This window comes from Pogona vitticeps, chromosome 3, assembly GCF_051106095.1.
Source record: "Pogona vitticeps strain Pit_001003342236 chromosome 3, PviZW2.1, whole genome shotgun sequence".
Taxonomy (NCBI): domain Eukaryota; kingdom Metazoa; phylum Chordata; class Lepidosauria; order Squamata; family Agamidae; genus Pogona; species Pogona vitticeps.
In genome coordinates this window covers 175952735-176074589 of record NC_135785.1, presented here as the reverse complement: position 1 = coordinate 176074589, position 121855 = coordinate 175952735, and the positions used below count along the sequence as shown (strand labels likewise).

Genomic DNA, 121855 nt, shown 5'->3' with positions numbered 1-121855 from the left:
AAGGTTGGACTGGTCAAGATTAAGTATTTTTTCTACATGTTGCTCAGTGATGTTTTTTATGGTCTGAGTCCTACCTTGAAAATAGAAATACTATGATTAGAGATGAGATCTTCTTATTTGTCTCCTGGTGGGGAGATGAATATGAATATATCCACCACAGGTGGCTGGGCCCTTTCAACTCTCCCTCCAGAACCAGCCCAGTCCACTTACCGGGCTTTGCAAGGTGCACATAGCTGTTGTCGGAAACTTCACACCAATCACAGAAGTAGTCCAACCAGCATTTCCCCATCTCCTTGTGCTGCTGACCACTCAGCAGCTGAGTGGGGAGACTCATCATCCCACCTCCTCACCAGAGTGGACAGCAGCGCAGGGAGATGGGGAAACGCTGGTTGAGCTACTTCTGCAATTGGCTTAATGTTTCCAATGATGGCCGCACACACCACACAAAGCCCAGTAAGTGGACTGGGCTGGTTCTAGGGGTAGAGTTGAAAGGCCCAGCCACCTGTGGTGGCAATATTCATATTCATCTCCCCCAGGAGACAAATACGAATATTTCTATTTATGATTCATAATTACCAGCCTTCACTCAAGAGGTGACATGAAAAATCTCCCCACTGCTTATATGTGAACTGGATACTTCTACGTACATTCCACCTTCAGTTTATAGTGCACAGTAAGAAAATAATGGCTTATTTTACAAACATAATAAGACTGTGTTGATCACTTATTTTATTTTACAAACATCTGAATATAAAAGTATGAAACAAAACAGCTGTTTGACAAGCTGTGCCGTGAGTAACAGTGATTCATTAATCCAATTATCAACATTAGACTATCATGATAGACAAGGAAATGTACAAAATACAAGCATTGTGTGTTCTGATTTATACTTCCCCCTATACATAAATACACAAATATTCCTTCCCTTCAAACTACTGTCCTGTTTACCCAAAAGAAGACTGACACAAGTCTTTGATACCCGCCCCCATTTTGACTGGGCCAATTTCTGCAAAAGAGCGGTCCAATATTATTTGGTAATTTAATTCTCTACAAATGAGTTTGGTATAATGTTTCAGATATTTTTTTAACAAAACAATCATGAAAACCAAAAGTGTTCAGAAAAAACAGTTGTAGGCAACACCAGAAAGTACAGGAGCCCTGTAATAACACTGGCTAAGAAAATTGCAATAACAGTCACTTTAACCAGCTATAACTGGTGATTTCACCTTTTGCTCACGTCATGCTCCCTAAGGGACCTATGTACTGTACAGTCCATTCCACCTTTCTGTTCCTTCTCTTTCCCCTTCTCTGAAAAGATACTGTCCAGCTTTCTTTGATCTTCAGGTTTCCTAAACAAGAAAAAGATAGAACAGACCCTGGTCAAAATCACTATCTAATTTATATAGTCATCCAGTGGGAATAATTTATCCATATAGAAAGAATACTTAGCTTCTTGGAAATTAAGACTATTTAATGATTCATAGCCACATTCATTGCAAGATTATGCTCAGTAGCCTGTTAGGTGTGAACTGCATGGAGAATACAGTGGTGCCTCACTTAACGAGCGCACCGTTTAACGACGAATCCGCATAGCGACGTGTTTTTGTTATAAAAAAACGATCTCATTGCGATGTTCTGAATAGGGCAAACATCGCATTGCGATGATCGGTAAGCGTTTCGCTTACTGATCTTCGCATTGCGATGTTTTGGAACAGCTGATTGGCGGTTCCAAAATGGCCGCCGGAAGAAGAAAATGGCCACCTGCAGCATTTTCGCGCCGATTCCTCGCTTACCGAGGTGGCGAAAATGGTGGCTGGATTGAGGATTCCTGCTTAGCGGTGAGTTTTGTCCCTACAGGAACGCATTAAATGGAGTTTAATGCGTTCCTATGGGGTTTTCCTCCCTGCATAGCGACGTTTCCGGATAGCGACGTTTTTCATGGAACGGATTAACGTCGCTATGCGCAGCACCACTGTAATCTGTTTGGCACGCACCTCCTCTTCTACTGCCACTTGTGCAAAGGGGAAATCCACTACTGTAATCCCTTAAAGCCAGCAGAAGATCCTAATTTCAGTCGGGCAGTCTCACTATAAAGCAAACACTAAGTGCCCCAAGCATAGGTCTCTTAACACTCCACCCTTGTGAACAGGAGCCTGCCCTCTGAACTATTAATAAGAAACTTACATAAATTATTTAAAACCCTGTGTGTGTGTGCGTGTGTGTGTGTGAGAGAGAGATTTTAAGTCCAAAATCTTAATTGCATAGTCATGCCACCAGAAGGGAAATAAGTCATGGAGTGACAAACTGCAGCTAATTAACAAGTCCCAAGATATAAACTCCACATGGTTTATATCTTGCATATACTGGTACCCATGGTGAGTGACGGTAAGAGCAAGTTAGCTGTGTGTTACAAGCGTCTGTTGTAAGCAGTTGTGGGGGATGGAATGTTAGTAGATAAATTGTGTTCTGATTTGCTCACAGATAACAAGAACCTGAATAGGTCCAGATTATTCTGGATCCCTAAAGCTTTGGAGTTCTCATCACAGCTCCTAATTACCTCTCAACTCTCACTCTTAAATTCAGATGTAGACTTTGCTCTAATTCTCATCACATGCAGGCTCCTAAAGCTGTGGAAATAAAGTACATTTTCGGTGGAACTGGTCTAAATGAAAGTTTATAAAGAATTTTTTAAACGATAAAAGAGGAATGAAGTAATAGAGATTTCTGTTGTCTGATAAGAGTGTAGCAATTTGTAATACTGAACATTCTTATTCTTTGTCTTTTTATTTCTCTTTGTTTTACAAATCTTGGTTTTTAAAAAAAACAAATTCAACATATTCTGTGCATATCGCTGGCTAATGATCGGACACATAGGCTGTGTGCATTTCACCAGAAGCATTCTTACTATTTTAGAAAAGGGCAGTATAAATTCAGCCCTTAGCTGTGGCAGGGCTTAAGCAGCTGTGGAACGGGAACATCAGCTATCTGCCTGGTTTTGGAAAAAAAAACATATTCCAGGGAAAGTAGTCAATATTACAAGTTAAACCTTTTTGTCACCTTTGCCCAGCCTCTTCCATTTTTATTCCAGTGCAAGGAAATAATTACACCAGCTGATGTAATTCCTCCGCCTGGTGGCCTGCCATGCATCCAATGGGTCGAAAACTGTCCCACCACTATCAAAGCCTTAACAGCCAAATTGAAGTAGGGCATCTTTTTTTTAAAATCTAAAATCCCATTCCACTCACGAAAGGAGGATTTGTATTCTTATATGGCCCCTATTACTGTACGAGTGTAGCTTAGAAGCATGCCATCTTTACTACGTCTGTATCATTCACTCTGCATCCCTTTTTTTTAAAAGAGAGAGACACACACGTTTTATTGAAAGCATATATACCGATATTTAACTTTTCTATCTACCAGGGAGATTCCAAAGCAACATATGGTAAAATAGGTAAAACATTTAATTGCAAGTATAACTGATAATTGAAAATGATCTTTTTATTGGAAAACAAAGGTTTTCTTATCAAAAAGGGATAAAACAGCATTTTGAATTTTTAAAAAACTAATTTCTTACCTACTGGTGTTGGGGGTGGGTTTCCTAATTCTTCACCACCGAACACTGTAGTCTCAAACTAATCAACCACCTAAAGCCAAAGCCATCCTTACCTGATCTGCACCAACAACATCAACATCAGTATCTTCAGCTGGAACTTCTGCAGTCTTCTCTACCTTAACCACAGGTTGGTTACTAAAAAAAAAAGGCAAAGGCTGAGATGCTAACCCCAGTGATATAAAGAAGCCAAATCCCTTTCTAAAACCCATAGTTTTGAAAAAAGATGTCTGTAGCATTAAGACATTTTGGCTGACAACGCAGTTGGGGAAGGGCCATTCCTCAAAAGTAGGGCCACAAAGGTCCCAGGTTCCACCCCTGGCATTTCCAGTTAAGATTCTTTTTGTGGTTGTTGTTAGATAAAAATTGTTAAACTATTTTATATTTATATTTAAATTTAAAATATTTTAAAATACTATCTTCATGCAACTTTTGGAATAAGACCTTTGAAACAACATTTAACATGCAACTTTTGAAATAAGAACAGCATCTTTAAATGCATCACTACAAAAAGGACATCAAACTTTAAAAGCACCACCAGTTGAAAATTTCTGTGCGCATCCATGAAAAATGTGCGCATTTTCAGCAGAAACATTTGTCTGCTATGGAATGCCTTTTTATCAAACTGTTTTTGAAACGTGTAAATTCCAACAAGGAAGGTGGAACGCGCTGCAGTGGTAGGCACAGGTCCAAAACCCATTTGGCACACATCAGACTTGTTTGGGCGATTCACTAAATTGCAGCTAATGGATATTGGAGATTTTTACATCCTTTATTTCTAAACTTCAAATTCCTGTTAAATAGTTCCCGCAAATTACTGTGGCTTCTATCAAAATGTCCAAGACCACAGCTGTTCGTCTCTCAAAACTGGAAGTGAGGAAAAGTCAATTCTTTTCTTTTTTTAAAGGCTTTACTATGCAAAGAATAAGGGGATGGAGAGAGATGGCCTCAAATGTTAAATTGTGCTATTTTGACAAGGTTCCACTTTGGCTACTGCTGCTGTTAGCTAAAGGCCAGAGACTCAAGGGACATTAGATCTTCTATCTGAGAGATGGGGAGAGGCAGTAATTAATTGACCCACTGTTGTAAGTCTTTATAATATTGTTACCTTCATGACTTGTAAGGTACTTTGCATCTGCAGTTTCAGGGTACCCCAGAAACTACAGAGAAGGACATAGAGATGATTCAAAGCTTCTCACCAGCTTTTTCTCTTCAGACTTTCAGGACCAAGGAATAGGGAACAGTCTTGGTGATGAGGGTTATGAGATTTTACCCTCTTCCTGCTTCTCTGTGCCAAGGAACGGAGATAAGATGGTCCACAGCTATCTGAACTTTTATTTGTTGTCTCGGCATGATTGGTTTTGGACCAGGCTCCTGAAAGAAATAATGGGCACACTATTTCTTGTGCAACTGTTTGTACAACTGGAAAATTGCATTGGATTTTCTCATCCCCCTCCCCCAATGCAGAAGTAAATGTCCACAAGCACAGTATCATCTGTGTTAGTGGAACAATACAGATGGATACTAGTCATGGACACACCAGGGACCAGTACAAGCACAGGTTAATGAAAGGAGCAATAAAATAATTCTGCAAGCCTTTCCTTAAAACCAAAACATCAGTGTATTGGAGCCCAACATCCCTTTTGGGAGTATAAGAAAGATGGGCTGTGAAAATAATAAATGGGCATTTTTGCATTTTTGTCTGCTTGTTCTGAATCAATAACCCTATGCCTCAGTCAGACTGTGTCCTTGTGCAGACAGAAGCTCATATAAATGAATTCCCTATATAAAAGATAATACCAGGGGAAAGGCTACAGTATTTCTATAGAAGGGCTCGGCGGGGGAAGGGGTTAATGGAACAGCAATCGTGTGATTAACTGAAGAGCACCCGAAGTGGCTTAGTCCTAACGCAGGCTTATCGCCTTAATGATAACTAGGCTAAAATCCATATTTCTTGAGGTCAATCATTCTACATTGATATCAATGCCAATGACGCAACATTCATACAGTGTTATACACCATCATGTATTAAATGGCAGGAAATGCTATACCTTCATATAATTTTCTTTTAAAAGAAGGCATCCCAGCAGTACTTATGGGTGGCCATTCATTTAAGCTGCTGGCAGAAGAAGTCTCTTCGTCTTCACTGGCCAAGAGAGAAGTTCTATACCATCCCAATGCGTACCAGGCGTCCCCTTTACAAAGGGCTGGTTCCGGTATATATCTCAGCAAATAACTATAGCTGGATACAGAAATGAGGAGACAGACAGACAATTTATAGATCAAATTTTCTATATCTCCACCCATCAACAAGCACAACCAGTGCAATCACAGTTGGAGCAGGAAGGACTTTGTTAAGAAATTTTCAAGTAGCCCTGTCACAACACTTACACTGGAATTCAAAGAAGACTAGCATTTATTTCTAAACCATTTCATATCTCAGAGCTCAAGCTAAGGATGACCGACCTCTTTCTTACAATGTTTTTATTACTAGCACATATACATACATGCATATGTTATGTACATGAAAACACAGTGTGTCAGAAGTGGATTCGTCCTTGCAAGCTCACATTAAAATATAGCAGTTAGCATCTAAGGTGACACCACTGTTGTCTTCTTTTTTTATTTTGTTTTGTTTTTGCATGACATGCTCGCACAGACTAACATGGCTATCTCTTCCGAAAATGCAAACACAACAGCATGCTTTTGTTTTGTTTTACAAATGTTTTGGCCACCAAAAAGGTCAGCCTCTCCCAACTCAGCAGGTTGGGAATAATATGAAAGTTGAAGTACAGCACATTGGGAGGGCACCAAGTTAGGAAAGGTTAGCCTAGAAGTACGCATTTCAAAGTTGTTATGTGATATAATCTACTAGGTGACTGCTAAGAGTAACAAAAGTAAACCAGGGCAGAAACAAGCCTCTGCTTCTCTTCAAAGCTTCTCCCCTCTGCAGAAGCAAGACAAGTCTCTGGCAGAACCTTGTGCTTTGTCATCTGTTCATTCCAAGCATAAACACAAAAGGGCTTGAAGTGCTCAAATGATGGAGGTGCCACACTAGTACTGACATATTCCTTCAGTACGCATTATGTATTTAACTTCCCTGCCTCAGAGACTTCCAGCATTTGTTTTGTAGAAGAAAAGGGCATTCAGGTAAAAACTTACACAAGTCTTTTGTCAGGCTTTAGAAGCTTATTGGAGAATTCACTGAGGATGACTAGGAAATTGAGATTGGGAGGCAGGCCCTTCGCTTCCACGCCAGATGTTCCTTTAAAGGCAAATTCAATCCCTTCCCTTTTAGCAGGAGACAGGAAGAAACAGAGAGAGAAGAAGAAAGGTTTACTATGTGGGCATCTGACAGCAGAAGGCTAAAGGACAGCACAGATTCTGGAACCTACTTGTGGATCATAGCTACCGACTCTCGACTTTTCACTTGGTCCCAGCCGAATGTCAAAGAAAAGCGCCGTGCAAGCTCTTTAATGTTGCTGAAGGCAGCGGAACAGGCATCCATGCTGCTGCTGCTGCTGTCATCCTGGCTTTCAATATGCTTCTGAAATAACTGCAGACCACAGACACTGGCATGAAAATATCCAGGTGGGGAAAAAAAGCAAAAGTACCTGCCATACAACTGACACATTCCTCACTCAGGATGCAGCTAAGCATCAGTTGACTATGTATTTTAAGAATGCCATGGGAGAAGACGAGAAAATATACACAATACATGCGACATGTGCATATATAAATTCTGCTTTGTCAGGTTTGTGAAATGCAACTTCAAAAGTCCCACATCTGCTCAAGTCCTGAAGACCAATTGGCAAGCAAGGCTAGCTAACTGGCAGATTTTGGAGAAAGGTGGGTGGTCCTCTTCCTATGATTGTCAGATGCTTGCCTTAGTTAGGGATTTTCCTTTCCCTGGCGATCTCTAAAGTTTGTTTCTAACTATTGGATAGCTCAGTGGTTTAGGTCTCTAGCTAAGAAGCCAGAGACTAGGAGTTCAATTCCCCATTGTGCCTCCCTGACAGGGACTGGACTCAATGATCCACAGGGTTCCTTCTAGCTATTTAATTTAGATTATTATAATCTAAATTATATCTGCCTGTAGATGTATTAAAAATGGTTGGCATACTGAAAGGTCAAGCTACCCTTTCTCTACTTGAATTTGGCAGTTGGCGAAGACATTTTTTGCCTCACTAAGTACTTGATGTTGTAGGGTAGAGCTGAATTTCATCTGTAGCCTCTGATAAGCAAATGGAGTCTCTTGTTTTATATGATACTGAGATTTGAAAATGGAGCGAGCAGATGTGCTCTCCTCAAGGCTGAATATATTGTGGCCAAAGGGCCAAATTCAGTTACAGAGAGGCTATGGGAGGGGGACTGCATTTCAGTGGCAGATGGGGCCAAAAATGCAGGACTATTTTAGCTTAAAAGGTCTTACTGCCAGATGCAGGGGAGGGGTATCAGGAGACAAGTATCTACTGTAGCTGTCTCGTGTGCTTCCAGAAGCATCTGGTGGGGCCCCAGTGAGATACAGGAAGCTGGACTAGATGGGCCCTTGGCCTGATCCAGCAGGGCTCTTCTTATGTTCTAACTAAGCTTTAAGCAAGGCATTTCAAGCTTTCAGGTAAGTAAAAAGCCATTTTAAAAGCTAGAAAAACTACCCAAGGGATAGTATTATGCTTCAGGTAACCTGATTATCTGAGGAAATCCGAACGAACCAGATTTAATTCCAAGGTTTGACATTCCCAACCTTTCTTTTAAGCAAAACAGCTTTGGTAGGGGATAATTTATAGTGGTGGTGGGGAGCTGGAGGTTGGACACAGGTTTCCCTCACAGTTCAACTGTCCTGGAGCTTATCAGGGGACAAGATAAGGAGCTGCTGCTGAAGAACAGCGGGAAGGGAAATATTTCAGCATTCGTCTCACCCACTTCAGAACTATAAATCATCTGTTTCCCCAAACTGCCTGACCTAGAAACAGCAGCTCATTAGAATTACACCCCATCTTTCTTCAAAAATTGGGACTCAAAGCAGCTGACAGATTAACTAAAATTTAGCTGCCACTTAACTGCAATTTGCACATAGCACATAATTCCCCTGAGAGAATATTTCCTGCTCTAGACTTCATGTGATTTTTAAAATATGCCCAAATATCTCTTTAAGTTCTCTTTCTATAGCTCTTAGTTTGACCAATCAATGACTATCGTGACTGTTTTATCAGAAATGCCAAACTCGGGCCAATTGATAGCTTTTCATGTATAAAATCCTAGTTATCTTCTAATAAGCAGCAAAAAAACATGAAGGGGAAAACTCTTGTTTTCATACTAATGAATATAATTAGCCACAGGCCCCCAAAACTGACTGTACCAAAAAAAGACCCAGGAAGTAAAGAATGAATCCATCGGTGAGTGAGTGACATTCCTCTGCACAAGTCTATGTACAGAGAGAGGCTTTCAGTGGCTGTCCCCATAATGATGATGGCATTGTCTTCTACTGTAGATCAGAGAGGCCAACACTTAAATATTTTCTCAAAAGCACTCCAGGACTCAGCAATCCCAGGAAGATTACCCAGATTGATAAACATATAAGTGAGTAAGGGATTAACATTTTGTGCACTGGATTTGAATGTCTTCCATGCTTTTTTACACTGTAGTCTGCTCTGCAGCATCCAAACAGGATGATTCTAGATGAGTATTATTCATAAATTTAAATGGCATTTACTAGTACATGAGCTAATCAGTGTCTCAATTAGTGACACCACTTGCTAAGGACAGGAAAGACAAACAAGGCAAGTTAGGTGGGTTATTAGCCTGCTTTGATCTGCAACCTTTCAAGGTCAATAGTCAAAGTGGGCTAATTATCTATATGATACATAAAGACGGTCCTGGCTATGCAAGCAGACTGCAGCTCATGAAATGCTACTGAGCCTCCCCTTATATTATATTTCAAGGTCATGGATCTTCCCTAAGCTCTTGACAACATGTGTGAAATCCACTTGGCTCATATATCAGCTATCCCAAGGGGCATGTTCTCAAGCTTAGAAGATGATATGAAAGCAGGCTAGACTAGACTAGCTATAGAAAGGACAGGCTGCTTACCTGTAACTGTAGTTCTTTGTCATGGTCATCTAGTATGGGTTCTATGTTTGCACAAAAATCAGCTTCAGGACTTTCTAGAGCCTAAGGTAAAGTGTTTTTCCCCTCCCCTAGCACCACTGTGCATGACCAGGCACACCCTGATAACTCTCACCCAGACAGAAGCTGAGCATGACAAACAGAAGGGAGGAGGGCAGGATGGGTGAATTTATGGATGACCACTTGAAGAACTACAATTACAACTAAGCAACCGGTCCTTCTTCATCGTGGATCTGTGAAAAACACATAGGAGTGCCGAGCAAACTCATTTACCGGAGGGGAGATGTCATAACTTTCGAGAGCACTGCTCATCCAAAAGCAGCATCCCGTCTAATGTTTGACATCTGTAAGGATGAGACCCGGTCACAACCTTGCAGATGTCAGGCCAAGTTAGTCTTCTTTGGGCAGCACTGAGTGGCTGAGTACTTCATTGGGTGCCCTGAACTATTGGCCAATGGGCTACCTTTTAAGTTAACTTGATGGTTTCTACAATTCATTTTGCCAGTCTTTGGGATTGAACCAGATCTCCCGTTTTGGGGCTTTGATAGCAGAGGAAAAGTTGAGCAGGGGAGAGAGAAGGCCAGAACACATCACACATCCAAGGCATGAAGTGATTTGTCAAGAGGTGTTTGAGGGTCAGCAAAAAAAGGTAGGCAACATAATTAGTTGCAATGTGTGGAAGTAGGGTAAGAAAGTGACATCTGGGTATAAGGCAACTTTACTTTTGTGAAACTGCAGGAATGACGAGACAGATCAGAGTGCAGAGTTCACTGTCATGCCTCACTGACATACGAACAAGAAAAAACAGTTCTGAAGGCCAGCAGCCTCGTGTCAGCAGTTGCCATAGGCTCAAAGGGGTCTCCCTCTAGTTTAACTACTGTATGTGAAAGTTATAGAGGGACCAAAGCTCCAGCAGACACTTTCAGCTGGATCTTTCAAGAATTTCTTAAGGAGTGGCATCTCCAAAGAAACAAAAGACAACAGGTGGCCATGAGGTTGGTGTGGCATAATAGATGATAGGCAGACCCAAATGGAGGATTGGGCAAGGCCTCTCAGTTTTAAAAAGATCACTGCTTCTCGAAAAGTAGCAACACTAGGTGCTTGGACAGATCTGATAAATGTAAAAAAAAAACTAGTCCACTTGTAGGCATAAGATCTTTTCATGGAAGTCTTAGTAGAAGCAGCAAAATCTGAGTTATCTGGGGCAAATCCGCTAGGCTTTTATGTTCAATCTGGGAATATCTAGATGTCTCACCTTCCCCCAGTTGTGTATCAGCAAGACCAGGGTCTATGGCAGTCTGATGAAAGCCACAGGCATTGCTGACAGAAGTGCAAACCAAACCTGTTTCAGCCACAAGAGTGCTATGAGGATTATGTCACAACTCTCTTATTTGACTTTGATTATATCATCCTGTGAGTCAAGGGAAAGGGAGTGAACATGGAAAGGGAGACTGTACAGTGGAAAGATTCTTCCTGCTTGTCAGTGGTCAACTTCCTCCATTTTGCTGCGGTCGATACCAAAGAGGCCTTCAGTACCAGCATCAAAGGTGGTGCTGAAATCAAAGTGGACTCCCACAACTGACGTCCAAGGTCAGAAGATTTATGTCTTTCAGGCTCTCTGCTGCTCTAAAGGAAGACATTTTCTGTGGCACTTATGGGCTCGCTGGCAGTCTGAGTTGGTGGATTTCAAGGACTTTTCCCAGAGATAAGATCACAGCCCTGTGAGGCGATTTTTCAGAGTGATGCAGGTAGAAATGTTAAACTTTTGTGTAATGTGTCTCTCACCCACACAAAACAGACATTGATTGTGTCCGTCAGAATGAGCCATTTTGCCCCCAAAAGCAACACACTTCTTGAAAAGAGATCCAGAGGCCATCAGATGGAGGCAGGAAACGGAAGAAATTTGGTAATGCAAAGAAGATGATAGCAGTATTTTTTAAAGGGTGGGGGAAATGAGGAGGTAGAAGAGATAAAGAACTATTTACAGTTCAAAGGATCATAGAATTCTAAATAAGCAAGGCTCCAGCATTCGCTCAGGATGCTGCTTCTGCAGCAGACAAACAAGAAGTGGGTGAGAGCCATTAGGGTGTGAGTGGCCATGAGGGAGGGGGAAAGCGCTTCTCCTTAGGCTCTAGAAAGTTCCAAGGCTGCTTTCTACAAAGGCACAGAACCCATATGTGTGATTCACAAACACCATGACGAAGAAATAAACACTACATTCAGTGCAGCTTGTCTGAGTTTTATAAGGTAAAAAATATTATGGCAATATTTCCAAGATCTGGTCCTCAGTGAAAATGCAAACCTGTATCTAGGCTGCACTTAGATATAAAACTGCAGGTGGAAGCTCACATTAATGAATGTACCTTCATACATTAAATAGCATATTAAGAAGACAAAGATAAGACTTATCCCCTGGAAATACGGTCATGTGAAAAAGAAGTACACCCTCTTTGAATTCTATGGTTTTACATATCAGGACATACTAACAATAATCTGGCCCTTAGCAAGTCTGAAAATTAGGTAAATACCACTTCAGATGAACATCAATATATGACATATCACACACACCATGCCGTAATTTATTTTACAAAAATAAAGTCAAGATGGAGAAGCCATGTGAGAAAAACTAAGTACACCCTTATTTGCTTCTATAAGAATTAAGAGGCTAAGTAGCAGCCAGGTGCTGCTAACCAAATGCTCTTGAGTAACTGATCATCAGCAAGTGTGACCATCTCTATAGAAGCCAAAGTTTTAGCAGTTTGCTGCTCTGGAGCATTCAGGTGTGTGTTAACACAATGTCAAGGAGAAAACGTATCAGCAATGATCCTAGAGAAGCAGTTGTTGATGCCTATCAATCTGAGAAGGGTCATAAGGCCATTTCCAAACCATGTAAAGTCCATCACACTATTATTCACAAATGAAAAACGTTTAAGACAGCTGTCAATCTTTCCAGGAGCAGATGTCCAAGGAAATTCACTCCGAAGTCAGATTGTGCAGTGCTCAGAGAAACTGAAAAAAAACCCAAGAGTTACATCCCAGCCTCTACAGGTCTCAGTTAGCATGTTAAATGTTTAAGTTTATGACAGCACAATTAGAAAAAGACTGAACAAGTATGGTCTGTTTGGAAGGGATGCCAGGAGAAAGCCACTTCTCTGAAAAGAGCATAGCCACACGTCTTAGGTTCACAAAGTTACATCTGGACAAACCACAAGACTTCTGGAACAACATTCTTTGGACAGATAAGACCAAAGTGGAGATGTTTAGCCATAATGCACAGCACCACTGTGACAGAACCTTAGCCAATCCACGTGGTAACAGAGGAAACAAGGCTGGGTGGGGGTGCAGGTGGTCAGACTATCTGGGAGAACCTGAAAGAGGAGAGCTAGAATGCAAGGAGAAGTTAGAATGTTACTGAAGACGGAGGTTATGTTTGGGAGTTGGGCTGTAACTGAAGAAAAGTTGATGCTGAAATCTGTTTCCCTACAAGTTGTTACTTTGTAATAAAGAGAATATCAATTTTTTTCCATTCTTTAACCACTTGGTCCAGTATGGTTAATGGCTAGAGTCCATCATTTTAAAGGAAGGTTATTTTAAAAAAGTGGCAGGCCTGGGTAGGGACTGATCAAAGCCACGTTTGGCAAAAACCAAACACAGTGTATCAGCAAAAACACCTCATCCCAACTGTCAAGCACAGTGGTGGAGGAGTGATGACTTGGGCATGTTATGCAGCCACCGGACCTGGGCACCTTGCCATCATGGAGTCTACCAAACTCCTCTGTATAGCACTGTATTCTAGAGTCAAATGTGAGGCCATCTGTCCAACAGTTAAAGCTTGGCCACAACTGGGTCATGCAGCAGGACAATGATCCCAAACACACCACCAATTCTACAACAGAATGGCTGAAATAGAAAAGAATCTAGGTGTTGCAATGGCCCAGTCAAAGTCCATACCTCAAACTGATTGAAATGCTGTGGCAGGACCTTCAGAGAGCTGTGCATAAGCAAATCTCCACAAAGCTCAATGAACTGAATCAAAGTTGTAAAGAAGAGTAAGCCAACAATGTGGAAGACTAATAATGTCATACAGAAAACGATTACTTATTGCTGCTAAAGGTGGTTAAGCAAGCTATTGAATCATAAGGTGTACTTAGTTTTTTACACATGGCTTCTCCATTTTGGCTTTATTTTTCTTAAATAAATAATGATATGGTGTAATATGCCATATGTTGTTGCTCATCTGAGGTTGTATTTACCTAATTTTCATACCTACTAAGGACCAGATGATTTTTATTATGTCCTGATACGTAAAACCATAGAATTCAAAGAGGGTGTATTTTCTTTTTCACAAGATTGTACCTTTACCGATCAGGAGAGAGTGCTTGTGTGGATGACGTGTTCATTTTATACACAGTCCCCCCCCCGCACTTCTTTGCAATTTGAAATGGTACAGCCCAGATGCAGACTCTACACACACATACAAATCCATGAGTATAAGGCCCAGGACAAGCAGGGACGGAACAAGCGTTGACTACATACACCAATGGCTGGACACATATCATATCATTATTTATTTTGTATAGCCATCCCCAGTCAATTACGATTATGAATTCCAGATGAAGAAAAGCCAAACTACGCATATATCCATATATACCTCTATGTCAATCTTGACCCAGCGCTTACCATGGTGTCCCAGGTAGCATCTGTGGTCCGCACCGCCCATCTACATCTTCAGAGTATTGCACAGCTGCACTCCTATCATGATGTTGGGGCGCTCACCAATCTGGTCCATGCACTTGTAGTCTCAAGATTAGACTACTGTAATGTACTCTACGTGGGGCTGCCCTTGAGATTGATGCGGAAACTACAAATGGTCCAGAACACGGCTGCCAGACTATTAACCAGGGTGAAAAAATATCATCCCATTTCCCCCACTCTGGCAGCCTTACACTGGTTGCCCATTCGTTTCCACATTGACTTCAAGGTATTAATGCTTACATATAAAGCCCTAAACAGTTTAGGACCTTGATACCTGACAGAGCGCCTACTCCCATCTAGCTCTACTTGTGTTACTCGATCTAGCCAGGCTGGGCAGCTGAGGGGCTTTACCCCGAGAGAGGCCCAGAAGGACAGAGCTAGAAACCGGGCCTTTTCGGCGGTGGCCTATCGCCTCTGAAACATCTTGCCCCCTGAGATTCGCCTGGCACCCTTGCTGGGAGTTTTCAAGAACAAGCTAAAGACTTGGTTCTTCAAATAGGCTTTCCCCTCTTGTATCACTTAGTTTCCTGTGTTTTACCATCTTGACTTTGCTCATCTCTCTTTTCATTTTGATATTGTTTGTTTTAATTCTTGGTCTTATATTGCTCGGACTGTAAGCCGCCCAGAGTAGATTCGTTTAGAATCTAGATGGGCGGGATAAAAGCCAAATAAATAGATTGGCATTTTGGAAAAGTTACTATTTTGGACTGTAACCTTAATAGCCATGCTGGCTAAGGGATTTTAGGAATTATAGTCCAAAAAAGTAACTTTTCCATGACCTGATTCTGCAGAATTCATTCAATTTCCTACTAAGAATAAAGTAATTATGCTGCCCTCTCTACATCCCAAACATGGCAGTCTCATTCAGACTGCCTCTAAAATTCCAGTCCCACAGATTACTTCCGCAGTCATTAACAGGTGAAAAAGTGGGACTCAGTCCAACTGCCCCCCAATAGTCACAGCTGCATATCAAGGAGCAGATTAGCACAGGGCTCAGCAATGTCCTCTGAAGTACAAATGCAGTAGCTAGAGTCGAGAGGGACAGCTGGGTGGGTGTAAAGATGCCATGTGGAGGCCCCACACAAGAGCATCAACTGGTGTGCTGGGAAATACACACAAGCAAAAGCCAGCTGGACAGTGGCAGGACTAATGGGGGGGCCCTATGGTTATTCTCTCCTATTAGGAAAGGTAGAGCACTGTAAGTCATGTCCCAAATTTTCGGTGTGTATTTTTTAACACTATAGCTGAGATTCTAAAAACACTGAATTTCTGAACCAGATTCTATATTGCATATATACATGGCACAATTCACTCCGCCCTTTTTGTTTTTGCACCTTGGAAATAAGTTCTTTATAGTTTTATATGATGCCAAGATCTGTTCAAAACTGGAACAGATTGCCTCGGAACATGGTGAATGGGTTACTTCAGAGACATGCAAATTATCCTTCACTGTAGGTTTGCCAACAGAGATCAGATGGGCATTTGTCCGCTATGCTTCAGCTGTGGATTTCCTCAGTGGGCAGGGGAGGGGGAATCAAATGACCCTTCGGATTTCTTCTAACTCTACAGGTCTTCGACTGGTATGATACAACATAAAGGGCTGGATCCTGCATTCCAAAAAGGAGACCTCCACAAACTGGATCCGCAAAGAAGGAAGGACAGGTAATGTTCACATTTTCCTGTACTCTCTGTAGCACCCTCCCTAAAAGCTGCTCTAGAACGTCACATGTTGAATGTTCCTTAGGAAAAACATGGGACATGACAGTAAAGGCTGCAAGGGAGAATGGCAACCACCCAACCACCTGCACCAATACCATTTGCAGGTTTGGATTCAACCATAATCGTTTTTCTCACTGTTTCTTTTTTGTTTTCGTTTCATATTCTTAATGGTCAATTAAAGGCCTCACCTGTTCCTGCATTTGTACTCCTAACAAGGGCAATGAAACATTCAGCAAAATCCTGTTGGCATAAATCTGTGTGATATAACCAGGCTGGGGCGCCAGAAACATTTTATATAAAGCAATTTAAAGCATCCTATCCCCCACCACACATACACATCCGAGGTTCCCTAAAGCGGTGGTCCCCAACCTTTTCCAAGCTGTGGACCGGTTGTCGGGACGGGGTCCGTGCCCGGGTGGACAGGGTGTGTGGGGCACATGGGGGGCACACAGCGTGGGGCACGGGTGGCCAGGGCGCACATGAGGTGGGAGGGGCATCTCTGCATGCGTGGGTGTGGGCAAGCGTGGGTGGCATACGTGCAGGAGGGGGCAGGAGATCTGTCTCCATGGCCCAGTCCTGCCAAGGCCATGGCGCGGGGGTTGGGGACCCCTGCCCTAAAGCACCCTTTAGCCCTGGGGTAGCCTTTAAGAGATTTGGGAGGGGGAGATTTTTATAGTAAAAAAGATTACCCCCAGATAGTGCCAGCAATTGCAATCCTGGCAGCAGTAATCCAGGGATGGGTTGGTTTTTTTTTTGGGGGGGGGGTGTTATTAAATATTTATTTGTTTATTTGTTCATTTAATTGAGCTTATAGACTGCCTGACTTAGCAGAAACACTACTCAGGGCGGTTTACATAATTAGTCAAAACATACAACGAATTAAACTACTAAAAAAGCAAAAAGAATACCACAAATTAAACAGAAATCAAACCAAATTACATGAAAAACAAAAAATATAGTATTATAAAAATGATCAATGGCTGTGGTAAAAAATATGGTGCACAGGTCTCATAAACTACACCTTAGATGTTGCCAAGGGCCTCCTTAAAGGCTTCCCACGGCCCCTTCTCTGAGAAGCCTCAGAATATAAAAAGAGGGAGAGACAAAATTTTTGATGACTTTAAATTAAATGCCTAATCCAGGTTATGCTCAGACAAAGTTAGGCAACAAGATTCTGAATATTATCACACAAAGCTGGAGCTGCTCACAGTAATAATCTCACCTGCTGTAAGCAGAGGATTAGTGTCTTTGCACTTTGAATTTTGTCGTTGTGCCTTGATCGGCTCAGGGTTTCTTTAATTATGTCTCCATAGTCACTGTAAGCCTGTTAAATGGCAAGGAGAGAAAAAAACTCTATCATGGAATAACTGAAGAAAGTTGAAATTTTAAAAGAAAGTTAGAAAGAAATATTAGGCAATTAAAAGAGGCAATTAAGCACTATTTTTAAAAGCTGTTTCTGAGAATTTACTGTTCCAACACTATGTCATGCATAAACTAAGCAGTGTGGCATTTTGTGTGTATGTGCTACATGCTGTCATCTCACCTCCACCTTACGGCAGGCAATCGTATGCGTTAACAACTTCCTTGCTATGGATAGTGGGGGGGGGGGGTTATTCCCTAGAACTGTCTACAGGATTTCAATGTTAGGTTCCTTTTTACAGGGCAAGCAGTTTCTCATTGTCTCATTTGGGCAGGGCACTCACGACCTAACACGTTTACCTGGACACCAGTGCCGCAGGCTTTCATCTGAACATACTCCTCAACAAGAGAGCTTAGCATCATACCTTATTTGACAGATCAAGGGTGGGCAACTTTTAAAGGTCCAGCGGCCATCTTTGCCCCCAAGACTATCATCCCAGGATTTTGAACCTATAAATGGAATCTCTAAATTTGCCATTTTGGGTGCTCAAAACTGGGGATCAGGGAACAAAGAGGGTTAAATAAACAAATGAATGAATAAAGAGATGGCACACACACCCCTTCAGCATTGATAGCTGGATTTGCAGCTGAATCATACGTAGGCTGGCCGATGAATGTTCTCCACCAGCTGGGGCAGAACAGGGGGAACAGGTGTCCAGGACTCTGCTGTCCTCTGGCAAAGAGGATACTGCTAGCGAATGTAGGAGGAATAGCCAGGAGGCTGCGACCAATGTCCCACAACATCAGCCACCTGAAGCAGTCACAATTACAATCAAATGGGTGAAATGGCTCATAACCTATAGGTGTTTTGCCAAGGCCCTTCCCTTGCAAACGTGTTAAAGGGACAAACCGTTTAATAATGCAAATAAATACTTCTCCTGTCTGCATCAAATTAGTTCCTTTCCATTGTCACAATGTAAACAGGGACAATGTAAGAAGGCCTTTTCAGAAAGAACCATCAACTCCATTCATCTGGAGCCCCCATGACACACACACATCAGGTGGACAGAATCCTAATAAACTTAATGTTCTTGAGAGGGATGGAATATAAACACACCTGGGCAGGTGGGAAAAGCCATGTAGTTTCCTTTTCCAGAATCTAGAAGACATTGTTAATATAAATCTTCTATTATCCTACATTACCTTCATATAATGCTTATAGATTTCAGCAGCTGCTGTCATCTCAACAACATTGCAGATGATTAACTTGCAGTAAGCTGCAAGGAGGCATCGCTTCAAATGCAAAACATCCAATTTCTGACTTTCATTCTTCTTCTCTTCCTCTTCTGTCAAGTCTATAGGAAGAAGTCTGGTTATTCTGACATTGCATTCAAAACTATTTTAAGTGCTAATCTTACTTGTAAGAACTGGGATTCAGTCAGCTGTCTAAATCACAGCAGCCACATGAATTTTATTCATGTTTATTCATTTTTATATGTTAACAAGATTATTCTTCAAGCATCATAAGAGTGCTAATTACTCAATTATTTTACACGGAGTTCCTCCCTGAAAAGCAACAACAGGTACAAAGTAACCAAAGAAGAGCAAATGAATACAATAGCTTTTTAAAGGGCCCTAGGTAACAAATACTAGAAGCCAATCAGCTGATATATGTATGTTACCAGATTTAAAAAACAACATCACTGCTAGTCTGACCTGTAGGAACAAACATGCATTGTTAGACAATCTCAGCAAGACATTTCTGGATCACATCTCCTACTGTATTACCTTTTCTGCGACATCTGAACTATGAACTGCACTCATTCATAAACTGAAGTTCTTCAAAGCATCTCTACGAACAGCAAAGAGGATTCCAGCAAATGGTAATTTGAAAACACAGCAGATCAATTGGTGAAGCTGGTTGGCTGCCTCGTCTGCACTTTTTTGGGTTGTGTGCAGAGGCTGTCAAACCTCTGTCATCCATTTGCTTTTGCACACTGAAGAGCTTTGCAAAGGGATATACAAGAGCACTTATACACCACAAAGCTGTGCTGCCCAATGTGCAGCTCAGGCCTAAGCATACTGGGCTTCATTGGGGGGGGTGCTGCTATACAAACTGCAACACAATTCACAAACAACAGGGAGAAATATAGATGTACATCTTGGGCACTACTCTGGGGCAGTATCATTGCAGTATTCCATTTCGACAAAATGACCTGAACATCTGTGCAGGGATGAAGCATTTATCTATTATAATTGATGCAGGGACTGATTCTAAGGGCACACAGGAGACAGCAGATCATACAGAGATGATAAACAAAGAAATTATAAAAAGCTTGCAAAGGAATTCTACTTCTGGAAACTAAAAAGATTAGGCCGTCAAGTTAGGAATGGGGATGTCATGACACATACGTATACTAGGTCCCTTAGAACTAATTATTGTATATGCATGTCTTGCTGGTTCACGGTGATTCACAACCAAGAACATAGCTCAAAACTTGTGAAAAACACAAGAGGAAGACTAAGCAGCCTATTAGAGAATCAGACTTTCTTGAACAACTCATTACCTTCTGTTACTTGCCTCTCACATGTCCCCATTGAACACAGTACCAACTAAAGCCAATAAGGTGCCATCATTTTCAAGAAAGCCATTAAGATCCATTTATTTTCCATGACCTTCTGCTATGGTTATGACTGTGATCAATTGTTTTGGCTTTGGTACTTGTGCAACCAGATCTTTCTTTTCTTCTCTCTGGACTTTAATAATTAAGGCATTTACACCTATTTTGTATTTATATTGAAAGTCTTTTTTGTGCACTCAAAGAAGATGGCTTGTAAGTATTTAAAAACAGCAACCACCCACACATTCAAAAGCAAGTTAATATAAATAATTATCAGCACTGCACTTCTGCCATGCTGAACTTGACTTGAAGCAGTAGGGAAGGATGGTATGAAGCAGACTCAGTAAGACTTTTTATGAGATTAGTGTTACTGGCAAAGCTGCACAGGTGTCCAGGTTTCATGTACCTGTGTTTCTTGAAGCAAAGACCTTCTTTAAAAAGAGCCCAATGCAGCTCAATCAAGTGGTTACTTCAAACTTTAAGTTACACAAATGTTCATCAGTATCACAGTTCCTAGGATGGATGTCTGAATACTAAGTGGAAGAAACAACATCAACGAAGAATATTGCTTGCTGAAAATTTTTGCTGACCTTTGGATTCTTCCTCCTCCTCTGTGAAAACATGATCCTGAATAAATATGAGCATTTTGGATTGAAGAGATGTACTGGGAAGGGACTTCAGCAACCCGATAGCATTGTTGTCCACTGAATCTTGATGACTTATAATTATCAGTAAATCACAAAGTATCATAAAAGCCTAGAGTAAGAGACAAAAGGAACCATGTAGGCATTTTAGAAAGTGCTGTCGTATGGATAATGATCTGCCTCAGCCTCCTCTGTACTCCATTCACTTACAAAGTGAAGTCCTTTCCATTCTGCTTTCGATTTCCGCAGCTGGTTGACAGAAACTTTCTTGAGAAAAAGAAAGCACTACTTTGGTGCAGTCTATTCTGACAACAGAACAGGGAAGTCACTGCCAGTCCATGATCAGTTCACTGAAAGGCAGAGCCCCGTACCTACACCTTCTTCAAGCTAATCCAGGATTTTTTTTTATCTACCATGCTATGAATGAAAATGGGAGCTGAAAGTAGATTGCCAAAGCTACCTAACAGCCCAAATCCTGTTGCTTAGTGTAGTAAATCACACTAGAGTAGGCCCATTCAATCAATGTGGATTTGGTTAGTCAGCTCTCCTGCAAATTCCATGGATTCAATGGGCATATTCTAGTATATAATTCATTTGGGGCCAATGAATTAGCGGCAGAAACCATTTGAAATGAGGACCTTCTGATTCATCTTTTGACCTTTTTAGATACTGCACTATACCAGGAATTGTACACTGTGTTGCTAAGGAGATTCTATTAATGCCTTATTTTCCCCAAAGATTTCAAAGTCTTTGTTTAGTGAAGATAAATCCTCATCCATAAGGACTCCATCTCTCTTGCAAGGAAACCTACCCACTGTACTACAGTGGCTCTATTCCTATCTTCAGAACTGGTTCCAAAGAGTGGCATTAGGGGGCTTTTACTCAGCCCACGACAATTAAGCTATGGGGTACCACTGGGTTCCATCCCATCTCCTATATACAGTATACGAAGCTGTTAGGAAAGGTCATTAGGAGTTCTGGGGTTGGGTCCCATCAATATGCTGATGACACTCAGCTCTACTTCTCCTCATCACTGGGTTTAGCTAAGGCTGTGTAGGTGTTAGATCAATGGGATACCCTGGCCACATTAATCTATGGCCCGGCCTTCCTGGCTATACTACTGAAGTGCACTCGACGTGGGGCTACCCTTGAACATGAAATGGATTCTGTAGCAATTGGCATATACAGCAGCTGGACTCCAAAGAAAAACACCTGAAGGATTTGCACTGGCTGCCAATACACTTCCAGTCCGAATTCAAGGTGTTGCCGAAAATTTATAAAGCCCTAAACAGATTGGGACCTGGATATCCAAAGGCCTTTTCTCCCTTCCTGATCACTAAGATCTGCTAGGGTGGCTCTCCGCTGTGTCCTGCCATTGAGGACTTTTTTTATTAGAGTCTTTTGAGGGTTAAGGATTATGGCCTCCGCAAGTTTTCTCGTCTCTCAGCCTGCATGACCAATGGTTGGGCTGAACCAATCAAAAGAATGAGTCACCCTACCAACAGAAGTACTTTATATACAAATCCCAGAACAAATGTTTTTTGAACCCTGGACTCAATTAGCTCAGCCTCTTGGCACATATATGCAAATCTTAACTGCATTTTCTATTTTATCTAACAACCTGTTACGCTTTTATTTTTTTTAATGTTTGAGTGTTTCATTTTTTTTCTATTTTTACGTTGTTTTAAATATCCTATGTTTTAAAATTGCTTTATACACTTTTGTAAACTGCCCTGAGTTCCTATGATGTAGAGCTGACTATAAATGTTTGAACAGACAAACAAACTTACCCATTCTTGTCATTAAGATAGATCAGAATAAACATCTAACGAAAAAACTCAAATTAAACTCATTGAGGGATTCTCACCTTTTCACGTAACTCCCTGTTGTCATGGCTCAGGCAGCATGTGCAAATGTGGCAGAAGTGCCTCAAATCTGTTCTCAGAACATAAATGTCTTTCTAAATTAAAAATAATAATAATAATAATTTGTGTAAGAATCTCTTTTTGAGGTATTATTCTGCTTGGTAAGATTATTCAAACAATTGGTTCTCAAAAGCAAGAGGCTGGACTCTGTAGATAGAGATAGTTTAGGAAGAGCACAATATTCTTCCCAAGACTCCTTGGCATGTGTTGACTAGATCACAAAGCTGAGCTTCAGCCCTTCTGTCAGGGACAGGAAACAACAGTCCACGCCTTATAATTTGTTGGCACCTCAGTTACAAGCAAAAATGACTGCCAGGTAGGTCTGTCTTGTAGCACAATGGTTAAATTGTAGTACCGCAGCCAAAACTCTGCTCATCACCAGAGCATGACTGAGTGAACCTCAAGCTGGCTATCAATCCCCAATGGCCAGCTTGAGGTTCACTCAGCTTTCCATTCTTCTAAGGTCAGTAAATTGAGTACCCAGCTTCACCCAAGGTTACAAACCCCACTCAAAGCTTTATGCTTGGAACAGTCAATGAATGCCTGACTTGCACGTTACATCAGAACACAAGTCATTCTTGGTCATCTTAGTCAAAATTTGCTCATAACTCAAAATATAACTCAGAATGTTTTTAAAAAAATCAAAAAGCAGCTTACAATCAATGCTCTGGGCCTAACCTTGGATGATGGGCATTCTACCACAGAGGTGAGCTGCCAGAGCAATGCAAAATAAGCACACTGTAAAGCAGGCAAAATGATCTGCAAAATAAAAGCAGGAGTCAGTGTCTTGATGCCAAAAACTTAATACAATCACCTCTCCATAGAACATTTTCCTCAATAAAGAAAAATTATTCAACTTCTGAATAAAGTATCGTATTTTTCTGTGTATACAACCCCCTAATTTCGTCCCTTGCCAGAGGCGGAGGAGCAGTCAATGGGCAGCCGTGAGGGGCAGCTCTGCCTCCGTCTCCTGCTGCCTCTGCTGCCCGACCACATCGCCGCGTAGTCCCCCACTCAAAGGGAGCCTGGGAGTGGCGCTGGTGGACGCCAGCAGCAGCAGGAGGAGGAGGAGACGGAGGCAAAGGAGCAGCTGCGCTCGGCCGCCTCCCACTGCTGCCCATTGACTGCTGCCTCCGCCACCAGATTGCTTCCTCTAGCGCTACCCGCAGGCTCCCTTTGGGCAGGGGAGAAGGTGGCAACATGAGCTGGAGGTGAGCCCTGGCAGGAGGAGGTGGCGATTTGGTGCCGGCGGCAGCAGTCAATGGGCAGCCGCGAGAGGCGGCCAAGCGTGGCTGCTCCTTTGCCTCTGCCTCCTTCCCTGTACAAAACGACCCTCCATTTTTCCTCTAATTATTTTAGGAAAAAGTGTTGTTTTATACACGGAAAAATACGGTAGCTTTATTCAATGATACATTCAATACATACACACTGCCGCCTTCAGTATCGGCATACTTCTCCATACAAATTGCTGAGGACTGTGAGTGGGAGGCTGCTACTGGATTCCTAGCAGCTGCTTCTGGACTTCCTATAAGCATTTAGCTGGCCACTACTGGAATAGAGCACCTGTCCAGATCGGTCTTTGGTGGGAAAAAGTGTAGGCATGGAGATGAAAAGTGAAGTAATAAGGCAGTAAACTTTGTTTAAGGCTCTTAGGAAATGGCAAACAAACTACTAAAACTACATAACAAAACACAACAAAACAGTAAAAGCAAGTAGGGTGATGGCAGCTCAGGCAATGCCCACACAAAGCACACACAGTCTCTGCCTCTCTGTCAGTCTGCCTTGGTGTGCATATCTGTGTGTCAGGCAAGGGCAATTTACCCTTATCGGGAAGAGACACAGAACTCATTGGCTCTAAAACAGGTCATATTTCCAGGTGAGGTCTACTTCAGTTAAGATGAACACATTCACCCCACAATGACTGGCATGTAGCTCTTGCCATATCCCAAGAGGGTCTCACTCAAAAAAATTCTTATTATGCTCTTAAAATGTGGCCTTTATCACTGAATTATGAATTTCTTTCAGTCAAAGCATCAGATGAAATTAGCAAGAGGGAAAATGGAAAGGATTCTGTTGTGTCATTATCATCTAACAGGCTGCTGAAATGAAGACCTAATTTACATAGTATTGTCATGAATTTGATTATGAAAATAGAATAGAGTTGTATTTCACAGGATTTATTTCAGAGCTGCAACGAAAAAGCTAGAAATCTGCTTGTGTCCAGGTGCTAATTACAGAGAAAAATGTACAAGGTCAGTTCTTCTCCAGCTAAAGAAAAAAAAGTTAAGAAGAGCAAGCTGACCCTTATCTTATCTCAACTCCGATGGACAAGGACATAACTTCTTAATTTAAGAAAGATGGGCGAAGAGAGACGAGGAGAGGACGGAGAAGAGAGATGGAAGGGAAGAGTTCGCTTTCACGACAGCCAGAGACGACACACGGAGCGAGATGCGTCTGGCAGAACTTTAAACAGAAGACTGTGTAAGAATGTTTATTTAAGATATAGCTAGACTGTTTATTATTTTCACTTTATAGAGGAAATGACTGGTGGCTAAGGCTGGGGGTTATTTTGGAAATAATTTGGAAATACTGAATGACGTTAAAATGAGCTTGTTGAAATGATATCTTTTGTAATAAAATATAAAAAGACAAATTGTCTGTAAGCTGTCTCCTTGTTTAGACTAAGCTACTGTAGTAAATTGGATATTTTGGAACTAGGATTGTTTTGATCTGGCCACATTACGCTACCAAATTAGGGTCCTAGATTAATGAAAGGAAGATTAGATCTTCCAGAACTCCTAGACATTGTTTATTTAAAATCGGGACAGACTTGGGCGAAAGGGTGAGAAGTCGCCTAGAGCAAAGTTACAGGACCCGGTTTTGCTGGAGATAGGGACGGATCATTCCTGGATCCCTCTCTGTCCCGTGTAAGGGCTGTTCTAAGGAACGCTTTTACCACAAGTATGATGTTTAGGAAAGCTGAAATAATCTATGGTATATAGTGAAATATATACTCTATATATATACTCTATATATATACTATATATATATACTCTATATATATATATTTCACTATATACCATAGATTATTTCAGCTTTCCTAAACGTCATACTATGTAAATTAGGTCTTCATTTCAGCAGCCTGTTATATATATGGTATATATATATAGCCTGTTATATATATGGTATATTATAATAGTTACCTGAAGTGGCAAAGAGCTGTGTTCCATTTCAAAAGCAAGCACGTTGGACATTTTGTCATAGAGATTCCACTTAGTGAGGTCATGGGCACTACAAAGCCAAAAGGAAATGAAGAGTCAGTCTGAGTATTTTGAAGTAGGCTTGACAAAAGAGATTCCACAAAAATAATTAAGACAACCATGCCCTTTTCTTTGTCGTTTAATTTTATCCACCATCACCCAAAAATAGCTCACAGTGAATATTTACCATGGAACACAGTTTAACTAAATGCTATTTTTATTATAATACAGTTCTTCAACAACAGGTGCAAAGTGGTCTCTCTTAAGCCAGCTTCAACTTTCTTAAAGCTGGCACCCCTCATATGTGCTTGCTGAGGATGACGAGAGTTGTGAATGCCACCAGGCTGGGAAGACTGCACTAGCGAAGAACAGCACTAATTTAAACACCTTTGATAGAGTATCTGTTAAACCCTCACCCAACCCTTTTTTTTCTTTTCTTTTTTTTTAGTTCTCATAAATCTGCACAAGATTTCTGAGATTAAATTGTATTTCAAGCCTAGTTTTGTGTACCACAGTTGGCAATTCAGGAGGCAAATCCCAACCATAGCCATGTAATCATAAAATGCCAGAAGGGAGTGCAACAGGTGCATGTCACTTATCATCTGGCCCCTAAACTGTGTGTAGGTGCAAAGTTGCTGAGACTCTGCATTTTAAGCCAGTCCTATAATACATTAACCAGTTACACACACACACACTTTGGTTTTGTCATAAGAGCAATAGCAATCTTATCAGTCCTGGCTGTTAAAATGTCACAAAGGGAAGTTGATAACCAAGAAGATAAACAAGCATCTCACTTGTGAAGAGCAGCAATTCTTTCCAGAGCAGAGGATAAGTGCTGAATCACTTTGTCATCTACACAAAGCTCTTCTCTCTAAGTCATGTCAAGAAGAGACAAGAGAACATCAGATATCTGTGAATATTATACAAGACACTGCAACTTTTCTGAGCTATACAGAAATAAAGTACTGTCTAAAACAGGGTCACAGGCTCTTCCTCCCCACCCTGCGCCCGTGTCCGTCCCATTTTCTCCCCAGGACAGTGGTTTCTAACCTTGGGTCCCCAGATGCTCTTGGACTACAACTCCCAGAAATCCTGGCTATTACAGCTAATGGCGAAGGCTTCTGGGAGTTTCAGTTCAAGAACAATTGGGGGCCCAAGACTGGGAACCACTGCTCTAGAGTTTAGAGTGTTTATGTTTTGGGACCACGAGTCCCAGAATCCCAATTCCAGGAGTTGTTGACCACAAAGTAATCGCTCCAAGTTGTGATTTTTTTTCCTGATTTCTAACATTATTTCAATTTTTAATAAATTCCCTGCAAAGTAAATCATATTCTAAAAACCTTAATACTGCAAATTAAGAAGATACACACATGCACACCATTTTCTATATTATATAATCAAGGTGTAGAAAACAAGATAGATAATGGTAAACTCTCTCTGACCTAATTTAAGAAACTGACCAATTAAGAGTTTCTTACTCTCCAGCACCAAAATAAGTATAGAATGGGACAATTTTGCTGGACACGTTTACTGTTCTTCATCTCAAGCATTCACCTATCAGTATGAACTCTTGCGTGGTGGAATGACATCTGTTAGCAATGGCACAGTTGATTAACTGTTGTTGAACTGAGTCTGCAGGCTATTCATATTTCCAACAGCTGCTCCTGTATTCTTAGTACCAATGAAAACCTTTTCAAATATTTCTACATCCCTCCTCCCTGCACACGGACAAGTGGAATGGGAAAAGCCACTTTTTGAGATTTAAAAACTTTGCAAGGTGTTCAGCAGTCTTCAGGTACAGGCAAAACTCTAAAGCTATGGGGGAAGAGTATAAAGTCCCGCAGTGGCTGATAACGAAAAAGTTTGGTTTGATCTCCAAATTACTCAGTATTTAAAATTAACTTTCCGATTATATCTCAGATAAAATGCTGTCAAATAGAACAGGCATCCATTTAGAATGCAGAGTTTAAAATAGTCTAGCAGCGGAGTATCAGTCCTTGGAGAGTACAAGAGCATTCAGTGTCCAAAAATGATATCCTGCATCTCATCAAGAGCCACTTCTTTTTTATTGACAACTATTTTTCTGCCTCAAACGGAGCATAGTCCCATGCTCCGAAATACTCAGGAAGACGACTGTTTAACAGCAGGGCTTTTTAAACAAACAAACAAAAAAGTGTAAATATAAACCAAGACATTGTAAATTCTGGAATATTTAGCACATGATAAGCACATACCAACATTCCTCAAAGCTAGAGTTCCCAAAGGGCTACACAGAGGTGCTGTCTATAACTTTAAAAGTTCAGTGTTAGCAGCCAAAGATAAAAAGGCTTGTTCCTTCACAGCCACTTCTGTCCGTCCATCAGCCATGACCAGGACTCCAGATTTTCTCCAAAGCTGGCAAGGAGGGACTAAAAGCACTTACTCTTCCACTAGTCATATCAACTAAAAGGAGAGGAAAACTCCCTGGGTTGTGTTCTGGCAAGCCATGACTATTTCAATACTAGAAATAAGAACATGATCTACTATTACAGTGGTGCCTCGCATAGCAATCGCTCCACTGAGCGACGAAATCACTTAGCGACGGAGTTTTTGCGATCGCAAAAGTGATTGCTTTGCGATGGTCCTTACGAGGTTTTTTCGCTTAGCAAAGTGCCCCTTTTTTAACAGCTGATTGGCGGTTTCAAAATGGCTGCCGGGAAAACAAAATGGCCACCCGCTGTTTTTCCTCGCTTAAGAGGCAGCGAAAATGGCGGCACTATGGAGGATTTTCACTTAAAGTTGAGTTTTAAGCCCATAGGAACGCATTAATCGCGTTTTAATGCGTTTCTATAGGCTTTTAAATTTTGCTTAGCAATGTTTTCGCTTAGCAAAGTTTTTTCCGGAACGGATTAACGTCGCTAAGCAAGGCGCCACTGTATATACCTTAATATAATAATAACTGTGTGGCATCAAGTCAATTTTGACTTATGTGACCCCTATCAGGATTTTCCAGGTAGAGAGTACTCAGAAGTGGTTTCTTATTCCCTTGTTCTGGAGACACCATGGGAATGCAGAGCCTTTCAGGCTGGCTCTTCTGGGATGTATTATGGAGAACCAACTGCCCAACCTCTGACTCCGCAGCCAGATACCTAACTCACTGAGTTATTCAGCCATATATGTTAATAGAAGTGGCTTTTCAGATTAGAAATTTATTGCATGTGAAGCAGCCAGCTGTTTACATTTCCGCCCTGTAGAACCACTAAGAAGGACAGCACATATTTAAAATCTGACACCCCCCATAAACACTTTTATTAACATTTTGCTTCAGAAACTTGGAAAAGTTACTCTGGTGGAATGTAACTCCCAGAATCACTCAGCCAGCATGGCTGCAGAATATGGTAGCTCAGAGATCCAGGCAGCTGTAGCCCAAAAAAGTGTAATTTTTGGAAAATGCGATACAAATCCATCTTGTGTTTCCCACTGTGTCCAGATCCCACACTTACCTTATTCCAAAAGGTATCCAAGAGTTGGTTTAGCTGGTCCACCAGGTCATCCACAAGTTCAGCTCTAGCAAAAGTCACTTTGTTGTGGAAAACAAGCACTTCATTGCCAAGGACGTAGTATATCCTGGAGCAAGCTTCCAGAACATCTGTGTCAGAATGTCTGATTACAATGGCTTTGACCTCTCTCAGTAGCACATCCAAGTGCTGCAATGAAGGCAAAGGTACCATGAATGACAGGAGGCCTGTTATGGCCCCAATTCTGGGTTCTAGTAAGCAGGAAGAATTACATCCCAGAGAAAGAGCAGTACAGTTTGATCACTGGGGAGATGTCATCCATGCAGAACTCATAATTTCCCACGTCCACCCAAGCTAAGTTATCTGTCTTTAGGATGGCTATAAGGTAAACAAGTTTCTGTGGTTTACAGCCTCTCCAACTCCCACCAGCATCAATGTGTCCTAGATGTCAGCTCAACATTTGGGCCTCTGTTTCAAAATAACAAGGATTCTACCTGGAGCCACTGGTTCCAGCACACAGAGGTGCAAGCACACAACCCAGGATCTACCCCTTTTTTGCATGACTTAAGGATCAAAAGAGCTATAAATTCCACTCATTAAAATGAATGAATGGAAGATGAAAGAGAAGCTTTGCACTGCAGGAGATGGGACTGAATTTCCATCAAAGCTTCTGTTTCATCCTCATCTATCTCTCTCAGTCCCATGCAAACATAAATGCACATGTGCATGCCCACGAACACATACACATTCACCTTTTCCAGGATCCCAGTACTGTACATCTCCAGATCAAAATAGTGTGGAATCTGCAGGAGGCTTGTAACTTTTTCTGCATCCGCTGAATACTGGAAGGGAAAAACAGAACATAAAGTTGTGGTTGCAATCCCAATAAATTATTTAATACACATTCACAACAGCAGCTGCCACTTACTTTTGCCAAGAGCCGAGGAAGCACCACAACAAAGTGCTCAGTAATTTTAGCACAATCTTCCATTTGTATCTTCTTCTCTTTGGAAGACAGGACCTAGAGACAAAGCAGTTTCTAGCAACTGTAGCACAATCATGGTGTTCAATATTTCAACTGGATGCAGGCTTAAAACTTAGAACAACAAAAAGCCTCAAAGCATATTGATGAATGTCTCAAACTGCTTAAATGCCATGGTCAAAAGGCTTTTTATAGGGCTACTTAAGCATGGCTGTTAATTGGAAAGAAAATATGTCATTTTGTGACATTTTCCTCCCCTCCCCACCCCAGCAGTAGCCCCACTGTGCCTCCTGCGAAGTAGAGTCAGCCTGTGAGGATTTGGGCAGGCTGCACAGTCCCAGGGCACCCCCCAGAAAAAGGAAAATGTAAGCCACTTCTGAGTATTCTCTACCCGCAAAATCCTGAAAAAGCTCACCAGAAGTCAGAATTGACTTGACAGCACATGACTGATTATTAGCCTTTTTTGAGCAAAGGGGTATACAGTAGAGATAAAGAAACATCTGAGCTTAATAGCCGTATCAGTATCATCTGCAAGAATTCAGTACATCTAGGCTCTGTGAAGAAGCTACACAGGTTTCTTCACTCTTCTGATATTCACAAACTGGTACACTTTAAAATCAGGGACAAATAACTAGCATCTGACTACAGCCGGTGTAGCTTAGTGGATGGAGTGTCAGACTGGAACTCGGGGTCCAAATCCCCACTCAGCCCTAAAATCTCACTTGAGAGTTGCCCTGATAGAATCCCACTTTTAAATGTCTCATACATCTCAGAAACCCTAATAGGATCATCATAAGTCAGAATCGACTTGAAGGCACAAAACACACAACTAGTGAAATAAAACTGTGACACTGAATCACTAGTTAACTTTAAAACCTAGGAAGACTAGAGAGCGCAGTACAATCATGATTTGCAATCCTGTTTGGGATGTTAGTTCAAACTAGTCTGGCACTCTCAGATATAATGAGAAACTTTGGTTGATTAGGAGTTATTCCATTACAACACATACGCAGTGGAGAAAAAAGAAGAAAACATGCAACACAGAACTCATTTCAGATTACCCAAAAAGTAGTTTAGAGAACTGAAAACACGAGAGCTGGACACAATCAATATTATCTGCTTCACAAATGTGATCTCAGTAACAGCTGGGTTTTTTCTCTCTAAACAATGAAAATTGATCTTAGCTTCTTCTTTCAAAACTTGAGAGCTCACACTTCATTGTCCACAGTTCTTAAAAACGAATTGATGTAATATGCAAGTGTATGTAAATGTGAGTACCGAAGTAGAGGACTCTAATTAACAGATTTATTTTGCAAATAAAAGGTAGCAATTGAGCTCTTGTTCTGCAGCCTGGTTTTAATTATAATTGGTCAGAAGATTTTATGAGGATCTGCAGCAATTTTGCACATTATGATCTGTATGCAGAAGCCAACTCTTGAGCACTCTTTTTATGCACACCTTCCCAATGAAAAGATGTATGCACTAGAAACTGAAATATAGCCAATCCTCTACACTGGAGATGGCACAAGTTGTCTTACTTGATGAAACAGCCCTCAGGTGAAGCATATTCAAGCATGAGGGTTTTCTCCATATTTTATGAGGATTGGTTGGAGGGAAGGAGGAAATGGAGCGGATCTAAAACTGCACAGACTGGACACTTAGATGCTGTGGCAGCCCCATTCAAAAGTGTCCTTCATTGCATTGGTTGTTGGGATGCTATGGTTGTCTTGCAATCACAGTTCTATTTTTTTTTCACTGCAGCAGAAGTGGCCTATGCCAGCAATGTGCACAGAAAATCAGGACTACCAATACATCATAATAAAACTCCACTGACTTTTCTGGTCCCTCCTCTGCCCACAGGAGGATGACCATCAACAGCTTCTCGAATGGTTGCCAAGATTATCTCAATGAGGGCACTCTCTTCAGCTTTGGTCAGTGCTGCAAACAAAACAGGACAGCTCTGTTCACACCCTCATAGAAAGTGGAGATGTTACGGTTGTTAGCACAGCAACTTTACATTCATTTCTCCAAAGAGTCATTAAGACATCTAGAAAAGGAAGGAACCCTGGTATTCTTAATAGAATAACCTGAGCTGAATACCATTCTTGGGAGAAAGGTAGAATATAAATAAAATAAATGAATGCATTTTCTCCACAAAAAGCTGTCACTTATTTTGTGGAAGTAACTACTACAGAATATGAAGAGCAAAGACCTAAAGTCACAGACAGACACACTCAGTGGCTGGCCGATTCAGGGAGTCACAGTCCTAAGAAATACCTTTTCTAGGATCTGGTTCAACAACACACAAGGATGTATCAGCAGACATGCTCCTACACACACACACACACACACACACACACAGAGAGAGAGAGAGAGAGAGAGAGAGAGAGAATTCATCAACAGCCTGGAGGGGAGCCTGAGTTTCTACTTCAGTGTTCAAATAATAAACAACATTTTAAACTATCATTCAATGAAGAACCCGTTCTCATGAAAGTGACCCACACTTCCAACCAGGAAGGGGTTGGCTTGGTATAACCATAAGGGAAAAACCTGAGCTGAAAACAGCAAGCTTCTTGGCCCACCTACCTCCTTTTTGATCATCAGCGTTTTCCAATAAGAGAGCTGTCATGCATTCCCAGCCTTTCAGTAAACTCACTGCCCAATCCCACAGGCTGTCCACAAGGTATGTGACATGGCTGTGTAGCTAAACAAAACAAAACACAACAAAACTCAAATGTTCACAGGGAGAATCTACTTAGCATGAGCAATCACCATGATCCAAGGAAGCAGTAAGGACACAAGGAGAGGAGTAGTAGAATACATAAGCAACATCCAGCACCCTTGCTTAAAGTTGCCACTGCAGCAATTTCCCGCAAACAAGACAAGCTGTTTTTTAAACCAAGTGGCAGCTGATCTCTTTAGTAGCAGAACCAAATCCAGCACCAATACGTATCAAGCAAACATCCACCTCTAGACGCAGTTCTGCCCCATATGCCAGTATTGTTTCTCTTGACTGCACCCTAGGAGACTAGATTTTTTGCCAGTGATGACAGGCTATACCAGTAAAAGGGACCCTATGGTCAAACTGGACATCATTTCCAATTAAGGCTATATACTGTATGTACTGCACACAATATCACTTTTTAACTCAGTGAACATCCTCCCATTAACCCATCATTTCTTATGAGAAAGAGTGGCCAGAGTCCTATTGGAAACACAGAACATAAATGGAGAAAAGATCAAGGGAGACCATTTTGCTTTCTGTTCATTGTGCTCCCCCATGTCCTCTGTTCAGGACAATATCTGCATGCCTACTGGCACGATGGACAGAAAGCCAAAACAGAAGAACTACTGCACAACTGTCTTTATGCAAGAGGCCAACAAGTTTAAAAGGCAAATGCCTATGAATAACTTCTTAATTCTGCTGCAAAACTGGTCAGAAACTTAAAACTCCAGGCTTTCTCACAATGAGACTGGCCAGGATTTCACTTCATACTGATTAAACTGTATTCCTCAATTCTGCCAAGAATCACCCTGGACAACATTTTGCAAGACCTTATTTTTTAACTAATGATTGGGGAGGAGGTAGATCTAGAGTTACTGGTGATTTGGAGAAGGTGAGCAAAACCCGAATTATTAACAGTAACAGTAAAAGAAATATCACCTTCACAGTCATAAACGATATTGCTAAAACAAAACAAAAAATGGAACAACCAGGAATAAGAGTGTGTGCATTTGTGTATGCATATATGTGTAAGGATTCTGTTCAAAATAGATTTCTGCATGTGCATACCAGTCAGTGAATACTAGAACTATAGTAAAAAGAGAGATTGTGAGAGAAACCTCCAAGTTAGAAGCCATGCTGTGCTTCAGATAGGTTTCACAAAATACATGTACTCTTGTGCATTTTATTCACCATTTTGTTTAGTATTTCTTGGCATACTTGAAATAACTCATTATACTTTGAAATTTTACCTTCTGGTATACCTTGCTTAGCTGGCTGGAAAGATCAGTGAATTTGAAGACACTGGAAGTTCAATTCCCTACAGTGCCTGTCAGGAGTAGAACCAGCCTGCACAGTTCCAGATTTCCCCAGAAGGCAATCTGGAACTGCGCAGGCTTATTTTACTCCTGGGAGGCACAGTGAGGAACGGAACTTCCAGGTCTCCTAATTCACTGATCTTTCCAGCCAGCTAAGCAAGGTATACCAGAAGCCTATCTGAAGGGGATGGTAAACCATATTTGAGTACTGTACTTACTACCTAAAAAAAACCTGGAAAGGGTTACCATGTCAGAATTGATGTCACATCATCATCGTCATTCCTTGCTTCTCACAACTTCTTTTTCTTAGGACTATCGTGCTTCTCTCTTCCCACCATACACCCTGCCACAGAAAACCTCACATTCGCTCTTTAATTTTATTCCTTAGTTCAAAAAATAATCAACAGATCTTTGAAACTTGTTATGAATATGACAAACCCATCTTCAGCAGTCTGTTTATCTATCACAACTTGGATTCTTTTTACCTCACTTTCCATATAGAAAATGATCAGTGTTCTCAGCTGGCTAGCAATCGGTTCCTGTTTTCCATCTCTTCTAGTGCAAACATCCATCCCAGTTTCCTGGACAATTAACCTAACAACAGAAAAAGCAATCAAGCCAGGTTCTGCTCCCTAAATTTTGATTTGTAGCAAGAAACTGCCATGTCTCGGTAGGGTATTACAGATTATCACAGAACATTCCTATACATATGAGATGCAAGTTCTGCTGGACTCAATGGAACCAACTCCCAGGTAGGTGAATACAAGATTGCAGCTAAAAACATCTATTATAAAATCAGCACTGAGCTAAGACTCAGAAAACCTGGGTTCAACTTCCCCATCAGCCACAGACACTCACTGTGGGGTAGAACTGGTAACAATCCTTCTTAAATAGCTCCCTTATCTTGGAAGTCCCCTTAGAGCTGCTATTACATTAATTCCAATTTGACAGCACATTACAGTTCCAGAGTGTCCCAGAAGAACGGGATGGTAAACCATTTCTGAGTGTTCTCCGCCTGGAAAATCCTAAAAAGGGTTGTCATAAGTGAGAATTGACTTGACGACACACAAGTCATACGTGCGTAGAAGTTTGGAATCCATGGTAAGAGGCAGCTTCTATAGCAGTTCCCTCACTTCTGTGAGAGCTTTCACAAGAGATTCCACAAGGAGAAGAAAATCATTTGGTATTATGTTTTTTATATAATGCTATGGCATGATATATATGACCAAGCCACTCCATCAGTAAAAAGCATCTTTCACATGCAGAAGGGCACTGCTGGATTCAACCCAACTTAAGTATAGTGTGTGTACAGTGGTGCCTTGCATTACGACGTTAATTTGTTCCAGCGAAATCGCTGTAGAACGAAAACGTCGTAATGCAAAATTAAAAAGCCCATAGAAACACATTAAAACCCGCTTAATGCGTTCCTATGGGCTTGAAACTCACCGTCCAGCGAGGATCCTCCATAGAAGATCCTCCATCGCTTTTGCGATCGCAAATACTTCGTCGTAATGATATTTCGACGTTAAACGGGGCGCCTGTCTTGTGAGGCACCACTGTATATTATTCCCTCCGTTTCCAACTTCATAGGGTGAATACCAGCGCTTATGCAGCAAAATACTTATGACGTCAAAATGGCACTAACTGTACACAAGAAGTAATTACCAGCAGAACCTCAATATTTACAGAAACAACACACACACAATCTCAGTGCAATCTGGTAAAACAAAGAGGAAGCCTTTGCAATCAAAGATAAAGCCACCGTACATGGGTATAGCACATTTTGATACATCCAGATCCACTGCCATTTATAGTGGATGTGAAGACAAGTCCTAATGTTGTGTAGCCAACAAAGCACCATATAAAAATATCCAAATGATGGTACCTTTTATAAAGTAGTTCCCCAGCTGCAACAGCCAATGGTCGGTGGGTGGTGTAAACAAATTGGTATAAGGTTTCACAGTCTTCAGATGATAGGGCATCTTCACAGTTCCTGTACGGAGATATTGCATTAATTATGATTTGTTCAACAGAAGATTGCTACATATTATCAGCAGTATAATCCCATGCATATTTATACTCAGAAATAAATTCCACAGTGCTGAATGGCGCTTACTCCCAGCTGTCATTTGGTTGGCTATTCAGAACATCAACTAAGTAAAAATATATCCTTGCCACACACCATAATGAATATTGTTTGCCACCATCAGACCAACAGATGTTCTATTCAAGCATTCACCTGAAACCCGGAAGGCTAGAACTATGTAAGAGACAAGAGGGTACATGAAAGACCTTCCACTATTAACTCTGGGCACATAGCATTCGCACAAAATTCTTGAAAGGGAGTTTTCTGTGAATTCAGCACTTAAGAGATTCTCTCAACTACTCAAAGGCAAAAGCAATTTTTGGCAAATTCATAGCACTTGTCTCTAAACAAAAACATATCCTCCTGTCCGCAGAAATACAGATGTGGAGGAGGGGAGATGAAAAATGTGATTCCAGTCAGAGGCTCCACCACATAATTTTTTTTATTTTTGTCATCCTCTTCTGAAATACTTTATATTTAAATTTAGAAATGAGTATTCAGAACGAAGACTTAAGCATTTGGTAAGGAAAACATGATGACACCTGTTATGCTCTTTGCATGTTAGAAGGCAGCTCCTTTGCCATAAACATTGCATCAATGTTCGCAAATGTCCATCTATCAAAGCCAGTACTTAGCACTTCATCCCTTGGCAGCTAATTAGCTTACATAATTAGCATTTTCCTAACAACTAGGTAATTGGCCGTAGTCTTCCTGATGACAGAAAATGTTCTTGAAAACTATATTATAAATATAGACTGATATCTCCCCTCATTGGAAACAATGCAGGAATGAAGGAATGGAAGCCCAGTGGAATCAAAGAACACACAACTGCTGATTGTTTATTCCGAGAGACAAGGAAGCCTCAGAAAATCTAGGAGCTGATCATTACCACACTCCTCATCATTTGCACAAACCTCTTTGGCTTTTGTTTTGTTTTGTTCTGAAGTAAGTTTCATCTCCACTTAGCTGCTCTTAGTAAAACATTTTAGTAAAATGTTTTAAACAATTTCAAATAAAAAAACACAAAATTAAAATATGCAGACATTAAAAACATTAATTACATTCGGTATACTCATGCATATTTCTCTTCAGATACATTTTAGTATGGAGTTGTGTCAAACCTGTAAGTTTTCATATTTTCTCTCCTAAAACACTCAATGTTTTTCCAGATCATTTTTATTAATAAATACACTGTTTTCTGCACTTTTCTCCAACAGAATGAATTGGGGGGGGGAGGTTAACTGCATTACAACATTTGGAAAATGGTCTCTTAAGGACAACCCGGTCGCAAAAGAGCAAATCAGATAATTTTGCATTAAAATATGAACTGAATGAATCTGTCCCCAAGTTGTAGAGTGTATCTCTGAAATTCAATATTCTTACATAAATGCAATTTACTGTTGTCAAAGCAATATACATACAAAAGTAATATGTGGCTCCAAAAAAAGTGATATCAAAAAATAGGAACAATTCATCATAGCTGTCTATTAACTAAGGCTGGTATCCAATCTTGATAATTAAATGACATTTTTATTATTCATACATTTTATATACTGGTTAAACCAATATGATATACAGTTGAACTAATTTACATTTTAGAACATCTTATTGTCTGAAGACATGCTGCTGTATTGTGCTGTCAAGTTGCCTCCAACTTATGGTGATCCTATGGATGATTGATTTTCAGAATGTCTTGTCTTCAACAACCCTACTCAGCTCTTGCAAACTCAAGGCTGTGATTTCCTTGATGGAGTCAATCCATATCACATTGGTTCTTCCTCTTTTCCTGCTGTCTTCAACTTTTCCAAGCATTATTGTCTTTTCTAGTGAATTTTGCCTTCTCATGATGTGTCCAAAATATGAATACCTCCGTTTCATCATTTCTGCCTCCAGAGCACGTTTAGGCTTGATTTGATCCAGGAAACACTTGTTTGTCCTTCTGGCAAGGTTATGACTTACATCCACACAAACATGTCTACCTACTTAGCTGTAAAATTAATAAAAATACTTCAGTTCCATACAAAATTGTGCAAACAGTCAAATTATAGTAAGCTTATCATAACACATGCAAATATAATTTAATATATTTAAATTAGTCTGTCATATAAAATGCATGGAATTTTCTGCAGCATGTGTTATGCAATAATGAAGTATTTCACAAGAAAAAAAAACATGCTATTTGCCAAAAGATGTTATCTAATAGTTTGCCTTACATTTTCAAAAATAATCATCTCCATCAGAATCACCATTTGGGGGCAGGGGAGAGAAGTAAATGGTAAGGTTGAGCAGTAGCTCATTGATGGACACATAGGTGTCTAAATAGCTCAATGCGCACCAAAAAGTTACAGAAACAATGGGGGCAGGTTAGCTGATCCTCGGCTTCTTGGGCTGTCAAGTTACAGCCTGTCTTTTCACTGCTCCCTTCCTTTGTGCATCCTTTGTCTTTCAAATTCTTTAGCCCCTTGTTTGACAGTGTTTTGCCAGGCATTTTAGTTCTGAGCGAGAGCTTCCCAATTGACATGATCAATATTAAAATATTTTCAGTGTTTACTTCAGTGTATCCTTGATTCATTTTCTTTTGCCCCCCTTTGCAAATTGAGCAGCTGCAACAAGCTTTCCGTAGATGATAAGTTTTGGGAGAATCTAGCTGACAGCATAACAACATGACCAGTTCACTGAAGGCGTCATTGTTCCAAGATTGTAAAAATGCTGGTCGTTTGTATTTGACTTCAAGACTTCAATGTCAGAGACTCTGTCCTGCAATTTGATGTTGAGAATTCTCTGAAGGCAGGTCAGATTAAAATGACTGAACGCTCTTGCATGGCACTGACAGATAGGTCAACTTCTCCACTCCACAGAGTAGATGGGATACAACAACAACTTTGTACTTCTTCGGTTTAACAAGAAGATCGGTTCCTTCTCAATTCCACACAGAGGGAAATGCCTTCCAAAGGCAGTGCTGGCTTTAGAGAGTAATGATGTCACTTCGTCATCAACACAAATGCAGCAGGAGATAGTACTGCCAAGATACTTGAGCTTATCCAAGGCAGTAAAGGAGTGTTTGTATGCTTTCAGAACAGGTTCCTCATAAGGTACACCTGGAGTAGGTTGGTACATCACCACTGTCTTATCAGTACTGATCTTAGGCATTATACAAGGTATGATGTGAGTAAAAGGTTCTGAAATACTAAAACATTTAGGTTCATTTAACATCATGTTTTCTTTACCTTCGGACAGACAGCCCACATGCTTGCCTTCCCTGCTTTTGGAAAACCCAGCAGTGGAAATAATGTAATTTTTTTTCTTGAACCCAGACCTAAGCATGCATGCCTTATTTTTACAATGATTTGTACTTCTGGATATGAGGCATTGTTCTCCCTCAAAACAAAGTGCAACCACCACACCTTATTGTAAGCAAAAGTGACTTTTTTTGTTTCTGTTCTTTTATGTGGAAATGGACTTCTAGTGACTTCCATAGATGAGATGAGGTCCATGGCAGGTTCCAGGAGGTGAAACTGGCCCACTGTTTTGCATAACAGAGACAAGCATACAACTTTATTTGTTCTTATGCAACCATCCCTTTATCTTTGCTATAAAGCAGAGGATTTATTTATTTAAAATATTTTTATCTCGCCTTTCTCCTTAAAAGGTCCCAAGGCTACTTACAACATTAAAATGATTTTAAAAGCAAGTATAAAGGGGAAGGATTTAGCATTAATCTTTTCCTCTACTACTCTAAGTCTGTTGTAAAAAACAGGATTAGAAACACTTTCTAAAAATGTAAAAGAGATTTAATGAATCTTGTATACAAAGCAACATTAAGTCAATCTCTATAGAGAAAGCAAAATGCACCCATGTTTGGCTCTTAATCATACCCCCAATTTCCAAGGTCAAAGAAGCTATTCATAGTTAAAAGAAATCAATGTGATATATGAAACTCTATAGTCTAGAAGAGCGCAGATTTCTGCTTTTGGACTGCAACTCCCAGAATTCAGTTACAACAAAGTATGCAGTGCTCAATGTTGTGTTACAGCTTGTCAACAAAATTCAGACACAGGGAAAGCTAGCAAGTATTTACCCTGTCATTAAAGCTCATCATGTCCTTTTCATCTGTCATGCAATAACTGCCCTTAAAAGAATCATAGAAAGAATCTCAAGATCCTAACCAAAAATATTGTCCACAGGGCACAAAGACACAGAAGGCACAACAATACACACCCTACTGACATAATCTACCTGTCAGACTAACTTTTTTAATTAAATGTTTTGTTTTACAGAGTGGGACGGAACATCTCTGTACATCTGTTTGAACTCTTTTTTCCTTCACACACAATTGCCAGTCGTTGCCTAGATATTACAATACAAAGACCAAGTAAACAGTACCATAAATAAAGAAATAAACATTAGCCAACGAAGTTTGCTCCTTGTAAATGTTAATGCTTTATGTTACTATAGTTCTCAAATGTGGTCTTATTTTAACTCAAAAATAGTTGCTTCCTTTATACACCATGAGCCAGCAATTACACATTCAGGGAATACTTAATGGGGGAAATACTTCTGCTGAAAATACACAGGATGCCAAGTGCCAGATAAAGATTAAGGCCAGTATTCAAGCATCTAAAAATAACCCTGGCCTTTGCACATCCAATCCATGTTATAACAATTCCCCCCCCCCCATTTCACTGTGACCAAGCTTGTACAAAACATGTGGCAGAAAAAAAGGAGGATAAAGCTCCCCAGGAGAGCTTAGTTTGTTTTTTTTTTGTTATATACACTGGGCAGCAGTATTTTGAAGAGATATCATTTGTTTCCTGGAGATGATCTGGCAAGGCAGCAACAAGAATGCATTCTGAAATCCTAGAATGATACTTCAGCTTGTCCTTGATTTTTTTAAGCAAATACACACTATGTATATATCTATGCAATACTTTTTGAAACCATCTATTCTAACTTCACTATTTCTTAACAATTTCCTGTGCAAATTAATTCTGTAAGTTAATTGTATGCTATAGCAAGGAGTGCTTCCTACAGGCCAAATTTAAGTGTGGGGGGGATTAATATAGATAAGGCTAGCTGTACCTAGTCTATTCGGAGAATCTGGGGGATGGAATGGGGAGGGTACCTAGATCTACTTCCTTCTAACACAAAAATACATGTCAGTTTCCAAAACAGCTGAATCCTGAACTGTTGTCTGAAACAACTCCTTATGCCCACGAGTCTTTCAACATCACAAGAGAGAACTGAATTGTCTTAATTCATGTTTTATTAAGTTTTTTAAAAATACAGTATGGGTTGGTTTGTTCTAGTTTCAAGGGGAAAGTACAAATGTAGGCTCAGTATCAGGAGATCAAGGCATTCATTCACCTTTTTAAAAGCTGTACTATACAGAGCGTTACAGTAATTAAGCTGAATAGTATAAACATTTTCCAACTTCAGAGAACATGTGCTAGAATATCACTATTGCAGGTTTTACAGTAATGTTGTACAGAAGTGTATTCCTAGGCAACACTGACATGGCAGGTTTTCCACAGTCCTATATTCACTCCTGGCTAGATTTTCTCATTTTTATGATCTACAACTCACTCCTCCTTTGGTTATTCGTAGAAATAAGGCCACACACTTCGAGTATTTCCCCTTCGTGTCATCTCTTGCAGTCTTCGGATTATTAAAGAGTGGCTTGTTTTTCTGAACTCATTAAAATTGAGTTCTGTATTTCCAGTGCTCATGACTTAACAAAATACAACAAAATCATGATTGTTGACTCCTAGGCTAACAGGAGAATATCATCTCTCTTCATAACAAAAAGCTATTGTGTCACTATTTCGTGCCACCTGCCTTCTCCGAAAAACTGAGCTACATGCAGTGAAATAAAATTCATGAATGATCAATGGTTAACACAGAGAGAGAGAGAGAGAGAGAGGGAACAAGCTGCACAGAGGTAGAATGGAGAAAGATTTGACAGAAATTAGCCATGACGACTGGGGCTGGATCATAACCAGGTTATAGATATAAGATCTGTGATGAAAAGGGTAAGCTAGTTGAATTAACCAAACATTTTAGAGCTTTTCTATGGCTAAAAACATCCTGTACGTAACTAGTGCAGAATGTGAGACAGCTGAGCATTTGTATTCAAATATCTGATTCATAGTGAGAGAGTGTCATGGACTCACTGGGCTATAATAAACAATGTCACCTGGATTCAGATCACTCTCCTGCTTTGTGAAAGCATGCAGAATGTTGGTTCTATGCAATCACGGAAATAAAAGCTTGGCAGTTTGATAGAGATTTGCTAGACATTTGGTTTGGGACGGAAAAATCTCATTCTTTGTATGGACCGTTAGGCTAGTTAATGATTAGCTTGGGAAAAAGCCATGGTTTAAACACTATCTTTCCCCCACTCCCCCAATTATCAGACAGCATGTACAAGGCTCTGAGTTTGAAAAGCCAGCAATGCAAAAGATAGGAGGACTAACAAAGACAACAAGAAGACACTTCCTCGATCATACTATGATTTTGAACAAAAAAAAAAAAAAGGATTTTAAACAGGAATATTGATAAAATGCTTCAGGCTTGAAGTTTTGCAGAAAAAAATGTTTTGGACAGTGTGCATAGCTTTAGGCTGCAATCCTGTATAGGGTTACATGGGAGTAAGTTGCCTTTACGAGAATAGGCTTTTCTCCTAAATAGGACAAAGCTGGTGGTTGTAGGTTTTTCGGGCTGTTTGGCTGTGTTCTTGAGGTTTTTATTCCTAACGCTTCTCCAGTCTCTTCAGAGGACAGGAGTCAGAACCATGTGCTCTGGTGCAGTCTGTGGGATAGTTGAGTATTTACAGCTGTGGGATCAGCTTTTGGGCCTTATCAGGAAACCGGGTGATCATGGTGATCAGCTTGTTTTTTGTCGTGGGTGTATTGTTGTGATAAGGGGGGACAGGTGATCTGTCATTGTGATTGATGGGTGTCATTAGCTCAGACCTGGGCAAAATATGGCCCTCCAGATGTTGCTGAACTGCAACTCCCAGCAATCCTAGCCCACACAGCCAATGATGAGGAGTGTTGGTATTTGCAGTTCAGCAACATCTGGAGGGCCGCACTGCCCAGGTCTGCATTATCCGGTCTTTTGTGTGCAATGATCACTGTTCCTTTTGGCCGGGTAGAGTTGGTTGACCTTTTGCAGGCTGTGTTTTTCAGGGCTGGGAGCTAGGTTTTGAGTTTTAGACATTCCAGACAGCCCGAAAAACCTACAACAACTATCAGATCCCCGCCGTGAAAACCTTCAAGAATACATAGGACTAGGCTGTTCTTTTTATGTACGTTTTTGATGTAAATTCCACCTTCTCAATAATCACTCCACACTATCATTCACATTGTGCACTAACAACAGCAAAGTCAGAGGCAATGGTCAACAGCTGCAGTGCCAATGCAATATTTGTCAGTTCAGATGTAGAACAAGAGTAACATTTCATGGTTTAAGACACCATTGTATCCTCACAAAGGCACACTGCCCCTCCTAGCACAGGATCAGCACGAGCAAAGAACACTGCACTTTGTTCTACTGCCTAAGCACCAGGAAGAAGCAAACACCATGCAGAGATGACACTGTGTTTGCCTCCCAGGGGAATCACATGAACAATTAACCCTCTTTCCTCCTTTTCACATGGCTAAGGAAAAGAAAATCATGGTATAGAACCACTGTGAACATTCAGCAGATAATGCTGTCGGCATTTGTTCATTGTTGGGATCCACTCACGCGTGGAAAGTTCAAGTTTACTCCAGCCTAAAATGGAAGCAGGGCCAAACACAACAAGAAACAGACTGTGCAAGCTTCTGTTTTAAAAAGGCAGAACCAGTGGGCAGAACCACTCGAAACATTATCGTTCTGGACCACTACTCCTAAAACCTGATAGTCATTATAGTCAGAGGCTGGGGGCATTCAGAGAATTAAAGCCCAGCAAAGTAAACAATACAAGCCAGCCTCTGGTTAAGAGAATGCAACCAACTCAGCTGACCATATCCTTGAGAGAATTTATCTACCAAAAGAAGAAGCTCAAGTATTTCCTCATTCCACCCTTCAGTAGTGCAATTACAAGATCTGAAACATAATTTAACAAATGCTCAGGATGCCTGGGTGGATACAACCACGGACAGAAATGGCAAGCTGCCATATCATCAGTTGCAGATGACATTTTTTACTCTATAAATTAGAGCAGGGCTAGGCAAAGGGCCATTATTTATTTGTTTGTTTGTTTGTTTGTTTGTTTGTTTGTTTGTTTGTTTGATTGATTGATTGATTGATTGATTGATTGATTGATTGATTGATTGATTGATTGATTGATTGATTGATTGATTGATTTTTACCCCGCCCCTCTAGACCATGTCTACTCGGGGCAGCTTACAAAATAAAACAGAACAGTAAATTTTTTGGCACCAGAAGCCTCAAGAAGGCTGCATAGGACCCCTAGATATTTAACTACCACAACACAAATCTGAAATACAACCAGTTGTTTACATTTGGGGGAGACTATAGGTAAGGGTACCTGTTTCTAGAGGAGAAAAAGATCCCTTTTTAACTGTAAAGAAATGGTAGTAGGCTGGTGGGGGAGGAGCTAAGAGAGAGGCCTCAGGGCTACAAAAACAGGTCACGTGATTCTCATGTTATTAAGAACATTCCCACCAATAGAGGGGAAAAAGATGGGGATGGAATCAACAGTTTGGTTCAGTCTAACATCTGGCTGAAATTAGCAAGCATTTGAATGCAAAGGTGGAAACTAACAAGTGACAAAAGCACAATACTTGCATGTTTTTAAGGTCAAACCTTTAACTAACAACATATAATACCTTAAACAGTGTTGTCAAAATTAATGCTTTGTAATATGACACAGCACTGCATCAAGCATCACATTCACAAACAATTGCAGATATGAAGTAAAAACCACGCACTAATCTGTATATGGTCATGATACAGCATGCTGCTAGTTATTTCTTAATCAGATAAAAAGGTGTGTCTTGCACTCACTGGACGTTTAATTATATGTCAAATAAAAATATATATTTACTGTGACATGAGCATCAAGAGTTTCATAGCTTGAACTGCTACTTCATGTTCTTTGTCCAGAGCCATGGATACAATTCGATCCTAATAGATACAAAGATAATAAGTGAGATTTTAACGTTCGGTCCTGAAAGTTTTTGCTGCACACATTTCTACTTTTGGCTGCGTGTTATAATGCCGTTAATTGCTCTTCTGCCTTGTTAAACTAGATTGAAACATCTAAGCTGAAATGTTCACTGTGAGTGAAAAGAGGTACAAAGAATCTACTGGCAGTTCAAGCCTGGGAAGCAAATGAGCATTGTGCTTGTGACACTGAACATATGGCCCAGAGCTATTTCACTTTTTTAAAAAGTCTGAAGGATGATGATGCCTAGGGTTTGCAATAGATTGCTTGCAGTGCCCCCTGCAGTCTTTAACACCAAAATTCTTCAATTTAAAGATGCAACTGAGCTCTCAAATTAGGTACTGTATTCCTAAACACACAGAGGAGTCCTTCTATTTATTTTATTTATTTATTTATTTAAATTATTTTATAGCCTGCCTTTCCCTTTAAAAAAGTTGTGGAAGTAGCAAAAGGACAAAAATTCCATTAATTAATTGGAACTACTTACAAGAAAAATAAGAGTCCATTGGAACTACTTACAAGAAAAATAAGAGTCTATTGTACACAGGCACACAAATAAGCTCATCCTATATTTTTTATTTTCAAATTCAAAAACGATTTTCAATTTGAGTAGGAGCCGATTTGAACTGTGGATTTTTCTTTTCTTTTTTTACTAGGTGATACAGATCTCAAAAAACAAGAGGGGCATAAGAAGCGTTCATATTGAGTGTACTTTCAAGCCCCAACAAGTCAAAATTAACATTCGTCGAAATACACTGCTCTAGAACAAGAGTTTTGTGACATTATGTGCAGCCCATTGTCATTGTCACTGTGAGCGATCCTCAAAATGTGATGTCCTCAACAGCCCTGCTCAGCTCCTGCCTATGTCAACCCATCTCACAGTTTCCTGGTCTTCCTCTTTTCCTGCTGCCTTCTACCTTTCACAGCAATATTACCTTTTCCAGAGAATCCTACCTTCTCATGATATGGCCAAATGTGTATAATCTTAAATAGGAATCTGCTGCCTACGAAATAATCAGTCATTATATATTCTCAGTACCTACTGCACCAAAAAAGATTGTCTAGCTTTTTCATAAAAATAACACTAGGAGTCAAAGCGACCAAAGTCTTATTTGGGTTTGAATCCTGCTCTCCTCATTGTGATGGACAAACACACCTTGGAACATTGTTGAATGCTGACAGTGTTCACAAAGTTACAGGTGCAACCGTTTGGGACTGCTCCCGGATTTATCCCCGAGTCTGGATGCCCACGTTTCAGCAGTAGCACGATTAAAACTAGTGCATCAGCCACGTCTGTTTCTTTAGAGATCTGATCTAGCCACTGTGACACATCCCCTAGTTACTTCTCAGCTGGATTACTGTAACATGCTCTATGTGGGGCTGCTGATGGAAAGAGTCCAGAAACATTAGTGAGTCCAAAATGCAGCAGCTAGATTGATGATTGGGGCTGGTTACAGGGATCACATAACCCAATGTTACAGCAGCGTCACTGGCTGCCAGTTCATTTCTGGGCACAATTAAAAGTGTTGGTTTTAACCTATAAAGCCCTAAATGCCCTGGGTGCAAGCTACAGTGGTATCTCAACGTAGGAACTTAATCCGTATTGGAACGGCGTTCATACATCAAAAAGTTTGTAAGCACCATTTCCCACTGAAATGCATTGGAATGGAATTAATCCGTTCCAGCATTTCAAAAAATACGAAAATTAAAAATAAAAACACAACAAAGCAAGTCCCATGCTGGGACTGCAGAAAAAAAAAATTCAAAAACAAAACAACACAACACAGCACAGAAACATAACTCCCCCGTCCAAGCCCACCCCCCCAAAACCCACCCAGAACAGTTTTTTTAAAAAAGGACTTACCAGTCCGAAGCCTCCTCAGTCTCCCGGCACTCCGCTGCCTCTGCCGTGGCCAAGGGTGAGCGGCCAAGCGCCCGGCCAGCTCAAGCCTCCCAGCGCTGGGTGACCACTGCCTCCGCTCATGGCGGTGGGGGACCCCCGGGAAGTCTCCCAGGGCTTTTCCGCCGCCATCAACCTCCTTGGGGTCCCCTGCCACTGCAATCAGACCCCCAGGAGGCCTTCTGGGGGTCCAATCACAGTGACAGGAGACCCCCAGGTGGTCTCCAATAGGGGCAGGGAAGCCCTAGAAGACCTCCCAGGGTCCCCTGCCGCCATTGGAGACCTCCAGGAGGTCCCTTTTCCTAACCGGTGGGGCAAAAGAGCAGCCTCTTCACCACCAACGGTTTGAATGGAATGAAAAAAAGGCAGGGGAAATTTGAATTTCCCACCCTTTTCCCCTGCCTTTTTTTCATTTGTAGGTCGAGGCTCTGTTTGCAAGTCGATGCAAACTTTTGCAAACGGAAATGTTCGTAGGTCGAAATGTTCATAAGTAGGGACGCTCGTAAGTCGAGGTACCACTGTATCTCAAAGACCATATCTCCCATTTTGACAAGGCTTGGGAGTTATGATAATCAGGAGAGGACTTTCTCTTGGTCCCACAATCTTCACAGGTACATCTAATGGGGACAAAGGAGAGTCTTCTCTGTTGCTGCTCCCAGACTCTAGAACTCCCTCCCTCAGGAGGCCAGACTGGCCCCATCTTTGCTTTATTTCCACAAGCAGGCAAAGAGCTTACGTATAAGAATGTACAAAAGATACTTTTTTACTCATTGTTTTCAACTTTATATATTGTCTTTCACTGCTGTAAGCCACCTTGGGTACTTTTCAAGCTGAAAGGCAGGGTACAAAGAACTGAAAAGAGGTCAAGTCTTTTTATGTGACAACAAGATCACAATCAGAATAGCCTCTCATAAAGACCACTGCAACTGTTCTGATACTTAACCACTCACCTATTTATTTATTCTCTAGTACTAAACATACGGGGATTAGAGGACAGACATTTTCCATACATTTCGGTGGCATGCTGGACTAAAACAGTCAAACGTTTCAAGCACAGATTGCAAAGGCAATCATGGCATGCCTACCCAATGTATCATCACCTTTTCAGCATAAAAAATAAGGAAGGGCATATGTCTTTGAACCTCTCAGCATGTTCAGCTTCGCAGAGGTCAATTAAACCTAAAGTACATACTATGGTTCCCTTTACTCAGAAAGCTGATGGAATTGTAGCTTTATGCAGAATCACAGCAACCCCTAACTCTTAGCTCCCTTACCAAACAACCAACAACAAACTAGAGTCCACAGGACTTGGAATCCAGAGTAGCAGTACAGGATACAACCAAAACTATGGCATATCATTCCAATGATCCAAACATAAAATATTTCCCATTGGAATAGATCAACTGACATCCTGCTCTGTAAATTATATCATGTAAGGCAAACGATGTCATCAGCTAAGGCAATTTTTCAGGAATAAAACATTTTTTTATCCCTCCTCCCCTGCCCCAAAGTTCCAAGGCTCTTAAGTATCCCTTTCATTGGCAGGAAGCTGTTTATTTATTTATTTATTATTTATTTAATTTATATGCCGCCCACACTACCCAAAGGTCTCTGGGCAGCTTACAGCATTTAAAATACAATAAAGATATGTAACAATTAAAATACAATTAAAATATATGGGATTGTTGTTGTTGTTTAGTCATTAAGTTGTGTCCGACTCTTCGTGACTCCATGGACCAGAGCTGCCTCTCGGAGATTGGTCTAATTCATGTGGGTAGCTTCGATGACACTGTCCATCCATCTCATCCTCTGTCATCCCCTTCTCCTCTTGCTTCTCTGAATTACTCAAGCCCCTTTGCCACAACAAGGCAGCAATCCATGAAGGGGGTTTATGGCATGGGGGGCTTTAATTACTGAATATCAGTACCAGAAGAATGACTTAACCAGAAATGGCAGTTTTCAGTAATTAAGAATCCCCACCTGTCCCGTCTCCCCAACAGCTTCCCAACCACAAAAGAAATTCCATGGGAGCCTCCAGATCTTCAGAGGGAGGGATATTGGAAACATTTTCTTTCCAAAAAAAATTGCCCACGGGTGATGACTTCAGCTTTACGTGGCATACCATAAGGAACAGGATTTCAGCTTTTCAACTGCAAATACAAGTGCCCTGAGAAACAGAATTATGTTCATGAATGGACAAGCCATGGGATATGCACTCATGCACCACAGAAAGGCTAAATTTCTAACTGTTTCCAACTTACCACAGACCTCAAATAGTATTTGAACCGTGTTTGATTTTGAAAATGATCAGCCCCACCCTCGGCCAACCAACATAAATATTCAAACAGGAAATGCTAAGTTTTAGTTTACCTTGAATCTGCTAGTGAAGAGATCCATTTTACAAACAAACTCTTTTCGGCCATAAATTCCCTGTAGGCCCTGAAGGCACTTTAGTCGGACTTCAGGTTGCTGAAAGATAATAAGACACAGAGTAAGAATGACATTCATAGTTGTGGTTATGAGAATACCATTATGCAACTGCCAGAGAAAATACTAATATACTACTATTAACCCCCAGAATACACTAACCCATTCTTCAAGAGCTGTTTTTTTATACAGCCAACGGTGACATGGTATTCATGTTTTTTGCACTCCAATTCCCAGAATTCTCCAGGCAGAATTCTGGGAGTTTCAGGCCACAGTTCCACACCTATAGACACCTACAAGTCATCTTGACCAGGTCAAGTTTACAGGTACATCAGCCAGAAGACATGATTCAGTGGGCATGGAAACGCAGTCACCGTGACCTATGGTGGTATCCTGTTGGCCAGTCTTCAAAATCTGGATGTTTATACCTAGCAAACTCATAAGACTTGGAATCCAACGGACTACTATCCAAATCACTGCCTACTCTCTGGTGGAGATGTTCTTAAAGGCGGTGTTGATCTCCCTCAGAAACTAATTGTGCTGGAGGATGTCAATATTTATGCTGACTCCCCTCCAAAGGGGAAGGGAGATATAATGAGATAGGTCCATAGTTACTGTGCAGATCATGGTTTCATGACCTGCATAGTAACTATGGACCTATCTCATTATCTGGGCCTATATGTGTGATGATCACTCATGGAATTGGTCATATTCTGGACCTGTTTTTTTTATTGGCCACAATGAAGAAGATCCTGGGGAGGGGGGGGGTCAAAAGAGCCCTATTATCACAGGCAGATCATAACCTAAGAGTGTTTAAATTTGCTGCAAGTCTCAAAAACTTGGTCCCTTCACAGACACTGACAGGTTCAGAAGGATTTCTGAAGGCTCTAGAGAAATGTTCAGCTACTAGAACTGGTGATCCTGTGGCCACGCTAGCCAATTTTTTTAAAAAAAGATTCAATAAGTATTTGCTTGTTTTTATTAAACATTTTAAAAATAAAAGCCACAATGATACTTGACATCGATTATATCTCAGTCATAAGAAAACAAATCATAAACCAGTGACCCAAGCTCAGTGAAAGAATATTTATACAACAGAATAGATTACAATAATGAGGTCACTAACTGGGATTCTGTAAACAGAGATTAGTGAGGAGAAGGGAGACAAATCTATTATTTCTCTATCTACTGTCAGGAATCTTAACACAGTCTTAAGGTTTCTAGGATCTAATTTGATTTTGTTTTGTTTTTCACTAGAATCCCAAGATGCACCCTTCACATTGGTGATGGGTGGATGCAGGTATAGAATGGTGGCTTAGAAGGCAGTCAGTTACCTAGCCATGAGCCATAACACTGAGATGACCAGTTCACATTTACACCTAAATTACAGCTAAAAGACTCTAACAGCCAAATTTAAAAGGGAAAAACTACCTTTTTGTCATTACTGTTTGACCCAGTGACCTACTGCAATCATTCTGTGAAGTAGCAACACATCCTAATCAACCTTCTGCCCAGATGTTATCTAGAATCTTCCACTCCATATACTAAACAATTTTGTTTGTGTCAGTAGACAATTTCATTTCTGTCAATAGACATCTGTAAAACTGCAATCCTAGACAAACCCAAGTAGGAATATGTCCCACTGGTTTCAACACTTCTTTATAAAAAAATAATGTACTGTTAAGTCAACAAAAGATATAGACAATATATTCTATAAGCATAACATGGGATTCTGAGACAGTCTATTAAAAGGGGAATGAGAGTTAAGATCATGAGCTTGGAAACATGAGAGCATGTTTGACTCTCATCAGGTTCACGCAAGGCAATTACAGTATTCTGTTTAACTGTTAAGTTGCAATTCTGCACATTTAAGGTTAAAAAACCCCCCAAAAAAGAGAAGTGGGGGAAAACCGCCCAGAGTAGACCTTTGGTCTAAATGGACGGGATAGAGATCCAATAAATAAATAAATAAATAAATAAATAAATAAATAAATAAATAAATAAATAAATAAATAAATAAATAAATAAACACATTTCCTCAAACTAGATTTGGTCTTTAAAACAAGTAAGAATTTCCAGGAAAGAATCTATCAACTTAAAAAAACTTAACTTTTAAGTATTTTGTTTGTGAAAGACATACTGCATTTTCCAACTATTAAGTAAGGGGGGGAAAACTCACTTTATCATATAGCATCCATCCAACGTATTTCAAGTAACTATCATTTAAGAATGTGTCTGGATACATTTTCATCCAGGTGCCCATTTCTTCAATACAGTTAGCTCGGATTTCTGGAATAACATCACTATAAAAAAGGGAAAGAAACAGAGGTTATAGTCTACTCATAATCAATTCAAAACACAGATGTGTTTGATTTATTTATAGTATTTTAATACCATACGTACTCCACTGATATCACTTGATTAATCAACTTGCAAGGGCTGTTAGCTAATGTATAAAATGACTGTTCAAAATGTGAAGCTATTTAGAAATTCTGCTTGTGATTACCAGTCACATATGGAATACCACCTTTCTCCACTTCATTGTCTTTCAAATTCATTGGACTAAACGTAACACCACCCCCAGTACAACATTCTCTGGGGTTATGGGAATGGTAGTCCAATATATGTAGAGGGCATCAGGTTTGGGGAGATGCTGCAAGAATTACTGGATGATGTAGCTTCCAAACAGTTTACCTGCATATTGGAACATATGCATACCCTGTTTCCCTGAAAATAAGACCTAACCTGAAAATAAATCCTAGTATGATTTTTCAGGATGCTCATAATATAAGCCCCACCCCAAAAATAAGCCCTAGTTAAGTGAAACCCTGCCCTCCACCACTGTGCAGCAACCAGAAGATGACATGACTGTATTTGAATAAACGTAGATTGTTGTACATGAAAAAAATAAAACATCCTCTGAAAATAAGCCCTACTCCTTTTTAGAGCAAAAATTAATATAAGACCCTTTCTTATTTTCAGGGAAACACGGTATGTGCCTCTTCTCCCACCTGTATTCAAGATGTTCAAATCCTGATTATAGGATCCTTCCAAGAACCATAAAGATTCTTACCGATAGCGTTGCAGAAAGGTCCCTTTGAAAATAGCATTCATCATGTTTTCTATCTTGGGCAGTTTCTGTTCATACTGAAATTAGAAGAATAAAATCTTCTCTTTACATGAGCAAGGTTTTATTCCAATAGTAAAGCTTACTTCACTGAAAACTTACAAAATAGGTATCAATCTATATTTTAAATCATGGAAGAAGCAAACATTTAATAGGACAAGGAAAGAAAAGAAGCTGAACCAGAAAACCTGGTTTGTCTCTCATAATATTTAAAATAGAGCACAGCAAGATGGGGGAATTAGGAGTGATCCAGGTCACATTTAAGATGTGCTTATCTTCAGTGTGATCTCTTTTATCTTGCACTTAAGTAATCCTTCCACTCATATGGGAGACATTTCTCCCCCCGCCCCGGCCAAGAGGATTCGGACATTACTTCAGATCATTCAAAAATTTTCCCCCTTTCAATTGCTAATGCCCATGCCCCTTCCCCTGCATTTTGCCATAGTTATCATTTGCAGGCCATGAGAACTTTTTTATTGTTGTTTAATTTAGTAAGTGGAATAGAACTACAGCAATATATCAGCCTAGCATGGATACTCCCTTATATCTGAAATAGCGCTGCATCACTTAGATTTTTTTTTTTAATTGTGAGAAAAGGAAAATAGAGGAGAGGGTTTCTCCACCATCCCCTCCACTGTCATAACCCACTGCAAACATCACAGGGTTGTCACTGAAGAGAATGCCATTCACAGCTCTATTTAAGAGAGAGTTAATCAACCACACAGATTGCGGAATGGAATAAGGAAGGCTCTAGTCACTCTAAATAAACTACAGTCCCATCACTATACCAGAAAGAAACAGAACAGCTCACAAAAGGGATGGAATGGGTCTCTCTTACTTAAAACACATGTGGTTGCCAGAAAATAGGGTGAACCAATGTATACCAAAAGGGAACCAAATAGCGAGCTATATACTCATTTTCTGTTGTAAATAAACAACAGCACTCAAATCACCTTCACTGCCCAGGTAAAGGGGGTGTGTAGCCCTCCAGATAGTGCTAGGCATCAATTCACATTAACCCCCAGCAAGCATGGCCAAGAATCAAGTTATGGGACTTGCAATCCAAAATCATCTAGAGGGGTCATAGGTTTCTCAGGCTGGCCACTGCCAATGGTACCTTTGTCTGTTACATTATCAATTTTGTGGCATTTATATCTAGAAAAACTGTACATGGCACATGCGTGTGACAACTGGCTCCACCCAAACCATCTTTCTGGACCACAGTCATCATCTTGACTCATAACTGTGATAATTACAAATGATTAACACAAAAAAAATTCTTAAATGGCATAATGTTGCAACTTTCTAGATATGTCCAAAATCTTCACTTTTTACTGCTATAATATGATGTAGCAAGAAAACAATCAACCAGTTGTTCAAAATTAATTCATACACCTTGAAGTGAGAACATAAAATTATTTGCTGATGAGCCATTGGTGACACCTTTCCATCCCATTATAAAGGAGCCTACTTAAGTATTACTTATTATAATGATCAACAACAGAACATTTAGTTTTATTTGGGCACAGAATTTCCTACATCAAAAATAAGCACAAGGCTTGACTAGGAGTTCTCTTCACATCAAAAAAAGAAGCAGAGTTTTAACCCCATCTTCATTGCATTTTATTTACTTGATTCCATCAAAAGGGAACATGCACAAATACCAAAGTCAGATCCCACATTTCACTTCTGGTTTAGAGCACAAAGTCTGATCACATAACCCAAAGCAGTTCCCAGAAAGAAAAAAAGAAAAAAAGACAATTGAAAATTTTTATGAGCCAGCCAATCTTTGTGTTTATCACTAGACATGGGGGTACTCATACATGAATACAACCGCACAGGTAGCGATAACGAGGGTGCAGCCCGCTGGGGCCGGACTGTCCACTCACCCTTCCACTGCTGCCGTGGGCTCCACACTCCCTTCCTATCGCTCCGGAGTTCGTGGTCAGCTACCCACTCCTGGCAGGAGGTGGGACAATGAGCCTCCCTGCCAGGTTGAAGAGCAGCTCACAGACTGGGTGCTCCGGAGTGATTGGAAGGGAGCACGGAGCCTAACACAATGTCAAAAAGTATTTTTGGTGTCTGGTGGTGCCCAATATACCACTCTCACAGCAGGGCAATATCCATAAGCCAACTAAAAAACAGAGGTGCCCCGAACAAAAAATAACTATGAAGCACCATTCACATTTCTTGAAAAATAGCCCAGACAATTGCTTTGTGTTTGGGTGAGAAGTAGTTATGTGATGAAAAAAGGAGTCAACTTCAGGGATTTTCCTTTGCCTAGTATTACTCTGTGAATGGCAGTGAGCAGAACAGGGTATCCAGTAGACCATCTTGACTGCTGCCATTGGTGTTGTCAGCATTCAGGCTGCCCTTTGCTATGTGAAGCTTGGCATCCTTTTTCCTGTTGGCAACACAGGAATAATATTGTGCAGCAAAACATGGCCATTTCCTGGCTTTTGGAATCATGGGTATAGAAGCACAATATCCCACATTCATAAACCAGTGATTTTTTTAAAAAAGAACTAACCCATTTCCCAGTATGGTGCTTGGAGGAATTAAGTCAGGCCCAGAAGACTCAAGTTCAAATCCACACACAACCACAAAGGTCACTGGGTCAGCATGGGCCATACACTTAATATTTGCTTCATCAACATCACTGGGTGGTTGTGAGAAAGAACCATGTATACTGCCTTGAGCTGCCTGGAGGAAAGGCAGGTTGCAAGGAGGTAAAAAGTGGGCAGGAGGTTCACTTTTCTGCATCATACTGTACATAGCAATTTGCAAGCTTGGGTGCTTGGTAAACTGAATGCCACTACCTTCGACTTCTCTGAAATCCAGTAACTAACAGCAACAGAACAGATAATTTCATGAATGATTATTCATTTCTCTACCTCTCTCTTTTTCTTCTCTAGCTGGTCCAGTCTAGAATTGGTCCTCTTGCCTGCAGCCCTGCTCTTTTCCACTTCGTATAATCTTTCCAGGTTACGCTTACTTACATCTAGATTGAGTCTGAGGTTTACAAGTGCAGTCAGAAGCTTCATAGCTGGAAACAAGCAAACAAAAGAAACAAAACTCCAAAATTCAAATCTAGAACTTCAGTTTTCACAGCTCAGTGTAAAAAAAATGCAAAAAAAAGTTAAACAGTATTTTTTTTTCTTCATTGTCTGATCATAACTACAATTGTGTGGGTTATATACTTCACATCTATCACAGAAATCTGATTTCTTGGAACAAAATTCTGTTGTTGTTTTGTAGCAGTGAATATTTAGCGAAAAACAATCAGCAACCTTCCTCGATTCAGGACATTTGTACAATTTTAGGTCATGTACTGTACAATTTCAGCATAGAACATTTCATCAATTTTTCCCCAAATGACTTTAAAAAGATAAATATTTTTCTGTAAAATTCCTGATACTACATAATGATGTGCGATACAGTGGTTCCCAACCTTGGGTAACCCAGGTGTTCTTGGACTGCGATTCCCAGAAATCTTCATCATCAGCTGTGCTGGTCAGGGGTTTCTGGGACCTTCAGTCCAAGAACACCTGGGTTACACACGCTTGGGAACCACCCGTATAAAAAATTACACTTAGTTAAAAAGTAGTATTATTGTCTCTGCTCTTACTCTATGATTCTACGTCACAGCATATTATTAAAGGGTTTCTTAAATGATAAGCCTATTACAACTGGTTAGTTACAATATTTACCGGTATGTATCTTTTTATATTTATCAATTGCTCCTAAGGATGCTTTATGTTCAACTACAAGGGCTTTTAAATTGACCTCAGTCTTCTTGAGTAAAGTTTCCAATGGAGCACCATGGTAAAGTTCATTTCTTCACTCTCCAAAACTTCTGATGTCTCCCTTGACTCTAACTCAATTTAATACAGTGAACAAAAAAAAAATCTAAAGGCGTTACCATCAATTTCTCATTATTTTATCCTCAAACAGGACAGTGGAATCTACAGATTCCTCCAACTCAAAAGGAGAAAAACCATCAGTAGTTAGGAAGGAAATGGAAAATGCTTCCTAATTCAGCTCCCATTTGAGTATCTCCTTGAAAAACCTGCCCCTTTGTGAGGGATTTGATACTGCACCAACTGATGGCTGACAAAGAAATATCATCTTTGGACGAGACTAAGCGACCTCAAAGAGAACCTCTTAGTCTGAACAGTGGATAAAAACAGCAGAGTAGGCTGCTGTAGCTACAAGGTCCAAAAGGAACCTGCATACCATTGATGGAGATTCCAAGATACTACTTGAATGAGACAGGGAGTCCTCAGAGTAAATGCATTTTAAGCACTCCTAATAGGTCACACTCTACATATCTAAATTCCTTGCAATTAACCCTGCAGCGTCAGGACTAACAGACAGCAATGAGTCTGAGTGAAAACTCAGACTAGAACAAATCATGCACAATACTTTATTCTGTGACACCTAATTCAGAGGAATCATGAATCCCAGTCCTTCTAGAAGGAATGTGATGATACAGAAAGATAGCTGTAAAATCATTCATTCTCCTTACATCAAGGAAGGGGAACCTCTGGCCCTCCAACTGCTTTGGACTTCATCTTTCAAGAGATCCAGCCAGCCTAACCAATGATAAGTGATTGTAGGAGTCCTTAGATGTCATTAGTGTAATACCTCTACTGAACTCTTTAGGTTCCTCAATTCTTACATGGGTGGGCATTTCATCTAGTGATCAGTAACCATGCATGAAAACCTCCTCCCTGTCCTGATGGAGTCTTAGTGCCTTGCCAATAAATGGGGAATCAGACCCTCACAGCTTCAGTATAGGACTGACAGAAGTAGAACAAAGGAGAGGGAGGATGCTCCAAGTGTTTGAGTCACTGCGAAGTGACAAGAAGAGAATGGGAAGGGCCAGCAACTTCCATTAATTCCACCACTAGATCAGCACTACCAATACAGAAAGTCAAAGACAATATTTGTTTTTCTTTTAAAAAATCACCAATATGTATTTTAAAGTACCTATTCAACTAAAAATTACAAATTGTTTCAACAGAAAAGTCACCTTCCTTAACTAAGGAACGCTCACACATTCCGTACAAGAGGTCCTTCACCTTTAATTACTGCATAAATTAAGAAAATTTCACAAGGAAAACTGTAAGAACTGTGACACTGTGACAGGAGGAAGTGCACCTGCTAAAATCCAGGTTGATATGCAGCTCCTGAAGGGCCATTTTCACCATCAACTTACCAACACTCCCTGTCTTTTAACTAGTCTGGCCAATACAAACTAATAAACTTTCTGCTCTCAGACAATTAAAACCAGACCCGCCATTCCCACCTGCTAATGTACTGGTGTGCCGGAATGCTCTGACCATAGAATCTGCCAAGCCTGTCAGGAGAGAGATGACGGTGTCCATCAGATAGCTGTCATAAAGGATGCTGTACTGGCACTGCTGGACTAGCACCGCGGCAAACTCGCAGAAATTAGTTTTAAACTTCTTCCAGTAGGGCCCTGGCTTGATAAGTGGATAATCTTCATTGTCCTGCACAAGGAAGAGGAAAACAGCAGTAGACTGACAAAGCTTGACAAATAGATGTAAATGTAATAAAAAAACCTGACACTCTTTTGATAGCGGGAAGAGGCCTTACCTCATGACAGAGAATTATTTATTTATTTATTTATTTATTTATTTATTTATTTATTTATTTATTTATTTATTTATTTATTTAATATCCCGCCTATCTAGTCGTGGTGGACTACTCTAGGTGGCCAACAACAGAGATAAAATACACTAAGATAAAACAGCAAATTACAAAACAATTAAAAGTAAAGAAACAATAAAGGAGAAAAGAAAATCAAAAGTAATCTGGTGAGAAGGCCTGACGAAACATCCAGGTCTTTAATAGATTCTTAAAGGTACCCAGCGAGGGAGCTCCGCGAATACCAGGAGGTAAATTATTCCACAGGCGAGGAACCACCGCCGAGAAGGCCCTATTTCTTGTTTTCTCTTTTCGGGCCTCCCTCGGCGTTAAGCTCCTCAGCCTCACCTCCTGGCTCGCCCGTGTGACCCGGGTAGAACTTGGTGGGAGTAGGCGTTCCGCCAGGTATCGAGGCCCTAAACCGTTTAGGGCTTTATACGTAAGCGTTAACACTTTGAAGTCGATGCGGAACCTGATGGGCAGCCAATGCAATGCGGCCAGAGTGGGCGAAATATGTTGGAATTTTTTCACTCCACTGAGTAATCTGGCCGCCGCATTCTGCACCACCTGTAATTTCCGCAGCAACCTCAGAGGAAGCCCCACGTTATTCAAAGAACGAAGGTAAAGCAGGACTGGGGAACCTATGGCACTCTAGATATTAACTGATTACTACTTCCATCCCTGCTCACCATTAGCCACGTTGGCTGAGACCGATACAAACAGGATTACAATGATATCCAGAGGGCCAAAGGTTTTGCAGCCCCACTAGTGGAGGCAGCTGTGTGATGGCTCATGACACACAACTCATTAGGCATTGACTTACAGACTCTCAGCTTGGCTCTTCCTACTCATAAAAAAAAAAACTACAGGTTCAGGGGGAGTTCAGAGTCCAACAGACTATGTTACATATACAGTTTGCTATTATCCATGTTTTTTGGCATTGGCAAGGGGGATTGGAACTGATCCCCTACGGATACAGGGGTCCTTCTGTGTTTGTTTCAAGGCGGGGAATGGGGAAAACACAACACACATTTTCTGCTTTCTGCCATTTTGATGTTTTTGGACTTCAACTCCCAGAGTACCTGGTCAGCAGCCATATTGCCTTGGGTTCTGTGAGCTGACATCCACTACAGCTTAAGGGCAACTTCTTAAGTCATAATGTGTCCCTTGAGACTGACATCCAAAACTTCTGGGGAACCAAAGTCTAGGGACAGTATTTTTTGATTTATTTTACCAGAAGTAACATAACAGTCCATTCTACTTTGCAGGCACCAGAGAAATATCAGTGTGATGCACCTGAGAGAAAGGCCTAAATCAGAAGGCTCTGAGGTTCAATTAGGCCAGCCTCCACCCAAGTGTCCTGTTACTGCCCAAGTGACAGATCCGGTGCATCCCTTCTGAGTAGGACACTTAGCCTTCTAATTTAGGCCTTTCTCCCAGATTATAAAGCTTTTTCAACAAAACACAAAATATTACTATGTATCTGTTTGTTTATTTGTTGGTTGGTTGGTTGGTTTAATGTATATACCACCACTCTGGGTGGTTCACAACAGAAAATAAAACAATAGTCAACAATAATACTTTAAAATAAAATAACATCAAAGAAATATAAAATAATAAACATACACTACACACTATAAATTAGAAACATTATAAACTTAGAAGTACCGCACATAGAAAAAAGACAGCAAGTAGAGATGGGGGTATTTGTATACAAATACGAATACCCTTGCACAGCTGGATGTGTCCAGCTGCAGTGGCAGCCTCACTCATCCGTCCAATCACTCCTGGAGCTCCGCTCTCTTCCTGCTCGGCTAGCGACTCAACAGCCATGCGGGGAGACTCGCCCTCCCTCCCACAGCCTGGAATGGCCAGGCGAGCAGGAAGAGAGCAGAGTTCCAGGAGCGATTAGAAGGATGAGCGTGAGTGGATGGGCCAGCCCCTCGTTAAGTCCAGCTGTGCAGGGATATTCGTATACAAATACAAATACCCCATCTCTAGCGGCCAGTGATGGGGCCAGACAGATATCAGGTGGGAGTTGATGCCACAAGTGTAGCGCAACCACCAAGAAGGAACAAATGAGCAGGGTGGGCAGAATTCCTTGGAAGGAGGTGTTCTGCCAGGTATCAAGGTTCTATGAATCCTACAAAACTTTTGGCACTCTTTGAACAACCAGAGCACACCTGTCAGGCATTTAGTATGTTATATACCTGGCTAAAACAGTGAGGAATACCCTGGAACCACTTCTGTGACAGGTAGAGATGCTAAAATGTGTAGCAGCAACCTCATAGAAGAAGAGAAAACTATTCAAATGGATACAGCCTGGAAACTCTTGGCATAACATTGTGAATCTAACAAAACTGGAATATAAATGAAACAAATAAATTACCATATCCACCGGCCAAGTCACAGTCAAAATCCAGGGATAAGCCATGAACTTTTTATACTGCAATCCTGTTTCCTATAATAATAATAATAATAATAATAATAATAATAATAATAATAATAATAATAATAATAATAATAATAATAATAATAATAATAATAATAATAATAATAATAATAATAATAATAATAATAATAATAATAATAATAATAATAATAATAATAGAGGCAAAACAGAATGTAAGTAACAGCATCTTCAGTCGCAGCCACACTGACTCCACTGAAAAATGGGCCAACGTGTCTGGAAATTTCTTTGTTGAGGAAAGTTGATATATAATAGTAATACATGGGAAGGTATCTAATTATATTCAGACAAACCTGACCATTTTTTGTGTACCAGATAGCACAACCAAATCATCTTCAAAGCTAATACTGTAACTCCTCCATATGTAGGGAAGCCTCCAATAATGAAGGCAGCTCATAGTTAAACTCTGCGCCAGCTCAAACTGGAATAAACAGCTGGTACCCTCAGGTTAAATTCACCTCCACACATAGTGAAGACTACCTCTTTAAATTTAGCATTTCCCCACTCATCCCTGGTTGCTGCTGGGAAACACAGGGAAATGTAAAAGATGAGAATGAAAGGACTGCAAGCTTCATTCCATTATCTCACAGAGGATAAAGGAGTGAATCAGGTAGCAACTCAAGGTTTATATTAATATCTTTCTTAATCCAATGTAGATATATATCACTGACCTTAAAGACCACTAAGACAAACTTCTATATTACTTTGAATATGACAACACTTTTCTTATATTCATGCATATTCTTCTGAAAGAAGAATGATATCTGCACCTTAAGGAATTTGCAATAATTGAAAACTTTCCAAGAATTTGTTATTTGTAATTTGAGTTAGGACCAACTTATAGGGACCGTAACAGGGCTTTCAAAGGAAAAGAGTTATTTAAGGAGTGGTGTTACCAGTTTCAGCTGGCTGGATACCTCAGTGGCTTAGATCTCTGGCTGCAGAGCCAGAGGTTGGGATTTCAGTTCCCTACTGTGCCTCCTGCAAGTAGAGCCAGCCTGTGAGGCCTTGGGCAAGCTGCACAGTCCCACAGCACTCCCTCAGAAAAATGGAAAGGTCCGGATGAATAAAAATCAATGATGTTTTAAAATCAAACTGATTTAAATCACAATTTAAATCAAATCCACCTAGGAACGGTAAACCACTTCTGAGTATTCTCTACCTGGAGAACCCTGAAAACCATCACCACAAGTCAGAATTCACTTGAAAGCACGTGATGGTAATGATTTTACCAGTTCCACACTCCCAGTGAGTTTCTATGGCCGAGCAGGGGTTCAAACCCAGGCCTCCTGAGTCTTAGTCCATCACTTTATCCATTACATCACACTGGGTATCTTTCCAAGAATTACTGATATATTAAAAAGTTTCCAAGGCCTAAGAAGAGCCAACGGAATAGGAGAAGGGAGACCTACTTCATCAAATGTCTCTGTCATTTTCTGCATCACCTCACAGTTTTGCAAACTCTGGAACATCTCTGCGGTAACCATTCCTATGGAAGGCACAATGGGAAAGAAAATTAAACTGAACACAGAGTGCAGCCATGCACTTAAAATGACTTCAAAAATATATATAAATATATATAAATCAGAATATTAACACAAATATCTATTTGCCCATACATTTTCATTATTTTACTCTGACCTCATTCACCGTCTTTCATTACAAGCAATCAGCACAATTTTATGTTGTCATGGAAATTTATTTATTTATTTATTCATTCTATTTATATCCCGCAATATGACCACTCTTATTAGCAAGGAGAGGGTAAATTCATTCCTTGGAAGTCTATGAAGAGCAGTGCTTGATAACTGAAATTGGCTGGATGGGAATAGGGAAAGCATCAGCCAATAGAGGAATTGGCCGTAGCTGTGAAAAGCCTCATCTACAACCTTGAAGGTGGAAAGAATATTATGAGAACCATCCCTTGATAGTGTCTTACGGTACTGAAATTAGTGCCTCCAGGCTTATCTGATTAGTTATCTTACCAAAGTTTTTGATTCGGTGGTTTTGGAAAGAGCAAAGTCTGACTGCTGCAAAGGGTCAAAACATATAGAGAAGGGATAATGGGATATATGGGGGAGCAGAAAAATGAATCACTCAAGCTTAAGCCCAGCTAATTTCTACAACGTTGTGCTTGTTTAGTTTCATCTTTCAGGAAACTGCCATCTATGCCTGTCACTCCAATGAACTCTGTGTACGTATGGGAACCATGCTACACCTTACTTTGCAAGTATAACATCTAGGCAGAAGTTCTTCCCAGTCACTAGTACATTGAATTCCCCTTGGCAAATACCCACACCAGAACATGCAAGGATAGGGTGGCTAGGTGGTCAGGGATCCTCTCCGTGGTGGCCAGTACTGTGACATATGTTTTCTCTAACTAGGTTCAAGGGAATTAATCCAAAACCAATGTACAGTATATAGGATTGCTCTGACTCTAACTCTTCTCAGTAGTTCCTCTTGGTATATACAAGGATAAGGTATTCAAAGATTCACAGAATCATATCTCAGTAGTTCTATTTTTCTAATCCCCATCTTTACATGTGAGTGACTCTCCTAGACTTTCTTTATCATCATTTGACTTTGTCTTAATTTCTTACATTCCAACATCAAAGAATAATTTGCTTTATAAAGATTTGCATTTACCACTATTCCTTTCTATTTCCACTCTGAATTCTGTTTCCAGAGCTCTCTATAGAGAATCCAGGCTTTATCTGCCTATATCAGGGATGAGTGATTTCATAAAGGCATTTTTTTCAAATGCAGCTCAAAGCCTGTATTTCCAAAGGGAGGGGCTAAAGGGGAAGAGTGTGCCCAGAAGTTAATTTGCACATGGAGGGCTGGCAAATGTCAAAACAGAAAGTGCTTTTGCAAACAGAATAACAAGTTTCACTTGGGGGAAAATTTAAACTGAAAAAATCCCTCTTATACCATCTAGTCATGGTTTGGTATTTTTAAGCAGGTGGAGCATTAGCAATACTTTGGACCCTCAGAAATTTGGAAAAACTGACAAGGAAACTCAATACAGGGCACAAAGGGATTTTCTGGGTTATAATATTATTTTCTCAGCAAAGTTGTGGCTTTGGAATATGGGGAGCTGCAGGCCTCAGGAGGATGAAAAAATGGCCCACCAAGCCACACACGAGCTGCCATGTTGCCCACCACTGGCCTACATCAACCCCACACCGGCAGATAAATCCCAGTTCCTAAGTAATAGGGGTAACAAATGAATTATTTACACTCAGAGGAAAGTTTGCCTGTTGTCCCTCAAAAGGCACAGGAAGCAGATTTACCTTGACAACCTGAGCACTGAATGAAGAAGTTGATGAGGTCAAGAAGTGCCACGTCTCTATCTTTTTTATAAGCTTCAATCCAATCATCTACCACAGTCTGAAACATATTTCAAAGAAGGAAGAAATCAAAAACTAGAAACTTAAGTGTTTTCAACCAGGAACTTTAAAAAGAAACACTTAAATTCAAAATTTTATTCAGTTGGTTCTACAAATAAATGAAAGTTAGATGCATTCATAAAGCCAAGTACAGTGGTGCCCCGCATAGCGAAGATAATCCGTTCCGGAAAAATTGTTGCTGTCCAGATTCGTCACTATGCGAAAAGAAAAAGCCCTTATGGGCTTAAAACTCACCGTTCTGCGAAAATCCTCCATACGGCCGCCATTTTTGCTGCCCGGTATGCGAGGAAATGGCGCAAAAACACTGCGGGTGGCCATTTTTTCCAGCGGCCATTTTGGAACCGCCAATCAGCTGTTTTTAAAACATCGCTATGCGAAAATCGGTAAGTGAAACAGCTTACCGATCATCGCAAAGCGATTTTTTACCATTAAAAACACTGTTATGCGATTGCAAAAATGACTGCAAAAAATCCGTCGCTATGGGGATTTGTCGTTAAGCGAGGCACCACTGTATATTATAAAAGGTATTAAAGCAAGTAATGAAAAATACAATATTAGACATAGTACAAGTAGCATATACAGAACCTGACATACAACCAAGGCTTACTCTACACAACATAAAATCATCTGAACCCCTACTTCCCAAACTTTTTAAAAAATAGGCATCTTACTACTAATACAGCCATTCTCTCCCTCCACGCAAAAGGCTCATCAACTGACCAGGTAAATTAAAACATAAGAATCAAATTATTTTTAACTTCACTGTTAACACCGATGATGTTACCACTGTAATATCATCGAAGCTACCAACATGAATTTGGCCCAACTCCGGGAGGCAGTGGAAGACAGGAGGGCCTGGCGTGCTCTGGTCCATGGGGTCACAAAGAGTCGGACACAACTTCACGACTAAACAACAACAACAACACCTACTATCTAACATAATAAAGGGTTTCCTGCCAACTCTCACCACACAAGGACTTAATCGTTTCCACAAAATAATCCCATTCAATAGGCCATAAAGGCTCCTGGCAAGGAAATCTGGCAAGCTAATTTTAATATCTACATCTCTGATACCTCCAAGAAAGATACCTACCTGCATAGCTCTTTTGCCCATGCTGACCACCTCAAATAAAGTAACTGCTTCAACTACTTCACCATTTTGTAGCTGGTTTGACCGCCTAGTACCAGAAAAGTTTCTTCTCCTGTTTTCACATTGTTCTCGAATTTTTCTTTTCCCTCTCTAAAGCAATAAAGATGAAATACAATCCATGACACAGCAACGATGATCAGTGCACACATATCGAACTGCAGAAGAATAAGATTGGAAGCCGAAACTGTAAAGAATCAATAGGCTATCTATTCCAATTTCCTAAGGAATTTCCACATAAGATAAATAAAAACTCACCAGTGAATGTTAATAGGCAGCAGTAAACTGTGATAACTTACCCATGTACAAAAAGAGTTCGTACACGGGAGGAGGGAGATAATTATTTATGGGCATTCACGTCTGCAGTTGCAAGTATCTGTATGTGAATATTAACTTTTGCCAATTTTGGACATTCAGTAAATCAAACCATTCCAAATAGATCTCTGTTGTTGAGTCCAACACAGTGTGAAGTCCCCAATCCTATTTTTTTGCTCCCCTGTTGATGAAGTTAGTCGTGCTCACTGTCTTTTAAAGGATTGATGGCCACATGGTCAGAGTTCTCTGGCATTTATGTACCATCTTTGCGCTGGATTGAGTCTCTCAGACCTCAGTAGTGCGTAGCATAAGCCCTTTGAACAAGTCTGACCTAAAAAGAACACTTTGCACTTGCTTAGTGACTGAACAAGTAAAGACACCTGGGCTTTGTGATTCCTTAGAACTCACCAAAGGTCAGTTAGAAAGGACTCTGAATGCAGTGGTACCTCGCAAGACAAATGCATCGCGCAGTGAAAAATCCGCAAGAAGAAAGCGTCTGGTGAGTTTTTAGGTGATTTGCAAGACGAATATATTTTCGTCTTGCGAAGTGCGGTTTCCCATAGGAATGTATTGAAAATTAATTAATGCATTCCTATGGGCCAAAAAGTCTGAAAAAGTCACTTACCATGTAGGGAGCTGGGGAAGCACCATCGGAGGACTGGCGGGAGGGGCCCCCGCCACAATCGCCAGCTTCGGAGGCTTCCCCTGCACCATTGGAGGACTGGTGGGGGGCCCCCACGTGGGTATCGCCAGTTTCAGACGCCTCCCGGGGCATTTTTGAATTTCCTGCCCTTTTCCCCTGCCTTTTGCCGTTCAGAGGCTTGCCCAGCACCATTGGAGGACTGGCGGGGGACCTCTGAAAGCGGCGACTGCCACGGGGGGTACCCCCGCCAGTCCTCCGATGGTGCTGGGCAAGCCTCTGAAGGCTTCCTCACCACCATCGGAGGACTGGCAGGGGTACCCCGCAACCACGATCGCTGCTTTCAGAGGTCCTCCGCCAGTCCTCCAATGGTGCAGGGGAAGTCTTTGGAGGCCTCTGAAAGCGGCAATCACGGCAAGCCCCCCCCCCCGCCAGTCCTCTGATGGTGCTTCCCCAGCTCCCTGCCTGTTAAGTGACTTTTTCAGACTTTTTTGGCCCATAGGAACGCATCAATTAAATTTCAATGCATTCCTATGGGAAACTGTGGCTCGAAAGACGAAAATTTCACAAGATGACATAACTCACAGAACGAATTCTTTTCGTCTTGCGAGGCACCACTGTAGTAGCTAGCTTGTGGCCCTTGCCACTTCCTGGATTTAGCCAGACCTTGCTGTTCAAGAGATCAGTACTCAATAAGCATTTTTAAGATTAAATTTTTATTAGAAAAATAAAGATTCGTAGAAAATCAGTTTATATTGCAATAGCATAGCATTCAGTAACATATTCAAAGATTATTGCAGTTAAATAAAATAACTATTTCCCAACTAAAATAACAAACCTCTGAAAGCTAAATTTAGGGTAGGCTAAAGAGGGCAAGCCCCCCTCTTTCTTTCTACTGCAAGCTACATGCTCACCATCATCATCTAGACAAAATCCATCATCAATCTAAATCCATCATCAGTAAGAGAATAATGGAATAAAAGAAGCATTTCACATAACACATCCTCCATTTTCTACTTTCCCAAACTCCTCCCTTCTTCTTCGCCTCTCTAGCTGTTAACCGATTAGATTTAAGAGGTTGTTCCACCTCTCTCCACCCCTTATTCCCATGTGTTGTTTGTCTTCTCCAGTTAGCTCAGAATGTTGTCTTCCACAGCCTTCAAGATACCTCGCTCCTGGCTGTAACTGTCTGCAGGAAAACATTCTCATGGTACTTGAGAAAAACACATTCCAAAGTCCTTCAAATCATCTTTACACAGAACCATTTTGACTCTGTTTTATATTTCTCTTGACTACAAATCCCATTCTCATGACACGTTTCTGACCACATACCCCATGATCATGACAGCTCCAACACATATGGGAAACTTACAAGATTTTTAATGTTGCCACTTCTTACGCAGCTGCCATTCTGTGCAGTGGATTCAGGGGCAACCTCATCGCGGATCCCATTTTCTCTGAGTTATTTTGAACAAAAGAAGAAAGAAAACTCACAGGGAGAAAGACAGCAATTTAAAGATGCTTCTGGTTTTTATTTTGAAGTGTTCACTTAAAAATACAGAGACCTCTTAGAGGAATAATTTGCTGGTTAAACTCAAACCCCAAATGAGGTGCTGAATATTGAAAGTAATTTTTTTCCTAAAGTAATGCACATCTTACAGATTTAAAAAAAATAAACCATCTATATTAGTTGCCATATCAGAGCAAAGCTGAACTACAGACAACATAGGACCAAACCAGATATCATGTCAAAACAAGTCTCAACCAATTTTTATTTTTTATGCAAAGCAACTTCAAGAGATTACTAAATATGTTCATTTACTAACTACACATCCTCTAAAGTCCCATCGGCTACTTTTTTCCCTTTGAGAGAAACATTTTTTTTCCTCCTGAAGAAAAGTATTCCTCAACTCCCATTTTCATTTAAAATAAACCACGTACAAGAAAATTGTCCATGTATTTCCCAAGCACCATTTGGTTTGACCAATGTTTTGGATTAGTTCTGTGCCAAAAAATCTCCCCCACTGGAATTTGGCCATTCTCATTCAGTTTGATAGGAGAAAAAATGTTTTGAAAAGAATTTCAAAGGAGGAGAAATCTAGAATTAATTTAGGTGAGTCTCAGGATTATTCTGAGCTTCAGGATTCAGGTGCTTCCCTTATTTAGGAGACCATTTTGCAGCATTTTTAATGGCCATTTTCAGTGACTGGTAGCTCACAACCACCACCATGTTCTAGTGGTTCCCAACTTCCCAGAAACTCCACTCAGAACAGATAGTGTTGAAGGCTTAGGAGAGTTGCAATCCAAGAACACCTGGGTTACTCAAGTTTGGGAACCACAGCTAGAATGACACAAAATAAAGGACACTGTGAGGGAGCCAAAACTGTGGCGCGTCTGCCAGGACAGTTGTGGTTGCTGCCACTTGCAATGGTAGTTCAAAAAGCAAAAATCCTTTGGGGAAGAAAAGAAGGAAGCACTGTATCAACCAGTGCTCATAGTTTGCCCTGCCAGTAATGAACTCTTGGGGAAACTCTCTTTCCAGTAGAAAAATGCTGGGAGAAAGTCTTCTCATAAATACGGTGAGGAATTTCAAAAGGGCAGTTGTGCACAGCTAGTCTTTTCAATGAAATAACTTTGAAATCCACCATATATTGACCTGCCCTAACATTTTTAGATTAGAAAAACATTTTTAATATAAAGACATTTAAATTAAAGAAGTTAACCTGTTAAACAAAATTTATTTACTTACTTACTTAAAATATTTATATGCCACCTTTGTTCTAAAGGGTCCAAGATGGTTTACAGTATTAAAAGAAACAAAGTTTAAATTAAATAAGAAACTATTGTGATATTAACAAGCATAATTGTTGTTGATATGTGTGCATTAATCTCCTGTTTTAAAAAAGCCCCATGTTTTCAAGGTAGCTTGAACTTAAACATAGCCTTGCTTACTAGTACAGGCTTGTCTTCTTTAATTAGAAGACAGTAGCAGCAAAACCAAAGACTGCATGCTGTATCTTACTCAAATTACCCAGGTTGTAAACTGACAACGCAAATGCCATTTAGCCTAGTTTATTTCTTCCCACAGATAACAGTTAGTGACTGTCTGTCTCAAAGCAAGGTACATGTTTCAGTTGCAATCATTAAATCTGATGGAGTTATATTTTACAATGCAAGTGAATGTTCGTTTGGGAAGAGCATCACCTGTGAAGCTAACCGGCCAAAAGATTAGATATTCTCACTCTCACTCTCTCTTGATTAATTAAGTAGTCCTTCCACCTGTTTTACTTTCCTGTATAAAAACCGAATCCTCGTTATTAGCCTCACCCGCTCCCACACTGGATCCAGCTTTACCCAGCCTACCTATTTGACTGACTGGCCAACATTGACCTGCCTCCTACTCTTGTTATTTTGGCCTAGCCATTTTATCTTGTTTTTATTGTTGGATGTCCCTGGTAGCATTCCACATATTTTGTATTTTATGCTTTTTCCCCCCTCTTCTACTGAGTCCCTCCTTTTGGGAGCTTTTTCTCCAACATATTGGTATGTACTGTTCCTTTTGTGTTTAACTGGAAGTAAAGTTGATGATTATTACTATTTTACAAATGGATTATGAGTTGTTATTTCTAAGCCAGGCATATGCAGATGAGTAGGTGTGTATATATTTGGAAACTTGCTGTTTATTGAATGCCTTTTCCCTTTTTTGCTCCGGGCTAGTTTTTGGTGCTTACTGCTGTGGAACTAAAGGAGTTAATTAATATAAATAAATTTTCTTCAGTGTGGAAGGGATTGTCACTCTTGAATTGGCCTCCTCAGCCACACTAGACGGTGTTCCAAGTCCTCCATACAGAGCACGTTACCATAGTCTTTCAAGACTGAAGGATGCCTAACTAACTCCATAATCCTAAAATCCTAACGAGTGACACACACAAAAAGAGCACAGGAAACAGCTCATAATTTTTTACCAATAAAAGTACTACTCCTCTTATGTCTTACCTGTGGTTGGGGAGACTGGCAACGGAATTAGGCTCTGCTATCATTTCCACTACATCTTCTCAGCAGCATGGAAAGCAAGCTCCCCTGATCAGCACTGAATAAAAGCCGCACAATTTGAATTCTTCAGCTGTCAACACAGATGCAATAGCAGAAACTGCATAAAATGGGGAAAAATTACAAAATTATAGGCATTTTAAAATACAATGTATTATTTATTTATTTATTTATTTATTTATTTATTTATTTATTTTCTATCCCGCCTATCTGGTCATATTAGACCACTCTAGGCGGCTTACAGTCAAGAGCAACAACATGAAAGCAAAACATAAAATCTTATTTTAGCAGTGTGATTAAGGCAGGAATGAAATAGGCTTTATTTTTAAATGAACCTAAAAGATAGAAGTCATGGTCAATTAAATAATGTTCATGAGACTAATACTGTATTCAAACTGCATTATGCCAACTTTCAACTATACAGGACACTTCCATGGAAGATATTTCTATTCTGTTTATCACTTTTGTATTCTTACCTTCTTTCAAGAAGTTCAGCAATAGTACATGATACCATCTTATTTTATCTTCACAACAATCTTATGAATTATGGTTGGCTGAGGGAAGATTACCTTTCAAAAACATTCAGTAAATATCAAAGCTCTGCAAGGGACAGATTTCCCTAGCCCCAGCCAAACACTCTGTCTAGTAGATCAGTGGTCCCCAACCTTGGGCCTCCAGATGTTCTTGGATTTCAACTCCCAGAAATCCTGGACAGCAGAGGTGGTGAAGGCTTCTGGGAGCTGTAGTCCAAAAACATCTGGAGGCCCAGATGGGGGACACTGTAGTAGATGACACTGATTCTCAATGTTTTTGGAACATAAAATACTATGCTGGAATTGATCCTTCTCTACAGATGTTCTGAATAACCAATACATGGAGACATACGTAAATTAAATCCTGTTCAGACATTATTATTAGGGCATATCTCAACACATGATGTGAAGCAGGACCATATACTGTAGCTCCACAACATCACCTGTGCCATCCACATAGAGCACTAAGGAGTGTTAAGGAATGTAGCTGTGTGCACAGATGTCTCCAACACAAGCCAGAATCCTGGCCGGCCATTCACCCACACAAAGCCCTCCTCCACAAATGCTTGCACTTTAACATCTGGGGTACATAACCTCCTGAAGTCACAGCAGCAGGGCAATGTCATGCAGCCCCACATGAGCACTCAGGTGAGACCTTTCTCAATACCTACACAGAGAACGCTGGCATGGTAGAGTGGCTAAGGCTGCAATCTTCCATAAAATAACCCCAAGAGTAAGTTCTATTAACCTCTATGGAATTCTTTCTACGTAGGTCTGTATAGAGCTGCATGGTAAGATACTAAGCTGTGAATCAGGCAGTCCCACACCTCTCTGTTCAAACTCGTTAAGAGTGTCAAGTTATACAGTGGCCTCCCAAGGCAAGACAGTAACAGAAAAGCTCAGTTTGAACATGAAAAAACTTGTATCATGGCACATCTGTCCTTGATACAGTACTAATCAACATTCCAGGTCTCAAGGAAAATGGAAAACAGAAATGCATGGCCAGCCTTACACTAACAAAGCTGGGGGATAATTACAGAAAGCATACTTGGGACCAACAGAAACCAAAGTGGATAGATTTCCTATGATTGGGAGCTAGATGTTATAACCTTTTCATCAAAATCTGAATGGTACCATTGCAGCAGCATCGGCAAAGAAATCTAACCATTTAAGAAATAAAACATCAGAAAAATACATCCTTACTGGATTCTATCCTAGAATTTCTCTAACACACCCATGAATTTACAATGCTTCCTAGCTTAATTAGAAAGTAACAGATAGCCAACCACATTTAAAGCAAAGCAAACTAGATGCGTTCTTCTACAAGGAGGCAGGCAACATGCAGCCCTCCAAATGTTGTCTGACGACAATTCCCATTGGCCAAAACCCAGCATAGCCAATAGTGAGCACTTACATGGCCCATGCATTCCAATCAAACTACAGTACAAGAGGGCAGCCTACAGTTAGAGTGCCTCCAACATTTTACTGGAGAATGCCAAGACATGTCTGGGAGCTGGATAGATAAAAATAAATGATTTTTTTAAAAAAATTCATTTAAATAATAATTGAAATGAAAAATCAATTTGCTTCTAAATTGACAAAAAACTGATTTTTTTATTTAAATCAAATCCACCCATTGAGAGCACAGTTGGTGTTCAGCTAGACAACAAATGATAATTTAAAAAAAAAAGGTGGTCTAGAACAAGGGTGTGACATTGATATGTAGAAGTGATATGAAAAACTCCACAGAAAGGTCCTAAGGAAAAGGAAGATAGAAAAGTAGAGTCATTTGTCATGTGACATCAAGTTGGAACCAATTTATACAAACCATAACATGACTTTAAAAGTAACAGATATTTAAGGAGTGATTACACCATTTCTATCCTTCCTCTAGCAAGTTTCTGTGGCTGAGCAGAGATTAAAAATCTGGCCTCCTGAGTCTCTGTCCCTCATTCTATCCACCACACCAGGTTAAAAAACATCATAGTATCTAATAAAACAGAAAACGTAAAAGCAGTCAGACCTCTGCATTGAAGTAATGTGAGCGGTAATAAATTGACTACAATCAATTTGAACTAGGGACATCTGGCAGTTTCTCTTCACCTTAAGTGATCCCAAGATGAAAGGAAAAGGCATGTTGGTAAGCAAAATGGCAAGGGATATTCCTGTACATTAAAAAAAATCTACTATCCCTATGCAGCCAGGGTGCAACAAAGCAACAACATTTCTACAACTTTGTGTTGTTGTTGTTGTTGTTTTGGCCATTAAGATTTCAGCTTGGTGCTGAGTTAGCACACTTGCTGTTGTTGTTGTTGTTCTTTAGTCGTTAAGTCATGTCCTACTCTTTGTGACCCCATGGACCAGAGCACGCCAGGCCCTCCTGTCTTCCACTGCCTCCTGGAGTTGGATCAAATTCATGTTTGGTAGCTTCGATAACACTGTCCATCCATCTTGTTGCCTTCTTCTCTTGCCTTCACACTTTCCCCAAATCAGTGTCTTTTCCAGGGAGTCTTCTCTTCTCATGAGATGGCCAAAGTACTGGAGCCTCAGCTTCAGGATCTGTCCTTCCAGTGAGCACTCTGGTTTGATTTCCTTTAGAATGGATAGGTTTGTTCTCCTTGCAGTCCAGGGGACTCTCAAGAGTCTCCTCCAGCACCACAATTCAAAAGCATCAATTCTTCGGCGGTCAGCTTTCTTTACAGTCCAGCTCTCACTTCCATACATCATTACTGGAAAAACCATAGCTCTGGCTATGCGGACCTTTGTCAGCAAGGTGATGTCTCTGCTTTTTAAGATGCTGTTGCGGTTTGTCATCGCTTTCCTCCCAAGAAGTAGGTGTCTTTTAATTTCGAGGCTGCTGTCACCATCTGCAGTAATCATGGAGCCCAGGAAGATAAAATCTGTCACTGCCTCCATATCTTTCCCTTCTATTTGCCAGGAGGTGATGTGACCAGTGGCCATTATCTTAGTTTTTTTGATGTTGAGCTTCAGACCATTTTTTGCACTCTCCTCTTTTGCCCTTGTTAAGTTCTTAAATTTCTCCTCACTTTCTGCCACACTTGCCTGAGCTACCAGAAAAACAACAGATTGTTTTGCCACTGCCAGGGATCTGAAATGACAGCTAGCAGAGAGTTTTTAAAATCAGATCAAGAAATGACAGAAAGGTTGCTCTAAAAACCATCACTTCCAATATTACGGTTAAATACAACACAAAGAAATCTGCATCTTATCTGCAGTTTAAACCACCACTGTGTGGTATGCAGAGCGTTCAAGGCAAAACAGCTGACCTCTCCCAATCACCCCAGTGCCAGTCAAACAAAAATATAAGGGTAGATGACAACACAAAGTACAGAAATGGAAAGGAGTTAAGTTGCACCGTAAAATCAGGTAAAATAGATGCCCTTCTCGCACGAACAAAAGGATGCAATGGCCCCCTTTGGCCAAGTGCACCGGGGCTCCGAAGTCTTACACTCTGCCCGACAGGCAGAAAAAACAGACACCGATTTGCCACCAGGGAAGGAGAGATTTAAAAAGGGGGGAATAATAAAGTTTTATCGCTTACATTTTTGTCCTACTAAAGCCTCAAGAGCGTTGAAAGAGAAAAGGCGCCGACCTCTCCAGCGCAAAGACACTCGAAGAGGGAAGAGAAATTCACTGCAAAGAAAGAAAGAAAGAAAGAAAGAAAGAAAGAAAGAAAGAAAGAAAGAAAGAAAGAAAGAAAGAAAGAAAGAAAGAAAGAAAGAAAGAAAGAAAGAAAGAAGAGAGCGGAATCAAAACAAGAGAAGCCGCCGTGCAACAACACGGAATAGGAAAGGCTGCGGCGCCTGGTGCCCGCGCAACCAGCGGACACCCCCCCCATCTGCCGGGCAGCAGAAATAAGGAATGAGGGTCCGCCCAAAACCCATTCATTCCCGTGTATGCACGTACAGTACACACGTACATACACACACGGCGTTCGGGGACCGTCATTGACGCGCATGCGCGCTCCACCTACCCAGCCGCCCGCGACGGCCCCCATCTGGGCCCGGCTCAGGTTCCGACCGGCAGGGAAGCGCTCCGGTCCGCGCGTCAATCACCGGCCTCCGAAGCAGTCGAGGACCCGCCCTCTCCCAGCTGCTTACCTAACGAGACGAACTAACCCGAGAACAGCCGAGCCCCGCCCTTCTGAAGTCACGTGCCACGGCCTCGCCAATAGAGGCGGACACAGAAGTCCCGGAGAGAGAGAGAGAGAGAGAGAGAGAGAAAAGGCCGAGCCACCTCTGTTGTACACATTGCCCCCCCTTTTTTTCATTCTGTCTCAAGCTCCGCCCTCTTTGTTCTGGTTTCCACCCCAGGGGGCGGGAGGGGAGGCGGAGCTCCCCAGGCATGCCCTTCTACCCCAGGCGGCCGGAGAAAAGAAGCGGGGTTTGTTCCACGTCGGACTTGTTTAGGCGAAGGACCGCTGGGAGGGGGTGGTTTGAAAAAACAAAAAAAGGGGGGGGGAACTAAGGAAGGAGCCTCACATTCGCCCTCATGGGGTCCCGGTGGAGGCAGGCGCTCCACCTGGGGCGGAAGGCGCGCTCCGTATTCGTTGGGTCCCCGGTTGGCTCCTTGGCGCCCCGACCGGCCAGGTTTCTTCAGGCCACGGCCGTGCCCTGCTCCTCGCTCCGAGGGGGGCCTGGCAGTGGCTCGAGTCAGGGAAGGAGAGGTGGGGGCAGCCGCGGTCGTAACTGGGGGGCTGGAGACGGGGGCGATGATGATGATGATGATGAAGAAGAAGACGACCTAGACGAGGAAGAACTGGAGCTGGACCCAGAGGATGAGGAGCTGCTGAAGTCGGAGTTGCCCCCTCTGCCGTCGGGCCACCAGAAGGTGTTTGTGGTGCATCCCGCGGTGAAATGGGGGCCCGGCCGGCCGAGGCTCACCACAGGTGTGTGATTCTACGGAGGCGCCAGGCACGGCTTTGCCGAGAGGGCCAGTCGGTCCAAATGCATGCCAGCGGTTCCCCAACGTGAGGCTTCCTCGGCACTCTTCCTTGCTCCGAGGTTCGCCCGCGTGTCGTGTGAAGGATGCTGTCAGTTCCCGCAGGAAATTCGCCCCCGGAAGAAGCGGCTGCGTGCAATAATAGGGGCGGCTTCGTGGTGACTTCTGCGTCGTGTTTGGCATCCATAGGACGTGCTAAATAAAAGGCGGCAAAATGACAGTGTCAGTAGGGAAACCTTTTAATAGGTCCTGATGAGAGACCTGGGCAATTCTAGGTGACAAGACAATCATGCACTCTACATCCTAGATATTGGGAATTCTGGGGCTCCCAGTAAGCAGGGATCAATATTCAGGGGCATAAGGAGAACACAGAATCACTGGTTCTCATTCACAGGTATAAGTTAACCAAAATCCTAATGGACTTGTCCACCAAAGCTAACATTAAAGAATTAGTCTTTAAAGTGCCAACACGTTTTTGTCTTTTTAAACTCTTTTTGTTATCCTTTTCACCTACAAAAATCCTAATGTACAGTATTAGTCATTATGATCCCCTCTTAGACACTCTCAACTGTGGGGAACAAGCCTTGTACAGTATACGTATTAATATTAAAGTTTAAAATACAGTCATGTTGTTAATGTTAAATTGCCACTTGATGGAAAAGAAAAGCCTAACTATTTTATGAAATGGCAGGCATCCAATGTTAAAGAAGACAACACAGATCTCATTATATATTGAGTTTTTATATTTAACATACCTGAGGTTGATTTCTTTCATATAAAACATGGCAGAGGGATAGCTTCAACAGAGCCCCAAAGTTGTGATAGGGAATAAGAAGGCTGGGGGGGGGGGGAAGAGCTGTCTTTGTGCATCTCTTCCCTTGGCTCTATTTTTAAAAATATCAGGAAAGCACTTAAAAGACTATTTGATCTATCTGCCTTTTCTAGGAATTTTATATGGACCTTTACTTTCAGTTTAAATGCTCAAGTATGATGAGCATTTCACTTTCAACTGTTCATATAGTTAAATGGAGGATCTGTTGATGAAATAATTTTGCCGAAGTGAATATGCCTGTGCTTTACCTCTGACTTACAAATGCTATTCCTCATTATAATGATAATTATGTATAGTATAAGATAATGCTGGAAATGTGTATGTGATTATGACTGTTTTCCCCCCACTATAACAGCTGAATTGCAACTAGATGAAGCTGTTGCTCTCATAAACACCATTCAAGATTGGACTGTGGTGGATAAAATAATTCTTCCCACAAAAACTCCTGAGAAAAAAACTATCTTTAGTGACCAGAATTTTCAACTTCTTACTGGTAAGAAGAACATCCAATATTTGATTCAGTACAATGGAATAAATCTGATTTTTAATCTCAGCTAGAGTAGAGCTACTGAATGCATGGGACTTTTAAAGGTAATATTTCTATAAGTCGCATACTACTAAGCTTATTTTTGTTTGTTTTATTGTTATTTTGTTCACTTTGTGCTAAATATTGTTATATCTGAAAGTGAAATGTATATTTAATCCATGCAATGTATATATTATAAATGCTTTTAAATGTATGTATGCAATTCTGCAAATGTGAATGCAGCTGACGTTGTTGTTTATAGCTCACTTATTAGATGGCTATCTTGGCATTGCACATGATGGACATCTTTAGATGTAATTATCTTGGTTTGATAACCATAATTCTTAAAACCTAGCATGAGCATCATACCTCTGAACTTCCCTGTGTGCTGGCTTTGGTGCACCTATTATGACTTGATTAAACTGCATTTTTTTTCTTACATCCATACTGAAATACTAGGGCAGGCATACTTACCAGGATATAAGATTGGAGTTAGGTTCTGTGTGGTCATTTTTGTAAATTTTGGCCTATAATTCTTTTACCAATCAGACTTAGTCTTCCAGCAATCTTTTAGCCAAATTTTTCAGATAAAACAGAAATATAATCCTATGGCCAAAACAAACAAGGTTTTTTTAGCCCATTAATGGTGCTAAAACTGCCTCAACTGAGGATGTGAACAAATTCAAAAAATGATTATGTGAGCCAATGAAAACAGAGCCCACTGTTAGGCAACATCTTTATTGGCTCACTAAAGTTACAAGTAAAAGAAGCTTTGTAGACCTGCAGGGCGGAGGCTGCAATTTGTTACCTTTGTTGCCTCTTCCTCACATAGAATCTAAACTTTATTTTGCTTTTTTTGGCAGTCTGGCTTCATGAATCAAGAGTTCAGTTTTTTAACTGTTTGCCTTAAACCATCTTTTATACCATTTTTGCCTCATGAAGAGTTCTGGAGAACTTGAAAGCTTAATTTGTGATTAGTAATTTTTTAATGATCCAATAAAGACATTGACCAACTCTGGACTTTCATTCATAGATGTTATTACTGGTCATTTGTAAGGTGCTGCAGAATGAATGATTGAATGCCATGTTGATCCCTGTACAGTAACCTTTCAGTGAGAGTGGAATAGTTTTCCGTTACATTATTTTGTAATGATATGGACTGATTTTTCCCCCAAACGTAAACTAATACTATTTTATTGCTTTTCTTTTAGAAAAGATTAAAGGAGTGGTAGATGCATCTTCCGTCTTCGTAAATGTAGAAAGGCTATCTCCTCTATCAAAAGTAAGGATTCCTTTAAGTCTCTTGTTGGAAGGTGTTCTTATATCAATGGTGAAACTGGGTCAAAAACTTTGCATAAATCAGTAAGACATTTGGAAGTCAGTGGACCTGATTTAACTCTGGATTTATTAACTTTCACCCAAGGGCCAAAATCCTCTGGCATAGCTATACAAATGGCATAACTTTTGGAGACGACAATTGTCTCAACTTAAGAACTCATGATAGACATTGTTTTACATGCTGCATCGTACAATTCAGTATGCAACAACAGCTGAAATCCTGTTGCACAGCTTTAAGTGCTCAACAGTGTAGATCTAAACAGTGGTGGCAAATTGCCACTGATTAAAGGCTTCCTTTGGCAATTTCAAACTGCATGTGACTTCTTCTCATTGTGTACAAGTTGCCTGCATCACCTTCAATCTGCAGCAATTGGCCTTTTAAGTAGTGGTGAATTGCTGCAGCTGATGATGTGCACCAGGATTTCAGCCAATGCTTATGTAGATTTCTTAAGATGAGGCAGTTTGTACTTTCAGTTCTGTTACACCGTTCTTACTAGGCAAGAGATTTTTGGCCAGTGTATTTAAGGATGCAGTCCTCTGTACACTTGCTTCAGAGTAAGCTCTGTTGAACTCAGTAGGTAAAGAATTGCAGGGTATAGTAGAATTGGGCTGTGAAAGTAGTATGTTTGATAACTTTAGATCCACAGTTCTTTTTGCTTTCCAGGATTCACATTTTAAATAAATCTTAGTCCCTTCCCTTATTATTCAACTAACACATTTCTTCTGAATCAGAACTGAACTTCCAGCCATTTTTGGTTTTGGGTTTCGGTGTTTGGTTTTTGTTTGTTTGCTTGCTTGCTTTGTTTTGTTTTCATCTTTTGGTTGGTTGTCGCTGCCCATGATGGATCCTGGTGCTGAGAAATTGGCCCCCAGGCCCCAAAGTTTGCCCACTGCCCTCGGAAGCAAGAATTCTATTAAATATCCTTCTATAGATGCAACCTTATAAATTGCATAATTGTATAATTCTGTTAAAATTCTGCGTGCTGACCGTAGTAGTACTGAAATCTTCACTTTATTCCATCTTTTAAAAGAAAGAACTTGAAGAAGCCTGGGGACTGGAGGTTTTTGACAGATACTCAGTTGTCCTTCATATTTTCCGACGCAACGCTCGAACTAAAGAGGCAAAGCTTCAGATAGCATTGGCTGAAATTCCACTTCTAAGGTACTTTAAATGGTGGCTAGATGCATGTTAACTTTTTAACAGCATAGCAAGGCTATTTTCAAGTAATAAGTGGAGTGATTTTGCCTTTGTCACTTATGTAGTATGTTAACATATATTTATACTGTAAAGAGTAGATTAAATTTGATTTTTAGAAATAGACGATACCACTGACAAGAATGTAATATAAACAAACCCTTTTGTTGGTATGGGAAACTGAAGATTCTAATATAGTTTCTTAGTTGACACTGAGAGATCATAATGGCCTTGTTTTACAGTTCTGTCTATAGATTTTATGATTCTGGAATAGTCCCAAGAGCTCTGTTTCAGAATAGGTCCCAGTATGGATATATTTGAAAGCATCTGATTACTTTAAAGTTCCACATAAATTCATTTAGTTGCCTATTACTGCATTAAATTTATGTTATCACACACAATTACATATGACTCTGTTCTAGATAACATTAGCAATTATGAAGGCTCTAATCCTTTACTCACTTTCCATTGACATTGGTGGGACTTACATCAGACAAAGACACATGTAGGCTTGTGCTTTTAAGTTCCACTAAAACCAGTGAGATTTATATTATCTATGACTCCATTGGTTTCAAAAGGGTGTGGGTGTTCAGTTTCATTTCTGTATTACATTTATATCATATTTTCCTGCCAAAAATACTGTCAAAGTTTACATTACCATTAAATGACATATACTGTATTTACCTTCTCTATCTCTCTTTTTCCAGGACGGGTTTGAGAAGCAAGGTTGATCAGTTGGATCAGCAAAGAGGTGGCTCAAGATACATTATGGGTTCAGGTAAAGTTGAAAATTATATTACAGTATTTTAAAGATTGGTGTTATTATGATCAACCAAGTTTATTTAGAAAAGATATCACAAAGTAAAGTTGATACTTAAGCATGTCTTCCTCCACCTAGAAAAGATAATCATAAACGTTCACATGGTACATGTTTTTCTGTTTCATGTATAGCTTAATATCTTAAAACAAATATTGTTTCAAATCACACATAGTTTGTGTAAGTATTTATGCTTATGTTCTCTTTTTCACAATGGAAGTTTTTTTTACTATGTCTAATTTTATAGATGAAGCAGGATCTTGCTGGCCAAAAGACACAGTAATACTCATATTTAATATGTGCTTAATTTTAACCTTAGTTTTAAATGCATTTTTTCAGAAATACAGTGAACCCTTGACTTACAGACGGCTTGACTTACAGACTTTTTGAGTTACAGACTTCTCTGGCCGCAAAATTTAGGTTTGACTTGCAGACTGAGATTTGACTTACAGACCAGAAAAAAACCAAAATGGAACAAAAACGGCCTGTTATGGGATTAATCGGTTTTCAATGCACTGTAGGTCAATGGGGACTTGACTTACAGACTTTTTGACTTGAGAACCGCCTTCCAATACGGATTAAGTTCTCAAGTCAAGACCCCACTGTAAGCAATTACCACGTATTGGATAAAATCCTGTTGCTGAGCTCTGCCTATACAGTGAGGATGATGTCAGCAGCAGATTGCTGCTGATTTAAAGACATCTTTTTTGGGATGCACATAGCATCTACAAAGTTGCATGCACGTCAGCATTTTAAGAGGAAGTGTTTAATTAGTGGCAATCCACTGATGACAATGATGTCATTTCCATTGCAGAGCCAGAACTGAAAGTAATTTGGCTAATATTTGCCTTGCAGCAATTACCGTAGAGCACACAAGTTGTTATTGTACTCCTTAACTCCCATCAGCAGTAGCCAGTATAATCCATGGTGAGAGATGCTGAGAATCCCAGACCAAAATCTAGAAGCAACATTGTCCAACCCTGATCTAGGGCAGCAGTAGATGACGTGTGTGAGAAAAGGTGCAGCCCATGGTTACAGGAGTCAAGAGTGAGCTGTCCCCTCCATGGAGGAGGGGTATGAGCCAGTATATACTCTCTTACCCACCCTATCTCAAATAAAAGTGCAGGAGAATAAGAACGGGAAAAAGAGAAATTCGGGGAACCAATGGTGGGAAAGAGATCTCTAATCATAGAGGGCTTGCTGATGACTGGCAGTGAAAAAGAAGTGGTATTAGATAAGGAGATAAAAAGAACTGGGTGAAGAATTGAATTGGGGGAAGGAGGTAGATCAGGAGACAGAGGAAAAGGTAGAGGATGAAAGGGAGGAAGATACATCCATGGGTTGGGAATTGATAGAACTGGAAGATCAATGGGGTCACAAAATGGATAAAATGAAATTACCCTTGACTGAGACAGAGAGACGTGAAGAGCAAGCAAGTTAGCAAGCCTTCCTATTGGAGAGAAAAAGAAAGGAAAAGAAAAGGTGAGAAAATCAGGTGGTAGCAGTGCATCTAGAGGAACCAGAACCGATAGAATAGACTGTCTGTGTGTACCCAAAGAAAGGAGGTCCCTGGAAGAGGGAGGTCACCCCAGAACCGCATCAATGAGCCAAGACTGGCTGAACCAAAACAGGCACGTCACCCGTGTTGCGAGACTCTTTGCCCTACCTGCAGCAAATCCCTTTAAAATCTCACCAACCAGGAGAGTTTTGGGGTGAACCCTCATTGATACATTCTTTTGTAAACCCTGAGTTAAAAGATAGCCAGTTGTGGCCCATATTGATGGTTATGTTGAGCCCACTTAAGTTATTGATGACACTCCTATGTTGTTGTCCAATAAAAAGTTATTGCAGCAAAATCCTGTCCTGGACTCTGTGGGGGCCTGCCCTAAGGAACCACATGCTGTCAAGGAAGAACCCAATTACACTGTGACCATTCATATGTTATTCAGTGCAACTCGGGAGTTGTAGTCCAAGAACATCTGGAAGGCCACAGATTCCACTACAGGTTGCACCACTGTAAAAGGTTGTTCTATCTACTATGGCCAGAATAGTCATATGCAGTGTCCTCATTAGTTTTATGTAACTTTTATTGTTCTATTTTTCATAAGCTTTCAAATTATTCATCTTCCAATGAATTTTTAAAAATTTTCTATGTAAAAATGAAAAAAAAATTAGTAACAAGATCTATCGCAATTGGTGGATCAAAATTGCTCAGAACACTTTGTATCTTGTATTTACCAAAAACACTAAATCGCCAGTGAAATTGTTTCTAATGCTTACTTTCACTGTCTTAATAATTTCTCTCCATCAACTTCATTTTTTGGTGGTACAAGTATTTTATTTTTTTATATGAGAATGTGTAAACACTTTCCTGGACCAAGTCCACTCAAGCAAAACACAAGTACAGAAGTACTTTACAGCATAAAAATACCAGTAGAACCATAATCATGCATGTACTGTTATTTCTAGGTGAAACTTTCATGGAGACACAGCTTCGACTCTTGAAAGAAAAGACCCATAAAATTCGAAAAGCTCTAGAGAAACTAAGGAAAAAAAGACAATTACTTAGGAATTGGCGGCAGAAACGTGAATTTCCTACTGTTTCAGTAATGGGCTACACTAATTGCGGTAAGAGGCAATACTGAAATACTTATTTCACTAGTGTTTAAGTACTTACTTTAATTTAATTTCAGCATGGAAAGGCCCTTGTGTTGCAGAATTTTAACATACAGGAGGCACTTTTTATCATCCTGCCCAGAGCCATTATATAAAATGCCACTTCCTAGCCAGGGAAGCACACAGTACCTCCTCCTTGCCATTTTCTCTTTCTTCTGCATGTAAAGATTTAAAGAGCAATGATAACAGCTGTCCTTATAATAGGTCTATATTTTTGACATTTTATTTCAACCCCATTTGAGTAATACTGGTGTAATTCATAAGACACAACTGCATAACCCCCATGCATCCAGGTACCTGCTGTAAACAGGATCCATCTGGATCATTGTGTTTTTAGTAATATATTGTTATGATTTTAAACTGTATTCACTTTATGATATGTTGTTACCCGCCCAGAGTAGTCAGTATGACTAGATGGACGGGCTATAAATGTAATAAAACAAAATAAAATAAACATAGAAACAGTGCTGCTAAAATAGCAACTATACCTACTTTGCAATAGACAAGAGTTGCTTTCACATGCAGATAAGACAAATGAATGTCATCATTACTGCTGCTTTGGCTTTCAATGCCAGCACACACTTGCCCCTTGGTGGACTGTGGCAGCTGCAGTGGCCCAGTGATTACACAGCAGGAGTTGCTGCTGCTTCTCTGGATAGTCTACGTAGGTGCTTAGTTTGGAAAGAGGTACTAAGAGCAAGGAAGATTGCATATGAAGAGAAGATGATTGTTCTGCATGTACCCCTACCATGTTCCCCTACCATGAATGGAAAGACACTCAAACTCACTTACCTCTGGTCGGATGGAACAGTAGAACTCCTGAGAAACAACCTGCAGCACTGAGGCAGTATGTGTACAAACATGTAGACTAGAAAGTTACAAGGAGATGGCTGTGGTTGTATTTGTGTATATTACTCCACTGATACATCCTCTTCTAACAGCTAGTTTTACATGATCCAAATCATTCATTTTGCATTATTCCTACCTTGATTTCTCATAGGGAAAACCACTCTAATCAAGGCCCTTACTGGGGATGCAGGATTACAGCCTGAAGATAAACTCTTTGCCACACTGGACATTACAGTCCATGCTGGCTATCTGCCGTCATCCTTGACTGTTCTGTACGTTGACACTATTGGATTTCTCTCTCAGTTGCCCCATGACCTTGTTGAATCATTTTCAGCTACCTTAGACGATGTCGCCTGTTCGGTAGGTGTCACCATCCCACAAAGGGGTTCTTTCCATCTTTGGGAGAAGCTTCCCTTCAGATTGATGCAGATCTAGTGCCCCCTCAGTGTAACTGAACATTTTCTTCTAGATAATTGATAGGATTCTGTTTACTTAAGCTATTCTAGCTGTTCTCAACATTAGGTCCTTGCACTCAAATATTTTTGACTACAAGGAGCCCCAGCCAGCAGGGCCAGTGGTTCACAGATTCTGGCAACTGAAATCCCAAACAGTTGGAAGATCAAAGGCTGAGAACCAATACCTTTGGGAAGATTAGTGGAGATTGCAATTTTGATTTTATTGTAATTTATAATTTCAAATACAGGGTTTTTACCTACTGTATAATATGTTAAACTAGCTTTGGGGCAGGGGGGGAATCCCACTAGTTACTTTATGAATTTATCAAAATATTATGAATAATTTTTACATTACTTCTATAAAAATATTGTTAGATACGTTGAGCTGTCTGCTCTTTTTGGACTCTTCTTAAAGACAAGCATATTTTTAAAAAACCTCTGTCATTACCTCGTTAAAAGTGGTTTTCTCCATTCAAAATTTCTCCTGTTGTTCAAGAATATCAGTCTGTAATCTTGGTTTGAGAAAGCCAAGTTCCCTAGAGTTTAGTTAGCATAAAAACACTACATATTTGACTGCACAAAAGCAAATTCTGTTTCTGGTACGGTGTGACAAGAGAAGTGAGCTATGTAGCAATTCATCTAGATTATGGGTTTATAGAAGGTAAATCTGGAACAACTGGTGGATTTCTGGGTGATTTCCAATAGATTGGCAAGGATTTCTGACTCCCAGTTATTTAATAATAGAAGCAACTAAATGAGTTTTTCCTTTAAATGATACTTCTGAAATAAAAGTCTGAGATAGCAAGTAGATTTTTGTGTGAACATCAAGTATGTTCAGTTTTGGAACTTGGCTCAAATCAAAGTCCTGAGTACAGAAGCCTTTAATTCTAACTGAATGTTTTGTGCACTAGTGGGTGACTTTCAGAGTCTTAGCCAAAAAAAAGTAGACCTCATAAGCTTAAAGTCTGACCTAAACCTCTGTTTAGGTCTGTCTCTCTCTCTCTCACACACACACACACACACACACAAGCACAGAACACTAATTGCTTTCTTATTGCTAGTTTTAAAAAGTCAAATAATTGAATACCTAATTGGGAATGTTATTTGCTTGTTCCAGGATTTAATTGTCCATGTCAGAGATATTAGCCATCCGGAAACTAACCTTCAGAAGGAGACTGTAGTATCAGTTCTCAGAAATCTGAATCTTCCCAGCCACCTACTGGAAACCATTATTGAAGTTCATAACAAAGTGGATTTAATAGATGGGTAAGAAAATATTCCAACTTTGAAACTGTGACTGCAGCTTTTCCTATCCCAGCCCATGAAAATTAAATTCAGGAACTGGAATGAAATCTGTGAGCACTGGATTTCAGTTATTTGGGCCAGAATCACTCTCCGCCTTGCCAGCACAATGTTTCCATTCTGTCAGGCTGAATTGGAACATAAAGCATTGACTAGTATTTTGTTCAGGATTTACATGTGCGTAGAGCTCCCGCTATAGAGGCTGATGGGGCAATCTGATGGCCATTCAAGCACAACCAAGCATTTTCTCATATCACCGCAGCAGCTTCTGCAGTTGGAGCTCTGCAGGTACAAATCAAGGAATTATTTTCACTTCATGTAGGAAGATTTAAATAAGTAAAAGGTGGAATCAAATACACTGTAGGCCACGTTGTGTACTCAGTGTATATATCTGTGGGCTACCCTGTGCCCTTCAACTGGTTTACAAAATAGCTTTCTGTTTGCATTCCTTGAAGAATGATTCACTTTTAAATGGGCTGAGACTTGTGCAGTGCCTTGAGAGTTGTACTATCAGAAGACAAATAAGACAATTGTGATGTAGTTGTTGAAAACTGTGTTGAGATAAAGCTGCCTACAACAATAGAAGGAGCTGGTAGAGGAAGGTAGGAGTTCTTCAGATTACTAGACTACTGTTGGATAACAGCATGAGCAAGAGATAATCAAATGATCATACAGCAGGTTTGATTTCATACATGAATTTTCCCAACCTTCTGACCCGTTCTGGTACTCATGAATTGCTTTGGTTTTTAGTACCAGAATGTTTTCCTAAAACAAAGCAGTAAAATGATACGATTGGCATTCATCAGAAAATTTTAAAATCTTTGTTTATACCGGTAGAAAAGCATAACGTAATTGTACTATCAGGCAACAGTCTGTTTGAAATGCACCTCAGTTTTATATGGTTATGAAAGGCAGCCTACTGCCATACTTCTGTTCCTCAGCTATATGATGATTTTTACACTAAGATCAGTCTTTCTGATCTCTTCTAGATACCGTCCCACTGAACCAAATGCTATAGTCATTTCAGCTCTCCTTGGACATGGATTAGAAGAGTTGAAAGAAAAAATTGATAGCAACATTTTGAAAATTACTGGGAAAAACCTTCTGAGAATTAAAATTAATTTATATGGACCTCAGCTCAAGTAAGTAACTTTGATGACTACATATAATGGTTGGGAGAGTAGCATTCAGACAAATTAGTATCAAAGATTCATTAAACAGAGATGTTAGGGCTTTATGCTTTATTAAAGCTTCAACAGAGTTCCAGGCATTTAAAAATAAATAAATTTCTGTTCCAGTAAAAAGTTCCTCTTGTAAAACTCACATGTATGTATAAAGTTGCACTTTGCCTCTGCTACTGCAGTTGCCCTGTAACTGCTAAATCTGACTGCATTTCTCTCTTTCCGTATAGCCAGTTTTATCAGTGTATTGTTTGGTAATTCTGATACTACTCTGAAAATAGCTCATACTCAAGCTACTGCAATGTGCAGGGCATGTCCCAAACTGGACTGCCTAGATTGCAGTTCTAGAATATGGCACCAAACTATTGTGAGGAGTCCATGATCATTATAATGGCAAAGACACAAAGCCTAGCTATGCCCGTCTCCTCCTCCTCCTGCACGTTCACACAGTGAAATTACAAAAATGCACATCTCAGGAAGCTCTAATTTTAGGAAGTCCTTCAAACCAGAATTGTAGAACAAAGATCTGACTTGCTGTCCTGTGATCAAACAAGGTGGTGGTTCTTTAATTTGAGCATGCCAGGGAGTTGGGGATGCAGGCAAAAGGCTCATTCCTAGTTTTCCAAACTATGGTTGGGAGGATCTGGAATGTTATCTTTGTGCAGCCAGTGGTCAGAAAACCTTTGAATGCTGCTCAGTTTCACAGCTCACCATTGCACAGAGAATGCCGGTTTGAATAAACAGGGACTTCTATGTGCATACAATATTTCCTTACATGAATGCTAAAAATGTCAAATTCTTTGCTTAATGGACCACTGCTTGAGTCATTTGCCTGGACAGTATCCTGGCTGTTGCACTGACTGTATTTTGCCATTTCAGTTGGCTCTACAAAGAAGCAACGGTACAAAATGTTGAGGTTGATCCCGAAGATGGTACAGCCAATGTAGAAGTGATCATAAGCAATGCTGCCTTGGGTAAATATAAAAAACTGTTTCCTCAATCAAAATATGTCTCGCAAAATTAACACAATGTAATTTCATCATGGGAACTAGCCCCAGCTGAAGGGGTACTGCACTATTTTTAATACAGGTGAAATAAAGTATAAGATCCACTAGGTTACAGAATTTCCTGTTTTGTTTAAATTGACCAGCCTCTACCACTTGCAATGAAATATTGACAATACCTGTAAAAGCTTCATTGTGGAATGTTACAATAAACTTTTGACACCTTTTGTGGGGAATCATATTCAGGAATACCCAGTACGGTGTAGTGAATAGAGTGGTAGACTAGGAATTAGGAGGCTTGGATTCAAATCCTCATTCAGCCATGGAAGTTCATGGAGGTGTAAAACTCGTAAAACCACTCCTTAGATATCTCACTCAACTTGAAAACCCTGTTAGTGTCAATATAAGTTGGCTTCAGCTTGATGGCACACAACAACACATACAAGAAATGATCAAAGATACTTATTCCATATCATCTAGCATCTTAGACTTTAGCTTTCTCTATAGCACTGATGCAGTCTTGGCAGATCTTAAGCAAGGCTAGTTTTTAATTTAATCAGTGCTCAGACATGTTTCTATTGAAGATAATCAAACACAATCTATGACTCAAATCCTCTTGCTTAGTGTAGTAAGAGGGTTTGTTTGCTTCCCCTCCCCTTCTAGTTTTTATATTGTTAGCAGTGTTAGGTCCTCTTGAGGAGAAAGGTCAGGTATAAATAAATGAGTCAACTTTATAAGTTTTGTTGATTCAAATGGGCCTACTCTAGGTGACTTACTTTAGTGTAGTAAGTTGCAATTAAGTACTGTAGGCCCATTTGGATCAATGGAAATTGAGGATTTGACACAAATCCCCAATGAATCAGTGGGCCTACTGTAATGGAACTTTCCACCCTAAGCAACAGGATTTCAGCACTTACCTTAAAGAGAACATTTCTAGAACACAAGTAATAACAGGACAAATACTAGTAGTGTACAGCACTAGAATTTGTAGGTATATTGGTCATTGTTACCATACCATAGTGTAGAAAAACAATTTAAGGGTTGCTTTTTGAGCACAACTATAACAGCTTGTTTACGTAAATAAGAATAATTCCTCCTGAAAATGCTGTTTCTCTTAGTGTTGTACAGGATCATATTCAGGCCAAGAGGACTCCAGTTTAGAAAAATGACTGTTTTTAAGGTTGCAAAATTTGCCATAAAGCAATGAATAAGAAAAAAATATTATTGTAGGTGTACTGAATCCTTCTGCTTTGCAGCTACGAATTAGAGAAGTTGTTTCTGTTATCTAGATTCTGCTTACAATTTGTATACTTCCTTCAGGATACTTTTCTCTAGGGGAACTCTTTTTTGTCCCTCATGCCAATACAGTAGGACCCTCTTATCCGCAGAATCAGTATCTGCTGATTTACTTATCTATGGTCTGAAAATATTAAAAGAAAAATCCTAGGAAAATATACTTCTATGGATAAGTTACAGTTGGCCAATAGAGAGAGTCAGAGACCACGCTATGCATAAATCGCTAGACAAATATATTTCCACAATGTCATTACCAGAATTGGCCACTAGATGGAGAAAGAGACCATGCTATGTATAATGTTCGCTATGATTGTGTTTCATCCGCGGGGGGGGGGGGATGTCTTGGAACCTACTGTATTTTATTACAAATATTGCCACAGTTCTCCAGATCATTCATCCTGCTATAAGAATTTTTGTTAGGTCTGCTTGCTAAGGGGACTGCACTCTTCCATTTCCTTTCATCCCCCTGTGTTTCACATTTTTTTGTAACGGGCAGTATTCTTTTGTCAAGATACCTTAATGGAGCAGAAATTTCTAAAGAGGGATAAATAGAACAATTCAGTGCAAGATATTAGCAGTAATACTTAATTGTTTAATCATATATTAAATACAATCAAAACATGTAAAAAATTAGTTTGGAAATTATTTCAGACCCATTGTTCTCATATAGAACAGTGAGTTTAAGTCAAGTACATTAAGGACTATGATGCTTTTCCTCACACATACACACTTCCATGGAATGTCTTTCACTTTTTCCCTAAAGCTACAAAGGATTATAATCAAATTTATTTAATCTGATAGTAGTTCAGAATATGGAAATGGAACAAACCTCCTATGGATCAACTGCCAACTTACAAGTCTGAAAATTCACCAACTCAATTTGGGAGACATGTTCACCCCTTCTACCATTTGTTTCCAACAGCAACTCATAAACAAGACAGGAGGAGGATGTCCCACCTCCAGTTTTTGGCCTCCCAACAACTGATAGCTGGAGATTATCTGACTATGCATGTTCCTTTTAGCTATCTAAGTTCATAGCAATTATTAAGTCTACTTTCCAATAATTTGTTTCATTTTCCTTAGAGTCAGGATGGGCAACAGTGGCTCTCCAGATGTTGAACTACAGTTCCCACAACACCACACCTCATGGACTATGTTGGCTGTGGGCGATGAGAGTTGTAGAACTCCCACAAAACAAACAAGCAAACAAAAAACACCTGGAGGACCACAGATGCCCATTCCTGCTTTAAAGCTACCAAACGATCCCCAGTTCATTACAACCACTTCAATCTCTAAATTGAATTTATATATTATGTCTACATCATATTATACTTATTTACACTGAACTTTATTTGCTATGCTGATAAGTATTTTCTTCTGAGATTGCCATTTCATCCAGTTTGAATAAGTCATTTTGCAGGATTTTACCATTGCTTTGGTTTTACACTTCTTGAATAATTTTGTGTCATCTACATATTAAGAAAGAAGTTAGTTTACTTGTAACTTCTCCTGGGTATGTATTTAATATCGAGCCATCTTCTGGTCTTCCCTCTTTTCGCTGTTGAATCAACAATTCCATATTTGGCCTTAGGAATCTTTGGTGTTATGTTGCCTAAACATGGCAAATGCTTGAATTATAGTTGCTTATTAGCTCCAAAATTTTATGCATTCATGGTTCTGAGGTACCTGTTTTCATCTGGGCTAAACGTCTGGCACTAGTAGGTGTAATAAAGAAAAATTGGTCACTGTTTAAACCATTGAGCCCCATCTGCAGTTACGAACTAAGTTTTTCTACATTAAGAATGAAACTGCTATTATCTGTGGCTTCTCCTACCCAGTGATTATATAGGAACTGTAGTCCTTTTTTAAAAAAAGGCTGTTCCAGGATTCTCACTTGGTGGATAAGATCTGCGTATACACTCCCAAACAGATGGCAAGGTTTTCCAGTTTTGATCATGCCCGCCTTTGTGTTTATAGGGAGAAGAACGAATATGTTTTCCTTCACTTCTAAAGATATGATCAATACCGAACAATATTTTGCATATACACAAAAGGAGACAATCACACACGTTAGTATGTATCAATCTGGTCTATTACAAGGCTCTGAGCTACAGAAATGTTACAGTATATGGATAAAGTCCTTTTGAGCAGCACAACTGGTGATTCCAAATGTTGCTATTACTGTATTAAAGGCATTCCAGGAATGATTTTTTCACCGAGGTCTCCAAAGAACTACTTAGAGTCTTCCACTGTTTATCCTTAAAATAAGTTTTTAAACATATCCTTTATCAGTGAGGTATTCACAAAATTATCATGAGGTAGGTGGATTATTTATATCCCATGTCTCTCTTTTGAGAGAATTAGGACATCGTCACATGTTCTTTTCAACACAGAACAAGAATGGCTGTGCTATTTTAAAAGTTTTCTATTTAGATCTATCACATTCTTCACAAAGTCATTTTTTTCTATGAAATCTCCGGCAATTATGTTAATGCAGTCTTTCTTCGATCCTGGATGTTGTTTTTTTATCCACTTATTTAAGAATGGAAGAGCACTAAGAGTCATTTCCTTAACAGATCCACGAAGGTGAGTCAGAATATATCCTAGATCTCCAGTAAGATTGATTCCTGCAACAAATAATCCCACTGGAAAAAAAATGAAAGTAAAACTTACTACTTGATAAAAATTTACTTTTCTCATTTGTAAGTAGTAAACAACAATCTTTCACTGCCACATAATCTTTGATAATATAAGAGCTCCCATTTTAACTACCCGAAGCAAACCAAACTCTACTGAAAGTTAGTTTCAAATCTAAATGAAACAAATACCTGGGCGTCCATTCTGTTTTCTTCGCTCCAAATACTGGATGAGCTTTTCTGCACTAGTTTTATCTCCCCACCAGTATGGAACTGCAGGCCACAACTCACAATGCTGTGTCACTTGGTTAACATCTTCATAGGACACAATAACTTGGTAGTCATGAGACCACAAGTTCTGTAGGGTTGGTACAACCTGAAAGATAGGATAATGTACATTGGCAACAGGTTATTACACAATATTTCTACTACAGTGAGGTCTCGACTTACGAACGACCCTACTTGCGAACAATTCAACTTACAAACCCGCCCTAAGGACTCGACATACGAACTTCCCTCGAGTTAGGTACGGGAAAAAAAGTGCCCCCTTCCTCCCCTTAGAGGCTTCTGGAGGGGAAAAAAGGGTCAGAAACTTAAAAATAAATAAAAGCCACTTACCAGGCCTTGGTAGCCCCCAAACAGCAGGAAAAAGAGCAGGAAACAGCTAAAAGCCGACACCCAGAAGGGAGCCTGGCAGCCATTTTGTGATTTCCCCCCCTCCTGCACCCTCCTCTCCCCGCCTATCAGCTGATGGGCTGGCTCTGAAGAGGCTTGGGGAGGCTTGCTCAGCACCTAAAAAGCCTGCCTGTGTGTCTTTGTGCTGAAAAAATCAGCACAACATGCTTTAAAACATGATTTTGAATTGGCTTCGTTGAAAAAAAAAGATTTCTAAAGTGCTTTGCAAACTGTTCCCTGCCTTCCTCCTCGTTTCCTGAACCTAAGGGAAAAAAATTAAAAATATCCCCCTCTAGTGGCAGAAGGCGGAATAGCAGCTTCCCATTAGTTTCTATGGACGTAAAAGAGCAGATACAGATTAAATGGTTTTCAATGCATTCCTATGGGAAATGCAGATTCGACCTAAGAACTTTTCGACCTAAGAACCACCTTCCAATAAGTCGAGACCCCACTGTACACAAGTTGAGGAAAGATGTAAGTCTAGTTTACAGTAACTCTATGGAACCTCAGCTAGCACAAAGTCTATCCTACACTCAGTTTTTCTAATTCCATTTTAAAACATATGGAGATGCCAAACCTGAAAATACTTGACATAATACAAGCAAAGCTTGCAAAAAGTACTTCTTTTGACCACAACTCACTTACCTGACACTTACATTTATGTAAATGTACATAGAATTCCACTGTAAAGCAACAAGCATAGCTGCGAACCATACTGAAGGTAAGTATCCAGATCTTTTATATTTTACTATTGATTACTTTAGAATTACTAAATATAAAGCATGTTGTGGACATTTAACTAGCCAAACTGTTCTATATGCCAAAACATTTAATATCTTAACAGCATAACTTCAGTTCTGATTCAGTTCTTGAATCCATTTTCAGTACTAAAACTAGCTTCTGGAATAGCTAAAATATCTCTTAAAAACATTTGCCTACAAGCGCAACAAGATTCTTTTCCTTTTAGACGAGTCACTGTCTATAGAACATTCAGAACCAAGGCACAAAGGACAGATGATACATCTCAGATCTCAGCATTTCCGCTTTTGGAAACAGCTTGAACTAATAGTGTAACATTCTTTTGGAATTCTGCTGTTCAGATTAATATGTGCAGAATATAATTCAGTTAGAACATAGCTCAAATATGTAACTGAGCAATCCTGTTTACTGCACAACAGCATTCCAAGTAGGCCGGTATGAATAAGTCTTTGACCACCTCGGAACCTCAAAGCCAAACATTCCAAGCGACTTACATTTCTAGGACACAGTCGGCCAGCAAATATTTTTTTTATTGAGGCCACCAGATGACAGTGATGGTCTTCTTCCAATCCATCAAAATTCCTGAAAGCAAGAATGACAACCTCCCAAGGGTGATTTCTCAGCCATCGTAATATATCCCACAGGACAGCCTGCAAAAATCAGCATGTAGTGGCTTTTTAAAAAATCAGAAAACTCTATACAGTAGGAAACAGAAACAGTAACATGTAATTGTCTGAATTGCATACTGCTAATGTAAGATTACTCATTATACAGGATGTTTCACATGGACTGGAACTTATTTGAATATTCTTTCCTGTTTGTCACATGGGAACTGAGCACCTGACCTACAACTGAGACATCTGAAAATAGAATGGGCATGCTTTTAAGTATGAAATATTGCCTAGCCTTCTGCTGTTAAACACTGGAACTCTTAACTTTACTATTGGTAATTTTTTTGTTTTTGTCTGTTTGTTTAGTTCTATGCCACCTATCTGGTTACCAAGGCCACTCTGGGTGATTCACAACAGAAAATAAGACAATCGACATCAACAAACCAAAATAAAATAACGTCAAAATAAAGATGAATAAACATACACTGAACATTATAAATCACCACTTATAAATATTATGAACTGAAAAGTAACTCGCAGAAACAACAATTAATGAAAACGGTCAACATTGTGGAATCACCAGCTTAAGGACTGGTAGATGTTCTGTGTTCTGTTGATACATTATCAAAGGCCTGTCTAAATAACCAGTTTTTTAATGGTCTCTTCAAAATAACTAGAGAAGAGTCCAGGAAGACATTTCATCTCTCAAATGCAGGTACTCAAATAGTACTAACCTGTGCCCATAATCTTACAGCAGAAGAATACCTAACCAGTACTTTGCACTGTTTCAACACACAGCTTCTCTGGTAAAAGATGCTGAGTTACAAGGAGTAATAGAGCAAGGCAATATGGAGATACAGTAGTTACTTGAAAAGGAGGCTTTTCTTAAACATTTATTTACAAAAGCGTATTTTTATTTATTTAATTCTATACTGCCCCATTAGTGCAAAAGCATTATTCTGGGTAGTTTGACAAGTTAAAACATACTGTATCTGCTCAGCAGACAGGAGGTTAAAAACACTAACATAAAAAACAAATACAGTGGAAGTAGCAACATGCATGAACGCCACAGCTATCAGTACTATTCCTAAATTCCCTAGGACAGGAGTTTTCAAAGTTCATTGCATTATGGCATTGCTGGGTTCTTTCAGCAATAAACTTACTCGGTAGGAGTACTAGCCATAATCACCTAATTCAAATGTAGTATTGGGTATACAGGAAAACCTAAAACCTGTCAAAAGGAAAAGGAACAAACTGGGTCTGTTGCTTTCCCACCACTCATTGCCATGTTACCCCCTTTGGCCCACTCCTACTTTCCCCTCCAATGCTATAAGGACAGATGAAAAAGATGTCATTTGTTTAAAGCCCACCTGACTTCACCATTTAGGTATATTTTGCAGATTTCTCTGTAAATCCCCCTTTTAAAAACTAAAATTAGAATTCCAGTTTCAAGAATTGGGTTTTAGTTTTTATTGTTTCAGGTTTTTAGGCTCAGAGAATGTTTATATTATTACAGTGGTGCCTCGCATAACGATTTTAATTGGTTCAAAAAAAACACGTTATGTGAAACATCGTTATGTGAAACACCATTTTCCAAAGGAATGCATTGGAAACCGGTTAATCCGTTCCAATAGGCACGGATTGCCGTCCTTAAGCGAAAAAACCCATAGGAAACATCGTTAAACGATACAATGTTTCCTCCTTTGGAATGTATTGAAGCCGACTCAATACATTTCAATGGCTTTGCGAAGTCAATTTTTGCAAATTTAAGTGTGTCATAAAAGGGTCAAAAATGGTTTTAAATGCTTGGATTAGCTTCTGCACCCTCTAAAATGGATGCAAAAGTTAATTTGGCTTTGATCTGACTTTTCGTTAATTTATGGTGATTTTTTCCCCCAACTTTTGACAGCTGTCAAAATCTGACAGCTCCATTGTTTCCTATGGGGGAAGAAAAAATTAACGAAGAGTCAGCAACTGTTCTAAATGCTTGGGTTCGTTAGAGGACCCCCTAAGTCGTGTGCAAACCTGATTTGGCTTTGATCTGAACTTTCGTTAATTTATGGTGAATTGTTTTCTCCCCCATAGGAAAGCATGGAGCTGTCAGATTTTGACAGGTCCATTGGTTCCTATGGGCCGAAAAAAAAAATTCACCATAAATTAACGAAAAGTCAGATCAAAGCCAAATCAGGTTTGCACATGACTTAGGGGGTCCTCTAACGAATCCAAGCATTTAGAACCGTTTTTGACCCTTCTAAGACACTTTTTAAATTGAAAAAAGAAACATCGTTAAGTGAAGCAGGGGACCTAAAATCGCATTCGTTATGTGAAGCATGGTCCCAAACTTCGCTAAGCAAAAATCGCCCATAGGAAACATCGTTATACGGTGCATATTATTTTCTAAAAAAAACATCGTTATGCGAATTCATCGCTAAACGAGGCACTCGTTAAGCGAGGCACCACTGTATATGCAACCACATTGAGGCATGTGCCTAGAGTTACAAAATGTGTTGAAATGTTTTGATTTTCATTTTGATTGATTTGGAGATTCTCAGTGGAAAAGATAAGCAAAATGCTAACTTGTGGTGCTGCTATTCACAAACATGTCAAAATGCATCTTGTTACGAATGAATGGCCATCGGGAAAATGAAAGAACTGGAACAATGCCAAATTTTGAATCAGTTATGTTCACTCACAAACAACAAATACAGGTAGCGCAACTCAAAATCCATTTAAAGACAAAGGCACATGTTTAACTGCACATGCACAAATCATATTAATATATCAGTTTCAGGCATGCAAAACAAGCAATGCAGTAATACTCCAAAATTCTACGATAAGATTGTTGCACAACTTAAGAGTAATTTATTATGTTGCCCAGTAATTAACATTTCCATAAATACTGCATTATTATAATTAAGAACCTAAAGTTACTGCAAGTGAAAACAATATTCTTGGGATTCAGAAAATGGACTTTCCGGGACTAAGCCCTATTGAATTCAATGGAACATACTTCTGAGTGGTTAAAATCATCTGATTTGACAAACCTTTTATTTTGATATATACTCACAGCAAGATGCAGGGCACCTCAAGCATCACAGTGTAGTCCCAAATCCTTCACATTGTGACCTTCCTATTCATTTCTTAAATGAAAAAAACCCACATGCCTCAGAATTCCTCTTCTGCCCAGACCCATGAAAAGAAAAAGAAAAGGGGGGAGGGATAGCTCCTGCATACATGGGACGCTACATGAAATGCTGAACACTCATTTCCTTTGGAAACAAAATGGACCAATGCCAGCATTACTACAGCATTGGACAAAGTAATGACCTGATCAAGCCAGTGGTACCTAAGTAGGGCTAGCCATTGTATCTTTTTAAAAAATAAATTTATTAAACAAACATCCAACCTAAACAACATAAACCTAATACCACAATAAAATAAAATTACATAGTACACCAGTGCCACCATCACCCTCGTGGTTAGCATTAAAGATATTTTAAATTTCATTCAGTCCATTTTCTCTCCCAAACTTCATTGTTTCTCCCCTCGGTGTATACCCCTTCCCTCTCTGAAATACATATTCCAAGAATACATTCCATATTTTCTTAAAATCATTATTTTTAATAGGCCTCTTCTTATTTTCATGTCACATCTCAGTTTATCATTAATTGCCATATCCCATAGTTCTCTATACCATTCCTCTAAATTGAGTTGGTTATCATTTTTCCAGTTTCTTGCAAAAATTAACCTTGCTGCCGTAATCATTATTACTATTAAGTCCTTATTTTCTTTCAACAATTGATCTTTCTTAACCAAATTCAATAAAGCCATTGACGGAGATTTTTGAATATTTAATCCAGTTATTTCCATTATTTCTTTAACATTTGCTTCCATTCTTGCTTTCTTATTTCACATAACTACCACATATGTATATATGTCCCCTTTTCTTTTTTACACCTCCAGCATAGTGATGATACATTTTTATTTATTATATTCAGTTTTACCAGCATTAAATACCACCTCTATATTAACTTACAATTTTCTTTTATCCTTACAGACATGTTCTTCATAATTCTTTGACCCCACATTTTATCCCATTCTTTCTCCTATTACTTCTTTATCCAAATCATATTGCCACTGTGTTTTTAATCCTTGTGTGTCCTGTTCGGCCTGAATTAATAATTTATATATTTGACTTACAGTTCCCTTTCTGTATTTTCCTCTAATTTCAATCTTTTTTTTTCCAATAATCTCTTCAAATTTTGTCATTTTTCAATTTTTCCCTTTACTATTCCATTCCATTGTCCACCTTTCTATTTGAATCCTATTAAACCAAGAAATCCCCTCTCCTCCCAAAATCTCTTATATTTCCTTTATCTCTCATCTTCTCCATCCACTTTTATCCAATGTATCCCTTTATTTTTTGATATATTCTTAAAGGGTTTTTCAAGATTTTCTGGAAAAAATTTTTAATCCACCACCTGGGTTAAAGGAGAGATCGATGGGCTCAATATACCACATTTTCGTTTTCTAACATTTTTACGGAAAGGGTTAATAATCTTTTTAATCTCTTCTCCAATTTTTTCTTTAAACAATATACTTTCAATTCTTTTTTCCTTACCTCCATTTCCATTTCTGTCTATTTCTATTTCATCAGAGGCTCATGAAGCTCATGCAGGAGCACAAAGACCAGCTGCCACACAGATGTACCAGCCCTCACTATAAAAAGCACAGTCACTGGGGCTAGTGACTCAAACTCAGCCCCAACAATGGACCAAAGTCAGGTGGGAACTCAGGTCCTGTGATGGCAACCAGGTCCAGGCAAGTGGACTACCTGAAACCAGGGACAAAGATTGAAGGTGTGCCAGGCCACCAATTGGGACAATAGAGTTTCTTGCACCCAATCAATAGCCTGCTGAGTAAATGGAGCCCATGGTGGAGGATATATTCCAAGCGTCCCACATCTCAGGAGGGGCAGTGGGGAATCACAATGGCTATCTTAATTCTGCAGTATGTTCAGTTCTGGGCAGTTAATTCAACCCATTCCAGTTAAACTTTTAATAGTAAGGAGTTCATCACATATAATAATCTCTACATGGATAGCTTGCTCCATTGAAATCGATAAATTCCTTTTAAAAACATGGCAATATGCTTCACTTCAACAGAGCTCACAAAAATGCTGAAAAGTTGTCTTCCACCAATATTACCATACAACAGACATTTCTAAAGATTTTCCCTTTAAGGTCTCTTGATACAGGAGAGAGAGAGAGAGAGAGAGAGAGAGAAGGTAACAGTTGCTTCAAACATAATGCTCTCCACTAAATTAAGAGTTCAGTTCAGGTAGTCCTGCTACACAGGATATTTATATCAGCCTTGCACAACCCGTGCTCTGGGGTGTCCTGAAGTACACTGTCCGTCTTACACTTACACACACACACACACACACACACACACACACACACACAAACACACACACACACACACACACACACACACACACACACACACACACACACACGCAGCCTAGGTGATGGGAATTGTTCATAACATGGGTAGTGCCAGTTGAAGAAAGAATGTGTTATACCTTATTCTAAGAACTAGGACCTTGATGGCTGTGGTCATGACCCACTCTAGGAGGCCAATGCACAGAGGTGTGACTAGCAATTTTGGTGTGGGGGAAGTCCTATTGTTGTAGTCTAGGTCACATGAGACTGCACATGTGAGGAAAAGACAGTGAAATGCCTCAGTCTGAAGATGTGATGCCCATGATGATCCTGTGCCGAGCTTTCCTCTTTTGCATTTCCTTCGGCTCAGGGAGAATCAGCTGGAGGTGGTACTCACATTTGAGGCAGGCAGATTTGCAGACTTCTCGAAGTAAATATAAGCAGGCAGGTCCGTACCCTTAGAGCAGTAGCAAAAATTTTCACCCTCTAAAATTTGGCACCAAAAATCATAGCCCTAAATGCCCTGCCCTATTACGGCTCTCCCATCACACATACCACGGGAACACGGTGTGCATTGCCATCAGCACTGGCATCAAGCCCTCAGAAACCAGCACTTGTTTTCATTTTCTGACACACGACAGGTGCACAAGGTACATCTTGCTATGATAGGTGACTGTACCACTGTGGCAATCACAGACAAAGCCTTCCGGATACAAATAACAGCCAAGACACAAGTACAAGAATTCCTCCTCCCTGCATGGGGTTTTATGTGACAGATGTGAATGTCTGCCATAATGAACAACTGAATGCCTGGACGTTTGTCACTTGTGTCCCACAGTAGTTAAGATGAAGTTAAGATTATCTGCCCAAAATAATCTTACCTAAGTAATAAAAGAATGAATTGTACCTCTACAACAACTGTTGTATATAACATGTGGACAAAATACAAATCCATGGAGGGATCGTCTGGTTTATGAGCAATCCTAAAGTCGAAATACCGAATTCCAGCATTCAGTTGCTCTAACACAGTCAATGCCTGTATAAGCAAAAATAAAAAGATTTCCTGAATATTTGCAGTGAAATATGTAGCCTTGTTTTCTTTTATTGCTAATTTCTTCAAAAGTTAATGGTTACAGCTTTAATAAATAAATTTCAAAAAGACAAGGAAGGCAACAGACTTCTTTGGTGATGTAATTTAATACCACACAATTTTTGCACAGAACAAAATGCATTAGCCTCCCTTTCCCCCCTAAATATGTACCATTTTTCCTTATGGCCCTGGATGAGGTTATGCTAGTCCCACTGAATTAACTACTCAGTGGGTCTACTTTAGTTGGGACTACCATTAGGATTCTGGTCAAAGGATATTGGTGTGCTTCTCAAAGTCTTTCCCCGGGAAACACATTGCAGGATCAAATGTGTTCCAACAAAAGTTAGTCCCAAAAAAGGAAGGGTTAAAAAACTAACAAACCCCTATCTGCCACAAGTGTACATTGTCCACTTGGGTAAAGAGCCTCAAACTTAAAAGAAGTTAGAGCTAATGAAAGGTAGAACTGTAGCTTCAGTTAATAACAGCTATAATAAAAAGACTACTCAAAAGAGCACTGTTTCCACAAGTCATTTCTATGCAGGAGATAACAAGGGAATCTTTCATAAAATATACTTTCACCAAATAATTATAGGCATGGTGGCTCAGGCACAGTCCATATAGAAATGAAGAGGCACAGCAAATGAAATACTGCAAAAATGCTTCAAAGTAAGATATAAAAATGGAAAAGTTTGAAAACGGCTTACCTGTGTTATAGACCATCTCAAAATAATAGGATGCACTATGGGATGCATATGTTTGTCCAAAAACTGCAACAATTTGGATTCATTAACACTTACTTTCGACTCCTTATCCAAGCAATACGTCATAGAATCATGACTCCCTATACAAGAACAAAAAATTAAACTCAAATTATTGCCAGTCATTTGTCAACATTTTTCAATCTCGCCCTCTGTAAAAAATTTGATTTTCTGAACTGTGCTTCTAAGCATACACCTAAATATGTGGCTCCATAAACACCTATCTGTAATTATTACATATCAAATCCCACCTTAAGACAACACCAGAATGCCATGGTCTCAAACCCAGCCAATGGAAATAAATGCCACTACAGTAGTTAACTGTATTTTTCCATGTATAAGATGATACTTTTATCTAAAATCTTCAGACTAAAAATTGAGGAATCATCTTCTAGTAGTAGTAAGGGGGAAGTGATCAAAGGGCTGCAGGATCGCAGCCCTCTGATCCTGCAGCCCTCTCGTCGCTGCTTTACTCCTCCAATTCCTAAGATTGCTGCTTTCCCCCTCCACTTCTGCATCCCTTTCATCCTGCTTTCGCAGGGCTTAGGAAGTGGAGGGGGAAAGCAGCAATCAAATTTTCTTATTTGGGGTTGGAAAAGTGGATGTCGTCTTATATATCCAGTTGTCTTATACACAAAAAATATGATAAACCACAATATAAGTTCCATTGACCTCAAGGAATCTATTGTAGCTGGAACTACCATTGAATTTAGACTCCGAGAATTATACCACATGTGAACAATGACCCTGAGGACATGGCTAAGTGATGAGTAGGTGATGCAAAACCATAACGAATTAGAATATAATAAAATGACAAACATTTAAATAGAATTCAATTTAACTACACAAAAAATAATTGAATCAAATCTCTTTCAAACCAGTTAGAGTAGCAATGTATTTCCAACATCAGAGGTACAATTTGAGCCTCAAGAGTCCAAATCCCTTCTCCTTGAATGGTGTGGAGTCTGAGTGCTCTGATTGCTTCTGGGATCTCCGGTAATGCAGATGTTTGTTCCACAGGGTCTGACATATTTTTCCTTATTTATTTCCTCTTTTTCTTTTTAGAGCATCACAGCTCAACTACCACACTTCCTCAGAAGTCTCCTTCTCAATGCTAGTAGACTTAATTGTAAGAGCTGCCATGTCTCGCTTTAATTCTGAAGGATTTATATCCTTAGATCTAAGCCCACCTTCATCAAATTGAGTGACTCCAGATGTATCAGCCCACTATGCCCATTATCCCCAGCTAGCAGGTCCAATCCTTTCTTGGAAGTAACAATGAAAGCTATAGCACAGCCTTTCTGAGGAGGGCCAAGTTGACAATGGTTGATCTAATCTATTTTGAGAATGGCTAGGGCTAATGCTTCCCTTTGAGCAGGGATCTTAGAGATCAAGAGAAGGGATCCACTTGGTGCACAGACTCAGAGCTACCACACTCTTTCAGGTCTGGAGCTCTTGTCTGGAGAAGTAGCAGGGAAAGGAAAGCTTTCATCAATGGGTTCTTGGAGTTGACACTGTGGAATTCTCCACATGTTATTACATTTCAGCTTCTGGTATCCTTCAGCCCTGACTAGGGCTGAAGGGAGCTGCAATCCACCAATATCTGAAGGGCTTTCTCATGCCTTCACCAATGGGAAGTTTGAATTCATGACTCTCTAATCACCCCTACCTTCTCTTGCAGTTGCTTTGCCTTATTCATGGAATTTTACAGGTGTAAAGATGCTGGCTTCTATTTGCAACCCTCCCACGTTTTATTTCATCTCTTTAGGATGACAGCACAAGAAGCTGTCCCTTTGGAAGTACACCTGAGGGTTACACCAACACTTTTCCTCGAAAGCTACACCACTCCACAAGAGGAACTCAACAGAAGATAGCTGCTTCTGGAAAAACTCAAAGAAGACTGTTCCAAAGACAGGGAAGAAACATAGTTCCTCATTCCACAGTAGCAAAACAGAAAAGAAGGAATAAGACGTTGCCCACACTCACACACACATTGTTTAAGCTGTCTATGCTTAAATGATGTTTATCTATAGCAACATATTTTTGAAAGAAGTACAATTTACCTGGAATTGACAGATTCGAGAGAGGAATGCCCCAGAGAGATTCTGGTAAATTAGACATCCATTGAGGCCCTTCACCATACAGGTCAACTGACTTCTTTTTGGGACGTTCTTTCATTTTGCTCTTTTTCATGGTGTGCTAGGAAAAAAACTGAACAAAAATAGGAATTAATCTGCCAGGATCCATTTGATTTTCCTGGTTGGTAACAAACTTGTCTTATAAATCAATGGAAAGGATTATTTTGTTATTTGATTTTCTTTCAGCTGAGAATTAGACCAGTTTAGTGATTGGATCAGCTTGTATAGGAGATAACAGGACAAGTGCCTTTATTCTGTAGACAAAATGGCACACAAGAAGCCATTGGCCCAAAACTGCCACCGGAGTCCAGCAACTACACGACAGCTATCAAGATTTACAAGTCCCCATTAAGGGCAGCAACAGCCAGTCTGGTGTAGCCAGCAGAGTAATAGACTAGGCCTTAGGAGGCCTGGATTCAGATACCCATTTGGCCATGGAAATTCACTAGGAGGTGGCAATGGTGAAACCACTTCTTAAATATTTCACATACCTTAAAAATCCCATTAGGGTTATCATAAGTCAGATACTACTTGATAGCATATAGCAAACATCATCATCATCATCATCATCATCATCATCATCATCATCATCATCATCATGATGATGATGATGATGATGGATGGTGCTGTCAAACCAATGATGATGATGATGATGATGATGTACTGTCAAATCAATTCTGACTTGCGGCAACCTTTTTCAGGGTTTTCCAAGTTGAGAATACTCAGCAGTGCTTTTCCGTTCCCTTCTCCTGGCAGCATCCTGGGACTCTGCAGCTTGCGCAAGGCCACACAGGCTGGCTCTTCTGCCAGGAGTCATAGCGGGGAATCAAACTCCCAACCTCAGGCTCTGCAGCCAGATACCCAAAGCAGTTAAGGGTAATTAGTAGTGGCTGAATGTATCCGCACAAGTTCTTGCCTCATTTCTGAGTCACAGCAAATGATGTGGCACCAATCACCATTTGTATTACATCCTCATAGTCAAATTGTAGGAGAGGACAGGACATCTCTTCGGAAATCACTTTCATTCACTTGATGCGCTAAGTCATATGGACCTTTCTAGCCACCTTGGGAATTTAAGGGGAATTGGGAGCGACCCAGAAAATGAAAGAACCCCACAGTCACCATGTATTTCATAATCCATAAATATCTCTGATGTCCATTATTTGAGGCATGTATTCAGAAAATGCAGTTCTTCTTGATTCTAACTACCTGGCTGTTGAAAGAGTCAGCTCTCAAAGAAAACCTGTCTGCCTGGATTTATGTTTGTTAGTTAATTTTTACAGATCAATTAATTAATCATTTCATGTTCTGGAGGATGTACGTTGTAAAACAACGTTTCAGGCATTTGTTTTAAAAGATAAACTAATATATTTCACACATATCACACATTAAATTCTAATCATTTTCACAAATGACATGGGAGCAGAGCACATTCTTAAATTCTCAAACCAAGACTAACAATGAAATCTTAAGAGTTAAAAGGCATAATGAATTGCTTTCATCCAAAGCCAAAATGTGTTTTGAGAAAGAAGTTTCACATATTGAAAAGCAATATGGATAAAACAGATGTCAGATCCCAACTAAAAGATTTTTTACCATATATGTGGTAAAAAAAATGAAATAATGTCAGAATTCCAACATAATAAAATATGTAATTTTGACAAGATTAATTCGTGGACATATTCTTTGCTAGCAATCTGGAGCAATAATTAAACAGCAGGAAGCACATCATAGATTAAATGTGATAAACCCATCTCATCCAGACCCCTAACTACATACACTTGACAAAACTGCCTGAGCAGATGCAGCCTGATTAATTCCAGTATAGCTACAACCTATTGACCTACTTTTGTGAAATCCCCTCGCCTGTGCTTGGCCTATTGTTTCCTAAATAGGTCATTTTCTTCCCACACAGACACTACTGATCAATACAGCAGGGTTCCAAAGCTCAAGACAACCTTTATGAGCCAAGGAAAGTTGCACAGACACACTTCTCTGACAAAAGGAGGCTGTGAGAACAAGTGCTTGTTTAATTAACAGCCTTATACTTAACAAGATCATTCTGTTCCCACAAGGGGGGAAGTTAATGAAAAGCAGGTTTCAGCAGATGTACTACTCTGCTGGATCTGACCTGAGGCGCACAAGGGATGGAGAAGACAGCAACCATCTGCACGCAGAACAAAATGGTGCCTGCCAAGCACACTTTTATTTTGTACAAAGAAGATGAATAGAGAGGATTGGTGCCATCTCTGGCAAATCAGACATCTCATTTAGTCGAGGGAGTGGGTGGAATCTAGGCAACCTCTATTCCAGACTTGCCCAACCAAATGGCCTCCAAATGCTTCAACTCCTATCCATCCCAGCCAGCTGATAAACAGTAAGGCATGACAAGACTTGTAGTCCAAAGTATTGGGAAGGAACTGCATTGGATAACACTGCCCTGTTCTAGTATCAAACAACTGCTCAGAACCCAAAATGTTTGGCTCAACCAAACATACACCTCTGTTTAAGAAAGATCACCATGAAGAGCAGCAGGATCTTCTAGGCCAGTGGTTCCCAACCTTGGGTCCCCAGATGTTCTTGGACTACAACTCCCAGAAATCCTGGCCAGCATAGCTAGTGGTGAAGGCTTTTGAGAGTTTTTATCCAAGAACATATGGGGACCACATTTGGGAAGCACTGTTCTAGATCACTATATGGAAGTTTCACTGGTAACAAACGACAAACTCAGTTCCAAATTAGAACAAGTTCAGAGGAGGGCAACAAGGATTATCAGAGGGCTGGAAACTAAGCCTTATGAGGAAAGGCTGAAAGAACTGGGCGTGTTTAGCCTTGATAAGAGAAGACTGAGGGGTGATATGATAGCACTTTTCAAATATTTGAAAAGCTGTCATACACAGGAGGGGCAGGATCTGTTCTCTAATCATCCCAGAGTGCAGGACATGCAACAATGGGCTCAAGATAAAGGAAGCCAGATTTTGGTCGAATATCAGGACAAACTTCCTAACTGTTGAAGCAATAGGACAGTGGAACCAGTTATCTCCGGAGCTGGTGAGTGCTCCAACACTGGAGGCTTTCAAGGCAAACTGACAATCACCTGGCAGATATGCTTTGATTGTATTCCTGCACTGAGCAGGGGGTTGGACTTCATGGCCTTGTAGGCCCCTTCCAACTTCACTTTTCTATGATTCTGTGATTCATGTGGAGATACTTAGGATCCACATTCATTCCAAAAAAGAAAATCTGTAACATGTGAAAAATTGGGCTGAGGAGGGATATTTATACTGTATCAATAACAGAACAACCCCTTTCATCTTGAGAAGCATGAACAGCAAGGGCCTAAGCATGTTTACTCAGAAGTAAGCCCAACTGTGTTCACTCTGAGGTACAGCTACACTAACAGCAAGGAGCAAGCTAGTGTGGACTGATTGGGAACAGTCGAGCTTGGTTAGAAGGATCTAATCAAGCCTGGCCATTCATGTGGAGATGGCTCCTGCCAATATTATGAAGTGGCTTAATAAGAAATAGTCTACATATAGGTTTTTTAAAGTATTTCTCCTGCCCTTTGTCAAGCAAGTGAAGCAATTAATTTGCCAATATGCTGAAGTGGCTCAAATGTCACAAATACTGGCAAATTGAAAGAGAAAGCTTGCTTTGAATAGGTTCCAGCAATCGCACACACTGGAACCAGTTGAAACCACAGAAATCCTACCCACACCACAAGAGACTCTTGACAGGGGCCAGAAAGGTATGGATAGGATTAGGAACACTCTGGGAGTGGGCTGGTGTGATCCACAAATATATTGTCTGGTCACCATCTTTAAAGCACACCAACCTGCCCCTGCAGTGCTCCAAGCAGTGGGCTAAACAATTCATGCAGTCAGCCTCTCAGGTCAGTATATACAAGTTATAGTGAAAATATCACTTTCAAAGATTTGCCCTTTTTTGCCTTTTCTTCTTCTTTAATGTTTCCCTTTTGGTGGTAGTTGTTTTTTTAAAATCATCATTCTTCCTTGTTCATACCATGTGTTTTGGTCCATGTGGTTCATCCAAAACATCATAAAATCACAACAGGAGTGAGGCAACAGAAAACATTTTAAAAACATGACAAAATCTCAGTCAAACTTACCGTCCTCTAGATTTTCAGCCACACTGTATATCCCACTCCCAGCAACCTCCCTCTTGCTGCAAACAGTGGTTTTGATGGTGGGGAGAGCAATTTTCCAAAAGATTGCAGTGAAGGGGGGAAGCTTTAAATACCCCCTTCCTGTGAGTCATATAGCCTTAATCATGGGACCCTGTAGCTACTCTTTAACCAATCTACAGCTTGGAAGAGCTACAGTTGGCTTGGAAAGCTCATTATGTTTTAGATTCTTAAACTCCCAGAATCCCACCACAAGGGTGCTGGGTCAAGGATACTCAAAACTGTGGTCTCAAAATTTAACTGTTCCAACTTCTGAACAAAACAGAACAACAAAAGACACATTATAGGTACAGTATGTTCATACTTCACATTCCATGAGAATTCAGAGAACGAAAAGAGAATATGCCAGTCGAACAAACATAGCAAATCTAAGTGGTGATTTATCTAGAAGATGATAAAAGCCTCATCAGCAAGTGTCCAAGGTGAAGCTAAATACAAACTCAAACTCTTAAGTAAACAGGGAAGATATCAGTTGTACTGTGTCACTAGTTTAATGGCAAAGTGGTAGAATATACCAGATGGGCGGGATGTGTGTGTGTGTGTGTGTGTGTGTGTGTGTGTACAACCAACTATGGCAAATATTTGGGTTGCCACTCCAGTCACTTACCACTCATACTAAGGACACAATAATGAGAATGAAGGACCCCAAAACACCACGGAGAACGAAAGGTGTACACGAATAAGCCCCACCTGGCCTCCTTAACACCCCGTTCCAGGAAACCGACTAAACATCTTCAAAGCTTGTTTAAAAGAAACCACGTGTTATTCCAGAATAATTTCAGTTTACAAAGGGCCAGTCACTGTGCCGGGCTAAGGGGGAAGCAAAATAAGAAAGCCTTCCACTACCTAGAATCAGAGATAGTCTGGACCCTATAAGAAACGTGTTATTATTTTTAGAAACCACAAAACCAATGGTTAAACTATGGCAACTACAAAAATCTTTACAGGACTGCAACAGTCTCCGCAGCGTTTGAGATTTACACCCGGCAGGTCTTTGATATTCTCCCAAAGCCCAGGAAAAACAGAGTTTTGTTTTTGTTCCTACTCACTGGTACTATCAGCATCTGAGCAGCTTTATCCATCAAAGAGATCGGCTCAAAGGCTTCCGCATTCCCGGTAGAAAAGCCTCCGCTGCCGAACGCTGTCTCGTCCGAAAGCCGCCGCATTGGGACATGAAAACAAACACACGCTGGACCCGGTTTTGCATGCCGCCGCGCGATTGGCCCTTCGCCTTGACGGCCCGCCCCCTCTGCGTCGAGGGGCCCGTCCAAATTAGGGCACGGGAGGGGGGGAGGAGTGGAGCAGGAAGGAAGTGGAAGGGCTCAAACGGGAGAGGGGCGGGGGTGGTGGTGTTTGTGCTTGGGCGGGCGAGGGAGGTGCGAAAGCAGTGCAGTGTGTCTCCGGCAGGAGGTATACACAAAGGGAAAAAAAATCACTGTGCAACGAAAACAACAACAGAAGTCTTGTGGACGCTTTAAAAACTAACGGATTTATTTCAGTGTTTTAGTGCGGCAGAACTCTCATTTTCAAACACATGGAGAGAAATCTGTATAGGGGTAAATTTGGAAGCGCATGTGCTCATCGGGACAGCCTCCATAGCCGGGTCTCGCCCCCCAAAAAAGAGCCCAAAAATACAGACGGCTGGGTCAGCCAACATCAACCAATTATTTATTTATTTGTTTGTTTGTTTGATTTATATCCCGCCTATCTGGACTATAAAGGTAAAGGTTCCCCTTGACAATTTTTGTCCAGTCGTGTCCGACTCTAGGGGGCGGCGCTCATCCCGCTCTTCAAGCCATAGAGCCAGCGTTTTGTCCGAAGACAATCTTTCCGTGGTCACATGGCCAGTGTGATTTAGACACGGAACGCTGTTTACCTTCCCACCGAGATGGTACCTATTTATCTACTCGCATTTGCATGCTTTCGAACCGCTAGGTTGGCGGGAGCTGGGACAAGCCGCCCGTCGCGTGGATTCGATCTTACAACTGCTTGGTCTTCTGACCCTGCAGCACAGGCGTCTGCGGTTTAGCCCACAGCGCCACCACGTCCCCAGTATCTGGACTATAAGTCCACTCAATTAAGAGTTGGGCTTTTGTAAAGCTAATGACTCTTACTGTCCGTTCAAAAGCAAGCCATTCTCAAATATTTTGCATTACAAGAGGACAGTGTCAGAGCAATATACTTCCAGAAAGATACATTTCTGCTCCAGACACACGAGGACTGCTGCTAAACTTAGAGGGAACAAGGAATCCGGGGAAGTATGGAAGTGATCTCTTGATCACACTTGACTTGACGGGACACATTATTACTATTCTCTCTGAAATTCTCCAGTATGAACCTCAGTGCCCCAGGGAATACAGTAAATGCTACTACAGAGAACAGAACCAAACCTTGACGACTCCTGTCTCATAGTCATTGTAGATTTTTGCAGAGATGATGTGTCCACTCATTCCTGTGTTTCTGCTGCCAGTCAACTCCCTCTTTTTTCTTTTTTGGTTCAATGCAAATGGCATTTGAGCTGGACCACAGGGGCTGTGACTGAGGATCTGAAGTGCATACTTACCACATATTTTAGACAGCCATATGCCCTTCCAATATTTCAGAAAGGATACCGTTTACATGTGATAGGTACAGTATCTTGTTTCAGTGGAAATGTGTTGTTCAGAGGGCTGTGTGGGGAAGCTTTCTACTTCCTTTCTACTGCCTGGGGCACACCATGAATATGTCTCTATTTTTAAGTGGTTTTTTCAGTCATGTATGCTAGAAGAGCATCAGCAACAGAGTGGGAAGAACAGGGAGTATATTTTGGGACTCTTGCAAAGCAAGAGTGGAAAACCTTTGTCCCTCTCTCATAGTGTGTTGGGTTATGACTCCCACAGTTTCTTACCATTGGCCATACTAGGTGGGGATGATGGAAGCTGTAAGCTAAGGCCTGTAGAGAGCCATCCACCTGTGGCAGAAAGGTCAGTAGAGGTACGAAGGGAATGGCTTCCTCACCAGAACATCTCTCTCACCTTTGTCCATCATTTTTCATGAAAATAGCATTTCCTCCCCCACTTCCAAAACCTTCCATGCTTTCAGTGAATCCACTTGTGACTCACACTTCAAGGAATTGCTATAAAATAGTCATGCACAAGCTGTACTTTTGAATTATTAAGCCACGGTTGTACTCACAGGCAAAAGGCACATGGTTGATTACTATGGTTTATTTCTGTAGTTACAAACGTGGTTACAAAACCCGCAGTGCAATGTGACCATGTCTCCAAATGGGCAGGTGCATCCCCATAATGAGATACTCATGTAGGTACTTACTTTCACATGTGGTGGGAATGTAATGAAATTTTGGGAGATAGTTTTTGAAGAAATTAATGAAATACTGGAATTAAATGTAGACTTTACCCTGAGAATAGCATGGTTATCAATCTTTGATAAAGAACAATGGAACTGGACGGTAAAGTCATTGATAACAAATTTAGTATCTGCAGCAAGATTAATTACAGCTAAAAATGGAAATTAAAGCATGAATTTCAATTAAATGAATGGTATAAAGAAGTATGAAATATTGCTATTAATTATAAACTAATTTGTGATATTAAGTTTTAAAAGGGTTTGCCAAACAAAATATTTTTTTTGAGATAGTTGGGGAGTGTTTATTAACTACAGTATGTATTAATTAAAGGGAAGTGTTGTGTACTATTAAAAGAATCAATGCAGTTTTGGAAGGGGAATGGTTTGGAACGTTTCATTTATGATTGTTTCAATCATAAATGAAACAAATACAGCAAGTCTTCAAAATATCTCAGTGGAGGGGAGCACTTTGTTTATATATTAATTTTTTATTTGTTTGTTTTGTATTTGTGTAGTTTAGAGTCAATTTTATATATATATATATATATAAACAGGCATGTGCAAGCCAAAAATATGCCAGGATTTTTACTTAATGACTGAAAACTTGAATGAATTCAGATTGGTGACTGATGGCTTGGATCAGCAGCCAAATCATAGCACATGTTTGTGAAAATGGTGTGGTGGGAGGGAAGCACCTCGGGCTCATAGTGCTAAGGCTGACTGGTAACTGTCAGCATTTAAAAGAATCTGGGAACAGAAGCTTTACGAAAGTAATTAAAACCTGCTGTTCATACCTAGCTTCTTCAGTCCACTCCAGGATTCCAGTGTGTTAAGCCCTTGGGCTATAGGAAGCCATTAAAAGATCTAGAATGCCAGGAAATAGACTGGGGAGTGACTCTTCCCTAGCCGGTAATGGTTACAACAAGGATACTTACTGGCCTGAGAATAATGTGTTTGTTATGTGCTGTCATGTCAGCTCCAATTTACAATGACCCCAGGAGTGTTTCTGAGGCATGTGAAATATTTTAGGAGTCATTCTACTACTGGTGCCACACAAACACATACACACACACACCCATAACCTTCACCAGCCGAGTGGGAATTAAAGCACAGGTCTCCTGCGTCCTCAAGCCAACACTCTCTTCACTACGTAACACTGGAATAACAAGTCTTCTAGAACTCATCAGCATTCATTTCTGATTAGATGCACCTAGGATGCCACTTAATTTCTCAGCCCTAGCTCCAGATCTGATGTTAACTCTGCCACTCAGCACAGTAAAGCAATGGTCTCAAGCAGCAGATTCAGAATGGCATGAATTGTATTTCATCTGCTATTATTGCAGGGCTACTTTTCTGCCTCTTGAGTGAAAATCAGATAGGCAAGCATCTCAATTTGGATAAGAGTATACAACACAGATAGCAAATGTCTTGAACTTTCTCCCCGCCCTGCCCTGGGTCCCAAATCTCCCTATTTGATAGATTGGGATGAAATATACCAAGTCAGGTTTATTGGATTATTTTTAAAGCTGACTAAGGTAAAAAGAATTGATGCTTTTGAATTGTGGTGTTGGAGGAGACTCTTGAGAGTCCCCTGGATTGCAAGGAGAACAAACCTATCAATTCTAAAGGAAATCAACTCTGAGTGCTCACTGGAAGGACAGATCCTGAAGCTGAGGCTCCAATACTATGGCTCTTCCCCTGAAGCCCTCCCCCAAATCCTCGACTTCCATGTCGATATACGGACAGAAAGTGACCATTTACCTACAATCACCCTTTTATCCCCTACCCTTCCCGCTGAGTCAGGCGACTCCCTCCCTACCCCCTCCCTCCCACCCACCCCTAGACTAAGATGGACCCATAACTCTGAAGAGTCCTTCAGAGCCTGGACTCGCAAAAACGATGTGATCGATCTTAAGCAGACCCTATCCAAGACCAACTCTCCTCATCTGGCTGTCCTCGTTTATGAGTCCCTAATTAAATCCCTCACCCAATCCCTTAGCCCTTCCCGACCCCCTCCTACCTATCCCCACTGCCCATCCTGGTTTGACTCAGACTGTTTGTCAGCCAAGAAACTGACCAGGCAAACTTTCCGCGCAGCCCTTGCAGACCCCTCTTCCAACCTTGTCCTAACTTACTCCTATCTTAAAAAATTCTGCCGTACTTTGTCTGAGCAAAAAAAACATCTATATGCCCAACAAAACTTGAGCCTTCTCCACCATTCAATTCTCTCCAACAACCATAGCCTTTTTTGGTCCCTTGTTTCTAGATCACTATCCCACTCAGACCCAACTCTCCCCACTCCGATCTCTTCCTCCTCTTGGTCAACCTACTACACCCACATCTTCTCCACCCAGACTCCTTCCATAAAATATCCTTACCCTTCCCCTGAATTACTAGACTGGCCCCCCGTTACACCCGATGAAATCATTGAGCTTATCCACACTCTCAAATCCCGGAAATCCCCCGGTCCGGATGGAATTCCCTCAGAGTTCCTCACCAACAACCACACATGGTGGTCCATCCCTCTTGCTAACCTATTCACCATCGTCAATAAATCAGGTATCATTCCCGAATCTTGGCTTAATTCAATTATTGTCCCAATATATAAAAAAGGCGACCCCTCTCTCCCCAGCAACTATAGACCAATAAGCCTTCTATCCTTTATTGGGAAACTCTACTCAAGATTTCTCCTCAAGAAACTCACTGCCTGGGCAGAAGACATTGGTCTCCCAACTAGGGAACAAATTGCCTTCCGCCCAGGAGCTTCGACCCTGGACCATATTTTCACCCTCTCTTTCCTAGTTAATAAATACTCCCAGTCCCACAAGGCAAAACTTTACTCCGCATTCATCGATCTCAAAGGAGCCTTTGACTCCGTAAACAGGAACACCTTATGGAAGAAACTAATGAACTGGAATATTGACCCCCGTCTTCTCTCGCTCATCCAACAACTACATTCTTCCAACTCATGTCGCGTACGTTTAGACCGCACTGGCGCCGTGACTGAAGATATTCCTATCCACAAAGGCGTCAGACAGGGATGCATTCTGGCACCCCTCTTATTTAACCTCTATATAGCCGATCTTCCTCCTGTCTTACTCCCTCTTGACCTTCCCATCCCCTCCCTGAACAACTCACCTATTCCTCTACTCCTATATGCCGACGACGCTGTCCTTCTATCTCTCTCCAAGCGCGGTCTCCGTAAGCTGCTTTTAACCTTCCAGGAGTACTGTCTTGCAAATCATCTATCCATTAACTCCGCGAAGACTAAAATTTTAGTCTTCTCCAAATCATGGACTCCATCCCAATGGAAAATACAAAACCTCAGCTTTCAGCAGGTATCATCCTTCAAGTATCTCGGAGTTACATTTCACTACCACCACTCTTGGTTACTCCACCGTAAATCTGCCATATCCTCAGCTCTTCTATCTCAAAACGCCATAGTCAGATTCTTTTTCAACAAAGGCAACCAATTCATTCCTGCTGCTCTTCAGGCATTCCAACTCAAATCCATCCCTCAATTACTGTACGGAGCACCCGTTTGGATTGAAGTCGCCAACTCCGAACTGGATTGCTCAATCTCTAAATTTCTTCGTAAGATTCTGGGGATCCCCAACTCAATCAGACTGTCCACGATTGCATTAGAACTAGGTATCCACCTTCCCTCCACCTCTGCTTCGATTTCTACCTTCAAATTTTGGCTGAAACTTCATCTCAACTCCCACCCAACCTCCATCTTATATGATCTTATTCGTGATTCTCACATATCCAACTGGTTCAAACTAGTAGATGCTAAGCTTTCCACCCTCGACCTATCCCCTGAAACCTTGGCTGACCTTGACCTTCCTAAAGCCCACCTTATCATTAAGTCTAAACTACTGGAACAAGAAACTCGGACCCTCCTACTTAATCTAAATCCCACTTGCTCACCATCTTACTTTGGGCTCCCCCCCTTACTGGGCCACCCAGCCAGTTATCTCTTTCACCTGACAGACCCAAGGAAAAGGAGGGCCTTTCTTCTTGCTCGTTTAAACATCTTCCCATCTGCTTATCACTTTGGCAGATACTCCAATACCCCCCGATCAAACAGATTCTGTCCACTCTGTTTCCGCGAATCAGATACAGTAGCCCATATTTTACTTCGTTGCCCCTCTCACTCCACCCTTAGATCTCCCTTGCTACACCCTTTTCTCCTAACCCTCCCTCCCTCCCTCTCTGACCCCCTCCCAATTCTCCTAAGTGATTACTTTCCAACCACTACCCATCTCGTGGCGGAATTTCTGTCAACTATTCTTATGAGAAACCGTAATCCCCATCCCTCCCAACTTCAGTTTTAACCTTCCCCCTCTTTACTTCCCTGGTTACATTGTCTATTTTTCTTACTGTAATCAAATGCCAATAAAGGTTTATGTATGTATGTATGTATGTACTATGGCCATCTCATGAGAAGAGAAGATTCCCTGGAAAACACGCTGATGCTAGGAAAGTGTGAAGGCAGGAGGAGAAGGGGACGACAGAGGATGAGATGGTTGGACTGTGTCATTGAAGGTACCAACATGAATTTGACCAAACTCTGGGAGGCAGTGGAAGACAGGAGGGCCTGGCATGCTCTGGTCCATGGGGTCATGAAGATTCGAACACGACTAAATGACAAAACAACAACAACAAAGGTAAAAATACAAGTGAAGTTCTGCAAACATTTAAGAAAAGTACTGTGTAAGTACTATGTTCCAGGAAGATGTTTTCTATGGTAGAAAAAAAGAAAAACAGCGGTTGGTTCCTCAAAGACTAATGCAATTAAGTGTGGCATAAAAGTATGTGGTTGCTGCTGCTGCTGCTCCTCTTCCTCCTTCACCAGAGCATATTCCAAAGAATGGAATGTACAACGCAATTCCAAAGTAACTTGACCTAAACTGATCCTCTTTTATTCCCATTATTATTTGCAGATAGCTAGGAAGAGGAATGGATGACTCTGGAAATACTTTAGTGACAGTCGGTGGGTGTTTTTATGTCAAAAAAAAGTGTGCGGACAAGCCAAACAGTTTCGGTATTATGGTGCTCAGGGCAAATTAAGGATCTGAAAGAAGCAAATGAAGCAGCAAACTCTAATTTCAAAAGCACCCAATAACAGAGTGGTAGGTTTTCTGAGAAATGATGGTGTCCAAAAATGGTCATGAAGAAATCAGATGATGTGGAAGTGCAGAATCGGATTGTTTTCATCTGATCCTCTGAGGGGAACATATGGAAACAAAGACTGAGGACCTTCCAATTGTCTAGTGAAACTTAGAGCATCGTTTAGCTGAGGGGCTGAATATGGATATGACTCCTAGGTGTCCTTTCTGCCCTCAAATGCTTTGGATGGCATAGACTGAACTGCCAGACAGTTCTGCTTTTGTACATTGAATGGTCTTCTGTCTCAGGCAGTGGAATGTTCTGGATCGTATATGTGCATTTGTTTGGTAACAGGTGTTGCTTGTTCATTGCGACAAGGGAGACTCATGGTAATGAGCTGCCCTCGCTTTGCCCTGTGCAAAATCTACAACATAACCTTGTGAATCAGGAAAAATTGAAATATCTCAGTTCACTACTCTATTTTTTACTTAATCACTCTGCACTTAATAGTGAGAACACAGCCAATTTTTATATATATATTTACTACTTTTAAAATATGCATTTGATTCTACCACTTCTAAAAGAGTATTTAATTCTGGGGCTCCAATCCAGTGTCGTGTTCCCGATACAGAATGGGGACCCATGTTGCTTTCCTGATGTCACCTCCCCTTCCCCATGTCTCCCCCACCCACGATAAAGTCCGTTCTAGAAGCAGCTTATGGCAGGATAATTGTGTGCAAACTGTCACAGGCAGGTCATCCTTGACACACAATTACAGCAGTTGTAAATCCGTAATTGTAATCCAGTGTCAGACACTAATCTATCTTAAACCCAGCACAAGGACGGCTTTCGAAAAGGCTCTATACAGCCATGAATTGAAGTTGAAATGAGTTGATCCCCTGCTCTTACTCCCAGCAGCTGCAAGTATGAACTGGCTTCAGTTAAAATTATAGAAAGATTAATTTATCACACAGTTGGCATTTGCCTCCACTGCCTGCATTCCCAACCCTGCATGCCTTGGTTGCCAAGGAACAACTCAGTCACTCCCAGGAGAACTGGGAAGTCCCCTGGGATGGTTAGAAAGAAGAGAATCATGGTGGGCTTCCTAAACAACGATGATGCCCCAGCAGGATTCTTGCATCATCAATTCCCAATCAAATCTCTCAGACAATTGCTCATGACATTCACAGTGTGACGACCATAGCTGGGCAACTTCTGACACTCTGCCTCAGCCGAATTTTGTGTTAAGCTTATAGCCTGATTTGTAATTTCAAAAGTCTTTTGCAAACAACAGTTTAGGCTTCTATCATGAATAAACGGTGTCTTCACTGGCATCTGATTGGCTGGGGAGGCAGAAAGAGAAAGTAGGTACAGTACTCACTTTGGGCTTTGGCCCCGCACATCGCTGACGTCAGCCCTGCCCACAACCAAATCTACCTTGTGCCACAAATTACATGTTAGGAACTGCAACTCTCAGCAACCTGAAGTATATATGCAAAATGATTACCACAAATATGTGATTACTTAGCAACCAGAGATGGTTGGTCCCAGCAAATAAAATTAAGGTAAATCCATAACTTTCCAGTTTATTCTACTAAATTTGGATCTTGCATTGAAACTATTCAGGGTGTTCAACTATTCAACTGTGTGGAATATTTCCCTGGGCAGAATACAAGAAATAAGATCATGTTATAGCTGAACAGGTCTTTAAGAAAGGTAAGATATTTAACTCAGAAGATATGGCTATATTCAGTTGCTTCACTTTTTGAGCTGGGTTCAGGCTTTTCTGTCTGCTTCCATTGTTCGTTTTTATTTCAAGAGAATGTGGAATTTAAGGCCTGCTTTTTCACAAGACGTCTTGTATATTTGGTACAAGTGAATACATTTATAAAAACTAGGTACATATTTCAAATACACATTTCCATCTGGGTATTAAACTAGAACGGTAACATAGACAATGAGGTTGTTGACTTTAATGGACAAATTAACATAGCAATTTCATGATTATGAGAGCCAAGAGCATTTGGATTTTTTTTTTAAATTGCTAGTTATGTATTCAAGTCATTTGCAACTACCTATTTTCCTGAAAGACATACACCATTCAGGTTGGGTATGCTTATAAGGCAAGTAAGTTAAATCCATAATGTGGAAAAATTATTTTTTGTTATAGCTTCAGGGATCGGGTCATGGGGGGCACCATAATCCAAAAAAGTGGCTTCTCCAAACTCCAATTAAACCTCATGTAAAATTACACATTATTCTGTACCCTTCCCACAATATATCAGTCATTATATCTATGGAACTGTTTCCTATAAAAATTACATGAAATAAATTTTTCTTTTCAATAAATCTAGTTTAAAACATAAAGAAATATCTTTTTTTAGGAGGGCAGTACAGATTAACACAGAGAGCTGGTTTTATGCAGACCTAGGCAACAGAGCTGTATTTTGAATAAAACAAGTTTAAATGGAAAACTGACAATTGCCTTCAGTTTTATCTAAGTAATGAAGAACACTTGTGGTATTAATGCCTGTTCCTAAGCTAGAAATCCAGAAGAGGGTGCTCAAGGCTTGAAAGAATCTCTTACAACTGACAGTCTAACTTAAGGTGAGACTACTTTGCTGCAATTTGATTTGCAGCCTGTATTACATTTGAAATCACAATGAATGTTCACACAGGGGCTGCAGATTGATTCAGGGGTTCACAATTCATACTGGATGTGATGCAATTCGCATTTGAGCCCACAACCCCACTTCTTTCCTTCCTTCCTCTGGTCCCACCTCTGCTGATTCTTTTATGGTTTGTTGTGAAGCTGCTTTTTCATTTAAAGCTTCAGACTACTACATTTCTCCAAAAAAATTATATAGAAAAATAACATGGAAAGGTATTTTAGCAGTCTAAGAGAACAGAGCATCAAACAGTAATTTTGCAACAAATATTATAATTCACACATCAGAATGATTCTATAAGAGGCATCACCACCACCCTCTTCCCGTCCATTACTCTTTTCTCTTCCTTTCAAGTAAAACATGCAGAAATTACCTCATCTCTGGTTACATATGGTTTTAAACTATAGGCACGATAAACATTTAAAGTCCATTTTCAGACCTGTCAGTTAAGTAATTAACAGCACTAAGGTTTGCTTCACAACAAAAGGGCCTTTCCACATGATCTGAAGCTTAATATGTTTCTCAGAATTCAGGACTAGCATCCAATTTCCCACATTAAAATCACGGTGCTTTGCTTTTGCATGTCACTCTGGCCTGAACGTTAAGCCCCAACTGCCTACATCACTGAAACACCACCTGTAGATATGCCCTCTATCTTTATAACAATATGGCACAACTAACTGCACAGGAAAACAGCCCATTCAAATTCTTTTGGCTTGAAAAAGTAGAAACCCCCCCCCCCCCGAAACAGAGAAAAGAAGCTGCTTTGGAAGCAAAAAGGACTGGACCAATTTGAATGAGTCTTTGCATCCTGTGGTAACAAAAATACTTCAGATTCACCCATTTTATACATGGACTAACTCCCATGTAATTTATTGTAGTACAGTATAAATGACTGGAAGGGACTAGGGCTGGTGTGCATGAAGCCGGTCACAAACAAACTGAGATGGATTTGACTGTGGGCAGTTTCTCAACCAGCCCTTTAAGATGAGGCAAAGAAAATATTTTTAAAAAATTTGTTTATAACTAATAGTCTACATATGGGGGGGGGGGAACCTTTCTTTCTTCAGACGATCCAGGCGACTACTAATTGGTCAGCTTGACTTTAATAGCAAAGAAAGTTCTAGAATAGAAGATTAAACAGCCACTATGTGAGCACTTTAAAAACAACAAATTATTACTAATAATAACCAGCATGGATTTCACACAAAAACACAAGTGTCCAGGATGACTTGAAGATTCTGGTCAGGATCCCATGTTGCTCAACATTTTGATAAATGGCTATGATGAAGTTGTAGAGAAGATGTCCATCAAATATGCAGATGACACCAAATTGGGAAGAGAAGCTAAAACTTCAGAAACTAGAATTATCTTCTACCCAGGAATAGATTCTGGGTTGAAAATGTTTTGTTTCATTTTATTTTATTTCCATTTTCTAGCTAATAGGGGATGTTATCAATGGTTGTTCCTGCTTTTGTTATTAAGATGCACTTTTAAAATAATATTTTCACATTTTGTATTATATATTTTTCTTTGCACTGCAATTTGTTAAATAAATGTTTTTTTAAGCCTGAGAAAAGAGAGTCAGGATTTAAGATGCAGATCTGGACCAAAACAAACAAAAAGAGTTTCAGCAAGGCTAAATGTAAAGTTATACATTTAGGTAGAAAAAAAACAAATGTGGAAATAGAAGATTGGCGACCATTGGCTTAGCAGTAGTGTATGTGAAAATGACTGGCTGCATCAACAGAGGTACAGTGCTCAGGTGGAGGAAAGTAATATTACCACTCCGTTCTACTTTTAGCCAACTTCACCTGGAGTATTGTGTTCAGATGAAACATGAAACATGTCCAGAGGATGACCAAGATGATCAAAGGTCCCAAAACCAAACCCCCTGAAGAACGGTTGAGGAAGTTCAGTATGTTTAGTCTACAGAAGAAAAGCCCAAGAGATGTTGTGATAGCCATCTTCAAATCTCTGAAATGCTGTTATATGAAAGATGGAGCAAAATTGCTTTCTTTGGTTCCAGAGGACAGGACAAAAATTAAGAGATTCAAATTACAGTGGGAAAAATGTCCACTAAACTTCAGGAAGAGCTTCCTTGTGGGATAGTGAGAGCTGCTCCTCATTAAAACTGACTTCATCAGAAGGTGGCAGACTTAATTTTTTTAAGCAAAGGTTGGATAGCCACCCATCAGGGATATTTTCCCAATGGATTCCTTGCATCAACAGAGGGTTGAACTTGATGATCGGTGACGGCCTTCCCAGCTCTGCAGTTCTCTGATTCCATGATTCTAACGTAGTATGAATCACTTCTAAACAGATGTATTTATATACAGTATGTGCGGAGACTAATCAGACATGATTAAGATCTGTGATTATATTTCTAATCTTTTTAAAGTTTGTGAACAGCAGCCATAAGGTATATCTGATTTCAAAATCAGGACCATGTGTGTCGGGGAGGTCAGGGTATATTCGTTTCCTTTTGC

At 40.3% G+C, this 121855-nt stretch overlaps 3 protein-coding genes across 14 annotated transcripts; 1 reads left to right on the top strand and 2 right to left on the bottom strand.

Annotated features, from left to right (window-relative positions):
- Nucleotides 1-712: 712 nt before the first annotated feature.
- LOC110080686 (cohesin subunit SA-2) lies at nucleotides 713-75623 on the bottom strand. 10 transcript variants are annotated; one of them, XR_012085233.2, is made up of 34 exons: nucleotides 75484-75622; nucleotides 70903-71056; nucleotides 68279-68363; nucleotides 65898-66044; nucleotides 64688-64784; nucleotides 62807-62883; nucleotides 61314-61385; nucleotides 58563-58767; nucleotides 56146-56297; nucleotides 53198-53271; nucleotides 52304-52427; nucleotides 50068-50166; nucleotides 45678-45757; nucleotides 36425-36532; nucleotides 35025-35133; nucleotides 33085-33202; nucleotides 32333-32436; nucleotides 30445-30537; nucleotides 30269-30358; nucleotides 29502-29705; nucleotides 26814-26890; nucleotides 25963-26050; nucleotides 23417-23518; nucleotides 22702-22794; nucleotides 20781-20946; nucleotides 18773-18924; nucleotides 17433-17534; nucleotides 7006-7166; nucleotides 6773-6901; nucleotides 5662-5852; nucleotides 4810-4984; nucleotides 3667-3748; nucleotides 2558-2627; nucleotides 713-1349 (listed from the first exon to the last, which is right to left on the bottom strand). XR_012085233.2 is itself a non-coding variant. In XM_072994418.2 (34 exons), exons 3-34 carry the CDS (start codon nucleotides 70944-70946, stop codon nucleotides 1341-1343), a joined length of 3609 nt encoding a protein of 1202 aa, XP_072850519.2. In that variant the 5' UTR covers nucleotides 70947-71056; nucleotides 75052-75143; nucleotides 75484-75593; the 3' UTR covers nucleotides 713-1340. The 10 variants fall into 10 exon arrangements, 9 of the variants coding, with proteins under 9 accessions (XP_072850519.2, XP_072850523.2, XP_072850522.2 ...); XM_072994418.2 differs by lacking the exon at nucleotides 2558-2627 and adding an exon at nucleotides 75052-75143 and having other exon boundaries at nucleotides 75484-75593; XM_072994422.2 differs by lacking the exon at nucleotides 2558-2627 and adding an exon at nucleotides 75052-75143 and having other exon boundaries at nucleotides 70903-71029; nucleotides 75484-75593.
- A 240-nt stretch (nucleotides 75624-75863) lies between these two features.
- GTPBP6 (GTP binding protein 6) lies at nucleotides 75864-88746 on the top strand. The gene is made up of 10 exons (XM_078390350.1): nucleotides 75864-76398; nucleotides 77639-77776; nucleotides 79021-79091; nucleotides 80179-80309; nucleotides 81050-81120; nucleotides 83629-83787; nucleotides 84836-85044; nucleotides 86257-86405; nucleotides 87431-87583; nucleotides 88502-88746. The coding sequence occupies exons 1-10, from the start codon at nucleotides 76002-76004 to the stop codon at nucleotides 88644-88646; spliced, it is 1623 nt and encodes a 540-aa protein (XP_078246476.1). The 5' UTR covers nucleotides 75864-76001; the 3' UTR covers nucleotides 88647-88746.
- A 1747-nt stretch (nucleotides 88747-90493) lies between these two features.
- Nucleotides 90494-109458, bottom strand: PLCXD1 (phosphatidylinositol specific phospholipase C X domain containing 1). 3 transcript variants are annotated; one of them, XM_020796816.3, is made up of 7 exons: nucleotides 109287-109458; nucleotides 103959-104106; nucleotides 101842-101978; nucleotides 100955-101083; nucleotides 94487-94642; nucleotides 92751-92934; nucleotides 90494-92567 (listed from the first exon to the last, which is right to left on the bottom strand). In XM_020796816.3, exons 2-7 carry the CDS (start codon nucleotides 104086-104088, stop codon nucleotides 92332-92334), a joined length of 972 nt encoding a protein of 323 aa, XP_020652475.1. In that variant the 5' UTR covers nucleotides 104089-104106; nucleotides 109287-109458; the 3' UTR covers nucleotides 90494-92331. The 3 variants fall into 3 exon arrangements, with proteins under 3 accessions (XP_020652475.1, XP_020652477.1, XP_072850526.1); XM_020796818.3 differs by lacking the exon at nucleotides 109287-109458 and adding an exon at nucleotides 108845-108905; XM_072994425.2 differs by lacking the exon at nucleotides 109287-109458 and adding an exon at nucleotides 108163-108294.
- Between the last annotated feature and the right edge of the window lie 12397 nt (nucleotides 109459-121855).

Coding starts and splice junctions, on each gene's coding strand:
- LOC110080686 (XM_072994421.2), bottom strand. CDS start 70,946: ATGATAGCAGAGCCTAATTCCGTTGCCAGTCTCCCCAACCACAG. Junction 26,891..29,501: donor TGGATACCTTTTGGAATAAG/GTAAGTGTGGGA, acceptor GACATGACTTAG/AGAGAAGAGCTTTGTGTAGA. Junction 18,925..20,780: donor GGAGGAGGAAGAATCCAAAG/GTCAGCAAAAAT, acceptor TTCTTCCTATAG/ACTTGACAGAAGAGGAAGAG.
- GTPBP6 (XM_078390350.1), top strand. CDS start 76,002: ATGGGGTCCCGGTGGAGGCAGGCGCTCCACCTGGGGCGGAAGGCGCGC. Junction 79,092..80,178: donor GGCTATCTCCTCTATCAAAA/GTAAGGATTCCT, acceptor ATCTTTTAAAAG/AAAGAACTTGAAGAAGCCTG. Junction 87,584..88,501: donor TTATATGGACCTCAGCTCAA/GTAAGTAACTTT, acceptor TTGCCATTTCAG/TTGGCTCTACAAAGAAGCAA.
- PLCXD1 (XM_020796816.3), bottom strand. CDS start 104,088: ATGAAAAAGAGCAAAATGAAAGAACGTCCCAAAAAGAAGTCAGTTGAC. Junction 101,084..101,841: donor TGAGATGGTCTATAACACAG/GTAAGCCGTTTT, acceptor TTGCTTATACAG/GCATTGACTGTGTTAGAGCA. Junction 92,935..94,486: donor GCCGACTGTGTCCTAGAAAT/GTAAGTCGCTTG, acceptor CCTATCTTTCAG/GTTGTACCAACCCTACAGAA.